We start from the raw sequence: 129,613 nt of genomic DNA, 5'->3' as shown, positions 1-129,613 counted from the left end.
TAAAGGAAAGAAATCCAGTTCTGTCTAGTTTTTCACCCCTTAAAACCGGGTTTGCTAGGCTATTGCCTAATTGGACTGTCCAACTAGGTCTGACAGAAACACCCATAGAGGAAGATTCCTTTTGGAGGGCTGAGAATTTCTGCTAATTGCTCTGGTTGGATAATGCAGCAGTTGCTTCTTAAGGCTAAATAGACATGGGGCAGTCTAATCATGAATCCTCAGCCTTCAATTTAGTTTGAGCCTAACATCTAAATCCTGATTAATCCAAGTTGATGCCAGTTGCCAGGCCTTCTGTGATATATGATCCACTGTTTGATGGGCTGGTATACGAAGGTTTCTATTAAGAACCTGGGGATCCTGCTAGATGTTGGTCTTCAATTGGAAAAACAGGTAAAGGAGGCAGGAAGGAGTTCTTCCTTTTCGTTTCATATAAGCCATAAGCTGCCCCCCCTCCCCGTCTTCTTTAACAGATAGATGCTCTGGCTTTACTGACTCATGCTACAGAAACTGTGAAGTCTTACTTCTCTAGCATGCTCTACTGGCCCTATCCTCAAAGGCAATCTGGAAACTTCAGTTGGGGTGACCCATTGGCCATCAGAGGATATCACACCTATCTGAAGTTCCATTACCAGCTGCTTGTTTGTTTCCTAGTCCAACACAAGGTGTTACTGCTGACCTTGAAAGCCTGTCATGACCTGGAGCCCACACACTTCTTTCCCTGCATATATAAGCTTCATTTTTGCAACAGTGTCTTTTGGCAGTTCCGTCTCCAGCCAAGGTTAGAACTGCTGCTGCCTTATGAAATAGCCTCCCTGTAAAGGTAAAGTCTATTCTGTAAAGTCTATTCTGACTGTAAAGTCTCCCTGTAAAGTCTATTCTGACTCTCCTCCAGCAAGGCTGCAGTGCAGAATTGTTTAGAAGGATCTTCGAAGCACTGTGAAGGTTTAATGAGAGGATCTGGGTGACTGAAGCTGGTTATCTTTACATTAGAATGCAGTTTTCTAACAAAGTTAAAATATGGATTCCTTGCTGAGTAATTGTGTTTTAGACTTACCTGTGGCAGGTGAATTCCTGCCCCCACCCTAAATGGCCCACATTTAATCAAGTGAGGAGTGGGAGAAAACTTGGGAGGGGGGAAACATCCTCACAACCCCCACCACCACCACCACCACCACCACCACCAATATTCTAGGCTAGAATTGGCCACATTTCTATGGTCTTTATGACAGTTTAGTGAAATCCCTAGAAATTCCAGGGATGAGGCACTGTGATGTCACTTCTAGATGACCGTGCATAAGAGGTGTCACAGAGCCTGTGATGCTTCCTCCTCCCAGGTTTCACCCTCCCTTCCCAAGTGCCCAAGATTTGAATTTATGGGCCTGGGACTCCTGTTATGTTTTGTCCTTACCTTCCATTGATCCTGATTTTTCCAGGATTAAAGCAGGGACATACATATAACTCAGTTAGTATGCTCTTGAGACACTCAGTTAATGTGTTCTCAGGGGACAGTGTGGTATATGAGAGCCAATGTGGTGTAGTGGTTAAAAGCAATGGCCTCTAATCTGGGGAACTGGGTTTGTGTTATGTATCTGGATAATCTATGCCATTGAACCTTATGCAAATATGGAGTGGGGAACTGTACAATCGCAACCAATCATAACGTTCACTTGACTTTCTTAACAGACCGATGAACTGCCTCTGATAAGGACAAATAAGGTTATTTGGCGGGCAATCCAAAGTGCTGTGTGGTTAGTCTCCTACGTCCTCCAACTTCCTGGGACAACACAATGCACCACCATGTGGATCAGATGCAGTGCCATACCCCCTCCGATGCAGACAGTATGTCCCAGCCTGTGGCTAATCTGCCAATTCCAGAGACCTGTGACAACTACGATTGACACCCCCCCACCCCGCAAGAGCCAGTGCCTTTGCCACTGACAGTCAACACCAACCCAACCCTGGCAGAACCCCTGCAGCCGTCACCAGTTCCATGAGCACCAACAACGGCACTGCCTGATCTTCCAGCAGTCCCTATACCCATCTCAGGCACTCCAGGCACACCCAGACATCTCCCAAGTATCTGGAGGACTTTGTGCACAATGTGATATGTGCTTATATTAGGGGAGGATGGGTATTATGTCTGTGGACAATCTATGCCATGAAACCTTATGCAGATAAGGGCTGGGAAACTGCACAATCACAACCTATCATAACTTGACTTTATTAATGGACCAATGAACTGCCTCTGCTTAGGACCAATCACGGTGACGGTGTGCACGTGTGTGCACCCACCAGCGCACAAATGCCTGTGCCTCCTCCCCCCCCCCCCCCGCTGACTGCGTTGGGAGCGAACGGCCACTTCAGGTGCCAAAACACCCAACCCTACTCTGGGGTGTTTATGGTTGGGATTTCCCTCTTGTTCCAGGTGTGGTCTAATGTTCCTATAATTGATAGGTTCAAGGAGGCCAATATGACATATTGGAGTCTATATTACTCTCATGCTGATCTTCTGTATTTTGATTTTGCTGTGGGAGTTTCTGCCCCGATGTTATCTTTAAATGCAAATTATTGCTCCACAGTCAGCATGCTGAAGTTTTGCATGCAAATCCAGGGGTCCGTTACTTGCTCCAAAGGTTCTAAGAACTATTGCAACACATGGATCATGCCTGGAAAAGATGTCCATTAAAAGTTGTGGTGCCTTTTTTAATCTCATGTTCATCAAAGTCCTCACTCCCTTTCCTGGCATTCTCCCAGCCTCATATTGTGTAAATCAGGACTTCACTTCCTCTGGGAATGCCCCGAATTATTTCATTGTACAAAGACCACTTTAGCCAGGAATGTGCCAATAAGCAGGTCATGGGATCTCACTGTACTTTAACGCTGATCATCCCATCGAAAAGCAAATGGCACCAAGCTGGCATTCTCTGATAGAATGGGAGTCAGAACAGATTTATCTTCCTTCAACTGGTTTAGTCATGATGATAGATTACTCAGATTAAATGCCTCACTCTCTCTCACACACACACCCTGGCATATACTCCTCCACTCCCCAACTCCTACAATGTCACCCATGGGAAATGCAAACAAACAAAAACACCCACAAAATCCAAAATCCCTAATGAACCTTCTTTGTTGCTCTTGATAGGCACAAGAAGTCCAAAGAACTGACAAGTCGGAACATCGAGTTCAGGTTAGACACGGCAAATCTACATAATAGCACACAAGGTGAACAAGGAAAAGAAATGGGAAACATTGCTAAGGAGTGAAGGGGCTTGGTTCTGGTGAATACAAAGGCTCATGTCAGGGATCCCTAAACTGGTGCTCACCAATACATTTCCTTGTGTCCAATTGCTTCATCCCCAACCATCTCTTCCCCAAAGCAGAGAACTCTTCCTGGCTTTCTGGTGAGGAAGGCGCAACAATTTTCCCCATTCCCCACCGGCATTGCACAGAGGCACGTAGGGGAAAGTGGAGCATGATGTCACTTCCCAATAAAAAAAGGGAAGTGACATAATTTCCCAGGGTATCTGTGTGCACTCTTTGCATCCATTTGCATCCATTTCCCTCTTTCACTGTTGCTTAAGTGTACTCCGAGAATGATGAGAGGTCTCAGAATGAGAGAGTAAGGGTTAATTCACCTGTGACTCCTTCTCCTTGCTGGGCCCCAACTCTGAGAGCTTTAGGTACTTTCCCTTCCCTGACCTCGATCCACCAGCTCTCTTTTATACCCTCCCTTCTCATCAGGCTCTGCTCCCTCCTTCCCTTTCTTCTCTTTCAATCAACTCCGCCATCCACTGGACTCACTTCTCCCTGGGGAGGCTTATTTGGGGTGGATGTCACTTCTCTGCTCCTGTTTCTGTTCCTGTTCCTGGCCAATGCGGGTGGAACTCCTGGCTGCCTATCCCAGCTTGGGCCCGGAAACTTCTGACTTGGACTGCTGTAGCACACATTCTCTCTCTCTGTGTGGACTGTCCTTGAAGATGTGGAAGCAGCAGCACATGGGTTGCCGGGGTTCACCACAGAGAATGTACTGACCTTGAGCATCACTGGACATCAATATTTGTTTTAATTTCCCATTGACATTGAGTTAAAGATCTAAGCTTCCATGTATACATGTAAAGAATTCTACAGAAATTGTTTTTTTTGTTTTTGTGTTTATATGGATGAATAAACAGATTTCAGTGAAATGCTTGCATAACAGAAAATAAACGAGATTCTTGTGGCACCTTAAAGTCTCACAAAATTTTATTCCATCATAAACGTTCGGATTGCACAAACTGGATGTATGAAAACTTGGGTCAGAATGGAATGTTATTAGTCTTCAAAGAGCCACAAGACTCCTGCTTATTTTTGCGGTAAGAAATTAACACATCTCCCCCTTTGGAGTCATTACCACATTACATCTGACCCACCACTGATAATATTTTTGTAGGCTTTCCATGATTAATTTTTTTTGTTTAATGCGTTGTGTGCTTTGATTATTGCTTAAAAACAAATGAGTCATCAAGGGCTGGCCCAAGCCACTGAGATCTTATGCATACTTTGGAGGTTCAATCTGGGTAAACATGTAAATGAGAAACCCCAAATTACTGGAAACATGAGGTCACACACTCTCTCTCGTTGTTGGTAGCCAGGGATTCTGACTCAACGTTCTCGCCTGTTTGTGGCCAAGGATGATTCTAGTGAGGGAGAGCAAGCAGAACTCACCTGTTCCCTGTGCAGTGCATCAGCAGGCCCTTTACCTGCTTGCTAAGGAGAATTTGGGAGGCTGAGCTCTTCCCAGCCACTTCGCACAGAGAGGAAAAGTGCTGACGTAGGGGAGGGGGACCATCTACTCCTCCAGGGGGACAGTCTTCAGTTCTCCCTTTTGTCTTTTATGTTCCTTTCCTGCGCTGACTCTCAAAGTATCTAAAGAGGTGTGGATTTCTGAAATTTTGAAGATGCAGAATGGGCTCTATGACCAAATAGTTGCTACGGACAATAATGAAATCTTGGGGGCTTGCAACCAAGAGATTTGGGGATAAAGCCTAAGGAGGGCAGAGACCTCAGTGGGACCTCATTATCATTGCTCTCTGTGAATAGAGAATTCCCTTTGAATCACCTTCAACTGCTGTAAATTGCTAGGGAATATCAGTAATGAAGACTTTTTTTGAAATATTTCTCTGCCATTATTTTTTTTTAAACTAAAGATCACTTTAGAAATCCAAGGTTTGTCCAGGCCACGGATTTAAGTTGCATTTGAAATGTGCATGTCCCCCAATTGGAATTCAAACAGAATACCATGGTTTAGATCCTGTACTACTGGTTTAGATCCTGTACTACGAACTATAAAATGAAGAGGATGCATTTTGGCTGAAAGTGCAAACACGCGTTTGAACTCATCCAGGGCCTTTGAATGAAGATCAGACTTGCCAAGGAGTACTTTTACTTTTCCCTTCAGGATGCCAAAAGCAGCACCTGTTAAAATTCCCACTTCTGCACAGCTCTGAAAGATACAGGAGCCCCAGCCTGCAAGGGGTCACCCTGGAAGCCCCCCAGTCTAGCCCTATATGCATGGGAGCCCCCAGCCTAGCCCTATATGCACGGGAGAAATGGTGTTGTCTGGATGGTCGTGCGAAAGGCACTCAGCAGTATGCACAGAAACCCCATTTCCTTCAGTCATGTGGTCAGGGCTGCCAGCTCTGGCTTGGGAAGTTCTGTGAGATTTTGGGGGGGAGCCTAGGGCCAGACTTCAGTGGGATATGATGACATCATCCTCCAGGGCAGTTTTCTCCGGGGGGACTGACAGCTGTAATCTGGAGGTCAGTTATGATTCTGGGAGATCCCCAGGCCCCACCTGAAGGTTGGCAACTCTCCACGTAGTATCTTTCAGGATTGAGCAGTGACCTCTGGGTGTTCAACACAGCAAGCAAAACAAAGCCAGGGCAACAGAAAATCTGGGGACACAAGGAATTTCTTTTCTCACTGGCTGCCGAAATTAGGGATGCCAGCCTCCAGGTGGGACCTGGAATTATAGCTCATCTCCAGGCGACAGAGATCAGTTCCCCTGGAGAAAATGGCTGCTCTGGAGGGTGGGCTCCATAGCATTATGCTCTACGGAGGTCCCTCTCTGCCCTGAATCCTGCCCACTTCTAGCTCCACCCCCAAAGCCTCCAGGTATTTCCCCAACCAGCATCCGGCAACCCAAGGTGAAGCAGATGGAGGCAGGGATAATAATAAAGGAGATTACCAAATAGGTTTTAGCATAAAGATTGCACAGCTGTTTGCTAACCTGGAGAAAAGAGCCCTGTCCCTTTAAAAGGCCCCTCGTGGATGATAACCATTTTGGCCGCAGACAACTGAGTAATCCAGGCTGCAGACAAATTTAGTGTATGTAGGAAGATGGGGATTTGGGAGGAGGAACAATGGTGCACAGGCTTCCACTATTAAGAAGGGAAGGGGGATGAGTAGTGGCTTTATTTGCCTAAAAGAGGTTGATCCTCTGGGTTTATAGGCTTCTTTGCAGGATTAATAGGCTAGGTGTAACAGCATGGGAATCTGTTTCCTGGCAAGGAAGGAGAAAAGGCTTGTTCCATGAACCAAGGCTCACTGTCCACAAACACACCTTTTAGGTATGGATATGGGGGACGTTCATTAGACTTCCTCTTTTCAGCATACTTTGGTAGTGCTTTTGACCCTAGCTTGCTGCTAGACACTGAAGTGACAGCCTTGACCCCACCCCTGCTTGGCTAAGGTGCAATTGGGCTTGAATCCCACTGTTTTACTGCATACCTGCACAGCTGCCTTTTGAAACTGGCTATATGCCGTGTGATCTGGCCAATGAGGACTAAGGTGCTGGGATAAAAGAGAGCCACTGTAGTGTTGTGGTTAGAGTTTTGGACCAGGATCCCGGAAAACATGGTATGAATCCCTGCCCTGTGGTGGAAGCTTACTGGGCCAGTTGCAAATTCTCTTCCCAGCCTACCTCGCAGGACAGTTGTGATGATAAAATGGAGGAAAAGAGAAAGATGTAAGCTACTTTGGGTTCCCACTGGAGAGAAGGATGAGGCAAAAATGAATTAAATAATTACATTTCTGCCTATAGAAATGTCCCCTCAATTGTAGTGATGAAAAGGACCATCCAGTCATAACTAACTTAAGGTGACTCTGTACAGTTTTCATGAGACATTCAGAGGTGGTTTTGCCATTGCTGGACTCTCTGTAGGAATGCTGAACTTTCTTGGTGGTCTCCCATCCGAATAACCAGGGCTGACCCTGCTTAGATCCCCAGGGCTGATGGCAACAGGCTAGCCTGGTCTATGTTGGTGATTGATTAATTAATTTATTTATCATATGGCAGGAATCGTATTATTATATCACATAATATCATATATCTTTATTTAAAATATGTGCTGAAATAGATTCAAAGGTTATGCAATCCTCCTAAATACTAATATCTAAATTCAATCTACTCAATTGCAGCTGGGGGGAGTATAAAGAGCCCCATCACATCTCTCTGGAAAGCACAGTGCTGACATTCCTGTGTCAGGTGGAAAATAGTTTGGTGGGCTACACCAAAATCACATCCAGGACCTGGTATTTTGCCCCATTAGCAGTCTACAATGTTTTATGTGGCAAGTCAAAACCTGCGGGCTTCATGTTGGTATTTATCAGAAATATAAATTCAAATGGGGAGGAATGTTGGTCTGAAGCAGCAAAAAAGCTTATATCTCCAATAAATCTTTGTAAGTCTTAAAGGTGCCAGTGGACAAAATTTATTCTGATGTTTATCAGGTTATGGATATCGGGTAGGTTTAATCCATGTTTACAACCATTCACTCCCTATTGGAATTTGGTGATTGCAGGATTTGTGCAGGGTGTCTTGTTGCCGAATGTCAAGTCTGGCTAGGCCCACACGAGCCATGTCTTTGTGGATGAACAGCTCTCTGTTTTCAGTGATCTTTCTGTGTTCATGAACAAGAGCATCTTGCCTTCTCTTCGGAGATGCAGGGGAACTATGTGGCACGATGTAGGGAGCAGGGGTTAAAAATACCCCAAGCTGTGGGAAGCCTGACAGCAGTTGTGGCTGCCTCTTGGCCTTTGTCTCCAGGTTGAAAAGACAGAAGGTCCCAGACAAGGTCTTTGTGTACCCTGAACACTTTAAGAAGTTGGGATCACAATGGTCACTAAGCAAATAAGGAAAGGAACTCAAAAGATGTGTGACTTTCAAAGCAAAAAGGCTACCCAAAGGTACAATGGGACAGAATGATAGAAGGATTTATGCCAATTAACTCTAAATGCTTTTGGGCAATGGATTCTTCGTAGTTGTTATGGAGCTATTTGACGTCATATAAATCACCTGGCTACGGGTGTGGGCTGGGGTTTAATGCTTACCTGTAAAAGGCTGCCTGGCTTTGTTCTATAGGGAAAGGGGTGGAGCAGGTAGGCAGGAGGGAGTAGTAAAGAATGTGCTCTGAATGGAAGAATTAAATTCAAATGAGTAGCCGTGTTGGTCTGAAGTAGCACAATAAAACCAGAGTCCAGTAGCACCTTTAAGACCAACAAAGATTTATTCAAGGCGTGAGCTTTCGAGTGCAAGCACCCTTCGTCAGACTAAGAACTGACCATCATAACAGTAAGGATATATAAGCAAAAGTTAATCTTGTTACATTAGTAAACTGTGGCATAGAAACCAAACACAGCCACATGAGAACTCTGCCAAACCACTGGCTTTGACAGTTTTATTTCTAATATATGTCCTTGTGAACTACAAATGGTTTCGAGGGGTTTGATTGGCAGAGAATTCTCATGTGGTTGTGTTTGGTTGCTGTGACACAGTTTACTAATGTAACAAGATTAACTTTTGCTTATATATTCCTACTGTTATGATGGTCAGTTCTTAGTCTGACGAGTGCTTGCACTCGAAAGCTCACGCCTTGAATAAATCTTTGTTGGTCTTAAAGGTGCTACTGGACTCTGGTTTTATTGTGAATGGAAGAAGTTTCTTCAGCTAAGAAGGAAAGACTTGGGGGCTTTTCGCACGCCTTCAAAATCGCACAATGGTTGCCAATTGAAAACGCTACTGATTTGCCATTATGCACAACGTCATTGACAATCTGCCACACACCTGAAACCGATCCGCAAAAAGCGCTTCCTTGTAGCGCTTTCAGGGAAATCCCCAAAAGTGGATTCACCCTCCGGAAAGCGCTACACTCCTGCAACCAATCTGCAACACTAGCGGGAAAGTTCTGTGCGTTACCATTGTTGTGGTTTCTGCAAAGTCCTTCCCCCTGGTTCTCTCCTCTGTTCTTCCGGCGAAGCGATCGCCATTTTTTTTTCTCCGAGCGAGCGAAGTTCAACCCACCAGCGAGCCTGTTTAGAGGCTTCCCCGGCTTCAGTCCCTCCCCAGAGCTGTTTAGTCACTAAGCACAAACAACAGAGAAGCCCGTTTGCTGATGTATTTTCCCTTTATTTTTACACTGTTTTCGGCCGAAAATCGGGCCCGTGAGGGGGGGGGGATTTTTTTTTTCACTCGGGGGGAGCGTGGCAACGATGAAACGACAGCTCAAACACACCTGCCAGCTGGATGGGTCTCTCCGTTGCAATGAATCAACACATATTCGTTGCAATGGGTGCAAAGGGAAAGGGGCTGTTTGGGAGCATGCTAACGGCTGCCCATTGGCTGCTTGACGGCCAGGGGCGGGATGAGCTCGGCAATAGCGCTTCCTTTCTAGCGATTTTTGCTGAGACCGGAAGCTTGTGGGAAATGATGGAAACGCAACTGGATTCCACTACAAAGTCAGGTATGCATAATGACGAATTCCACTATTTTAAATGGCAATTTTTCGTTCAGCAAACAATTTGCTACAAGGATCCCGGTGCGGAAAGCCCCTTCGTATTGCTGAGAGGACTTTGTGTAAAAGTTTATGAATGCCCTAACATATGCCGCCGAGACCCAAGCCAAGACCCAAGCACTGAAACTAATAAATGGCCAGGAGTCGTGTCTTAGTGGTAGAACATCTACCTTGTGTGCGAAGGGTCCAGGTGCAAGCTCTTGCATGTCCACCAGTTAAAAGTTTCAGGTATCAGGCACTGTGGAAGTCCTTCCTCTGTCTGAAATTCTAGAGAGCCATGGCCAGTCACGGTAGACAATGCCAACTTCATGGAGTAATGGTCTGACTCAGTAGAAAGCAGCTTTATATGTGACTGTTCTTACAAGAGTTCATAGATTACATTGTTCAAACAATCATGGCCAAGGTGACAATTAAATGCAGAACTCATAAATGCTTATAAATAATATAGTTATATAGTTATTATATAAATAATATACCGTATTTGCCAGCGTATAAGACGACTGGGCGTATAAGACAACCCCCCAACATTTCCACTCAAAATACAGTACTATGGGCCACTATGGGCAGCTATGTCTATCCCAACTGAAGTGCACCCGGCGTATAGGACGACCCCCCCACTTGGAGGCATGTTTTTCAGGGGGGAAAAGTAGTCTTATACGCCAGCAAATACTGTAGTTATATTATTTATTTTAGAAAAACTGTGTTCAGTTTTGGGCACCCCAGTTGAAGAGGGATGTTGACCAACTGGAGCGTGTCCAGAGGAGGGCAACAAAGATGGTGAGGGGTTTGGAGACCAAGACGTATGAAGAAAGGTTGGGGGAGCTTGGTCTGTTTAGCCTAGAGAGGAGACGACTGAGAGGGGATCAGATAACCATCTTCAAGTATTTAAAAGGCTGGAGATCCCCTGGGATTACACATCTCCAGGCAACAGAGATCAGTTTGCTTGGTGAAACTGGCTGCTTTGGAATTTCAACCCTTTGGCATTCTACCCAGTGGATGTACTTCCCCTCCCCACACCCCCACACTTCTCAGGCTTCACCCCTAGAATCTCCAGATATTTCCCAAATTGGGGCTGGCACCTCTATAAATAAGCAGGCTGAAAGTTTTTGAAAATACCATCCTTGATCAAAAAGCTATGAGACCCAAGAGATGTCATAAAGATGGAGAACAAATGAGCTGTCAGTTTGATATCTGTTTGTCTTCTTGGCAGTGTAGTCTGTTTCTAGTCATACCTGGGGACTTCCAAATTTAGTAACATGCTGGCCTAAGCCAGAATTTCCACGTGTCAAAGAGCTTCTACAGTGAGAGATTATGAAGCAAAAGAAATAAATCAGCCCTGCCAGGAGCTCAGATGCACCACACCCACAGTGATAGATAGAGCTCAGCTCAAGTGTATTCTCTGCCTCTTTCTTCCAGGTATTGCTCTGTGCTCACCTCAAATTGCCAACTCCAGGAAGGTCACCCGAGAGGCATACTCTTGTTGACCTGTTCTGCCCAGAGGAGGAGAGGGGAGGTGTAAAATAAGCATCACATCAGTTGCTAATTTCTTTCCTTGGCAAACAAGTTTCTTGCTCTGGACATGCTCCATCCTGAATGGTTTCAGAGAAACATCTTGCATCACAGCAGTCAGGCTGCCCAAACTTCCCATTTGCTGTTTGCGCTGGCAAACCCTTGTACACGTGTATAAATCACTTGATTGCAGACCCTCTGATTAGCCAATTGCTTGAGGGCTGACAGCAGAATGTGCTAGCTGATTTTTTTTTGCATCTGAGATGTGGCTGATGTGAAGCTTTAGTCTGTGAATGGTCCATTCTCAAGTGCAACAGCCAAAATTCAGGTGCAGTTTGTGGCCGGCATCATCATCATCATCATCATCATCATCATCATCATTTCTTACATTTATACCCCCCTCAGGGCTGCTTACGAAGGATTAAAATAAATTAGTGACAGTCTGGCTCTCACAGGGTCCTTGTCCTGGCCCCCTCCCTCTCTCACCAGGAACCTAAAAGGTTGAGCAGCAGCAAAATAGATATTAAATGTTAAAATGCAAATATTTATTTCAGTACATGTACACATATAAAACCTGGAAACATCGATAGATCAAGCACTATTACACAATTCCAAAATATTTTGACACGTGGATAAATGACAAGAAACAGATAACCAAACGCATTTCAACCCCCTTGGGGTCTTCTTCAGTGGTCTAATATTTAAATGCACTCATGTGATGTAATAATGGAGACTATAAAGTGGTAAACAATATGAATGGAGAGGCTAACATATTAATGAAAAGTATCCAAATATCTCTCTTAGAGGCCCCCAATTAGAATATTTATTTTTCAAAGTGGCACCTTTGTAGAAGTCCTCTCTGAGCTTGAGTGTATTCTCGTGTGTCTCATGTGTATCTCACACAGACACAGACACACACATGGACACACAGACTTCTTCCACCCACCCCCCACTTCCCTCTGCCCTCTCCCTCCTTCCCTCTTGCTTCCCCGACCTCTTCCTTGATCCCTCCCCCTCCCATTCTCTCAGACACTCATACGCATGCACGCAGAAACTCCCTCCTCCCTCCCACCTCCCCCTGCCCTCTCTACCTCTTGCTTTCCCAGCCTCCTCCTTGATCCCTCCCCCTCCCTTCTTTCTTAGACACACAAACACACACAGAGAAGGAGAACCTCCTTCCCACCTCCCACTCCCACTCCTTACCTCTTGCAGCAGAAGGGCCGCTGTGTTCTGTGGTCCTCTGCCGTCTCAGCTTGCTGCCCCATGACTGGCAGTTTCGGGACTCCTTTTACGGCTCTACCAGTGAGCTCGTGGCTGCCCTGGCCTCTACTGGCAGTGCTGTTGCTGCCCCAGTCTTCACTGCTGACCTAGCCTCTGCCAGCACTGCAGCTGCCCTGGCCTCCGCTGGCACCTCCACCTCAGAAACAGCCGCCACCACCTCGGACTCAGGCAACATGGCTGCTCCCACAGTGTCCCCTTCCAATGCAGGTTGCCTTCATACAAGCCACCTCCCTATCTCTTCTGGCACGGGGGGGGGGGGGGGGGAAGGACTCACAAACATCATGTCCATGAGGACTTCCATTTCACTGAGCGCACCAGAAGATGTGTTCCACATCAGTGCATAAATAAACATTAAATATTAGGTTTTAAAATATTTAAATTAGTAATTAAATGTAAAATGACTAGGTCAGTATCTTTCTGCCACCTTCTCCAAATGAAAGAGTGGGAGGAATAATAAATTTATTCACATGACATGTAATTGAATGGGTTGAAGACAGGGATGCCAGCATTTATAAGTTGTTTCTAAGCCTCAACCATAGGCCCCATCACCCTATCCAAAGCAATTATTTTTAGAATTAATTTATTTAGGAATTTATATCCTGTACCTTCACCCAAAAGTCCCAGAGCCCCCTTCCTTCCTGCAATAAGCCCTGCTTGTAATAAGCAATAAGCTTTCTCAACAGAGGGTGCACATCTCTTTAAACAACATGTATGTATGTGTGTGCATGCACGCATGCACACATGCACGCACACGTGCGCACATCTTTGAAGTTTTTCTGGGCAATTTTTTTCTCCAGTGATGCCAATCTTGCAAGGAATTGATACATCACTAGATTTATACCCTTTCTTTTAAAAATTGAAAAGGACAAGATGGGAAAAGTAAGGGCCATTCTGCAGCTCTAAAAAAATAGTGTTAAGCAACCACAATTGCTTAACATTATTACAAAATGTGCCCCCCACCATTTCTCACCTCCTTGCTCTCTTGCTTTCTTCTCCCACTTTCTGACACTTCCAGGTACTACACATGGCAGCGTTAAAATGGGTGCGCCCCAATTTTTAACATATTAAAATTAAAGTATATTAGCAGGTGTATATTTAAACAGCAAAGGAGGTGTATATTTAAACTTCAAGAGACTGTGTTTATTAAGAAATAAATTTCATCATATTCAATGTACTTAGGATTGCAACTTTACCATAGAATCATAGAATCATAGAGTTGGAAGGGGCCATACAGGCCATCTAGTCCAACCCCCTGCTCAACGCAGGATTAGCCCTAAGCATCCTAAAGCATCCAAGAAAAGTGTGTATCCAACCTTTGCTTGAAGACTGCCAGAGAGGGGGAGCTCACCACCTCCTTAGGCAGCCTATTCCACTGCTGAATTACTCTGACTGTGAAATTTTTTTTCCTGATATCTACCATCTGGTAGGCCAGATTCACAATCCATTTTAAAAAATTGTTCCTAGCCTGTGTATGTAGCCCAGGATGGAAGCCAGACTGGTATCGGTCCAGGGCCAAAGTTTCCTCCAGAAAAGTCAGGAGCTGTTCCATAGTGGCTCTTTCAACTACCTTACCCAGGAACGCAAGATGTGATACTGGGTGGCAGCTGGCAGGGTCCCACAGATCCACCTTGGACAGGGTTCAAGGGGGCAAGTAGTCACCCTCACTGACCCCAGCAATTTGTCCACTTCGGAAAGAGAGAGCTGCCTGAAGCCATCAAACCTGATCCCCCATTACAGCCATGGAGCTTCTAGTTCACCGTGGTGGTAAGTTTGCAGTGGAGCGGCAAGACTTTATCCACAAAAAGCCCACCAAAGCATCACAACCTACATCTAATTCACTACTATTTTGACACCCTTCCTTGAGGGCAGTAAGAGTCCGAACTACCCAAAATAATTGGGCGGGGTGAGAGCTAGTGGATATGATTTCTGTGGCGAAGTAATCATGCTTCGCCACTTTCACTGCCATCTTATACGCCCTCATAAGTGTGCGATGAGATGTTCTTACCACCTCATCACGATTCTTCTGCCACATTCACTCTAGCTGTCTAACTTCCCTCTTCCTCTCCTGAACCTCCGAAGAGAACCAAGGAGCCCGTTTGAGCTGAGGGTGAGGAGGGCACTCCGGGGCAATCTCATTAATGGTGGCCAACAGGCAGGACTGAGTCCTCTACCAAGGCCTCCAAGAAGATGCCAGAGGGCATCAGGTACCTTAGAGCATTCAGGAATCTCTCCGATTCCATAAGTCTCTGTGGGCAGACTAAAATACATCTGTCACCCAAACAGGAAGTTTATCTGCATCTACAATTACCAGGTGTGTTGAAGAACTAGAAGAGCTGCATATGTCACTGGTTTTCAATGCAATAAGTTTTGACTTTTTTTCTTTGGCATTAGATGAGACATTATAGACACTGCTCCAACTACTAATTGTTATTGTGGGGGTAGATTCCAACTTCAGAATTACAGGAGAGTTTTGTGCACTTCAGAGTTTGAAAGGCAGAAAACATATTCTTGAAGGTGTGCAAATCAGTAGAAAATCTTGGTCTGAGCTGGGATAAATAGAAAAACATCACAACTGATGGCGCAAGAAATATGCTGGTAAGTAAAACTGGTGCAGTAGCAAAAAATCAATGAAGAGATATTGAAATTAAATGATAAACTTCCCATGCAATTTCACTGCATCATCCATCAGCAAGCCTTGTGTAGTAAGATTCTTCAATGGGAAAACGTGATGCATATTGTTGTATCCAGCATTAATTACATCAGGTGTCATGGTCTTGCTCATCGTCAGTTTCAAAATTTTTTCTCAGAGATAGGTTCAGAATATGGGGATGTATTGTACTATGCAGAATTCAGGTGGCTTAGCAGAGGCAAAGTCCTCAAACATTTTTTCAGTATTCATCATAGAATTGATATCTTTCTTAAGGAGAAATGAAAATGTCAAGAAGAACTTGCTGACTCTGAATGGATTTTTGATTTGTCTTTCTTTACAGATATCATAGATCATCTGAAAACATTAAATCTAAGGTTGCAGGGGAAAGGAAAGCTTGTGTATGATATGTATACCGAATTGAAAGCTTTTGAAGCAAAACTACATTTTTGTGAAGCAAGTTAGTGAAGTTAATTTTTCAAACTTCTCATGCTGCAATAGACTAAAATTTGAGAAGAATGGGAATCTACAACTCAATGCTGAAAGACACATCAAAGCACTGAACCTGTTGCAGGTGGAATTTCAGAACAGATTCAATAATTGCCATAATCTTGGAAAGGAAATAAGAATGTCTCAGAATCCATTTGAAGTATTACCAGAAGAAGCAAGTAACTTTTTTTTCAGATGGAACTAATTGATTTGCAAGTCAGTGATCATCTCAGAGACATTTACAAAGAAAATATTCTGTTAGGTTTCTATTCTGGTCTACTTGATGTATTTATCAACCTAAAGAAATTTGCTGCAGTCTTTGGCACCACATAGATCTGTGAACAAACCTTTTCCAAGATGAACATTGTGAAATTGAAGAGTAGGTCAAGGATTACAGATGAAAATGTACATGGCATTGATGTCTTGACTTGGACATCAATGCTTTGGCCAACAGAAAACAACCACAGAAATCACACCAACTAGGTAAACATGTGTAGCTAAATAAAAGGATTCCGCAGTAAAATATTGTTCCAAAATGGATTGCATTACAGTTAACATTTTTTCATTTACCTCTGACTGTTTGCTTTTGATCTAAATAAGTAGGTTAATAATTTTGTTACATTTTGGTTTAAGATGTGGCCCTCTTTAGGCACTGGGCATGCTAATGCTGTCCCCATGTGCCAAATGGTTGGGGAGCCCTGCTGTAGCTTGTTTGGCTTGATGTAAATCTGGTCATCTGTTTACTCCTGGCAATCAAAACAGCAACTCCTGTCAACTATAGGTCAGCTCTACCTTTCCAAATCTAACAGTTTCAGAAATCCTAGATTAAGAAAAGGCTTTCATCCAGATCTGAATTCAGTTATTGCTATTATTCTACTCCAGTTCCATCCAGTCTCCAATTAGTATTGCCAACTCCAGCTTGGGAAATTCAACAAGATTTGGGAGCATGCCTAGGGAGAGTGCACCCCCCCCAGGGAGATGGAGAATCTAGACAGCATACTAAAAAGCAGAGACATCACCCTGCCAACAAAAGTGCATCTAGTCAAAGCTATGGTCTTTCCAGTTGCAATGTATGGCTGTGAAAGTTGGACCATAAGGAAATCCAAGCGTCAAAGAATTGAGGCTTTTGAACTCTGGTGTTGGAGAAGACTCTTGCAAGTCCCTTGGATGGCAAGGTGAACAAACCAGTCAGTTCTACAGGAGATCAGCCCTGACTGCTTCTTAGAAGGCCAGATCCTGAAGATGAAACTGGAATACTTTGGCCACCTCATGAGAAGGAAGGACTTCCTTGAGAAGAGCCTAATGCTGGGAGGGGCTGAGGGCAGAAGAAGAAGGAGACAACAGAGAATGAGGTGGCTGGATGGAGTCACTGAAGCAGTCTGTACAAACTTAAATAGACTCCAGGTAATGGTAGAGGACAGGAAGGCCTGGAGGATCGTTGTCCATGGGGTCACGATGGGTCGGACACAACTTTGCACCTAACAACAACAACAACACAACAACAACAACTAGGGAGAGTGCAGTTTGGGGACCGGAGGGAACTCAGCAGATATGTAATGCCATTCTAGGACTTGTGTCCCCTAGACTCTATGGTAGACCACACAGTCCACTTATCAGTGTTGCCATTTCCTCCATGGGAATAAATCTCTGTAGGTAGAGATTTAATTTGGGAGAACTTCAGGCCCTACCTTGAGGTTAGTAAAACTATCCTAAGAGTGTTTCACTTGTATCTGTATCTCTTTCTTCAGCAGCCTGTGTGGGTGGCTCATAGGTTATATAATTGCTCAGCCCCCATCTTTTTCAACAAACATTCGGGTGGAGATATATTGGAAACACCCACTTAAGGGCAGGCCCAGAAATCTCATTAAACAAAGCAAATACCACTGCACTGAATAAATTCCCATCTGCCTCTTTACAATGTTGGGTTCGTTTAAATTAGTAAAATCACATCCTGTTTGCTTTATATATTCTGTCAGAGCCCAGAAACGAGGTAACCCAAATTTGTTATTTAGTTATTGAAATGATAGTGTTACTTCAGTTCTTCTTGCAAATTTCATTGTTCTTGGAGAAAAGTCCATTTCTTTAGAGCAGGGGTAGTCAAACTGCGGCCCTCCAGATGTCCATGGACTACATTTCCCATGAGCCCCTGCCAGTGTTTGCTTTAGAGTTTCTAGAATTTTCCTGGGCTGATGATGTGGCATAGTTTAGTGGCTGAGATTTAGTGGCGGTAGATTGCCATTCCAACTCAAGGGGATAGTTCATGGTATTTACACGAGGATGGTCCCAAGTTTAGCCTTGCTTATAGTTAGCAGAAGTCAGGAAGGACCTTTCTCAGTCTAAGACCTGAACGGCTTCTAGTGGACTGGAAACGCAGCACACAATTGTTATATTGAGGAGCTAGGTTTTGAACAGCAATTTCTTCTTCTTTGCGTGGCTTTCCTTTGGAACCTGGGAGTTTTGGACATCAATTTATTTTTCTTTCCCCTTAAGTTGTTTACATGTGGTATGGAAGGAGTAGAGGGTGTTACAATACAAATATGCAGGATCCCTTAATTAATACTCCAGGAGGCTCTGAGGAAAGAACCATAAAGGTTTCAATTTGCTAGTTGAAAGGAGATGAGTTTCCACATGGAGACAGATGGGCAGAGATACCACTGGACTACCAAGATCGGCTTTTCCCAGCTTTTTGACCAAAGGGGAGCTCCTGGAATAATTTTCCAGACTTCAAGGAGCCCCAGAAGTGATGTCACCTGGCCACGCCTCCCTGCCTTGCTCCCTGGAAGTGACATCACTGCCTTCTTTAACAGGCAGCCTCAAGGAGGGCTGAAGGGACGAGTGATAGGAGGCGATTTAAGGCAGGAGTAGGCATGCAGGCTTCACCCCCTCCCAGGTACAGAAAGCATCAGAGAACTCGCTCATGCTTGGAAGGGGGGGGGAGGGAAGCAGTGGAAGTGGCCAGTTCCCGGGCTTGTGGCTGAGTCCATTAAGGTAGGAGGGGAAAGGCTACTGACCCCCCCCCTCTGGAGCTCTCACAGACCCCTGGGGCTCCGTGGACCTCTGGGTGGGAATACCTGACCTCAACATGTGACTATTTGATATTCTAAGGACAGGAAGGCCTGGACATCCTATCAGAAATGTGCCTGCATGCCAAGGACCAGGGACAAAGGAAACTAATGGAATGAACCCTGTCCTGACCAGCCTCCATTTCCAAAGTTCCTGTGGGCTCATATCCATTTGAGGGAAAGGAATGCCAAGGTAGCTCTCACGAGTGACCATACCACTTCAATCACGTTGTATCTTTTGGTTCTATTCTTTGTCCTCTAATCCAGTGGTCCCCAACCCCTGGTCCAGAGACCGGTCTCGGTCCGTAGATCAGTCGGTACCGGGCCACGGCTCCTCCTCATCCTCCTCCCCGGCTGCTGCCTCAGGGGCTGCTCTCCCGCCGGCTCACCTTTGGTGCTCTCTGGTGCCCACCATGGCTGGGGCTCCCCCTCAGCGTGGCACTGCGCAGCTGCTGCTGGCAGCACCCCCCAACGGGTGGTGGCAAGTCGGGGGTGCCGGTGGGAAAGCAAGTGGAGCAGGGGCTCAGACGGCAGCAATATCCCTTGGCAAAAGACTACCCTCCCCCTGGGCCTCAGTAAAATTGTCAAGCATTGACCGGTCCCCTGTGATAAAAAGGTTGGGGACTACTGCTCTAATCCATGGTAGGTGGAGTTCTCCAATGTATTGTGAACTGAGATGGTATTTTAGTAAATAAAGGGCTTTTCCTTTTAAAAACTGGGGTCAAAGTTCTCACCCAGTGCTGACGTCTTCTTTTGTGACTCGTAGGTCACCAGAAACAAGGTGGCACCGTAATTCAGCTTCAGGTACAAGGAAGAAGTGGAAGCCGTTGTCATCATGAGCATTGAAACCAAGGCCAACGAATGGAACAGTAAACTAACAGTCCTTTGGCTTCTTTTCAAAGTAGTTCACCAAACCCACAAGAGCAATATAGCAAATAAACACCCCCCCCCACCTCACACACAACATAGCCTTTGATTTGTAACTCTCCAAAGTGATAATGGCCCCCAAAGGGATAATTCTCTTTGGTGTTGCCCTGGTGAATTAACCATTAATCTGGATAATGTCTTAGTGTTGAGTCTACTGGAAACCTTAAGATTAGAAATCTCTGAGAAGCGTTTCAACTCACCTTTTCTCTCACCTCCCAGGCCCGCCTTCCCCCCACCAACTTCTCTGACACAGGCCGTTCCTGACCTGAATTCTAATTGCAGTGGAGCATTCCAAAGCATTTGTTCCCAGGGCAGATGATGGGTTCAGGACTAAGTCCATTGCTTGTAGAAGGTGTTTCTTTCTTCACCTTATGCATATTTAATCCCCTTTCACATTCTTCATCACCTTAAGGCTGGAGTGGGTCAGAAGGAGAAACTTGGGTCAGAAGAATGGCTTGTGATGATGCGGGACACGGCAGACTTTGGAAAAGAAAAAAAGAAAGAAAAAAGGCCATCGCTATACAAACGTGTCTTGCTTGCAGTACCCGTGTAATGTTCAGATGAGAATCATCATATACAAGTTCCTTGAAGATTTGCAGTGTTCAGATGAGAATTATCATATACAAGTTCCTTGAAGATTTGCAGTGTTCAGATGAGAATCATCATATACAAGTTCCTTGAAGATTTGCAGTGTTCAGATGAGAATTATCATATACAAGTTCCTTGAAGATTTGCAGTGTTCAGATGAGAATCATCATATACAAGTTCCTTGAAGATTTGCAGTGTTCAGATGAGAATTATCATATACAAGTTCCTTGAAGATTTGCGCAGAATTCCCAACGAGTAGCATTTTGAGCAGTTCTGTATCTGTGCTGGGGTGATGTTCAGTATGTGTGTAACTGTAGCTCGTGCAACTTCAGTATTTGTTAGCTTGGGCTCCATCTGACCCAGGCTCATGAAGGGTAGGTCACGCACAATTGAAATCCAACTATTTTAAGAACGTGCATGTTGATTTGGTGCTTGCACGATCTACGGCATTCACCACTTGGTGGCATTCATCGTGTTGGAGCAGGCACAGAAGTGAATAGATTAAACTACAGTTCCCAGATGGCCGTGCAAGAACACTTACATCCAATTAATACAAGCACAGACAAACAGTTCGTGAGTGAATTCCAACGGTGTTTAAAGGGTTTGCACTTTGCAGTGTCTTTAAATACTTTCTCCAAGTGATGAGTATACCTGAAAGACATTTAAACAGACTGCAATCCCTTTAAATGCCCTTTAACTTTGACTATATGGCAGTCCCAAAAAATCCTGAATACTGGACAGCTGAAATTCATTCCTAATCTATATCCAGCTGAAATAATAGCCAGAAGATATAGATTTTTAAAAAAATTAGCCTGGATTTAACTGAATGCCTGCTCCTGATGATGGCCAGTCAGTGTAACAATAGTCCAGATCCACATGGGGAACCTTACCCACAATTTTTATATTAAATGTAGTAGTCTAACTATTGGCAGTCTTCAAGCAAAGGTTGGATATGCACTTTTCTTGGATGCTTTAGGATGCTTTGGGCTGATCCTGCGTTGAGCAGGGGGTTGGACTAGATGGCCTGTATGGTCCCTTCCAACTCTATGATTCTATGATTCTAACAATAGTTATCACTACCATTGTGATTGGAAGCTTGGAGTTCAAATGATAAAGATTTCACTGCCCTCTAGTGGCAAACAAAATTAAAACTCTCATTTGTGTGCACAATTTCAGCCCAAATGAACCATTAGATGCCTACTTGTTCCAGCACACCATGGCAAATAAGAATTATTTAGTACAGCAATTTGGGGTTGTAACTGATTGGATTCATGTGTCAAAGGGGGATGCCAACTGTGCTAACATGTGGAAAATATAGAAATAAGGGCATACGAAATGAGTGCTTTACAGGGGTAGTCAAACTGCGGCCCTCCAGATGTCCATAGACTACATTTCCCATAAGCCCCTGCCAGTGTTCATGTACATATGAAGGGCCGCAGTTTGACTACTGCCATGTTTTCAACAGCTGCCCAAAAGGCATTTCTTGGATGCCTACAAAAAATGTAAAGAAGGCAACCACTCTGCCGTTTCTAAAGGTGCCTGAATATCCACAAATTTGGCTCATGTACTGTTTTATGATGAGCCTCTTGTGGTGCAGGGTGGGAGTTCCCATGAGCTCTGGCCAGCGTTAATGGGAATTGTAGTTCATGGACATCTGGAGGGCCGCAGTTTGACTACCCCTGGTTTAAGTTTGATGGTGAGCAAGAGCTCCAGCTATGAATGCAGGGGTGCTTGTATCTGTCCTGATAGGAATTTAGAAAGATTCCCCAAGTTCCCCAACAGGCCTGGCAGCCATGGGGGCAGCAGTCTAAGAAAGGTTGGGGACCACTGGTCCATGCTTTACTGCAATATTATTCTTAAAGGTAAAGGTATCCCCTGTGCAAGCACCGGGTCATGTCTGACCCTTGGGGTGACGCCCTCTAGCGTTTTCATGGCAGACTCAGTACGGGGTGGTTTGCCAGTGCCTTCCCCAGTCATGACCGTTTACCCCCCAGCAAGCTGGGTACTCATTTTACCGACCTCGGAAGGATGGAAGGCTGAGTCAACCTTGAGCCGGCTGCTGGGATCAAACTCCCAGCCTCATGGGCAGAGCTTTCAGACTGCATGTCTGCTGCCTTACCACTCTGCGCCACAAGAGGCTCCTATATTATTCTTAGTTCCTTCTTTAATGAGGCACTGACTTCCCTGATGCCAGGCCCACAAGGGGCAGTAGAGACCCCACAAGGCCTAAGTGTAAGCTGGACCATGTTCTCAGTACATCCTAGGAAATACAATGGGTGGAGACTGACACCACGACCAAGAGTGTTAGAGGAGATAGGCATTTATACATTTTAAATGATCTCTTCTGGTTTCTTGATTGGCTCAATAGGATACTTCCTGCTCTTTTGAGCAAACCTCCTCCTTGCTTGACTCCAGGGCTGATTCTGCACTTACTTTATTTATTCCGTTGTGGATCCTGCTGAATTCAGATAGATTTGAACTCGGGTCTTCTTCTAGCCCACCCCGCATTGAAACAGAAAGTTTTCTGCACTTGATTGGGGGAAGCTCAGAACAGGGAGGGGTGCCAAGCATAGCAGGAGTCCCTTTCTTTTCTTGTTCGAGGGGTAGTAGTGGAGAGGATTGGAGACAGCAAAGGAGGGGGAATAAATCCAAGAGGCAAATCTCTGCTGAAAGAAGTTAGGGCTTCTGGAGTACAGTCACTTTAAGACAAGCCTTGCAACCGGGAACCCGGAATTCTTTGAACTGATGCCCTGGCCAATCAGGGAAGACTGCTTTGCTATGTCAGCATTGGAGACATGAGGCAGGAAGTTAATTCACAAAAAGCAGAGAACTGCACATTTACTGATAGTGATTTTTGAAATATCAAGGATTATATCCATTTCTGGATATTGCGGGTGAAAGGTGGGGTCACTCTGGACCAACCATGCATGTTGCAGAGGGGAAATTTAAAGCACCCAAAATCAAAGTGGAAATCGAATTCAGTGTAGATGGGAGGGATTTATTCAGAGTAGAAGTGGGTAAAAAGCCCCATGCAGACTATACCCAGAAAGAGCAGTTGAAAAGAAGAATGACTGTAGACAATGGTTATAACAGTTAAGTCTCACTCTCCTCTTTCCTACACAAAGTTTTTTCTCTTCATAATAAAACTATTTTATTCTTTTAAGCAGTCTGATGCTTTGCTCTCTTTGCACATTAAAACTCTGCCAACACAAGAATGGTCAGCAACATCGAAAGAAAGACAAAAATTAAAGACCTTCCCAAGAGAGATGGTTTGTGACTGGAGCCAAATATGATTCATATGAAGCAGAGAAGGGTTCTTTTAGACATCTTCGAACATGTCCTAGTAACTCTGATTTGAACAGCTGGATGAATTGCCCCTTGACTAATTGTCCTGCCAAACAATGAGACTTAATCACAGCAAGGGGAGCCAAAATCCCAGTTGGAATATATATTTTTCTTTCTACTAACTGAGAATGTCTGTCCCAAGTAAAGAAGCAGACAACATATTCAGGATTCCAGCAAGCTTCACTCATGCAATCCCCCAGCGCTAGGCCTCTCAATGTTTATACGACAAATAAACTGTACAAAGTGTCTCTAACAGTCACTTTTCACACACTGAAAGTCACCACAAACTAACTTTTCCCTCTGTTTTTTGGTGGGGGGGGGGGTTTGGGGGAGGAGGTAGTACAGAAAACCAGTCAGTGAATGCCTATTAATTTAGTACAGCCAGGAAATAAAATGAGGATCTGGTCTTCTTGAAACACTTCTCTTTCCAAGTCTGAATAGCTATTATGAGAAATGTGGAATCCGTGACTCTCTCTGTCTCTTCTTCCTGCTCTTTGTTATGTGAAGCTGGACACAAGCCAGGATGAGACACCTCCATGCAGACACTCAGTATGCTGAGTTGGGGGAAGGGCAATGGACCACTGAAGGGCGATTGTGAAGATGTTGTGGGGGGGGGGGAAGGTTGGCGACAAGGCACAGGCCAGAGGCAGCTTGGAGCTTCTGTAGCTTAAATTCTTCAACACTGACAAGGACATCCCCCAGCCTTCATTAGATGCATTTTTAAGTGCGTTCTTGCCCAATTCTGCTTTGAATTACTGGCTAGGTCGGGTAGGCTTCCGACATTTAGCTTATAAAATATACACAATAAATACAAATCTGGAACAGATTAGCTGTATACTATAAAATCCTAGGGCCTAGGTGGGCAGAGAGTGGATGGGGTCAGTCTGATCTTTGGACCAATCGATCTTTGGATACAGCGGGGTTTGCCCCTAGTTTAAATATAAAATATTAAAACTTTAAAACCATACCATTTTAAAAACAATCATATTAGATGTTTGGCCAATTGGTTCCTCTGGATTGTTCGTTTCTGGGTTTTGTGCGGGAGGGGGATATCCATGTAAAGGGAGCCTGGTTGATGTTTAGTTAGAGTCATCATAAATCTCTGGCTGCGACCTGCATAATGCTCTTTTGTCCACCTGCATCCCATAGTGGTGGTGTTACATAGTCAGATCTCAAGATAATAATGGCTTCCTTTCGCTTCTTAAATGGTAGGATTATATAAGAAACTGACTTGCCAGATGGTGACAGTGCTACAAAACATTTTTATTAGTTTTATAGATATACTAGATCTAAAGCCTGCTGCATCTGTAAATACAATGGGCAGTATCATCCCCGTTCCTCTTTCTCCCTCCCCGGGCAGCCCACCCGCCAGCACTCCCCCCTGCCCCCAAAAGGCCTGCCATGCCCTCTCCAAGCCTCAGCAGGCCATTTCAGGACAGGGAACTCCCTTCTCCCCCCCCCCCCCCCCGGCCAGCCCCCACCGACCTCGTCTCCCAGCAGCGGTCAGGGACAGACTGGTGGCGATTGCATCAGAGTGTCTCTCTCTAGGTTCATTGGGGGCCAGTCTGGCCTATGTTTCCAGTCCACATGTGTGCCCTGATTGGTCCATGGATTGAAAACAGAGGTTGGACTGGCTCCACCCAGGAGGCTGCTGCTCAATTATTAAGTAACTGGTTCTAGATACAGTTTGGGTAGAGGCAGAAAAGCATTCCTGTGAGAAAGAATTCTGCATGTCTCCAGACTGAGACCTCCCTCTCATCCAGCATCTTCTGTCCTTAGGAAGCCAACCAGCAGGATATAGAGGGCACATTCTCCCCCTGCTATTAAATCTCCAGCAAACAGTATTCAGAGAGCCCTTGTCTTTGACTGTGATCAGGATCAGCCCCTTGCTGAAGGAGTTGCTGTCTAGGAAGTGAGTTCTAGACCTACTGGGGAAACTAAAAACCAATAAGTCTTCAGATGTGAGATACTTGAACTTCTAACTCATATATGTAGCCTATAACTAAATCCAGCCGCTGAAAAAATTGATTTCACATTTGCTACTCAGCAGCCACCAGGGGGCAGGATTGTTGCTTCACTGCCCAGCAGAGCTCCTTGTGCCTCCTCGTGATTGGCGAGGAAGGCTGATCTTTCTTGAATAGTTTATTCTGTTGCAGAATCTGGGTTTCCTTGGTGCAGAATTTGAATTGCATGGAGTGTGCGGGGGGGGGGGGGAATGCCTGTGGAATTCTGGGGCTATCAGGCAAGTTTACCACAAAGCCCACCAAAATAAACAGGCTTTAGGGTTGCCAGCTCTGGGTTGGGAAATACCTGGAGACTTTGGGGGTGGAGCCAGCAGTGGCGGGATTTGGGGCAGGGAGGGACCTCAGTGGAGTCTAATGCTATGGAGTCAGTTCTCCAAAACATCCTTTTTCTTCAGGGGAATTTATCTTTGTTGTCTGGAGATGTGCTGTAATTCCAGGGGATCCCCAGGTCCCACCTGGGGATTGGCATCCCTACTCGGGTTCCGCAGACCTAATCAATAACCGCTGGAACGCAGCCAGACCAGTGAAGCAGGCATAAATCCATTCATAATAGCAATAGCTTCACTTTCAGGCCATGAGGAAAAGGAGGAGCCTTCATGATAAACTGTCCAGCTGGCCCTCTGTTTGTGGTAAAACTTTGTTGTTTCGTGAAATAAATCAAGACAAGTGAGCAGGCTGCTTGAGTGAAGCCAAGATACGCTAGGCTGCTGAGAAGGGATTTACGAGTGGTTTTTTTTTGGGGGGGGGGGAACACACTGTCCCTAACTAGTGTTTACACACATATCAGACAAACAAGTAACAATGCTGACCATACAAAATTTCCCTCATTATGGTTTCCTTTTAGTGCTCTGCCCTGAAAATAAACAGATGCACTTGTGAGAGTTTATGGGGCTATCAGCAAACCTGCTCTGCTCTGAAAACAGATCCCCCTCAGTTGAAGCCCATGAGGCCCACATTAGAACGGCAATGTTTAGTTTTACTGTAAGTGCCGGCCTCCCTGTGCTTGGCTGCTGCCAGAGGGCCCTGGCTGGATAGCTGGCCTCTGAATGTGTGAACTGTAAACAGCTGAGAGGAGCCTCAGAAGCTTCTTTGGAGGAAAGGGATGGGAGCCACCTTTTGATGCTGCCACAAAGGTCCATAGAGCTGGCCTGAAGGCCCTTGGTGTAGCCAGCTTGGTGTCGTGGTTAGGAGTGACCGAGCAGTGCTATCAGGGTTCTCTCAGCCTCACCCACCCCACAGGGTGTCTGTTGAGGGGAGAGGAAAGGGAAGGCGACTGTAAGCCGCTTTGAGCCTCCTTCGGGTGGCATATAAGAACCAACTCTTCTTCTTCTTCTTCTTCTTCTTCTTCTTCTTCTTCTTCTTCTTTTCATGATATGCTGTGTGGAATAACTCTTAACAGACAGACCCACAAAGTTGGAAGGGGCCATCCATGCCATCTAGTCCAACCCCCTGCTCAACGCAGGATCAGCCTAAAGCATCCAGGTTAAGTACCTGTCCAGTGCTCTTTAGATACCTAATACCAGGGTTGGTGAGGAATGAAAAAGAGGTTTCATGTAGGTGGCTTTCACATGGCAAAGATTGTCCTTGCCACTTTGAAAACAGAGGCACATTTAACGGCAAAGGTGTGACACCATCACAACCACCCCCCGCATCACCAGAAGGTTTTTAAAAACTCCCCCTCTCCCCATGGTCATTCACCTATTGCTATAGTGCTATCCCCTGGCACTATGTAAATTAGGATCCCCAACCTGTGGGCAGCGGACCACATGTGGTCCATCGACTAACTGGAGGTGGGCCGCGAAGGACGCCTTCTCTCCCCCCCCACCTCGGCCCTTTACTTCATCCATGATCCGGCAGGCGTACATGGGACTATCTCGTTGCAGAGAAACAAGCTCAGGGTTCCCATTGATCTGTCATTGTCATGAGTTAAAATTTCCATGAAAATAAAATGTTCCTTATGTTCATTGTTGTGGCCTGTCTGTATCTTATTTTGAAGGGATGTTTAAACATTACCATAGCGACCAGAGTCAGAGAGCATTAGGGCAGTGGGCCTCGGTAAAATTGTCAAGCGTTGAGTGGTCCCCGGTGATAAAATGTTGGGGACCACTGATATAAATTATCAATTGCATAAAAACCCTGAAAATACCTTCACTGGTGTGTGGGGAGGGGGTGAATGGCAGCTGAAGAGGAACTGGATCAAGAAGAAGAGCTGGGTTTTTATATTCCGCTTTTTACTTCCCAAATGAGTCTTAAAACAGCTTACAATCATCTTCCCTTTCTCTCCCCACAACAGACGCTCTGTTAGGTAGATGGGATTGAGAGAGTTCTGAGAGAACTGTGACTGGGAAAGGTTACCCAGCTGGCTTCATGTGGAGGAGGAGTAGGGAATCAAGTCCAGTTCTCCAGATTAGAGTCCACCTATTTTAACAACTACAGCAAACTGGCTTTCACTAAACCAAAGCAGCTCTCAAACCTACAAACACATGCCCTTTCCTGTCCAAACAATGTGCAAGTATACTTTCACTGCGTTATTTTCCAAGGTTATCACATCAGTTTTGGGAAAGATCAGAGCAAAGCAGAGAAAGCCTGGCCAGTAGGGACATTGTTGCGTAGATGCTAAAAAAGAAAACTCTAAACACCACCCAAGTTTGAATGCCAAACCTCCTTGAGGAAGCAAATATGATCTCAAACATAATAATTTACAGTCCATACATTCAAGTGCAAGTCACCAACTTGAAATGAACAATCAAGAAATTAGAGGGCCAGTGATCCAAGGTGCATGTATGATCCTACCTCCAAGAAAACCTGGTTTGCCTTGATTTAGGAACAGTTTACATGCTGCGTAGTACTCATGTTTGTTGAGCAAAAATGCAAGGACTTTGACTCAAGCATTCAATGGGAGTCTTGTGCCTCCTAAATGCAAGCTGGCCTTTTCCTGCTTGTGATGATGTACAAAGAAAACTTGTTTCAGCCTCCCCTTCCCATATCATTTTTGCTTTCTCAAACTGCTCTGCCAGTAGGTATTGGGTTTAGGGTGCCCTAGGTCAGTGGTCCCCAACCCCCGGTCCAGGGACCAGGACCGGTCAGTGGATCAGTCAGTACCGGGCCATGGCTCCTCCTCGTCCTCCTCCCCGGCTGCTGCCTTGGGAGCTGCCCTGACACTCTGCCACCGGCCGCCATGGCTGGGGCTCCCCCTTGGCGTGGCACTGTGCAGCTGCTGCTGGCAGTGCCGCTCAATGAGCAGCGGGAAGTCAGGGGCGCCAGCAGGAAAGCAAGTGGAGCAGGGGCTCAGGCAGCAGTGGCGACATCCCTCAGCAAAAGACTACCCACCCCCCCGGGCCTCAGTAAAATTATCAAGTGTTGATTGGTCCCCGGTGATAAAAAGGTTAAGGAACAACCTCCCTAGGCCATCTATGACTTTGACATCTCCCAACAGAGAAAAAACGAGAACTCTAAAATGAACAATGTAAAAAATAAAAAGATATGCTCTTAAAAAAATGCCATGACAGCTATAGAAGTATCCAGAGATACGGAGACTGAAAAGCCAGTTAACCCTAGAGTTGCCAGCCTCCAGGAAGCGATTGGAGAATAGCAAGTGGTATCCAGCTGACAAAAAAACAATTCATCTGAAGAAAATGGCTACTTTGGAAGGGGGACTCTATGACATCTATACCCCACTGAGGTCCATCTCCCTGTCCCTCCCTGGGCTCCATCTCCAAATTCTTCAGGAATTTCCTAACCCAGAGTTGACAACCCTGGTTTAATGCCAAGCTTTCATTCGGGGCTCCTGTTGCCTTTCTTGGTGCCCCTCAAAGTCTGAAGTCCTAGGCGATTGTCTCAGTTAACCTAGAGGCTGGGCCTGTTCCTGCTACCGACTCCCTGTGTTTTTAAAAACTTATTTGAATTACTTGAGAATTATTTTTCAGCAAGATACTTCAACCATAGTCAAGGGAAGAGAGCAGGCTGCATGCTATCTGTGTGACAACTGCCATGTGAAGTCTTTAACTATAAACTCCTGTGCCCCACACTTCTCTCCCCACCCCTTAGCATTAAAAACAGCTCTCCTACCTTAAGTACATGATGCCATTGAGTTTGTAATATCATTCAGATGTTTATTAAAATAAATCACATGCCTGATTAAACAAGAATATATGGCAGCCCTTCCAAAGACCTGGAAATCCCCAAGGAAACAAAAACAAGACATCTACATTGGACAGTTTGTCCTAGAAAACTTACAAGAAATAATCCAAGGAAGAACACAGAGAGACAGAGTGAAAGGGGGGCAGGGGTGGAATCCTCTTGTAATAACTTCCAGATGCTGTTCAGTGAACCCACAGTGGGTGGGTTTGTGGCTTGCCAGAGTCTCCTTCTCTGTGTTTGGCATCCTTCAGGGTGTCCGTGTCTTTATTCGAGCTGCTTTTGCTTGTGAGAAAACCTTGCCTGTTGCTATTGAGCTGATAAAGTCTTAGCTTAAACAAATGTTGTAGTTTATCCTGGAACTGGTTGCCAATTAAATAGTACAAGAGAGGATTGATGCAGCTGTTAGCAAATCCCATGGAGATCCCAAATGGCAGGGCCGTGTCAATGGCAGACACAATCCAGCATTGATTGATCACACGCAACCAGGTCAGGGCATCCAGAAAGGTCAAAACGTGGAATGGGAGCCAGCAAATCAAGAAGGCCAAAACTACAGCAGCTACCACTTTCAACACACGGTCTCTTTTCTGCTTGTTCTTCCCCAAACCTCGGGCTTTCATCAAGTGCACCCTTATCCAAATGTAGCACCTGGCTATGATCGCCATAGGTATCAGGAAGCCAAGAGTGTTTTTCATTAAGGCTGTCCCAGCTGACCACTCAGAGTAGTTCTCAGTTGGAAAGGCCATGATACAGGCCGTCACATCTAAACCTTTGACGTATTGGGTATCTCGGAAACAGAACGTGGGCAGGGAGGTCAAGGCAGCCAGACCCCAAACAATCAGTGCAGTAACAGATGCCCGATGCAGCGTCCGTCGCTGAGACTGAAATGGGTGGACAATCGCCTGGTAGCGGTCCATGCTCATGCACGTAATGAAGAAGATGCTCGCGAACATGGTCAGGCCAAAGATGGAGCTGGAGAGTTTGCACATTATGGAGCCAAAGTGCCAATTATATCCATAAGCATAATAAGTGGCCCAAAATGGCACCGTGACCAGGGCCAACAAGTCTGCTATGGCTAAGTTGAGAATGTAAACATTGGCAACCGTCTTGAGGTTTTTCTGTCGGCACAGCACTGCAATCACCAGGCTGTTTCCCAGTAGTCCGAAGAGGAAGAGAATGCTGTAGAGCGCCGGGATTAGCACAAACTGGTAACTGGAGAGGTAGACAGAGCAGTGGGACCAAGAAGAGACATTGGTTGGGGATAAGTAGGGATCTTGCAGCGTCTGTTCTGTCGCAACGATCATCGAGTTGTTACTGGTGTGCATCTTGCCAGCTGGTAGGGAAGTGGCACTCTTGAGACCTTTTGGAGAAACTTCACATTGTCCGATTGCTAATTTTTTTGAATGGGGGGGAAAAAGGGGGAAATGCATTAGAACTGTGGACTGCATATTTGTGGATTGTGTCCTCCTTATTCTGATGGGAGAAACTGACTGTGAGATGTTGAAGGTTCTAAACTGAGCTTTGAAAGACGGGATGTATCAACGCATGTTCAGATAATTGCATGGTCATTAGGCTTTAGCTATGATCTGCGACTGCCATTTCTCATTGCTTGTGATCCAGCAATGTGTGGATCCAGCCAGAGTCTCACAGCTGTCAATCACAACTGAGAGAAACATTTTTGAGTAAAAAGTGAAAGTTTCTCAGTACTATACACACTGTTGTTCATAACTTCAAAATAATGATGCATCAGACTGCAATACTTTTTTTTCCTTTTTAACTGAAGGGTATTTTCTGTTGTTGTGACTGAGACTATAGGACTTTCTTCTCAACAAATTTTTTTCCAGCACCTAATCAGACTGAATGTTACATGCCAGGTGAAGGACAGTTTATTTTCCACAGATTTTAGTAAATTTGGCTGCATGCGGCTGGGAGTTCAATCCCAGCAGCCAGCTCAAGGTTGACTCAGCCTTCCATCCTTCCGAGGTCGGTAAAATGAGTACCCAGTTTCCTGGGAGGTAAACGGTAATGACCGGAGAAGAAACTGGCAAACCACCCCATATTGAGTCTGCCATGAAAACTCTGGAGGGCGTCACCCCAAGAGTCAGACATGACTCGGTGCTTGCACAGGGGATACCTTTACCTTTATGGGTCTCTTGGTTGGTTTTTGCTTCAGACTCTTTTCCTCTCCATTTACTTTTAAAATACTGCTAAATACTCGTCATGTGATCTTTAAAGGAATTATTTTTTTAAAGAAATGCCTTTAATTTGTTGACTTTATTACAGCCCTTTAGATTTATTTTTTTTCCAATGTAATTGTTTCAGACTTAATTTTTATGGTGATTTGTGGTTATTGTTAGCCGCTTTATTAACAATGCTCATGAATGCAGGAAATGTGTTTTTTTAATGTTAAGAGTTCCATTTATATAAAAATACAACTACAATTTACAGTATTTATAAATAATCACAAAATTTAGAAACCAATTATAAATTAAATTAATTTGAATATCTGTAATATTTATATATACAATTTAGAACTAGCCATTATATCAATAAACAAGGTTTCAACAAAGTCCTAAAATGTTTAGGTTTGCTGTCAAGAGGTTTATTTCTGAATAAATTTCCAATTTATTCCACAGGAAAACTGTTAGATTACTAAGGGGCTGCCATTTCTTTGACTTGAAACAAAACTTATGACAAGGCGCCCTCTTAAATTTGTCTAACCACCAGTTCATTTTATCAGGTTTTTTTTCTTTTTTGCAAGCTATATTTTGTTGCCATGATTAGAATCAATGTTATATTTTGTGAGAGATATAACATTTGTTAGAGCAGGTCAAGTCATCATTTTATACCACGGTGAAACCCCGCCTCCCCTGTATAATGCCTGCTGAGTTAAAAAATATTCACCATTACCATAAAGAGATACAAGAGAAGAAAAAGAATCAATCATTCCGTTTGACTGTCATGAAATGATTCGTTGTTATAGTTTTAATTGTATCCAGATGTTTCTTTCTTTACGCAATGCTAGCACCAAAAGACCCTTCAATGTACAGCTGTTTATATTAATGTCTGTGTACAAAAGGCACAGTAAGGTGTTCATTTAATATGAAAATACTCTTTTCTTTTTGTAATAAAATGGTCCCAGTGCCAGTACTCATATATAAGGTTGCTCTGATTTCCACCAATTCTCCCCTCAAGAATTTGGAGACAACCCCCCTCTCAGGTGCTGGAACTGAGTACCCCCTTCAAAAAAAAAAATTCAGACTACAGTCAGTTTGAAGCAAGAACCATAGAGAATGTCATTTACCTTGGCAATGTTCCGAGTGGGATGCAGACCAGTTTTTGTTCACTACAGTCTTCTCTAATAAGCCCCACGGTCTCTGCTTTCTTGTATTACTTCCTTCACGGAGAGAAGTTAATATACATAACTCAAAGACTGCAGCTGAAGGTCCCAACAGAGAGATTTTTGCTTGGTTGGAGAGAGCAAAGTTTTTCGTTAAAGCATCCCCCTCCCTCCTAGCACATGTGAGCATAGGCAGAGCGCTTCATGAAAGGATTTTGTGCATATCAGCAGCCAGTGTTGTTCCCCCAACCACAGGAGTGGACGAGAGGGTTGGATGAAGCATACATCTTCCTCCACAGCCAATAGGATCCATGCTATCTTAACAGGAGGGCGTGAAACCAGCCCATTCCAAGTACAGCTGTTTGGAGATAGCTTTCTTTCTTTGCTTTCTTAAATGGATTTGCATTGTCGGTCCAGATGTGTGTTTTTAGTGGGAGGGCGTTACGCAAGAATCTTTGCAAAGAGCTAGGAATAATAAATGTTGAGGAAGATGGAAGTCACAGGGAGGATTGTCTGAGCAATGTTTATTAAAAAGACAGTGGAGGATTGGCTGTGAAACACACGCCAACCTTGGTGCCTTTGCCTTCATCGCTGGTATGGTAGATGTGTGGAATTTGGACAGATCTCTCAGTGAATGTTTGAGGAAGAGGGAGCAGTTTTGAAGAGCTGTTTGAAGAGCTGATTCTTGCAGAACAGAGAGACCCAGGTTAGGAGCATGTAGTCATTTGGGGGTACAACCAAACAATTCACCCGTTCATCTAGGTGCAAGCCCAATAATTTCACTGATGCATGGCAGACAATCCACATGGCGCCCCCATGTCTTCCTGGTTAACAGGGGGCGACATTCAGCAGGAAGTGCTCACATGCCAATTCAGCTTAAGGAGCTGTCATGTTCTCCTTCAGCTCCTGCTCCATTCTAAGAGGCTGGTGTGGAAGAACTTCCCACCAGGGTGTGTCTCTGAAGTATGTTCAGCTCAGCTCCCCCTTGGCCATCACGACTTGCCACCCAGTTGTGCCTTGTAGGGTCTCCTGGTAATGCAGTCTGTCCTGCCGGTTTCCCTAGAGCTTGATCTGCCAAGAATTAGCCTTTCTGGGCATAGTCACCCACAGGCTGTCCTCTGCAAATTGTATTAGGTAGAACTGATGTTGGATTCGTAGGGCTGCTGGCTCTGGGTTGGGAAATACCTGGAGATCTGGGGGGGGGGGTGGAGCCTGAGGAGGGTGGGGTTTGGGGAGGGACCTCAGCAGGGTACAAAGCCACAGAGTCCGCTCTCTAAACCAGCCATTTTCTCCAGAGGAACTGAACTCTTTCATCTGATGGCCAGTTGTAAATGTGGGAGACCTTTGGTTGCCCTACCTGGAGTTGGCAGCTCTACAGCTTACTGTTGCCGACTGTGGCTTGGGAGATTCCTGGCAATCGGGGGCAGTGCCAACACTAAATACCAAAGTGAGCATCAGGAAACACTTGGCAAGCACCAAGGACCTCACACGCACAAAGCTGAGGGATCATTGCTTTAACCACTGTGCAACGCTGCTTCAGAAATTCAGACACACCATTTGCGAGGTTTTGCATGGAATATTTTTCAAGTTTGTCCTTTCCTCCTTTCTGCTTGCAGATATCTGCTGCACGTTTTGCAATGCCAGGGGAAAACACTGCTGGTCTAGCCATGAAACATGATCTGCCAGGGGAATGAAAGAGCAGCACAAAACATTTCTTCCCCCGGATGCCAAGCTGGGGCTATTTTAATCTTTCACCAGTGAGAAGAGTGTCCTCCGAGGGTTGGCTTCAAGGGCTGCCAACCTGACATGTCTTCAAGTCATTAATCATACACTACCCCCTTCATTCCTCCCCCCCCCCCCCCCACTGTATTTACCCAACACTCAAAATGATAGAATGGAATTGAAACTATGCTCCTTGAAAGGATGGGAACCTGTTGTCTGCGGTCATCCTGTTCTCAGGCCTTTAAGCTCCCTTGCATCATCCCAAGAACAAGAACATTTTTAAAAATAGTCATGGTATTCTCATGACTATTTGTTCTTTTATTTATTATTTTAGGTACAGTCAAGGTCACAGATTTTCTGCTACACTTTGGATTTCCTGGCCTTTGGGCCTGCTCCTCTCCCCCATCAACAAATGTGACACTTCATGCCTGTAATGCAGCAAACTTGCTTCTAGGCCCTGAAAGCATCTGACACACATTTACACTGGTTAGGAGAAGAAGAAGCATTGGCTCTTATATGCCACTTTTCTCTACCCAAAGGAGTGTCAAAGCAGCTTCCAATCACCTTCCCTTTCCTCTCCCCACAACAGGCGCCCTGTGAGGGAGGTGAGGCTGAGAGAGCCCTGATATTACTGCTCGGTCAGGACAGCTTTATCAGTGCTGTGACAAGCCCAAGGCCACCCAGCTGGCTGCATGTGGGGGAGCAGGGAATCAAACCAGACACATGGAGGAGGATTGTAAAAAGGTTTTCAAAGGTTTTTTCTCTGATTCCCCCCTCCCACCTTTACCTGGTGTGAGAGACTTCAAATTCTAAATAAGTAAACCTTTTGAAGAAAGTTTTTTTTTTAATTAGATAATTGCAAGTACCTAATGCATGTGAGACATACAACTGATTCACAAAGCATAGGGTAAGCAATACAGGAACTTCCCCCTCCCTTGGGAACTCAAACCAGACACAATTCAAAGGAGTCAAAACAAAGAGGTAATCACTTGGGCTTCAAGGGAAAGGTAGGTATGGGAAACTACAGGGCAATAAGGAAAGAGAGTTGAAAAATGGGGAGGATGATAAACAAATATAGTGGCAGGAAAGGGTGTCAAACGAAGGCCTCTGGGTTACATCATGGCACAAAGGCCAGGTACACTCTAACATACAGCAGAGTATAATCATGGCAGAAAAACGTAGGGTTTCTGACACCTGGGTTGTTTCTGAATCAGCAGATATGCTTGGAAAAGCTGCTTCCCCGGGCTTCAGCAGGGAGGCTGATTCTACAACGTGGCTTCTCTAGCATGGAAACTTCAAAACAGCGCAATGTTTCATAATGTTCTGGCGTGGCTGTCAAATTGTCCTCTTGAGTTTAAGAACTCCTTGGCATGTCAAGGCTTCAATGTGGGATCCAGATGCTGGACACAAGTTCATCCTTGCTGCTTTTAGGGAAATCAGGGGGAAAGACTGTGAAGAGACCCCCTGACTCATTTCACCAAACTTGATCCCCCAGAACCATCAGGCTCCCATCCTGAAGACACAAGTAACCTTGTCTGTAGGTCAGAAATCTCTGCACTGCAGCATAGGGGCATTCCTTCAGCCTCCACTGGACTGAGTCCAGTCTGCATATTTACACTGAAACACACCTGAAGAAATGCATTCTTAAGTTGACTGTAATATTCAGCCTCTCTCTCTATGTCTCTGCCTCTCATTCTTCCAATCTCAAGGGTCTGGTAAAGTTTCTTTTTGATCTCTGTCTGTCTGTCTGTCTGTCTATTATCTATCTATCTATCTATCTATCTATCTATCTATCTATCTATCTATCTATCTATCTATCTATCTATCTATCTATCTATCTATCTATCTATCTATCTATCTATCTATCTATCTATCTATCTATCTATCTATCTATCACATTATTCTATCTATTGCATATCTATCTATTATTCGATTTATAGCCCGCCTTACTCCAAAGCTCAAGGTGGGTTACAAGAAAGTCATGCCCCCAATATAAAGCCCCTCCCCTAAAATCAACACCCCAATAAAACATCAAGATAGTGAAAATTCCCTTCGTCCCTCTACAAACAGCCACCAGGGGGTCTGCTGGATGACCTAGCAGAGCCTGAGGGGGATCCAGTGATCTTCAGATCCCCAGCTCAACCAAAGACCTAGCAGAAGATCTCCCGGGAGCTCATTCCATCAGATGGGGCCAGGGCTCAAAAGCCTGGCATATTTCTCTGGGACCAAGGACCTGTAAAAGATTGGTACCCGCAGAGCAAAGAGCCCTGCAGGGGGAATAAGGACACAGGAGATCCCTCAGATAGGTAGGGCCCAAGCCACAGATGGCCTTAATGGTTAAAAACAAAATCTTGAACTTTATCCGGGCCAGAACTGGCAACCAATGCAACTGCCTCAGTACCAGCTGGATATGGACCCTCCAAGGTATACCGGTGAGAACCCTAACAGCTGCATTTTGCACCAGTTGCATGCTGTACCAGCTGGAGTTTCTGGGTCAAGGACAAGGGTTGGCCCACGTAGAGCGAATTACAGAAGTCCAGTCTGGAGGTGACCGTCACATGGATCACTGTGGCCAGACAGTCCGATAGACTTCTGTTTTTTTATTTGTTTTAATTGGGAGAGAACAATCTGTAATTTTGGCAGTGATGGTAGTTTGGACAATGGAGAATACTGATTTCTCCATCAAAAATCCACATTGAAATTAATTGAGACTATTCTTTTTCTCCAGTTGCTTTATAAGAAATATATTTTCTTGATTCCAGGCATGGGGAGGAGCGTGGGGGAGTGAGCTATAAAGGAGGGGAACCAAATGGAAGAGGAAATGGCCAAGAAGGACCTCTTGGCCTCGGAATGCCTAGAATTTGCCCCCAAGAGACAGAAGGAGGCACTGAGATTAAAAATGAGGGAATTCCGTTGCAGAGATAGCTCGAGCCTTTCAGAGCGGTAGAAGGATTTTGTTTGGGCTTTGTTGAATCTGTCATTGTGGGGGCAGGGAAGCTAGGCCAGTTAATATCTAGTCTCAAGCTAAACATGGTGATCTGTTCAGGCCAAAGCGGCACTCTGGGGCTGGCTGTGTTTTTGCCAAGGCTCTGAGAAAAGACTGAGCAGATCCCTGATTCTGGATGACAGGCCCCTTCTGCCGCACTCTTGCTCTGGCCTTGACCTTGTGTGAGCAAAGAAGGAGCTGGATTGATCATACCACAAGGGTGGCTGCAGCCCGCAGTGGCTGAGCAGGACATAGCACACATGAGAATGGAAAAGCTATCATCCTGCCACTGTGAGTGGAACTTGTGTCCCTGCGTATTTTGTTTTGGGGTGGGATGCAAACAAGTTTCACTCCCAAATATAAGAATTTCCAAGCTCAGCATAAACAGAATTCAACTGTTGCTTGCTTGGAACTAAACCCAGGAAAGCTTGTGTTCTTTTAACTCTTTGACACATGAGGAAAATGCATATAAACGGTGGGAAAGGGCCACTTAATCAGTCTGAGGGCCTGCAAGTACTGGTGCCACCTGCCAACAAATCAGAACCCTTCAGAAATTCTCTCAGTTTCCTTCAGGTTGGGTGAGTGCCTAGGAATATGATAGAGAACGGCCAGGGGTATTGGCAGTTTCATAAAAGATATGTCTACAACAAGCTACTACCCATGCTAGCTAAATGGAACCTCCAAGTCCAGAGGGAATATACCTCTGAATACCAGATGCTGAAGACAACGGGGGAGGATGTGGCTGGTGGGCTTCCTTCAGGGGATTTCTGTGAGGAAAAATGGTGCTGGGAAAGTGCCCTGCCCTTGCAGGGAGGCATGATGAAAAGAAACAGCTAGAAGTAAAGAGGTGGAATGGCATCCTTTGGCCTGCCCGGCCAGCCCCATTCGACTTCAGCTTGACTGGGCATTGCCCTTCTTGCCACTGAGTTGCCAAACTCCATATGGAGGTTGGAGACTTCTCAGAATTCCAGCTGAGCTCCAGACTACAGAGTCCAAATCCCTGTCAAGGGATTGTCAAGGTCGGCGGAGTGCTGCCTCCCCTCCAGGCCTTCTCCCCACCCTCTTTTCTTTCAACTGGGGTTGTACTGCCATAGTGTTTGCCCCCCAAAGCTGCCCATTTCTCCAGGGAAACTGATATTTGCAGACCAGTTGCAATTGGCCCCACCTGGAGGTTGGAGCCCCACTAACTAGCTGCCTTGGCTGAGCCAGAATGCAATGCAAGTACAGAAATAGATCAGAAACAGTTTATGTCTGTGAACTATACACTTAGATGGGATATGGCTTGGGGGGCAGTCTGGCTTGGGTGAAGGAGAGTGTTACTAACTCAATATACAAAGAATTGTACTTGAAAGTGTACAATTGTAATTGTAAATTGAATTGTACTTGTATATCTTTTTCAAAAAGCTTGAATAAATGAAAACTGTCAGTTCTCTTTTCTTATGTTTTTACATCCATATTTTGTTTAATGCATTAACCAGCCAGTTTCTTTTTAGTCGTAAAAGTAAACCAGATCTGCATTATTTGTATCTCATAATTCCAAGACATCAAAAATAAGGTTTCTAATAAACCCAATTATGAGTTTGCCTTCCTTCCATTCCCCATGCAGTAGCAGCTGGCGTAATCATAAATGCAACATCGTAGACCTTAAATAGCTTGTCCAAAGAAAGAAGGATGAAGTTTTCCCCATTTTTGTGCAATGACCTTTCATCCTGGTACTAGCAAATCTGATACCCCTTATCCGTGATTTCACTCAACTTTATATTTTATGAGTCCTAGGACAGCCTGTACCCTGGTTTTCTACATGTTTTTACAACCATGTAACCCTCTCCTTGATGACCTGCACTAGCATCCACCCTGGCTCTTCACAGCACATTGGCTCTCATTTGACTAAGAACTTTATCCCTGCCAGCATCCTTAAGCTTCCTTGTGCTCATTTCCTTTCTGTAGGAAACTTCATTGTTCTCACGGGGTCCATCTTCCATCCACTTTAAAAAGAGCTGCACAGCATTGTTGATGCTCTTCTGCTTATGCCAAGAACATGCTGTTCTTATTTTTCCTTTCTTTTTCTGCTGGTTCTCTAAGGTCTGAGCTGGGTACAATTCCCTCTGCATGTCCACCCATGTGTAAATGTTCTTCTGATGCAATTATTTACTGTGGAAGAGCTGGACTCAGAAGCCTCCCAAGAGACATCGTAGCTTCTACAATCTCCCTGAACCTATCCAATAATTTTTTGCGTATTTTGGCTGCTGATGCCTTTGGCAACCTCACCTTCCTGAGTAGCCTCTGGCTGGATCACAACAATCTAACTTTCTTATACCCAGGTGCATTTAAATCCCTCTGCAACCTGAGGGCCCTGTCTCTCAGCAGGAATTCCAGGCTGACCTACCTTCATGCCAACACCTTCCAAGGTCTAGACAACCTCATCAGCTTGGACTTATCCCACTGCAACTTCTTTGAGATCCACCCGTTTGTGTTCTCCCACTTGCTCTCTCTGGAAGTACTCGACCTGACCGCCAACAACTTGCGCTATATCCCACAAGCTTTCCAAAGGTTGACCAGTCTCACGAGGCTGTCTCTGGAGAAGAACCACATTGAAGCCGTTGGCAGAGACTCCTTGAAGGCCATGAGAGCTCTGGAGGACTTGAACCTCCGCAAGAATCGAATCTGGACCATCCATTATGATGCCTTTCTCCAACTAGACAAGCTCTGTGTGTTAAATTTAGGGCACAATCGTCTCTCCAATTTGCCTAACCAGCTTTTCAGTGGATTAGCTCAGCTCAAGACCATCCGCCTGGAGGCAAACAGATTCACCGAGATCAACTGCTCCTTTTACGGCTTGTGCAGCCTGAGGAAACTGTACCTGAACAACAATCGCATCATGTTCATTGCAGGTGCTGCCTTCTCACCTTTAAAGGAACTCAGCTTTCTTCATTTAAACAGAAATAACCTGACCCATGTCTCCAGCCGCCTGTTCATGGAACTACCTAAGCTGAGATACGTCTTCTTGTCCCACAACCCCTGGGAGTGCGATTGTGGGATGCTGTGGTTTGCAGCTTGGATACTGACCTACCAAGGGGTGATTGAGGGCTTGCACTGCGCCATCCCTGTGGTACACAACAGGTCCCTGCTCAGCCTCCTTGCCCAAGATGCCTTGGCCAGCTGCTCACCTCCAGAAGGGCTAATAGAGGAGGATGCCTGTGACAGGCCCCACACGGGTGGTGCTTCTCCTCCGTCTGCTGCTCTCAACAGACTGCTTTGCTTCCTGCTCACTTTGCACCTTTGTCTCTCTGCCGCTTGGTCCTTAGGTGGGCAACCAGATGCAGCCACCAGTTAATGCTTTGGCTCTTGTTGAACTGCGCTCTGCCACCTGAAAAAACGGGATGGATTGATCTTTTGAAGGAAGTTGCCCCCACCACCACCACCACCACAAATCTGCTGTTAACCAGGGGCATCCCAAGGCAATTGGTGCTGCAGGCATGCATACAAACCAGATGCTAATCTCATTGTTTTAACTGGCGAGGACGGGGGGGGGGGGGAGGCATGCTTGCTTAAGCAGGTCAGACGTTCAAGAGACTGATTTAGAGACTAAGCTAAGGGCCTTCCAAAAGGCAGCACTTGAATGTGGATGTTTGCAACCTGTCTGGCTCCTGTGAAGCGCCACTCTGATTTCCTGGAAGGCTAAAAGTATCCAGGTGAGTGGCAAGGGGCAACGACCACCTCTCCCTCAAGGCCTGCAAAATATGCCGCTGTATGCTTTCTTGAGGTGCCTTCTGAGGAATAAACTACAACCATCTGATGTGTAACTTAATTATTTTAAGTAGCTTTGGAGAGTGGGGCCTGGATTGGAACCACAGCAGCAAGAGATTAAATCTTCTGAGAAAAAATCCCACACCCCAACTATTTTTACACATAGAAAAGAAAGGTACATTTGCCTTTTTCCTATCAGGTTTAATAGCTGCTTGGAAGGATTTCTCTTGAGAAAGTCCAAATGCTAACTACTACCCTGCTGCCCCAGTAATGTGGCCCCAATCTGATTTGGCCTGACGTGCTTCTTCACCTAAAGAGTAATTAACTCATGGAGTTCAGTGCTGCAGGAATTGGTGGTGGCTATAAACACAGACAAATTCAAGAGGGGATAAGACATGTATACGGGGCAGAGGCTGATCAATGAGCCACAATGTAGAGATGGAACTCTATGTCTGGGGCAGTGGTGCTCTGTATTCTTGGGTTCTTGGGGGGAGGCAACACTGGGAGAGCTTCTGGCTTTCTGGCCCCACTGGTGGACTTCCTAATGGCATGGGTTTTGGACACAGTATGTCTCAGAGTGTTGGACTGGATGCCTGATCCAGCATGGCTTCTCTTGTGTTCTTATGGTCCCTCTCCCAGTTTAAATGATACACAGGGAGATGCTAAAATCACATGGATCTGATTTCATGTTCCCTAAATCAGGGGTAGTCAACCTGTGGTCCTCCAGATGTTCATGGATTACAATTCCCATGAGCCCCTGCCAGCAAACGCTGGCAGGGGCTCATGGGAATGGTAGCCCATGAACATCTGGAGGACCACAGGTTGACTACCCCTGCCCTAAAATATAGTGGCCCTCATCAGGAAGTGGTAGAACTGCACACTTTCTCTGCACAGGGTTCCAGGTTCAATCCCAAAAATCACCATTCAGAGAGGATAGCAGGGGGCAGGACTGCAAAAAACAAACTTAGTTTGTCCCCCAAACAAAAAATTTCCAGGAATCTGGATTCTGCTTTGCACAGAATATTATCTCTTGGGATACAAGCAGCCTAAGTGTGGAAGGTACTGGCTGCTGGGTATCTTTTAGTGGAAATCCGTGCGGTAGGGGAGTCTTGGCTTATACTAAACTAATGGGTTTAAGAACAGAACTTTTTTGTGTGACAAGACTTTGAGAGAAATGAAGATTCAGCATGCCATCAAGCAGGGCTACCACCTGGATGGAAACACAAGCCTCTTGTTCAAATTTGAACAGTAGAAGGGGCTAAACTACCCATTATGCCCATTGCAACAGCCATACTGACGGTAAGTGCTCCACTTTTCCCCATCTGTGCCATTTTCTGGATTATATATTCCCAAAATACCTTTTGCCTACCTATATTTCAGGATTTGTAAAGCCAAGAGATCAAAAGCAAATCTCCAGGTGTAATGTGCTATTTTGTTGTTTATATGATATTCTATGGGCAGTTCCAAGGCTCCTAGAAAGCTGCTGGCTGGCTTCCAGTTTTCTGAAGCAGAATTCCTGCTGTGACTCAGTGCTACCCCTCTACTAGTCAGAGCTCCTATTTCTGAACTGATCTCTGGGTTCTTTCCTTGTTTTGCAGCTGCCCTCCCTGTGAAAGGTCCACCAATAGCATCAAAGCTGACTGTCAGCTTTGCCAGGAACCTCCTAAGACCCCAGTGGGTTCCTGTTCCGCTATGCAATTATCTTGCTTACTTGATGATAATGTCATATAAAAATTATGATGAATGATGATCCTGGTTAAGTCCCCACCCCCTGCAGTGCAGCTTTCCCCCAAGTAGAGAGAAAGATTTCACTGGGGAATGTGACCTTCTGCTCTACAGGCTTAGTTGCCAAGCTGCCTTGGAGCCCATGCATTCCCTCTTGACAGCCCTCAAGACATGACCTGTTGCTTTGGAATTGCCAACAAGCTACAATAAAAACATATTCTCTGACTTGCTTGAATATCCCAAGGGCCATTTCGCACAGAGCTCAAAGTTGCTATTTGGTTGCCGTTTGTGAAAGCGCTACTTCAAGTAGCGAAATGTAACTAGCCGTGCCCGTAACGCACAGCTGCGGTTTTTGCGGAATTTGGCACTTTCACTTCTCGCCACTTTCGTAACCCACAGGCTTCCGGTTCTCCGTCTTATCGCTACAAAGGAGGTCCCTTTTTAGCGCTTCTGGCCTCCCGTGCCCGTCAATCAAACTGCAGGCACACCTTTGACCTCGACCCTGAAGCCGAACTTGTCGGGGTTCCCTTTTTTTTTAAAAAACCCAGGAAACCCCGTAGCAACGCGTTATCGTCCAATCATTGGCGCCCTTGGAACGTGTTTTCTATTGTTTTCTAGGAACCAGATGCATTGACATGTTTGATTGGTTAATCCCCGCCCACAGTACACGCCCACAGGTTACCTGCTTATATGCACCTGGGCAGACACGCGGTCGGCCTCACTCTTTTGTTTGCGTAGCCTACTGCCCGCAGCACAGGTCAACGTTGCAATGGAGAGGCTTATTTTTCAATTGCTGGCTTACATGCTCGCGGTGGTCCAGCGCATGAATATCGCCTTGTCGCGTCGGACGTCTGCTATCGCGGAGTACCGAGAACGGGTGGCCGGAACGCTGACCAGCAGCAGAAGACGTTCTGTAAGGGTAACCATGGCGGCCAAGAAACGCTGGCAAGCTCTGGCAGAGGTCCGGTTCCCCAGACAGTTCTGGGTGGACGAACGATCCTCTGACTGGTGGGAGAATTTTGTGTGGACTCGCTGGGATGATGACCACTGGATTGCCAACTTCAGGATGTCGAGGGGGACATTTTTTGAACTCGTGGAGGCTCTACGTGGACGCATGGAGAGGCAAGTCACTGGCATGCGGCGCCCCGTTCCAGTTGAAAAAAGGGTGGCTGCCGCATTGTGGTACTTGGCCACCCCTCAGTACTTCCGGACAGTAGCCCAGCAATTCGGACTCGGAGTCACTACGGTTGGCGATATCCTTAAGGAGTTCTGCCTCGCCATGGAGGCGGAATTGTTCAGCAAAGTCGTGTGCCTCGGAGACCGGCTTGGAGCGGTGAGTGTCATTCTATCCCCTTTGCCCTTTAAATTTTTTTTCTTGTTTGACAGGTCAGCAACGAAGACGCGATACACCCCACGCTGACATGCCATGGCTTATATTCTTTTCTTTCCCTTATTCCAGAGTATGGACGGGTTTGCCAGGCTTGGATTCCCGCATTGTTTTGCGGCCGTCGATGGAAGCCACATCCCTATCCGTGCCCCCGGGGGAAGCATAAAAGAGTACGGGAACAGGAAGGACTTTTGCTCTGTTCTCCTGCAAGGAACAGTGGACTTCTCCGGCCGGTTTATCGATGCCGAGGTGGGGTGGAGTGGCAGGAGGCATGATGCCCTTGTTTTCAGGGAATCCAACCTCAGGAAAGCCATGGACGAAGGGGTCTTTGTTCCAGGAAACCCCACCGCCACCATTGAGGGCGTGCGTGTGCCGCCGTTGGTGCTCGGGGACGGAGCCTACCCAATACGACGCTGGCTCATGACTCCCTACAAGCGGCCAAGGACAGACGTGCATAGCCACTACAACCTCACTCACTCCCGGGCAAGGAATGTAGTGGAGCGTGCCTTTGGACGTTTGAAGTCCCGGTTCCGTTGCCTGATGTCCCGACTACACGTGCATATAGACAATGTGACTCCGCTGATCATCGCGTGTGTCATTTTGCACAACATATGCGAGGACAAGGGACATAACATCCCCTTCCCTGTGGATGAACCTGATCCTGTTGTCCTTGAGGACACACAAGACATCCCTGAAGCAAGGAGAAGAAGAATCTATGCAGAGGGGTGCAAGGTTCGGGACGCCATAGCCACCCACATCTACAGAAACAGGAGGCGTGTTTAATTGTTTTTCCCACTCTCTTGTTGGTGAATAAAGTTTTGTGTTATTTGTTTAACCTTGTCTTGTGCGGTTTGTGTACTTTGCCAGCAAAAAAACGGGGATTCTCTGGTCCAAAAGCACTTTGACAGCCCTAAATGCTAACTCCCAACTGAAATTGACAAACACAATACGGAAGCGCTGAATGGGGAAAGTTCGGGGAGGCGGGTAGCCAGGAAGTATTGGCGACCCCTGTCAAACCGGAGGATCAATCCACTCATGTTCCAAGGAATAATTTTATTGGTGGGCAGCTTTGATACATTTAAAAAACGGGGTGGTCGATCGGAGCAACGCACGTTCGTTCCCTAACCGTCATTCCGAAGATGCCGAAGCCACGGAAGGGCTCCTTCTGGCAGCGCGCCGAGGCTGAGGCACTTCTGGAGCTTGTGCTACAATCAAAAAGTGTTGGCCGCCTAATGGCCAGCACCCATTGCCACACCAAGGGTGCCTACCTGGTGTTGGCTTCAAAGCTGAGGGAGAGGGGCTACGTCCGGACCTGGGAGCAGGTCCGGACAAAATTCAAGCGCCTTAAGCTGGACTTCCTAAACAGTCTGGAACAGTGGGGGGGGATCCCGCAGCCAAGTGGGAGGACGGTCTTCCACGACCAGATGGTTAAAATATGGGAGAAGGCTGGGAAGCCCCCCCTGGACATGAGGAGGCATATGGGTGAGTGCTGCCCTCGTTGTGTTTTGCCCTTAAACATGCATGGAATGACTAGCTGCCTCTTTCCCCTACTGTCCCCAATGAAATTCGAGAAAGTATTTAGATGCTGTCAACCCCCTCAGACTTAGCCAGCCAGTACTGTAGAACCACTTTGGTTATGCGCTTAGACTCTAACTGTGGTGTGTCTACCTGCTGTGTTTCATCTCTGTTTTGTGTGCCTTTAATTATGATTTGTCTTTTTCTTTGCCCAGCCACACAATCACCATCCAAGCTGGCAACAGCACCTGAGCGTGAGGAGGGGGAGGAAGAGGGACCTTCCACCTCGGGACAGGCTGCAGGTGAGAGTTTTATGCCTGTGCGGGAGACCCATGTGTGTGTACCCCCATGGAGCCATATGGGAGCCTGCTGTGATGCTCCCATTTGAAGTGTTATTAAATTCTTTGTTTGATTTCTATAGCTGAAACTGTGGAGGCAAGGCTGCGTGCCATGGAGGCCAGAGTTACTTCCCTGGAGGCTCAAGTGGCAGAGCTGAAAGGGGAGATTGAGCAGCACAGGCAACAGAGGGAGGCGGAAGAACGTAGGTTATGTTCCCCACTGCCCAACTCATCTCACACTGTGGCTAAGGCCACTTAAAAGTGTATGCATGTAAACTAAAGAAATTTGAAAATATGTGTGGTACTAATGTGTACTTTTTCTCCCTCCCCACAGTTAAGAAGAAGGAGGACGAAGAGCTCTTCCGGCGCAAAGTTAGGGGGACCGTGGGACGGCTGTGCAGGAGAGTTAGGGCGATGGAAGGGGCTGGGGAGGGGAGCGGTGGGAACTGAGTTTTGTTTCCTGTTTGTGTTTTGGGGTAGGGGTTGGGGGGGGGGCTCCAAGTTTCATTCCCTAATGTTTTTCCCCTGTTAAATGTATACCTTTGTTAAAAAAAATAGGTTTTCCAGGGGGGTGGGGGGTGGTGGTGCTGGTGGGGCTCCAAGTTTCATTCCCTAATGTTTTTCCCCTGTTAAAATGTTGTTTAAAATAAAATGTTATTGCAAATTTTATAACAAGACTCCAGTGTGACTTCTTAAACTCGCACATATTTAACCCCACACCACACTCCTAAAACTCCTTGAACTAACACCCCTCCAACCTCCAACCCACACAGCAGTACCACAATATACACAATCACTAGAGAGGCCGCTTTCAGCCTTGCAGATTCTACAGTAGGGTACACAGAGACAGAGTCAAAAATATAAACTTTATTCAACAAACAACAAAACACAGATAACATGAAATAGAAAAAGTGGGCAAAACTAGGAGGGGGAGTACTTGTCTGCTGGTTTAATTTTTCTCTTTCCGAGAATAGTCCTCCTTCTTGTTTGGGTGGAGGCATTCTGAGAGGGAGTTGGTGGGGTGGGTGCTGGAAGTGGTGGTGTTGGTGTGGGTGGTGGTGGGGGGGCGATTTGTGGAGGGTAGGCCCTTTCCATGACCGCTACTGCCCTCTCCATGAGTCTCCTTATCAGTCGCACCTCCTCCACGCCTTCGCGTAGGATTTGGTTTGTCTCTCTAAGGACTGCCCTCAATTTTCTCCCCTCCTGGGCAATGAGTGTGAGCATGGCTTGGTCAGCGGCCGCGGCACGCCGTGACTCCTCATAGCAGTGCTCAAGGAGCCTCTCTCCCACGCTTGTCAAGACTGAGACGCGCCTCAGCCTGCCGCGTTCCCTCGTAAGCCTCTCCTCTGCTGGGAGCGCACCTCTAGGTGGTGGGCTGCCTGGAGGCAGGGGTGGTTCCTCCTCCTCATCTGAAAGAACCTCTGTTGGCAAAAAATGAGAAACAAAACTGTTAGTAACATCAAAAAAGTCAAAAAACACCATGGTGGACATGGTGTCCTTTTTTGTCCCCGTGTTTTCCTGCCAAGAATTTAAACAATCCCCGGTGAGCACATGGCCATTGTTTGTTTGCCCATGTTGTGCTTTTACTTTTGCCTACTTTCACAGCAGGACTCTCAACAATTAAAAGGGAGCACATGGTTAGTGCCTAGCGACATTGTCCTGCAGCTATGGCTCGAAAGGAACAGGTCATGCACGCTCACCATCTTGAATCTGTATCCGCCTGCGCCGGGCAGGAGGTCCAAGCACCCCAGGCTGTTCCTCCTCCTGTGTTCCGGGTATGAAATCTGCAAAAAAAGGAAAAAAAAAAGATCTAGGACCAAAGGGTGGCAAAGCCAGCTTCAAAGCCTACACCAGCAACGCAGAGGGACTCTCTTCTTTCTCTTAGCAGTGCTGCTGCCCTGCACAAACAGAAAAGCACAAAGCAGTTAAAACAGCCCCCCCCCCTATTTTTACTAATACTTACCAATGTTAGTTGATGCCCCCGAATCACTATCCACGTCAGGTGCTGCTGGAGACTCTAGGGGCCCCGTCCCTGGCAACTGTGTCTCTGTGGACAAGAGCAGAAAATAGTGAAAAATGAGCAAGCATACACCATGAACCACAAAGCAAGCTCCCAAAGTAGTGAGCCAAAGTACTGCAGAAGGCCTATGGGCGAGGCATGCAGCAAATATTTTGGGGCTGTGGGTTAAACATGACCGTTTAAAATACTAACCACATCAAGCACTCCACAGCCAACCATCTTATTAAATCTTTTAAAAATTAAAATTAAATTATAACATTAAAACCGTTTCAAATAGTAACCACAGCAAGCACTCCACAGCCTACCTTCTTTTAAAATCTTTTAAAAATTAAATTATAAAATTATAAAATTAAAACCGTTTCAAATAGTAACCACAGCAAGCACTCCACAGCCTACCATCTTATGCGTTGCAACGAACACACGAGAAAACGATGCCCAAACGTCAGAACACACATTTGCTCAAAAGGAAATATAAAATAAAAAGAAAATCACTTACCGGAGGCAAGGGGCGTTTGCTCAGGAGCCTCCTCTGGCTCCCCAGGAGCGATGGCGATCAGGTCCAGCGTTACCGATTCCGCGGCTCGTTGCTGGACGGGGGGTGGAGGGCGAAAGCTGGACGAGGTTCCCTCGCCGGGATCCTCCTCAGCGGGTGGTTCCTCGACCGGGGCAGCCGGCTTCCGAACCACCTTAAGGCTCCGGCCGACGCGCTTCGGCCTGCCGGATCCTTCCCCGTCCCCGTACAGCTGGCGCTGCTCCTCGAAGTAGGGGCAGGTAACCTTTTCGTTGCCGGAACCCTTATTATGGTTCACGGCACGCATGTACTCTGCCCTCATTGTCTTGGTCTTCGACCGGCATTCAAGGCCGGTCCTGTTGTGGCCCAGGGCGCGCATCTTAATAGCCACTTGTTCAAAAACCTCCCTATTCCTGTGGGAGGACTGGAACGCGTCCTGGATTTTCTCCTCCGAGAAAATCCCGATCAGGTCCCTGATCTCCGCGTCCCTCCAAGTAGGGCCACGGCCGGTTGCAGGGACGGACGAGGCTTGAGAAGACGATTCCATGTTGCTTTCGCTAGTAGCTGAGCAAAATGGTGGTGGGAGGTGCAGGGTGCAACGGATCATATACCTTCCCGCACACAAAGACAAAGGGACTAGCCGGCTCCTGATTGGTGGAGGGCAGCAGGGGACACGCACATTGGCCACATCAGGTCACATGTCACGTTCAAAACTCCTCGCGCGGGAACAGGATCTGCTCCTAATGGCCAGATTGGCGCCCTTGTTGTTTGACTTAACGCATGCGCGTATTCGTTTACACGCGAGAAGAGCAGTTTGAACATGCAGCGGGAGCCATTTTAGGAAAATGTCCGCCATTACACAAACGCATGCCGGTGTTCAACCGAGAGCAAGTGCGGCAGTACTCGGCAGTTCCCCAATAATATTCACCAGCCACAGCATAAATCAACCAAACATGACATGTTACTGGCGTACGTTCGTTGGCACGCTCAGAGGAATGTTTTTTAAAATGAACGGGGGACGGCGACTCCGCTTGCCGGAGGTCTAGCCGCCAATGGAAGGGGTTGTCCGCACCCAAGCACAAGCACGCACCGGGAACCACACAAAGACCCACTACACATAAGCCGCCCCTCATGATATCACCACGAATCATGTCTATTGAACCCCTGTAAGCTAAGCAGGAGACTGCGAGCGGCGACCGTTCGTTGGCACGCTCAGAGGAAAATTTTTTAAAATGAACGGGGGACGGCAACTCCGCTTGCCGGAGGTCTAGCCGCCAATGGAAGGGGTTGTCCGCACCCAAGCACAAGCACGCACCGGGAACCACACAAAGACCCACTACACATAAGCCGCCCCTCATGATATCACCACGAATCATGTCTATTGAACCCCTCTAAGCTAAGCAGGAGACTGCGAGCGGCGAACGTTCGTTGGCACGCTCAGAGGAAAATTTTTTAAAATGCTCCCTGTACGTTGACTCCGCTAGGACTGGCCGATGGTAGACGGGGTTTTAAGCTTTGGGCAAATTTTGGGAACGTGACGGTGTGTGCCACTGTGCTTGTGAAAAACTCTTGTGGTGTCCGGGCAGAATTTCCGAAAGTGATCGTGCTTGAAAGCCAGTCGCTGTCCCGTTGCCTCGTAGATCCCCGCTCGCTCGGAGAAAAAAAAAATGGCGAACAGTTCGCCGGAAGTTTGGAGGACAGGCTCGGGAGGAGGGACTTTGAAGAACCCGCAACAATGGTAACGCACAGGTCTTTAGCGCTAGTGTTGCAGATTGGTTGCAGGAGTGTATCGCTATCCGGAGGGTGAATCCAGTTTTCTGGATTCCCCTAGAAGCGCTACAACGAAGCGCTTTTGGCGGTTCGGTTTCAGGATTGTTGCAGATTGTTTACGACGTCGTGCGTTATGGCAAATTAGTAGCGTTTTCAATCAGCTACCATTGTGCTATTTTTAAGCCGTGGGAAATGCCCCCAAGTGTTGAGGAACAGTGCCCCCTAGTGTACCAAAAAGCATATGGCAGTGGGGTCCGCCTCTTCCCACGTTTTGTCTCATGCCTTGTATTCAACTAGCCACCTTTAGCGTTCAGCCACACTTATTATTAAAACAAGAAATGCAAACATTTGTCTGCATAATGCATGTTAGGAAGGAGTGCCCAGGCAGAAAATGGAATTCTCACAACTGCAGCTTTCCTTGTTTCCCGCATGGCAAGCCAAGACCAGCATAATCTCTAGTGTTGCAAGCAAAGCAGCCTCACCCTCCTCTTCCCCCAGCGACTGTGGGTGAGTGTAGAAAGGCAGGGTTTAGATCATTCTTTTTCCTCTTCTCTTCTGTACCTTCTCTGCTCAGCAAGGTACCCGGAATCTGCCTGCCTCTCCCCATCATTTCTGGGTGTTTGACTGTTCCTTCTGGACATCCTTCAACTGGCCTCACCTGACCCCAGAGGGAAGTTTGGGAGATTTTTCTAACTTTTATGAGCTGGCTTAAATTCTGAGTGGCCTCCTTTTATAAACTCCGTGGATTGTATTTTGAATCTACAGAGGAGGAGCGTTTCCTAAGGACTCTCAGCAATTAAGGCTACATTTTTCTTGGGGAGGAAAGACAATAATTTTAGGAAAAGTTGAAGGCAGCAGGAAAAGAGGAACACCAACGTGCACTGGATTGGTTCAACAAAGTAAGCCATGGCTCTTGGTTTGAAAGACCTGAGCAAGGCTGCTGAAAAGTTGTTTCGGAGGTCATTAATTATAGTCATCCTAAACTGGAAGCAACATATATTTCGTATTAAGCAGTCCTCCTACATCTCTACTTTTCCTCCAGAACATAAGGTGCTCTGCTGGAGCAATACAAGGTCCATCAAGTCTAACATTTGCAAGAGTACAAGTTCTGGGTAATACACCAAAATGGGTTGTTTACAGTGGGTTCTAACCTTCTTCTTGGTCTGTTATAAACCTTATTATGGTGATGATCTCTTTTTGGGATATTGCATGGCTATTTAGCAATGGATTTCTTTCTCCTTGGACATTATTCTGAGTACCATTTTGCACCTCCTACAGCTGAATCCCAAAGAAAGTCTAACCTTTCAGAGGATTATATGAATCTTGTACAACCTGTCCCCTCGCCCCCAAAGCTAAAAAATGGTGGCTTGGTCTAGAGACCCCCCCCCCCCGCTGCCAATTAGACCAAACTACAGTTTAAACCAGACTTGAACTAGGGCAGCCTGATGCAAAGATGGTGGTTGACAGAAATCAAACTGGCCTTATTAAAACAATTTTATTTCATCTATTCCTTTGCCATCATATTACATTGCTTGGAAGATCCAGGGAGAGCAATAGGATCTGAAGGATAGTTAACAGCTTGCCGAAGTGCACTTGCTCCTATGGATAAAATGCTTTTTTTTTTCTCTTTGGTGACAACATTTCCTTTTTTTATATAAAAAAATACTTTCTTAGTCTCTGCAGATTCTGCTCTTCAAGATACTGGCTTGTGGAGCTGGCCTGGTCCCATCCATCAAATGCTGCTCACATGGTTTCACATCCTTCTAACAGAAATTTAAATAATTAAACCCCCACCCACCACCCCCCAAAAGTTAACAAGGGGTATTCCGTGCAGATCCTGGAAAAGGAGGGGGGGGGAATTGTCTCGACAAACAACAGACCCAAGCTACGGTACAAAAACAGAATTGCAATTCTCTGGATTTAATCAAGCCATTGGCAATGCAGTAGCCTTGGAAGGTGATACTTCTCACGCAAAGAACATTTTTATAAAAAGGACATAGCAAAAATAAACTGGCTATGCTTATGTCTGTAAAGTAATCAAAAATATTGTTAAGCTGTACAGAAGGAAAGAGCAGCACCATGAATGAAGAATACTGCAGGAAGACTGATCTTTGAAAGTATTCCCTTCCCTCCCTCCCCCCCCCCCCGACACACACACACACACAATGCACCTGTGAAGATCTGTAGCCATTGCCAGATCTGTGCATATGCTGAGTCACTGCAGGAGTGCAGGCTTCCTGAGATCAAAGCTTTACTTTTTTACTTTTCTATTCCTTGTGGCTCTGCAGGTAGTTTGGAAGTGAGTGGGTGAGGTCCACTGGAAATTTCAGAAGCCCAAGAGGAGCTATGATCAGATTTCCCGTTTCTGTAATTGTACTGCATGTAGGTGTGCGTGTGTGCGAGGGAGAGGGAGGGAGGGGGAGCTTCAAGGCTTGCATAGCTCCCCAGGACTAATTTTAAGCAAACTAGTTAAAACTGCGGAATAAGTTATGCAAAATGGAAGTTGTGCAATGGCCCAATTTGAATCCAGCATGCAGGCCACAGAGTTCTAATTTTTGCAGCGCAGAGCATGGCTTACACACAGCCCCAACGATGGCCTTTGCACCAACCGAGTGGCAGCAAATGTAATGAAAATGCAATCCCCGTTGCGTACTTCGACCATGAGATTTTGTTTTAATTGGTAAGAGCAAAAGCGGGAGATATGTCATCCTGAAGAGCAGAGCCAGACACCTCCAGCAGCCCCCCCCCCCCTCCGAGAACTGAGCATCAAAGGGGAGAAAGCTTTGGTCACCATTCTGGCAGGTTGCTCCAGGAAGCTGTTCTGTCTGGAATGCATTTTGCTGGGCACCTGAGGAGACAAACCCAGCAGGGCAGCCTCAAGGCCCCTCGGAACTCTGTGGAAAGAGAGACTCTGTGGGTTAACCCTCCCCTTCCCCAGGAGTTCCCACAGCATCCCTCCCTTGCAAAGCAGAACTCTCAGAGTCTTCTTCTTAAAATCAAACAAACAAAATAAACAACCACTTGGACAGCTCTTTGGGGCCGACAGCACTTCAGGCTGAGAAATGGCTGATCTTGCAAGACACGAGCCAAGGGGGAGGTGGGAGGCTTGGGCGCTTTGGTGCAGAGCCTGGCTTTAAACTTTCTTCATTCCTCGGCCCATCAAGCAGGCAAACACCGTCATCACCATCTTGGGCTTCACTTCCACAAGGTCTTCGGGCAGAGCATAGACTCTGGCGCCAATTCTCCTAGCCATTGACACGGCATACCTAAGGAGGAGAGCCATCACGACAATTATTAATATATTTATAACCTGCTTTTGTGCCCAACACAGTCCCAAACCGCATGGACGTTCATCTCCTCCTATATTTCACCCCCACAACAACCAGCATACAAAGTAGATTGGGATGAAAGAGCATGACTGGCCCAAGGTCACCCAACGGACTTCGGTGGCAGAGTGGGAGGTTTGAACCTAAGTCTGACATTGACCACTACGCCATGCCAGCTCTTTTGGCACTTTTAAATGCAGCCAGCGGGTGACCTTGGGCTTGCCACAGCACTGATAAAGCTGTCCTGACCGAGCAGTAATATCAGGGCTCTCTCAGCCTCACCTCCCTCACAGGGTGTCTGTGGTGGGGAGAGGAAAGGGAAGGTGACTGTAAGCCACTTTTAGACTCCTTTGGGTAGAGAAAAGTGGAATATAAGAACCAACTCTTCTTCAAATGAGGTCTAGGGTGTGTGGTCTTGGGAGGGAGGGGTAAAATAAATTTACTTACTGCATTTGTAGGCTGCCCCTCTCTTACAACAGTCTCAGGGTAGCTATATATATATATATAGCTACCCTGAGACTGTTGTAAGAGAGGGGAATTATATATATGTGTGTATATATAGGTAAAGGTAAAGGTAAAGGTATCCCCTGTGCAAGCACCGAGTCATGGCAGACTCAATACGGGGTGGTTATATATATATATATATATATAAAATAGTAAACCCATTAATAACTAAAATGTAAATTCTATTAAAAAGAAGAAGATGCTCTCATTATCCCACTAAACATAGTGAACCAAACTGAATTTAGGGGCTGGAAAATCCGGGCTCCAGTTACGGCCTGAATATTCAGACTTGGGCAAATACATACATACGTAATAATTCTTGCCAAGGATCCATCATGCACTCTAAACAATGATGGGCTACAGCTACTCTAAATGGATGATCTTGCGCCACAAAATCTCCCTCTGCTACCCAGTATGGTCTCCATTTTCAAAGCAGCAACAAGGAAAGAGAATGTAGAGCAGCAGTCGGACGAGGATCAAAGAGATACGGGTTATAATCCCTGCTCTGTGTGAAGCTCCCTGCACAGCCTCAGGCCAGTCAGTGCCTCTTAGCCTAGCTCAGATCACAGGATGGCGGCTGTGAGGATTCTGCAATGAAAGGTACTCCGATGCATCCCTCCCTGAATTCCTTGAATGGAGGGAAGGATAAAAATGTACTAAATAACTAAATAGGATACCAGAATTCCAAGCATGGCCCCAAATGGGCAGAACTCTTAGAAACAGGAGGCCCAACCATCAATACAAGCTGGAGTGGCTTACTTGGCATTACTGTGTTTGTCATCCTCCGATAGATCTCCCGTCTTTACAAGGTCATAATTGATACAACCAGGTTGGATAGCATCAATTAAATCCACAACTGCCAAGCTACTGCTGATTGACTTGTCCTGCAAGAAAACAAAAGGAGGCATTTCAACATATTACGGGAAGAATAGCAGGGGAATTGAATCTGTACCAAAAACAGAGATGTTATGCAGCAACTGCATTTGAAAGTATAGCTCTAGAAAGAAGGGCAGGTGTTGCATCTGGAAAGAACTAATGGCTGCTGGGACCTTGTCCCCCCCGAGGGGCCAAACTGTGTGTAGACTTTACCACTTTGGACAGCAGGTGGAGATGCACATGATTAAAGCCTCTGTCATACCAAATAAATAAATAAATCCCTTTCCATAGAAGACTAGCATTTGATAGAAAGGTATTATTCTCCCCTTCTCTTTGACAAGCTAGTGCCCTATGTGCAGGGAGTGGGGGAGGGGAGGAGGATTTAGGTGCATAAAAAGCTGCCATCTCCCACCTGCAGAGATGCAGGCCAGAACTGCTAATAGGGCATGGGGGTTGTGGAAGAAACCAGAAAGCTGTTTATTACAGAAGCATCCGTGCAAAGATCCACAGCATGAAATAGCTGGTGTCTTTCCTATATGCATACGGTTGTGTAACAGGAGGCTTCTGGTGGTCACCTCTAGCCAAGTGTTCATCAGTATGTTTTCAGACCTATTTGTACAGGCATGGAGACCCATTCTCCCTTCCTCCTTGGCTGGTAGGAAAAGGAGGGAAATTATGCATGCAGAGACATGATCCCCTACCTTAAAGCTCTGAATAGAACTTGACTTCTCTGCATCTCTCAAGGTCCTGTTCACCCAGCTGACTATGATGTCATCGTTAGCTTTCTGACCATCACCAAGATCTTCAAGGACATTCAGGGTATACCTGGGCAAGGAAGTGAGACTTTGTTTACTTGTGGTTCAAAGACAGGCAAGAGCTGTTGAAGAAAGCTACCTTGGAGTTCGGAACTTAGCACTAGGGAGGTGGGTTGAGGAGCAAAGAAACAAAAGCAAAGATTTTGAAATCCTAACACCTGCTACCTGAGATCCTTTAATAGGAGATGCTGGGGACCGAATCTTGGGCCTTTTGCATGCAAAATGTAGCTGTGCCCTCGGGCAACCCCCTCTCCCCATGCTTGTGGGTCAGTGGAGGTGGGGAATGAGAATACGGATTTTTTTTTTCTCCTGGTAAGTTCAGGTTCTCTTCTTGTTGGTGAGGTTATCTGGGTTGGTATTGCTGCTGCTACTACGCCAAAGTAGGCCAAAACAGGTATGACCTATGTCTGGTGGGGTTTTTGGATAGCATTCATAACTATTGGGGCTTTAGACATATCAGTTCTGGATACATACATACATACATACTTCGGGATCAGGCTAATCAAACAGCCAGCTTAACAAATGTAAACCACTCGTCTACCCACAATTGTCTTTGGAAGCAGGGACAAACTCCGCTGCCCCCCAGTGCTCAGGAGGACCTGTTTGCGATTACCCGTCTTACAATAATACCTTCTCATCAGCTGCCACACTAGAGCCAGCGTGAGTGTCGGGTTTCCGTCATTGAGATCCTGCCCGCCAATGCCAACCAGGGAGAACTTCGCCGGGTGCTTCCCCAGGTCTACAGCATAATTACAGTTTTCCAGCTGTGAGCACAGAAAGAGGAGGTTGTGAAAAACAGAAACAAATTAGACTGCGCCATGATATTACAAAAGGTGACAACATTTAAAGACATCAAAAAGAGCAGCGGTTCTCAAGCTTCCTAATGCCGCGACCCTTTAATACAGTTCCTCATGCTGTGGTGACCCCCAACCATACAATTATGCGAGTGCTCTTTCCCAGAAATTAAACCAAAACTGAACAATGGCGTGAAGATCCATTGTTCGTGATTGTCTATAAACCTATTTTTTCCGGGGTTTGTCAGTTCAGTTCAGCCTCATATCCCACCATGCCGATCTCACTCTTTCCCGCTGCTCCAGAAAGACGAATGCTCGATCTACCCCGCAAGGCTGTTGTGTGGATGGTGCACCCCCAGCCAAGCTGCTTGCCCTGCTGCGACCCCTGTGAAAGGGTCGTTCGACCGCCAAAGGGGTCCCAACCCCCAGGCTGAGAACCACTGAAATAGAGCCAAGGCTCATAACATTACTGGAGGTCCTGCCTAGAGATTATAGAAATGCTTTGAAATAAAGTGGTCCATTCATTTTAGGAAAGGATCATGCTCTGAAGTGAATCATCCTGCTTTGGAACCACATCAGCTGGACTTCATATGGGGGGGGGACCCTCCAAATCACTTCAAACCATTACATAAAACTCCCAGGAAATGTAGAGGTGCTCCCCAGTAAAGATCTCAGCAAATCTGGCTCCAATCCATTCCCCCATGCCCAAATGGGGCACACAACAGATATGTGGGCCATAAAGGATCTTGACTGGAATTAAGAATAATGCCACTGTTCTCCATGATCTCTGTGAAACCAAACTGGAAAGGTCAGAACAGCAGTTCTTGGCTGTTTTCTGGACTGAGAGACGGTGTTCTGATCTTCTCGTGGGAAGTTTATTCATTGCTACTCAGTGGCTTGTGCAAAAGAGAAATATCTTCTGTCTGACAAAACAAAATCAGAGTCCAGTGGCACCTTTAAGACCAACAAAGATTTATTCAAGGTGTGAGCTTTCGAGTGCTTCGTCTTTCTCGACTTAGTCCGCGGAAGAGTGCTTGCACTCGAAAGCTCACGCCTTGAATAAATCTTTGTTGGTCTTAAAGGTGTCACTGGACTCTGATTTTGTTTTGTTGTGCTGCTTCAGACCACCATGGCTACCCACTTGAATCTAATGTTTGTAAATACCTAGGAAAAACTTTCCCCACTGAATCACAGGGACTTGCAAATGCCTCATGACGTTGTGGCCCTTCCCTCCCTGGAAACTCCCTCATTGGGTCTCAGTGGACCAAATGAAGCAACAACAAAAAAAAAGGATATTCTTTTTTTGCACATCCCTACCTTTAACCCTGGAATTTCTCAGAAGTTTCTCTAGAGTTTCTCAATGTCAATGAACCCAGAGTTTTTCAACTGGAACTGAAATGCCTCTTGACCAACATGCCTAATCTCCCTTTGCAGTTGGGACTGGTGGTGCATTCTTGGATGCACATGACTGACACCCAGACTCCAATGAGGTCCAAGATGCCTCTTCAGTGGCTGTCCTAAAACTTCTTCCTGGACCCTCTACATTGTATGGGGGCTCCTCAGCAGAAAATCCAGTACATAAATGCCTCCATGGAAGGCTGAAATTTGAAATGAAATCCCTACTGCATTAAAGCAACCACACAGTTTTACCTTTTTCATGTTTGCACCCAGTTTTGGATAAGGGGGCTTGTTGACTTTATTCCAATCTACGGGAACTTTGATCTTTTCGTAGAGTTGTAAGATCACCAGTGCATCCTGTAGGTCTCTAAAACGGAGAGGAGACATTAGCTCGACCCGCTTATGTGCACTGTGCCAAATCTGTTGTTTTTAAGCTCTGTGGTCAGGCTTCATTAGAACCTGGCACTTCTACAAGAACCACCCAACCCAACAAGACCTACCCATAGATGTGGTTGACGTGTGGGCTGACGCCCAGGGAGTTCATCCAGTTGCGGAATGTTCTCTCTTCTCGGGTCTCGCCTAAGGAAAGAGCATGAGAGGGAAACCGTTCTTCGCATGCATGCAGCATCCTTTGGGAGAGGGAGAGAAGTCCTGGGAGGGAAGCAGGTGTGCTCACCTTCCAGCAGGGTCCAGTCGATGTCCTGGTTCTCCGGCTTGGTGAGCGCTGGGTACTTGTTAAACAAGTTAGCTACGAAGGCCAGGTTCAGTTTAGGGTTGCCACTGACGACGTCTGCTGGGGTCACAAACTGCCGGCAGCCCAGGCGGTCTGCCTGCTGCAACATGCACTCAGCCCTCTTCAAGTCATCTTTCTCCTGGAGAGAAGCAGAGGGGCACAATCAGTCGTACTGCAGGGATACTTATTTGCCTTCAAGCTGCTCAGATCTGATCTTTTCTACATCTCAAGGGTTGTCAGCCTGCCCGAGCCATTTTTGCAAAGAATACTGGCAACGAAGTGATGTTCCTCAGCAACCTTTTGTGGTTACTTCCCTATTATAAATGTACTGTCATCCAGGGAGGTTATTTTTTTTTTAATCCAAGTGTTTTTATTATTTTGACTTTCCATCGTTAACAGACTTTCAAGGCTGTTTGTACGAAGGGTTTAAAAGCCATTCGCAATAAAATCCCATAAAGGAAGGATGCAATCATGTGTGGATTTCCCATCACTGTATCCCTCGCTCACTCCATCAGGGTGAATTTAATAAGAAGGAGCAAACATAAAAGAATCACACTGTGACATTTTCTTAGAAGATGGCATAAAACTATCCCCAAAGGGCATTCGTCTCTGTTTTCCAAGATCCGCCATTTCAGACAAGCACTGTGGTGTGCTTATTTTTAAAAGTATGAAATGTTGCATGGAGTGGAGAAAGCAGAGAGAATTTTCTTTCACCCCCTCCATCATAATATTAGTTCTTGGCTACATCCAGTAAAAGAGCCTCTTGTGGCGCAGAGTGGTAAGGCAGCAGACATGCACTCTGAAAGCTCTGCCCATGAGGCTGGGAGTTCAATCCCAGCAGCCGGCTCAAGGTTGACTCAGCCTTCCATCCTTCCGAGGTCGGTAAAATGAGAACCCAGCTTGCTGGGGGGTAAACGGTAATGACTGGGGAAGGGAATCTGTTAACAATACATAAAATGAGTTTTTGGCAAAAAAAAAAAAAAAGTATGAATCTCTAACTGGCAACATACTTTCAATATATCCGTAGGCTGCATTAAATATTACATATTCACTCAAAGCCGAAAATCCCCAAATCTTGATAGAGTCACAGCAGATCGGCGATGAGGCAATACTTACATTGAAGCCAGACATGTTAATCTCAATCTTAGGTTCTCCTTCTTTCTGCCCTTTGGGTGCAATTTGGTTGAGGAGGTGGAAATACGCCCTGGAGTCCTGGAGCCGATATAAAAGGAAGGAAAGGACGTTAGCAAGCAGCTTGCCTTCTGCAGCACTGAACATGTATAATGCTTTCCTCCATTACATCAACTAAATTGATGATCTTAACCCAGTCTTAGAACTGTACAAGTAGGAATTGCTTATGTACCTTAACAGAGTTATTGAAGTCAGTAAGCTTGTAAAAGTGAAGCACAAAAGCAGAGGGGAAAGCAGGGCAAGAGAAGGAAAGGAAGCACATCAGAAATCCAGGAAGCACAAGAGAGAAGAGAATGAAAGAGGTTAGGTTAGTGGATCCAACATGGTGATGGAGAAGAAGAAACAGCTGAATATCACTGGGCTGGATACAATTTTCAACCAGCCTGTTCACTTCTCTCCACTGTGCTTGCTATGGAAACTGGACCAAACTGGACATCTGGCTAGCAATGATTAAACTAGGCTGAGAATTTTATTCAAAGAAATACTGTATCCCTAAACGTTTAAATACCTTCTGTGGCCATGTCTTTGCAGAGAATACAGACTGTGGAACTGGATGATGCCTTCCATAGGAAAAAGCTTTTGTTTTTCAAAAAGCAAGTTTTTAACCTTGTCATTGCAGTTCTTTAAGTATGGATCTGCTGAAATCTTGGTAGCCAAGTCTTTGACCATTTCCGCATGAGAAATCTGCCTCTGGATAGCGTCTGGCTGCTGGCAGGTTTTAGAGTCCACTCCGCATGGCATCGTCTTCATCCCGAGGCTGTCCAGAGGCTGGCTTGAGTTTTGCCCAGATTTGCCTCTTGATGACCCATTATGCACAGGCCAGAACACCCTGCTGGCGGCGGCAAGGCATGAGGGAAAATCCCTGATTATACATGTCCCCACCACCAGCACGGGCATGGCCTGGCCTCCCTGCTTCTCCCAGCCCCTCACCACTCCAGCCGCTGCCACTTACACTGTCCGGCAGCATCCTGGTCTTCCTGGCCCACACTACGCACTACGCACTATGCTGGGGCATCCCCATACACCAGGGGAGCCCCGCCCCCATGCGTAAATGGAGAAGGCCGGGGCATCCTGCCCCACCGCAATGGCACAGTGGCAGCACGGAGTAGCTGCCGCCGCGCATAATGGGTCAATGAGGGAAATCACAAAAAGTAGATTTGCCACATTTTATCTGTCATCCCATCAGTGAGCAACCAGAGGATATCCTGTATGGAGGGGGAAACGCGCAACAGTCTTGCTAGCATTTCTTGCCCTTGCACCCGCCCTCCCCTCTCCATTTCCTGCTCCGAGTATGTTCTTTAAATGGCACGGTCTTCATTGCTTTGGGACAGCAAAGCTACATTGTCAAAGGTAAAATAAAATCTTCTTTAAAATGTCCACAGTCTGTTCCTTTTTTGTTGCATTTCAGGCACTGCATCATGTGTCTATAAATGGGGGCTTCCACTCAATAAAATGAGCTAGATAGACTCTTTTTAGAGCAGCCAGAGATATACAGACAATTAGGTTGCAGGCAAAACAGAGAGGCACATAGCTGGGGGTTGTAGAGAGACAGACAGACAGAAAAAAGAGAGAGTGCACCATGTGGAAACACAGTCTGGGGCAGGCTACCCATCTATTTAGTACTTTTTATCCAGCCCTTCTGCCAAGGAGCTCAGAGCGGCATACATAGCTCTCCATCTTAATTCTCACAACATTCCTGCAGGGTAGTTGACAGGAGCTAGCATAAGGTCACCCAGCATGCTTCATGGAAGAGTGGAGATTTGAACCCAGATCCCAGACTCTCTAACCACTACTTCTTCCATGCACGCTGTTCTGCCCATTCTAGCTAACAAGATGCGTGTCAAAACCTTGCTAGAGCAGCTTTCTCCTCTCTGCCACACAGCCCAGTCCCATCCCCTTGAGCCCGCTTCACAGCCTCCTCTCCAATCTTTTCATTCTACTGACAATCCACAAGTTGTTCAGATGAAGCCACATCACCCTTCATTGCAGGCCTGCTGATACCTTAATCTCCGAGCTGAAGTTATTGATTTTGTGCCATCCAGCATTTTCCAAGTGGAAGTTTGCCCATCTCAGGAGCAGCTCTTCAGGGGACAATTTCATCAGGTCTTCTAAGGTCTCCCCGTCGCGAAGCAAAGCAGCCAAAGCTGAAAAGAAACGCATAAGCACAGAGGAGAAAGATCACTGGAGAGGCCAGAGATGCATTCCAGCCTTCCACAATGACAACTGAGGGGATGATTCTTTTATATTTAAGAGGGGAGCAATCAAAATCAAGCGGCACCACGTTTTGCCTGGAGGTAACCCCTCTAAACCGGTCAGTCCTTGAGGAGATCAGCCCGGACTGCTCCTTAGAAGGCCAGATCCTGAAGATGGAACTCAAATACTTTGGCCACCTCATGAGAAGGAAGGACTTCCTGGAGAAGAGCCTAATGCTGGGAGCGATCGAGGGCAAAAGAAGAAGGGGATGACAGAGAATGAGGTGGCTGGATGGAAACACTGAAGCAGTCAGTGCAAACTTAAATGGACTCCGGGGAATGGTAGAGGACAGGAAGGCCCGGAGGATCTTTGTCCACGGGGTCGCGATGGGACGGACATGACTTTGCATCTAACAACAGCAACAACAACAACCCCTCTCCTCCTAGCCCTAGTATCCTTCCTTGGTATGAGGTATCTTAAAGCTGCAAACTAAAATATTCTGACACTTAAGACACCCATCTGGTTGTAGCAGGTGAATCACATCCAGCACATGGCATGTGGGTAATTCAAGTTCACCTGCAGAGGTTAGAAACACACATTTATTCAGATTCTTTGCCTCGTCCCTCCCCCCTCGCACTTTGCCCTATGCTGCATTCCCAACACTTCTCCGCAATGCAAGAAGAAAAAAAACCCTACTGGCACGCGCACAACACAACACACTGCGCAGCTGACACAACTGAGTGGTCAGGCTGTGGTTCGTCTCCTACCCAGGTGTGAAAAGTTCAGGTTTCGTTTACCTTCATTTCGGCTGAGCTCTATGTCAGCAAACAAGCCGATCTTGATAATCTGCCAGAGAAGTCCCAGGACCAGGTGCGGCTTCCCTTCCCGCAAATCCTCTGCTCCAATGTTGACCACGTGGCACCCGATGGCGGAGGCTGAGTTTAGAGCCAGGTTCAAATTCTCCTGCAGACAGAAAGGCCGGGTTAAAGGGGCCTTGTGGGGGAGGCCCACAGCTCTCTTCTGAGCCAAAACATATTCAGTTGTTCAGACCCCTACATCATTACAGATGCCCCAAGTTTCCCAAGAACAAATTTAGACTCCAGGGGCACCTTTAAGACCAACTAATTTTTATTCAGGGTATGAGCTTTCTTGTGCATGCACACTTTCTCAGATACAATACTGTCCCAGTTAGTTGTTTCTTCCAAAAGTGCTACCTCTGAACTAGAAGAAGAAGAAGAAGAAGAAGAAGAACAGTTGGTTCTTATATGCCGCTTTCCCCTACCCGAAGGAGGCTCAAAGCGGCTTACAGTCGCCTTCCCTTTCTTCTCCCTTTCTTCTTCTAGTCGCCTTCCCTTTCTTCTTCTAGATGGAATAAGAGCTTTACTAGGCAATGGCATTTAATATTTCCTGGCAACTTTGCTGCAAAACTTGAATGCGCACAAATGGCAAAGTGTAAACAACATCATTTTAGGTATCTGATGAAGAGAGCATTGACTCAAAAGGCCTGAAAAATCTTTTTGGTCTCTCGAGTACTGCTGGACTTGACTCTAGTTCTGTAAAAATTAGTTAGCCATGCAGATTAAAGTCTGTGTTTGTTTTAGGAATGTGATCCACCTTGGGGCTTTGAAGATCCGAATTAAAAGAGGAAACTTTAACAGCTCTGGGGAAGTCATTAAGATGCTTTCCCATTTCTAATAAGCTCCATGCAGCCTCTTGGTCACATGCAGCCCTCGTCTTCTTACTGCAATTAATATTTACTGAACAGTGTCCCTTTGCAATGAGGCTCCCTTTCAGGAGGAAACAAAGGCACTGTACAAAGGACCCTTTAATAATTAAAGGAAAACAAAACTCCTCTCTCAAGGCAATTCCCGTGGATCACTGTACAAATCCAGCGTTATTTCAGCCAGTTGGAAGAGTCAGGCGGAACAAGATCCCCCACCTGAATTATGAATGGTGTTAGCTTCTTCTTGTTGATTGCTCTTTCATCAATTGTGTCAGGAACAGAAAGGTTGATCATTTTACTAAGAGGAAGCGAGAAAGAAAAAAAAACATTCAAGTTAACACAAATGTGTCCAGTGTTTATGAAAAGGGCAAAGTGTATTTTCAGCTAAAATACGCAGAATCCAATTTCAAGTGAAACTTGTGATAGCCGAATAATCCCTTGTAGCTAACTGCTAAACACAGCAAAAAGCTATAAAATAATCACATACTTTGCTAAGGGATAGAGTAGGGGGGAAGTTTATATTCCTCAGTCAAGAGAAATTCTAAAACATCCATTTTAAATTATTTCAGCAACAAGCCTGACTTGGGGGGGGAGGGGATGTTCCACACAAAGTACATTATACAATTCTATGACTGTGTTGGTTCCAACCCTCCTAGTGCTGAGAGAAGCCAGTGAGGTGAAATAGATAGAGACCCCCAAGCTCAAACCTCAAAAAGGCTCAAACAAACAAACTGCTGGGATAGATCAAGAGGGGTAGCTGTGTTAGTCGGCTGGTAGCAATAGAAAAGAGCAAGAGGCTACCAGTAGATCTTTTCCTCTAAAAACTAGGCATGTGGAACCCTGCTTGGATCAGAACCACAGCATGATGGACAGGAAAGGAGGTTAAACCTTCCTCCTTCACCATTTGCCCAATCTGATATGGCCCTGAGGAGCTGCTATTTGTACTGCTGAGGAAACAGGTACGTATTGAAATCACTACCTGGACGTTTGTCCCCCCAATACCAAAGGAACCCAGCTCACTGGAGCCATTTAAAGTAGGAAAGGCTTAAGCCCTCATCCCTTTGTACCATATCCCCAATCTGAATTAGGGCCCTGCAGCTCTTGAATTTTTTGGAGGGGAAAACACAAGCCCTGAATTTCCTCTGGATGAATTCCCAGCACTTTGTCTTCCTGAGCTCTTAGACACAGAGTTCACATGACTGAAAAACGCTAACTAAGGATTTCATCTCCCATTTGGAAGTTTAATTTAGTATATATACATCTGCCTGGGCTGCGTTACAACTAGAAAGTGAAGTCGTTTTGGAATTGTTTCAAATTTCAGATGCCCCCGTCTTTCTTTTACTCTTGTGTTTCCCAGCTGCCGGTTAACCTTTCAGCTTTTCGTTTTGGCCTGACAATCATTTACTCTGTTCAGATATCTCTTCTGAGGAACCTTTGGAAACGAAGTGAAAATCTTCTTGGTCAAGTTCAGATATTTATGAAAATACAAGAGCCTGTTTCTGTGATTTTTCGTCTTGCTGGAAGCCAAGGAGGTCTGGATCTGGGCGATGGCAAGAAAGGAGACTGGCTAGGAACTAACTCCTGTCCTGCATAGACGCTGCCTTCAAGAAAAGCAGGATATAAGTGTAAAGAGAATGTGTGTGCCAGCTTATGCTCTCTGAAGCATGGAATTAAAACGTACTGGCTAAACAAACATAATTGGAACAAAGAGTAAAATCAAAATTTAATCACACAAAATGTCATCACAGAAAATGCATCTCATCTTCAGTGTGGCTGAATCATGAATCTACCACATATGGGTGGAGTGACCTCAGGAAATTAATATGGAAATATTACTTGTGGCTTTTGCATAAACTCACATTTCACCAAGCCATCCTAAATTAGAAGGGTGTAACTCTGCTTAGGACTGCACTGTGACTACGGCAGCTACCATTTCTTCCTCCCTGCACATCTCCAGTTGCACCCATAATGGGAAATAACCAGAGCTCTCAACTTACCACAGAACAATCCCGTCCCCAACAGCTTTGAAGAGATCGTCTGTATTTGGGTTCATTGGAATGACATGCCTACAGTCTGGGTCATTTTCTAAAGCTTTGTTGATCCAGTTCACAAAGGCGTATTTTTCTTCCTCTACAAAAAGGGAGACATTGTAAGTTCGCTTCCTGTACATTTCCTGCTTAGTCACCCCGGGAAAACAACACAGAGTTCAGTCCTACCAGGGAATCTTCCACCAAATCCCCCACTGCCCCACTATTTGAGAATAAAAGCTAGGGGAGGAGGCAGTCGGATGAGATTCTTCAGTGATGTGCTACCAGAAATTCCAGCTGCTTTGAAAACAAGTCCAGCTTTAACAGTTGTGGATTTGGCAACCAAAGGGACTGGTATCTGTATGATGAAAGCTGACCAATACAAACTGCAGAACATGGCTTCTAGAGATGGATGGGTCTGGTTTAAAGGTGGGCTGCCAAAACGGACTGGTGTAATAGGGCTCTATGATGCCAGTATAACTTTTTGAAAGGCAAGAATTAGGCAAAGCTTCTCAAGTCCAGCGGGCTCCCCTGGCACCAGCCCTTTGGTGGCTTCTGATTCAGAGGTTTATTTTGGTTTAGTCCAAGAACGATCTGACTATCAGAGAAATACCTGAGTAAGAGTGCTGGGTGCCTTCACTGGACAGCTCAGAGGTCCCACCAATAGCACAAATGCCTTCTTTCCGGTTGATGGCTTTTCTGAACGTTTTAGCGATATCACTGCTCTTCACCTCTTGGAAAATCTAATTTGTTAAATAAATAATGTTATTAAAATACAATATATATAATCTGTGTATGTATCTCTATCTATCGGATCTATCTATAAAGGCCAAAACATACAACATTTTTAGATTAGAACACAGTGAGATGATATTTGGAATATTTGTTGGAAAGCCTTGCTGAACGCTTTCGTGGCTGGAATCAACTTTTTTGTAGTTCTCCTGGATAGTGGGGCCATATTCTGGTAGTTTTTGCTCCTAATATTTCATCTGCATCTGTGGCTGACATCTTCAGAAGCCTGTCACAGCAAGATATGTATCTCTCTGTAGCACAACTTGCTGTGACAGACCTCTGAAGATGCCAGCTACAGATGCAGGCAAAACGTTAAGAGCAAAAATTACCAGAGCATGACCCCATGACCTGAGAAAACATGTCAGATTGCGGAATATTCCTCCATACAAAGAAGGAGGGGGACAGATGGGGACAATGAAGCAGAAAATGAGCACTTAAGGGAGAGATCCAGTGTAGAACCTTCTCCCTGGCATGCTTCTTTTCTACTAGGTTTTTAAAATAGAATCACGTGATTCCTGTACCTCAGTGGTCTTCCTAAGTATAGGGCAAATTCACCAGACACAACTCAGTGAGGATGCTGGGTAACTATTTCCATGTGGGGGTGGAACAGCTAGGTATATATGTATGGGAGGGACACATTTTCAGAAGGAAATCTGCTTGTGAGAGAATGTTTTTAAAGCTCTTAAGAATACAAGCGGAGCCCTCCTGGATCACACCAGTAGTCCTTCTAGTTTAACATCCTCTTTCACGCATTGACCACCCTGTTGATTCGAAGGGCCATCCAATAAAGCAGGGGTAGTCAACCTGTGGTCCTCCAGATGTTCATGGACTACAATTCCCAGGAGCCCCTGCCAGCGTTTGCTGGCGGGGGCTCCTGGGAATTGTAGTCCATGAACATCTGGAGGACCACAGGCTGACTACCCCTGCAATAAAGTACAGAGACTGAAGTCCTGGTGCTGCCTCTGAACACTAGTCTAAGGGTTTTTGCCTCTGAATATGGAAGTTCCTTTTACTCAACATGGCAAGTAGCCACTGGGGGACCCATAGTCTATGAAAGTGTGTATTTCTATTTTAAAGCCTTCCATGTTGGCAATGAATACCATAATATAATTACTCATTGTGTAAAGAACTTCCTTATGTCTAGGCTAATTGCCCATGGTAATGGAGTTCTCGAAAGCCAGACACCGCCCCACAGGATTCTTCCACCTTCCCATAAATTTCCCACTAAACTTGGGTTCTCAGTAGGACTTTTTAATGTATTGAGAGGGATGATGTGATACGCTGACAGGAAAGGGCTGGTTTTCTTTTATAGTGAACACGAACAACGTTTTATTCAGAGGATGCAGACAACTGAGTTAAATATTAATACCTAACCAGGAGTTGTGGGAAGTTACAAGTGCCTAAAGACAAGGATCTGTTGCAGGCAAGTTTATAACATATAAATATAGCACCCTACTGCAACCAAGTTACACACTGGACCCAGTAAACCCTGCTGGCATGCTGCAATATGTATAACCTAAAGGTAAAGGTAAAGGTATCCCCTGTGCAAGCACCGGGTCATGTCTGACCCTTGGGGCGACGCCCTCCAGCGTTTTCATGGCAGACTCAATACGGGGTGGCTTGCCAGTGCCTTCCCCAGTCATTACCGTTTACCCCCCAGCAGCAAGCTGGGTACTCATTTTACCGACCTCAGAAGGATGGAAGGCTGAGTCAACCTTGAGCCGGCTGCTGGGATTGAACTCCCAGCCTCATGGGCAGAGCTTCAGACTGCATGTCTGCTGCCTTACCACTCTGCGCCACAAGAGGCTCTATATGTATCACCTAGACAGGCTAAATTGAACAAAGGTCTGATCACTCTGCAGATCTTTAATTCACTCTCTTGTTCAACTAGCCCTTGTCTCTCATTCACAATTCCTGCCCTCTAACACCAACCCCTAATTCCCTAAACCTCTCCCTCTCATATCGGTTCATGGCTCCTATTGGCTAATTCAGAGAGCTGCTCTGATTGGCTCCTCTGATGCTGAGTTATGCTTTTATTTTATTTTATTTCTTTATTTAGAAAATGTGACATATTGGCCACCACTCTCAGCCAGGCCAGCTCATGGCAGCTTACAATCAAAGTAAAACGTTTTGTGCTCTACCTGTCTGCCACACCCATCAACTTTATTGGGTCCCTGCAAGTTCTAGTATGAGAACTTTTCTGCCTGCATAGCTCTTTGAAAGAAGCCTGCAACTTTCACAGCTGAATTTTTGGAAAAGGCGGGTGGATGGGGAAACCAAGGGAGAATGTCACAATTCAGTGTCCTATATAGTTTGACCCTGAGGGAATGAGTTTTGAAAGGCAATGTGTCAACAGACTTTTGTATTAAATCTTTCCAGAATCCCAATCATAACAAAGAAAGAGCCAGAACATGAGGGTCAAGAAGCCAAACAGGCAAGTCAGGATCTTCTGTTTCCTACATATTAAACCAGGCTTTGTGACCAAGAAATATATTTGACCTGCTTTGACTCTAGACAGCTTGACAATTCTCAGAGCGATCTGTGATTCTGAAGCCCAGATTTCACTCCACCCCTCTATGCTACATATTCAGCGTGGTAAGGTTGCCACGCTGATCTTGGCAACATAGACGCTTCAGTGCACAGGGACGTGCAGGCGTGTGGAACATCAGGGACATTGCTGACACCAACACATCACTCCAGGGTACAGCCCAGAAGTGACAGTAGTTAGCACAAGGAATTACTAGAGTTTCCAGTAATTCCTAGAGCTACTCATTCTTGCTACTCAATTGTACCTGAAAATGAAGCATTGACACAGGTCAGCAATGATTTTACTCCCCCTGCCCCTCCCACTCAGAATAGCAGCAGCCAACAGCAACAGAAGGCAATACTAACTGGGTGGGGGCATGGTAATGACACCTCTTAAGAAACTGATGGGCAAATCTTAATGGGTGAATTCAAGTTATGGCTTATATGAAACTAGTAATTAAGCCCGCTGTATGCCGAATACAGCGGGCGCTAGAAACTGACCTTGTCGGGCGGCGGCTCTCTGCCTAAGTAGTGGTCCCCAACCTTTCTGAGGCTGGGGACCGGCACGGGCCGCGCCCGGGCCGCGCCCGCGAGCCGCGCCCGGGCCGCGCCCGCGAGCCGCGCCCGGGCCGCGCCCGCGAGCCGCGCCCGGGCCGCGCCCGCGAGCCGCGGCCGGGCCGCGCCCGCGAGCCGCGCCCGGGCCGCGCCCGCGAGCCGCACCCGGGCCGCGCCCGCGAGCCGCGCCCGGGCCGCGGCCGGGCCGCGCCCGCGAGCCGCGCCCGGGCCGCGCCCGCGAGCCGCACCCGCGAGGCGCGCCCGCGAGCCGCACCCGGGCCGCGCCCGCGAGCCGCGCCCGAGCCGCGCCCGCGAGCCGCACCCGAGCCGCGCCCGCGAGCCGCGCCCGCACATCGGGCCGCTTGCTGGCAGGGCCGCTGGTGGACTTTTTCTTCCTGGAACCGGGAGCGGCTGCGAGGACGGCGGAGACCATTGTAAGTTGGGGGCGAGGGGGTGGTGCGCCGGGGGCTGCGGCCTGCGTGGGTTCCCTCGGGCGTCAGGCCAGGAGCAACTGCGAGCCGCGCTGCGCGCGGCTCGCAGTTGCTGGGGCTGGGAATCAGAGGGAGCAATCGGCAGGCGCTTCGCGCCTGCCGATTGTTCCCTCCGATTGTCTGTCATGAGGAAGGGTCCAATCCGGACCCTTCCTCATCCCGGACACATCCCGCCCCAGAACGCCTTACTCTTTTATTTAGTCCGTGGCGCCCGTGGCGCCACGGGCGGTGTTCAGATGATTTCCGCTCTGCTATGGAATGTTATTTTTCTGCTGCTCAAGGCAGGAGAGCTGGCCTCCTTGCAATAAAGAGAGCTTCAGACAATGAGGACTAGCAGCAGGGGAATTTAGGTATGATATGCTTAAAGGTAAAGGTATCCCCTGTGCAAGCACTGGGTCATGTCTGACCCTTGGGGTGATGCCCTCTAGCGTTTTCATGGCAGACTCAATACGGGGTGGTTTGCCAGTGCCTTCCCCAGTCATTACCGTTTACCCCCCAGCAAGCTGGGTACTCAGATGAAAAGCTGAGTCAACCTCGAGCCGGCTGCTGGGATTGAACTCCCAGCCTCATGGGCAGAGCTTCAGACTGCATGTCTGCAGCCTTGCCATTCTGCGGTACAAGAGGCTCTATGATATGCTTACGTAAACGAATTCTTCAAAGCTGATCCTTCCATCTTTATTCTTGTCACCATCAATCATGAGCTTCTGAATGATTTCCCTCACTTTATAACCAGGTAGAGGCAGGTTGGCTTCTTTGAAGAGCTCATGTAGTTCATAGTCACAGATAAATCCATTGCTGTTGAGGTCTGGGACATAAAACAAAGAGATGGTCAGAAAAGTTGAGATCTGGGTGAAACAGCACTTGGTAACAAACCGGTCTTGGACTTTGTCCTAGTAAATCTCCCCCACCACACACACACATGCACGTGTGTTAGGGAGGATGCTCAGCTAATTCATAACCAATTCCTTTTGCACAGCACTCTTTGGGTCATATGCCCAGGGCAAACTTGGCTGCTGGCCTAACATATTTAGGGTAAGAGTGGCTCTCCAGGGACTCAAATGTCTTTCCCAGGACCTGTTACCTAAGATGGTTTGGCTGTGGATGCCGAGAACTAAGCTGGGAACTTTCTTCATGCAAAGCAGGTGTGTGACCACAGATCACTAACACCACCCATAAGCGTTTCTGCACTGTCTCCACATGTACAGTTAAATTTTGTGGCTTGGTTGCTATTTCCTTTTGTTTTGCTATTGCTAACTTTCAGTGGTTTTCAGGACTGAATTTGTACACTAGAGGGCCATTCTAGGCACATGAGCAAGGCTGTGCTGAGGGATTTCTGGATCTGCAGGATTCCCACCGAGGCAACCCCCAGAGCAAAAAAGTCTTCCTTTCTTTATGGATGAAATCCAACTTGATCACAGGACATCTCCAGCCTTCTCTCCTAGTTTCTTGGATCAATGGCCTCCTCTGGCAGTATCCAATGCACATAAATCCAATATGATTGCTATTATCATCATTTTTATTATTACTAGCAAGAAAGCCCATTGTAACCAGGAATGAAATGGGTGCTAGGACCCAGGGGACACAGGCAGGTGCAGATCTCTCTCTCTCTCTCTCTCTCTCTCTCTCTCTTGCAGCAGGAGCCATAGGAGGTAATTAGGGCTCCTTCTTTGCAGTTTAGGGCTTGTTTCTAGTTTGTCTCTGTCTCTGTCTCTGTCTCTCTCCATCCCAACAGGAGCCATAGCAGGTAATTAGGGGGTCACTTACGCTTTGGCAGGGCTCTCTGTGTCTCTGTGTGTCTCCCTCAGGCATCTGAGAGCAGAGTGGCTAGCATCCTGGGAAGGAGGGTGGGAGCTCTAGGGGCAGGGCCAATCCTGATTGGCCCTATTCCAACTCAGACACCCTGGACACATCCCACCCCCCAGGCTGTTTCACAAATATTAAGAGGAACAATAGATAATAATATTATTATTATATTATAATATTATTATTATTATATATTATTATATAATAATAATAATTATTATTATTATTTCAATTTAGCTCCCTCAATTCTCGGAAAGCCGGCTCATGACAGGTTACAATATCAGTCCATAGACAATACAATTCACAATAACTCCCCCATTAAAAACATTAAATACAGATACATAAAATACAACATGGTGGTAGAACTCATCTACCTTCCCCACCAATGCAACTCCCAGCAGGGGAGGTGAGAGGGAGCCATAATTGAAAACCATCAGATGTTCAAGTGGTCATATCTTCTTCTTAAAGATAACATGGAAAAGGCACTTCCTGCACAGTTTGAGCTGGATGCAGAAGCTCACAGAGAAGGTGAATATGATCCTGTATTCACTATTCTGAATCAGGCAGGTAGCCTAATGGCTTTCAGATGTTTTTCCGAACAACAACATTCAGATTCTTGTCTGCTGCTTTACCTGCTTTTCTGCATTGCACACAAGGCCTGGGAGTTCTTCTCTCAGGGCAGAATGGGGAGAACCTTTCACCCCAAGCAACAGCAACTGCATGATCTGGATGGGTGGTCTTATTTTTACACTAGTTTTCACATGAGCTGGGGCAGGGCAGGGCAAGCTGTGAGTCCTGTTCAAATCCTGTTCAAATCTCAGCTCAGCTGCAGCATTAGGCAAGTCACTCAAGTGGCGTTAATAATGCCACCATAGCTTATGACAGGCTTGCAAGAATCACTGTCACCAAAGGTGGCCAGCTCTGGGTTGGGAAACACCTGGAGATTTTGGGGGTAAAGCCCTAGGAGGATGGGATTTGGGGAACAGAGGGCCTTTAGTGGAGAGTTCTCCTTCCAAAGCAGCTGTTTTCACAGGAACGGATCTGCACTGCCAGGAGATCAGTTGTAATCCCAGGGGATCACCAGCCACTGCCTGGAGGCTAAAAACCCCACCATCAACCCATCCTTCCACTTAAGGTTTGCTAAGGTAGCCTTGCTAAAGTTTCTATCTTGTGTGGGAGCTAAGCTGGCCTCTGCAAATAGCAGGGCCTCAAGGCCCCAATGCATTCAAAAGTTCCAAAGACATGTATCTGGCTCCCACTCTACCTGGAAGCTTGTTCTGTGTTTGTTTGCTTTTTTTAATTTTAAAAAATTCTCAAACGGTATCCTGGCAATTTTTATAACACTAAAAGAAAGAGGGCCTTGACCTGGATAGCTCAGGCTAGCCCAGTCTTGTTAGACTTGGGAGCTCAGCAAGGTCATTCCTGGTTAGTATTTGGATGGGAACCTGCTGAGGAAGCCCAGGGTTGCCATGCAGAGGCAGGCAACAGCAAACCATTTCTGAATGCCTCTTGCCTTTAAAGAGAAGCTACTCACCTGGATGCCTGTGATGAGCTAAGAACTAATTGTCTCTGGACAAGGCAAGAGGATGTAAACTATTACTTTTTACACCCTAAAGCAGGGGTAGTCAACCTGTGGTCCTCCAGATGTTCATGGACTACAGTTCCCAGGAGCCCCTGCCAGCGTTTGCTCACAGGGGCTCCTGGGAATTGTAGTCCATGATCATCTGGAGGACCACAGGTTGACTACCCCTGCCCTAAAGGATTAACAAAGGGATATTTAGGCGTTTGTTTATGTTTGTTTGTTTGTTTATACTTGGATTTACTTCCTGCCACTCCCAGCCATGGCTGGCTCACAGCCAGCTACGGTCAATATAAAAAACAGTGAATTCCAGTTAAAACTATAAACCCCCCACATTACAATAACACCCAATAGATAGCAGCAGAGATACAATTACAGTACTTCCGTCTTATGGCCGACTCTGGCTTCGCAATCTTCTCCATCTAAGGGTCTGTACAATAAAGGGAATGAAGATGTCCAGCATCTGATTATACAGATATCAGGAGAAGGAGTGAGGGGAGCGACACAAGATCTCCCAGCCATAGCCTCGACCAAAAGCCTGGTCTTACAGGCCCTGCAGAACTGTGATAGTTCCGACAGGGTCCTCGGTTTGTGGGGCCCACCAGTTTTATGGACTTTTTTTTGGGGGGTGTCCTATGAACTTATGGAAAACGTCACTAAGAGAATATATGTGAAATGCTCAGAAACAGCATTCATATTACTATTTTATTAGCCTTATTATTAGTGAAGGAGTCCTGACTCAACTAACCTCAAACGTACACATATACTTGCCTTATACTATTATGCCTTTGGTCCACATGAATCGGTGCTGTTCATTCTGACTGGCACCTCTCTAGTATCTTTCAAATTCTCTAGCATTCAAAGTATCTCAAATAGTAAATATTGGGAAACTCTTATTATTTGTCTGAGATTAACAGGAGATGCTGCCAGAGCTTGAACCTGGAATCTTCTGATGGCCAAGAAGGCACCCCACCCAGGTTTGCCAGATCCCTCCTGGCAACTGGTGGGATATCCAGGGGGATTTATCTGAAGAAAAAGAATGGCCCAGGCCTCATCACCAGTGTTGCATAGGAAGTGCATCATACTACAACGTCCAGATGACTCTCTGGTATTTGGGCAAAAACACTATGGTGAAATTGGCTTCAACTGGCAAAATACTTCTATGGTGAAACTGGCCATTTACCAGAGAGTCATTTTGATGTCACTAGTGTTATGATGTCATTTCCTGTGCAACAGTGGCAATAAGGCCTGGGCCTTATTGAGTCTGTTCCCATCCCCCCCCCCCCCCCCCGCTGATTGGTGGCTGGAGGCAGTGCCTGACTACAGGGGAGCCCTGCCCTCTTCAGAGGGGGGGCAGTCAACCCCAGCTCCACCATTCAACCACTGACCCCAGTTAGCTCTTCAGAGGAAAGGCTGGACTGCAAATTTCATTTGCATGATCAATTTTTAGTCATCAGATCTTCCAGGTCATTGACAGGCAAAGTAATATGGATTTGGTACAGCATCGAACTCAGCTCTACCGAATTCTGGCTGGCGGTCTACATAGTATCACAAAATCCGCTAAGAATAATGGGGAAATACTGCCACATGAACAGAGGGAAGAGCCCTATTGGTATTCTTCTCCTCCACTCTAAACCAGTAATTAAATCTTCTGCAAATGCCAGCAAACATTAAGGGGAGAAGGCACGTATAAATGGACAATGGTTGCACAAATGCTCTTACAAGGTAGCTATTCCATGTCTGCCTCTCAATATCAAATGCATTATTCATGACAATGGAGGCCATCGGTCCACTTACCCACTTTGGCAAAGGCCTCTCTGAGTTCTTCTAGTTCATCTTTGGATATCTGGGTAATGTTGGCCATTTCATGCACCAGAAGAAGGGCCTGCAGGAAAAAGAGAGGAAACCATTACTGATTCAGGAAAACAAGTGCTCATGACCAACAGCCCCATGAACTAACATCATCTGCCATGCAATAATCAGAAAATGGACTTCTACTGCAGCATCTCTTGAAAGTGAAATTTCTCCAACCAGAAGAGGGGTATACACCATCCCCCCTTCCTTCATGCTAGATAAGCTATCCGTGTTGTTAATATTTAGCCCTGTCTGTAACGATTTCCTTCTGAGAACGGCACAAACTGTGACTGCCCGTCGGGATCATTGCTATGCATGCTACTAACAGAAAACAACCACACAAAAAATCCATAAAGTATCCTTTGGCAGTGGAAGCCCTGTCCACTGCCATGAAAACTGACCAGAGGCAATACTGTGGGGTGCAGATCTCAAAGCATCCTAGAGGCATCCTACAAATTCGGCCTGGTGACCTGAAGATCAGGAAGCAAGTTTTTCCTCTGCTAGGAAATCTCATTTGTTCCTGAGTTTTTCAAACCGCCTTGGGAATACTCAGGAGTAGTTTAAGGGTTTGCAGAGCCCCTAGCACCAGAGCCATTTTAAGGGTTCACGAGGTCCTAGTAGAGTACAATTTTTGTGGGAGCAGCAAGGCTGAGGCAGAGGGCCCCCCAAGTGCCCTTAAAGAGAGAAAAGAGGAGAGAGGCTACAGCACTGATCCATGGGGTGAAGGCCTGCAGCACGTGCTACATGGATAAACCAGTCTTGGAAATACTGAAAAGAGGGAAGGGACTTTTTGAAGGCAGAACCCATAAGCCACAAACATTCTCATTCCTGCAGTAAAATGCAGGGTGTGCTACATTCTGGATGTGATAATAACTTGTCCTGTACAGTCGATGTCAAACCCAAGAGCCAGCACCCTGCATTGCAAGGGATTCACACTTCCAGCAGAAAACGGAAAGGAAAGCAGAAGGCCTTTCTGGCAAGGGTCATACCAGAGCACTTTGTCAAGTGGCAAGAGACTTTAGTGGCTCTGTGCCAGCCTATGTTGTTTGAACAAGTCCCGAGAGTGTTCTCTCTACCGCCCCCCCAACCCTGGACTGTGTTTGCAGAATGACTCAAGAGAATCTGCTTGTTGTTCCAAGCTGGTCCTTTTGAGTGCACTCATGATAATTGTTATGTTTAAAATGCAGGTTTGCCTGAAGCTGCAAACATTTAGTTTGAGAGTGTTATTCTGTGTGTTCAAGGAATAGTTTCTAATGAGAGGTGTGCATAAAAACAAGAACCACAAAATAAAGGTATGGTAAGTGCAGGGAAAAGGGGCACCCTCAATACCTATTACTTCTGTAGCACTATCTGTAATGGTTTTATCATATGGCTGGTGTTTGGCTGATGTAATTTAATGTCAGGGAGGAATTTTTATTCCCCATCCCAGATCAGGCTGGTGGTGGCAAAAAGGTAAAGCAGGTAAAAAGAGAATGTGGTTGGTCATGTGTTTGAGTGATCCAGTACTACTAGCAACTTGGCCAACTGCACATCTCAGACTTCCCCGACCTCAAATTGTGGCTGAAGCCGTGGTGGAATCTGCTTTGGCACGGAGGTTGGGGAAGAATTATTGTTAATTATTATTATTTGGATTTATTATCCACCGCTATCTCACAGTGGGTTACAAAAGAACAATAAAACCCCCAATCCTTATCTATTGTTGATCCTCTATATATTTATGAAACAACCTAGGGGGTGGGACGTGTCCGGCTGTCCAAGTTGGAATAGGGCCAATCAAGGTGCAGCCAGCTTTGCCCTGATTGGCCCTGCCCCTACAGCTTCCGCCCTCTGTCACTGGACTCTAGCCTCTTTGCTCTCAGACACCACAGTGCCTGGAGCCAGCAGCAGGTACGGGGAGAGGCCCTGGCCAAAGGGTCGTGGTGAAAGGCTTGCTAACGAGGGCCTCTTGGCCTGTTAGGCTGGGCCTGCTGACGAGGGCATCCTGGCCTGCTGACTGCTCGTTAAGGACTGCTAAGGAGCTCTGTGGGCCCTGCTAATGAGCTGCTCAGCCCCTACCCGCCCCACTTGATCTGGGGAGGGGACCCTTTCAAGGCCCGTTCTTAGGAATGGGCTTTGAAGCTAGTTACATATAAAACCAAACCCACTCCAGACACAAAACAATCCATAAAAACCCAAGTCCTACCCTGCCCATTCCCCTCCTTCCCCCACGTCTCAGGGAGCCATAACATTCAGAGGTCTACAACCCCAATGCAGTTGAAGTTCAGCATGGAAGGGACCCTTGATCTTCCACACCCTGGCCTCAACCAAAGACCTGGGTTTGCAGGGCCATGAATGGGCATGCCATGCTTCTAGTTCCTATTATCCCATTAATTTTATGTAAGTACACCTCTGCTTAAGACCCACGAGGAAGGAACTGATTGAAACACTCCAGCATTTTGCTTCACTGACATTTTGTTGTTGTGTTTTTGCTTGTTAGCTGTTTCATCCTGTTTGTGATTGAGCACACTAGAGTTTGAACAGGGCCCTAGAGAATATGCATGAATCCTAGTGTTCATGTTGTTATTATTGTGGTACGTAATAGTAAAGTAGATGGTGTCTACTGATCTAAAGAAGCAGTCAAACCAGGCCATCCAAAATCAGGAGAGGGGGCTCCTGCAAATACAGGAAACTCAGTAGGCAGAAAAAATAGTTTTTAAAATTAAATTAAACAAACAAAACAAAACAATCAAAACGTGAGTAGGTGTATACTGAGCAGGTTACAGGAGATACAGAATAGTACATGTTGTTGGGAGTCAGTCAAAGGACGGAAAGGAAAAAAAGCAAAAGATTGAAAATTGTCTGTTGCAAGAAATTCTCTGAATAGTCAACATTCATTGTGGAATTGCCTCCTGGCCAGGGGACTGGCTTCAGCCAGAGGAAATGAAGTGCTTGTGCGTCTTTTAGCCATATACAACAGTACCCGCTGAGGCCAAAGTCTAAAGCCATCCTATTGGTAGGAGACGCTGGCAGTTGGGCTGAGGGGAGATTTGGCTCTTTTATAGAATTTCAAGCTGGGGGTCAATGAAAAACTGGGCGGGGGGGGAACTGGAAGATTCATCTACATAAACATACCCAAATCTGTCCATCCAGGATTCTGTACATAGTAAGGGAAAGCCAATTGCTCTCAAACACATGAACAGGAAGCAAAGACAAGTGACACAACAGATACAACGAGTGGTGGGAAGGGGGGACCAAAAGAGAAAATGGAGATTTTCCTGTTTGGTCAGTCCCAAAGCTCAAAGCCCAAATTTAACCAACCTGTTCACAATAGATAAGGAAGTATTGAAATAGCAACAGGTCAAGGCTGTCTCCCACTGGGCTACAAACCATTCTGACCAAGCTCCTGGTCATGTGGGCAACTTATTTTAAATCAGCAACACACCATTTTGTGAACAGAGTTTGTGAAGTAACATCAATGACTGAGCAAAGTCAGGGAAGCAACAACCCCAGCTGCCACCAACACCCACAGTATAAACACAGTGGCACCCAGGGGAGGGGGAGAGAGAGAGAGAAATGGCAGGTAAACGGATTGAAGGGAGCGAGCCAGCTTTTATAGGAGTTCTTAGATAAACAGCTTTTCCTTTAGCAAGCCTTACCTGGCTTGGCTGTTTTGCTGCCCCAGCAAGCTGACCTTGCAAAACGTTTAAAGCCAAAAACCGACTCTTGCCAAATAGAATCAATTTAGATAAAAGTGATATTCAATTGGATGAAGTGAGGCTTTGGCCCATAAAATGGTCTGCCTCAAGTGAACTGTGACTTCAAGGTGCTACAAAACTCTTTTGATGTTTGTCTGAGGAAGTATATGTGCACATGAAAGCTCACAGCTTGAATAAAATGTTGTTGGTCCTAAAGGTGCCACTGGGCTCAAATTTTGTTGTGTGTGTGTGTGTGTGTCTGTGAGTGAACGTGTGAGTGAATGAGTAGCATTTTAGGAGACTCTAGTTCAGGGGTAGTCAACCTGCGGCCCTCCAGATGTCCATGGACTACAATTCCCAGGAGCCCCTGCCAGCAAATGCTGGCAGGGGCTCCTGGGAATTGTAGTCCATGGTCATTGGGAGGGCCACAGGTTGACTACTCCTGCTCTAGTTCGTTCATTCTCTCTCTCTCTCTCTCTCTCTCTCTCTCTCTCTCTCTCTCTCTCTCACACACACACACACACACACACACACAAACACACACACACACACTCACACACGCACACAGAAAGAGAGAGAGAGAGAGAGAGAGAGAGAGAGAGAGACAGAGAAAAAGAACTGGAGTCTCCTAAAATGCTTTTGGGGGCAAGTCCTCTTCATCAGGAAAGTGAGATTAAAAAACAAAACAAGACCCAGGCTGGCTTAGTGAACACACATCTCTGAAGCAGTTCTTACGGACGGTGTTCTAGTTTGTTACAGGGTCACTCTCTGGGCCAGGAATGCATAAAAGTAGAGCTGTGGCCCAAATGGACACGGCAGCTGTGGGATTTCAGGGCCTGTCGGAGGTGGGGCAGAGGGGGAGTGGGAGAAGCAGGATGTCGGTTCATGATGCCTGGTCGGCTCTATTAAACATAGAGAAACAGTGAGGTCAGCTACTGCTTTTAGAAACAAAGCGTGCTAATAAAACCACTTGCAATGCTTTTGTAAAGGAGAAAGGCTTCGGGAGGGTGGAGCTGGGGGAGTCACACAGTACTAATGCAGAGCATGTCTGGAACAGCACAGTTAGACAAAATCTCAAGGGTTGCTTGATTCAACTCCAGACAGGGAGGAAGCAGTTTATGAGCTGCAGAGCTCTTTCCTGTAGCCCCTCTGAGGTTCTCAGAGATGCATAATCGCTGCAGGCCCAGTCCCCAAATGAAAGAGAGCGATGCATGCTACCCACATGCGTCTCTGCTATTTGCTTCCTGTTTAGCTTGCAGGTGTTGCCGCAGCCCTGTAGAAATTTTTCCATCCCACAGCCGTGTAAACTCCCCAGAGAGTTCTGCAAACCAAGTGTGAATACACTCCCTCCCCACGGACACACATATACACACAGAGGAGAGGGGAAACCTCCATATACCATCAGGTCTGAACCTGGCGCCTGTTTGGAACGTTGTAAATAGCAACAGGTACTGAAAGCGTATTGCCCTGCAAAACTGACACAGGGCCTCATTTTCTTTGCGGCTGTCAGGAATGAATTAACAGGGGGGAAACGGTGGTTGGGCTGATAGACAGCCATAGGCAGACCTGTATTTCTCCCCCAAAGAGTACAAAGTACAAATCTACGTTTCTTTTGGGTCATCACATAGATCCTGAGGCCCTGGGCAAAAGTCGAGTTTGGGGGCCCAGAATCACTGCCGTGTCCCCCCAGGGACAAGCAAATGGCAGCCCTTGCAGTGCATGAGACAGGTGAGAGCCTTTGTTGAAAGATGGATGGCTGAGCCCTGGATGGACTGGGCACAAGCAGCCACTGCTGAGCTGGTAGCCCCAGATGGAATGAGTGTCAGTTGCCAGGTCCTCCTTGGCCGCTGGCAGGGGATGGAAGGTTAAGGTGGCCAGATCCAGGTTGGAGATACGAGAATGGAGCCTGAGGAGGACCAAGACCTCTGGGGGATTAAGGCCATGAAGCTCCCCCCTCCAAAGCATCCATTTTCTCCAGGGAACTGATCTCTGTTATCTGGATATGAGCTGTAATTCCTAGTGTGAGTCGCTGTCATTGTTAGCAGGCATCTCAAGCCTCCAACAGGCCAGATATTGTTGGCAGCAGTAGGAGGCTGCTCTTTTCCTTCTTTCCCCCTTCATTAGAGAGGTGGAACCGTGAGCAGCCAGGACCCTCCTACCCCAGGGCCCCAGGGCAGCTGCCACTTTTGCCCATTGGCTAAGACTGTCCCGGGTTTCCATTTCCATGGTGTAGTGAAAACATAGCACGTGAATGAGGAAAGAGTCTGATTTCACGTGATTTTTTTTTTCTTCCCAAGGGGACCTGAAGAGGCACAGCACAAGGTTTTTTCAGATGAGCCATCCCCACTTTTCTGCAGCAACTCCAGACAACGAGAAGGATTAACCTGTGGTCTTGTTTATCAAATTCCTCCCATGTCAAGGGCACTGAGAATTGCTGCAGGCACTGTAGCTCTTCTTGAAAGAGAAACCGGAGCTTGGAGGACAAGGTGATGAAGCCCAAAGAGCAGCTGAGACGCTACATCAGAGGTCTCATCCAAGATAAAGATCTCAGGCACCAAGGTAGCTGTTTGATTTCATTTGATCTCCTTCACCTGCCCTGTACAATGGATGCCTGCCCACCCGCCACTCCGAATGAGCCTTGGATGTCTCTTGCAGAAAATACTTCACCGGCTCTGCTCTCTCTTTCGGCACAATTCAATTACCTTGTTCCTTTCTTTACTATTCGTTATCACTTCCTTTTTGTTGTTGTTCTTGCCAAATCTTCACTTGTGCTTCCCACATTTGCAACCTTCCCTCAGAGACCACAACATGGTAATACTTCTCTGAGTTCCCTTTAGGGCTCTAAGTGTTTTAATTGTTTCCCTCTTCTATCCTACCTTGTTTCCCCAAAGGGGTCCCAGAGGCGATTTATGCATTTATTCCTATTACACAGATAGAGATTAACAGACTCAGCAAATTTACAAACTAGCATCACCACCTGCTAAGCAGCAGGAAAAGTCACAAAGCACGACAACTGCCTAGCAGACAGCGTGCATCTCTAACACTGCTAGCCGAAAACACCATGAAATAAAAGTAGTGACACCCGGGCTCTACTGTGGGACACATACCTGCTCCAGAGCTCTTTAAACCATCCCCCTCTCCCTCCCCCCCCCCGTCTCACACACACACACAAACCACTTCCCTCCCCACTTCCCCCTCCCCTCTCTCCCCTTCCTCTTTCCTTCCCCAACCTACTCCCCGGTCCCTCCCCCCCAGACATACACACACACAGAGTCCTCCCCCTTTTCCTCACCATCATGGTGACACTCGGCTGCCTGGCCTCCACGCCACCTTGCAATGTCCCCTGGCCTTGGGCTTGAGACCCTGGGGAGCTTTTGTGCCTGTCAGAGAAGACAACATGGATCCAGCATGGACCAGCCTTTCTCTACTTTTTTACTGTTGAGAAACCCCTGAAACATCCTTCAGGCCACAAGAAACCCCACGATTGTGCAGAATATCGTTGTGCAGAATATAGCTGTGTACATGCCCCCCAGGGCCTCCCCTTTCTCACCCCCTCCAGACCATCACTGGCCATTTTGGGAGGGGTGGGTGGATCAACATGGCCAAATATGTCATATCACTCACTAAATGTTTAACAAAAATTTAAAATATATAAAGAATGAATTAACTCCCACCCCTTTGGGAAACCCTTCCAGGGCTGTCATGAAACCCTGGCCGAGAAAGCCTAATCTGGACAGACCTAATTTAGTGTAAGGCAGCCTCCTGTGTTCATGGCTCAATGGGGATTGGAACCCAACTTTCCCCAGTCCAGTACACTCTACTGACTAATCAGGTTTGACTCTCATGCACAGTATATATATTCTCAAGAAATGCAACACTCTACTCTTTTTGCTTCATATGAGAATCTTTCTTTTTCTTAATTTAAAGTTGCTTGGAAATATTATTTGGTGCCCCATATTTACCCAGGTTTAGGCAACAGCAGAAAGACAAAGTCCAAATGGCCACAGCGCAATACAACTAAAAGAAAAAAACTCGACAAGATTGTCCAAGCTCAGCCTTAGTTTCATTTAGGTTTGCAGGAGACCATCCGTAAGAATGCCGGTGATTGTTGACTGACTGATATATTCACAATGTCTCGGTGACAAAGTTGCTATTTATTTAATCAAAGGATGTATTTATTCACAAATTAGTTAAGTATTTGCTTTAGCTCACTGGATGCAATCAGAGGCCCTGACAGAGAGCAAAACCACAAGGTCAGGAAACGCCCTGCTCAGAGGAGGGGAGAGCCAGGCTCAGTTTGTTCTTGCTGACTAAAGACAGACACACCAGCCACACCAAAAGGAGTGGAAACCAGGACAAAGGCACATTCGTGTGCAGCTGGGAGAAATGCACTAATTCACCTGCTAATTGGCTATGGTTTCCAGTTGTTGGGTCTCTGGAGTCTAAATAGCACCGTTTGAAGTTGATGTGGGGTTCTGATAGAGGAACCTTTGTGGCACAAATTCTTTTTATTCATCATAATTTACTGGGGTCTTCAGGATGTGCTGTGATCCTACACACAGGTCACGTGCAGCTATGTTCTCTATTCAACCAATGCTCTACCTTTTCTATTTTGTCCAATATCACAAGTCAATGATAAGTCAATTGTATTCTCAACTGTAGGAGGGAGGGAGGGAGAGAGGTGCTTGTTTGAGGTTACCCAATAAACTGACAATAAACCCCAAACCCATCGGACACAGGTCCAGATCTTCCATGTGTCTGGCAAGTTCACCCAATCAGCCTGGGCATTTAAAAAGTTACCAATGCAAAGAGGCCAAGGCAAGCGAGCAGAGGGGATCAGCATGCCTCATGGACCAGAAGAAGCATCTCCAACATCTATATGTCAGACTCAGGCTTAATGGTAGCCACCATCAATTTTGTTAGATACCAGCTGACTCAAAACCAATTTCTAATGCTATGAGATTTTTCAGCCTTGTCTGTGCTAGCACAAAGCAACAAACCAGGGCAAAGTTTGTCCGGTCAGAAGTCTCTTTTTTCAGGCTGGTAAAACACCCAAACACTTTACAATCTGCCACTGGTCACTTTGGAAAGTGATTTTTTCCCTCGCCCTTTTCCATGCAGACCTACCTACTTTCTAAATAGCTGCAGATATGGGCCAGCACCTAGGAAATGCAATTAATTTCTCCAGCCGCTCCTTTCCCTGCTAGCTTCATAGATAGAAAAATGCACAATATAATGCAGTGAAGAGACATGTCTTTAAATAGCGATGCTGTGGGGGCTCCTTCAGCAACCAGAAGGAGTTTCCAGGGACTTTCCAGGAAGAGATCTACTTTGATCACATGAGAAAAAGAAGGGATTTCTTTCATGCTCTAATGGTGCAATAGCTCTTAAAAGTTGCTGTATAAATGGGATGTGCACTCACATGTACACATACCCACATCTGACACCATTAAACAAAGTGTGGTTCAGTGCCTTGATGATCAGGTTAAAGACAAAAGGGAGATTAATAGAACATTGATGCACAGAGATGCTCTACGTTTCGCCTTTCCTTGGCAGGCGGGCCCTCAGTGGAAACAGAATGCTGACTCAGATGTACCTTTGGGTCTAATCTAGCAAGGCAGTTTTTATATCCCTATGTCCCTTGCATGCAGTTACGTGCCCCCTTGATAAGTTCTAAGCAGAGCACAATGGAAATGGAGGGATGATAATGGCTGTAAAGTGATATGGGGGAGGTGAACTATGGGACTCTCTGCTTAGCCAAGAGCTCACTGTGTAGCCAAAGGAAAGCCAACCTCAATCCCCACCCACATTGGGATGATGATGATGATGATAAGCTACGGGCCTTGTGATTCGCCTCAAGCCTCCAGGGAGAGGCGAGTAACAAGTCTAATAAATAATAATAATAATAATAATAATAATAATAATAATAATAATAATAATAATAATAATAATAATAATAATAACAGTAATAATATGCCCTGTATTACAGAACTATCAAATCTGCAACATTTAGCCATGTAAGCAAATAAATATAGTATGTATAATTATTATTACTGTTCCTTCTGTTTCCTTATTACTGGGTAAAATGATTATTTACAAATACTGTTATAACAAACAGAGATTGCATCTACTAAGAATTCTACTAAGAAATTGAAATACTATTAATTATGCAAAATAAGGGTGACCACGGGGAATAATTTTACGCATATATAGCTATTACTGCATTTTGTAACTTGTCATATCTAAATTGATTACTTAGCATTTTATACAGGATTGTCAAATAGTCCAGGTTCTCATTTTACTAATGTGCTTATATAACTGCCTTTAAACAGAATGGGATATAGATTAGTACTTCCAGATCTGGCACATTTTATTTCCTGTTCTTTAACTGAGTTCTGAGACTTTGGGGTCAGGAAGGTCTTTTCCTCCAGGCCAAAATGGCCAGGGGTCTTGTTGGGTTTTTTGTCTTTCTTTGGGCATAGAGCAGGGGTCACGGGGTAGAATGGAAGGGAGGAAGTGAACTTCCTGCATTGTGCAGGGGTTGGACTAGATGAACTTTGAGGTCCCTTCCAGTTAAAAGTTTCTAATCAACAACATGCTAATTTAGTGTATGCAGGTTCCATTGTTTGCTATCATGAAGCTTCCAGAAAGTCTGCGTAAAGTGTTCTTTAAATCCATCTAAGGGGCAACATCATCACATTTTGCAGGCAGGAGGTTATATGTATGCTGGCAGGGGCTCATGGGAATCGCAGTCCATGGACATCTAGAGCAGTGGTCCCCAACCTTTTTATCACCGGGGACCACTCAACGCCTTTTACTGAGGCCCGGTGGGGGGGGGGGTAGTTTACTCCTCTACTCTCAACCACTGCCCTAATGTTTAAACATCCCTTCAAAATAAGATACAGACACGCCACAACAATGAAGTGTGTTCTAAAGGGCTGTGGGGGATGAAGTAAAGGGCTGGGGGGGGGCATCCTTCGGGGGCCACCTCCAATTAGTCAAAGGACCACATGTGGTCTGTAGCCCACAGGTTGGGGATCGCTAATCTAGAGGACCACAGGTTGACTACCCCTGGTCTACAATGTATCACCCCCTCTTCTGCCAATGTTTTTGGTTGGGGCTAGTGGTCCCTTAAAAAAAAACAACAAGCACTGCACCCCTATGGCTGCATCATTATCTGGCAATAAACCTATATGAAGGGATGGCACTAGAAATACTAGCTGTAATTGATATTGCTGTTAGTTATAGATGGTTTTAAAAGGCTTTAATACGTATTGTCTTAATTATACTCTTGTGGCACAGAGTGGTAAGGCAGCCGTCTGAAAGCTTTGCCCATGAGGCTGGGAGTTCAATCCCAGCAGCCGGCTCAAGGTTGACTCAGCCTTCCATCCTTCCGAGGTCGGTAAAATGAGTACCCAGCTTGCTGCTGTGGGGGTAAAACGGTAATGACTGGGGAAGGGAATGGCAAACCACCCCGTATTGAGTCTGCCATGAAAACGCTAGAGGGCATCACCCCAAGAGTCAGACATGACCCGGTGCTTGCACAGGGGATACCTTTACCTTTATATTTGACGTTGTACACCGCCCTAAGCTGCTCTACCGGGAGGGCAGTATATAAATGGGATAAATAAATAAAAAGTGACTTTTTAGAATTCCAGGACCCGATGCCAGGGCCTGATGGGCTGAGTCTTCAGTACCTGCTTTCTTGGAACTGCCATTGATTTCATTGCACTTCACAAAACCAGGAAAAAAACTCTTCAAAGGCATTTTTCAAGAAGGTCATCATAGCAGTACAAGAGTCAGACAGATGCAGTCTTTAGACCGCAAAGGTTAGGAACAAGATGGCACAAACACCACAGATTATAAACAATACATTCTAACAGAAATAAAAAATTCCAAGCTGCCAGCAAATACATTCCTAACAAGAAAAGATACCCACACCACCAAGAAGCCATTCCAGTTATCATGCATTAGAGAATACAGAGGAAGAAAAACTCTCTTAAAAACCAAAACTAGGGACTGAGTTAATTTTTTTCAATGCATTTATATTGGAAGCTGGCTCATCCCAAAAGATCAGGGTAGGTAACTAATGTCCCTGGTTCCCCTCTCTTTTTAAATCCACCTTTCCAGTCAAAAGCCAACTGGAAAGGTTTTACATTTTTCCCAAATGACAGTCCTGGCAAGTCCCCAGGAGAACTTGCATTTCAGAGTTCACCCTGCAAATAGGATATGAGCTGGACTAGATGACCCATTGAGTCTGCCATGAGAATTCTGGAGGGCATCACCCCAAGGGTCAGACATGACTCGGTGCTTGCACAGGGGATACCTTTAGATGACCCATTAGGTCCCTGCCAACTCTATTATTCTATGATTCTATGTCAGCTAAATGGGAGTGATAGGGCAGCCCAGTAAGAATCAAGTTGGGAATCTGCACAAAAATCCTTGTTTTGTGCTAGCTCACAAGCCAACTTGGGGCACATGTAGCATTGTGGGAGAAACAATTTGGAGATTTCTTGTTTTCCAAAACTCTGGTGGTGGAAAGTGATGTCAAGGCACTGCCAATTTATGGCAATTATTCATGAGGCTTTCAAGTCAAGAGACGTGGTTTGCTATTGCCTGGGTTTCCCTAGTAGTCTCCTATTTAAATCCTCACCAGGGCCAATCCTGATTAGACTAGCGTGGGCCATTCATGTCAGGGTTTCTAAAGCTCTCAGATGCTTAAGCTGGCTGTCCCCTTTCCTTCCCAAATGACTATCAGCTGATCTTGATATTCTGTGCCTTCTGGAGATAGACAATCTTCATCGGGATGTTTTGGGGAGCTATATTTTATTTTTGTTAATTTACAAGGTCCTGTTTTTCTGCATACATGGAAACTTTCCCAAGTATGGAGAAACCTTCACCTTATCTGCAGATGTCCCCACCGTGATGATTTTGTGGTTGACACAAAGGCCTCTAGAGTTTACTATTAGATACAGGGATGGCTAACAAAGGCATGTGTGCTAACAAGAGATTTCATAACAAGGCTGAAAACTGGGCAGAACTATGAAGTGTTAAATAAATGCCCTGGGGCAATGCTTGGTAATCTCCTTTGGTGGTTTTCTTTATTTACTTCATTTACAGCTTGCCTTTCTCACTGACAATCAAAGTGCTTTACAAAATATTTTCAATAACTGAGCAGACAGCATAAGAAATCATATTAAAACACAGACCTGAAAAACAATGTAAACATTGGGCGATTAGAAAAAAATAGAATCAGAAAATTATCCAGCTTCCTAGACAGCATGCTTACTCTGACTTATATTTAGTTAAAATATTAAAAGCATTCCAGGTTTATATTGTGTGTTGTAGAACCAACAGATACTTACAGTGAGATATTTATTTAGGGGGGAAAGTGTGGCAGACTATATGAGATCTCGAAAACTATGCAGGGGCATCCCTAGTTAGAACTTGGATGGGAGACCATCAGGAAACCCAAGTGCCATTCAGATGGAGGCAATAGCAAGCCACCTCTGGGTATATCTCTTGCCTTGAATGCCATAGGGCAGGGGTAGTCAATTCGCTGGCAGGGGCTCATAGGAATTGTAGTCCATGGACATCTGGAGGTCTGCAGTTTGACTACCCCTGCCCTATGGGATCACCATAAGTCAACTACAACTTAATGGGGGGAAAAGTTGTATGCAAACAAATTTCAAACTTTATGTGCCAATTGTTTTCATTGGAACCATACTTGTAACAATTATTTTTCTTACATGGTTTGAATGTAAGGGGAGGGGGGGGGGAGACTCTTCCAGCCCAATGAAGAGTTCTGGAGCATTTAAAAGCTTATACAATATCTTGTTATTTTGGCTGGTCTGCATAAGAGCTGTTACATGGATTTCATTCTTCGGTGTAGACTCACAAAAGCTACAGTCCTAAACACACTTACTAGGCAGTAAGCCCCACTGAACATATTGTGATTTACTTCTGATTATACATGCCTAGGAATGCACTGTATTTTTAGTACAGACAAAGAATGATAGACTGTGGAAATGGTTATCCAGTCTCTGATTAGACAACAGCAGGGGTAGTCAAACTGCAGCCCTCCAGATGTCCATGGACTACAATGCTGGCAGGGGCTCATGGGAATTGCAGTCCATGGACATCTGGAGGGCCGCTGTTGGACTACCATTCCAAAAGCACTTTCTTCACGTGAGAAGAGACCTATAAGTAAGAACTTTGGCTGTGCTGGTCAAATCAAACTGAAAGCTAGTCAGGTGAAAGTATAACATTTTTAAAAACTTTGTTGTATTACCCTCCTTCCCTCATTTATTATTATTATTAAATTTATATCCTGCCACTCTCAGCATGCTGTCTCGCAGTGAGTTACAGGTAAAACCTCAGTAAAAAGCCCAATAAAACATACAATCAGTACCCCATTAAAACTATAGTTAACCTCTAAGACAAATTAATAAAACAGGCATGTAATATTGATTACACGTCCTAGGGATAATCATTTGAAAACCATTTATTAAAACTCTGAAACTGTTAGGTTTGCCTAATATGTACTGGCAACAGCATCTGTTCAATTTTATTGATAGAGGAATCTTTAGAAAATAAGAAGACTTGGTTGTATTCCACTTTTTGCTACCCAAGGGAGTCTCAAAGCAGTTTACAATTGCCTGCCCTTCCTGTCCCCACAACAGACACTCTGGGAGGTAGGTGAGGCTGAGAGAATTATCAGCAACCCAAGGTCACCCAGCTGGCTATATGTGGAGGAGGAAGGAATCAAACCAGGTTCTCCAGATTATAGTCCATTGCTCTTAACCACTACACAAACTGGCTCTCAAGGAAAAAGGGAAAGTTCCCTTCCCACACACTCATCTATGCTTGCTGTGCACCATATGCTTAGTCTGGAGAACAAATATCAACAATAGTAGGGTGTGCTCCCCACTGGTGGAGCCTACTGACTGGGTGCCGATCCAAGTAGTGTGAACTCTTTTGGGGAAAGTAGTGAAAGGCAAAAGAGGGGCCAATTTAACATTTTGGTGGTTTGGGATCCATAGCTTTGTCCAAGTCAATGGATCACAGTGGTCAGGACATAACACCCAAATTCAACCTCCTATTCAGCTAACAAACCCACTGAGTGGTCTTATTAACTTTTTACCTGTAAATGGCTGGGATAAAGTAAAAGATAAATTGAAAAGGATACCCTGCAATCTAACCAATACCCTCTGGATTTGTAAATAATTGATATGATATGTTGTTGACTTGGTAAAATTATTTTTTTAACAGCCAGCATTAACTGCCTTGTTAATTAACTGACTTGTTCTTTCTAACTACACAGACAGGGACATATATTGAAAACAGAAATTAAAATGGGATCTCCTGAGTTCTCCCCTAGTTTGATATTGTTTGTACCTGCCTGCACAGAGGTTCACTGCAGCCTGCACTGAATGGACTACAGATCCCTTCAGCAGAAATGAGAACATCTACAGCATCTTTTTAAACTAATGGATGTATTGCAAGAGAAGGTTTCTTAGGCTAGAGTTCAGTTTGCCAGACACTTCTGTGACAATATCACTGCTTGACCTTTATAATGCTCTTTTTTGAGTTTGCTAGAACAGACCAGCATGCTTCTCTCTCTGTTTTTTTTTCAAATAACAGGGGTTGCCCTGGAAGAAGCAATCGTACTTTTCAAACATTTGAAGGAACAAACTGGCAAGGAAAACCACTTATGTCTCTTCTCTTATCTGGAGTTACTCAGAGCATTTTAAAACTGTAGGATCAGTCATTTTAAGCAATTATACTACTCAATTTTATGAATTCTCCAAGTTCTAATCTACAGTCCTTGGACATCTAGCAAACTATTGCTATTACATTTTTTTTAATTCCATTTCTAATGGGGTTGTTTACACATATTCTTAACCTACTGTTACTTATCTGGAGATTAACAGCACAAACCAGAAATCAAAACACACAGAGAAATTTATAGCAATACCTCTGATTCTCTGATCAAAGATGGACAGCCCCTTTTATGCCAGGCACAAGACAAGAAACACCAAGATATGGGCTGCAAACAATTTGGCTTCAAGCAAACTAACAGGACTGCAGCCCTGGGCTTCAAAAAAGAGTCAGCAGGAAGAGATAGCACAAAACTCCCAAAACAATGTCAGTGACACCAGGAGGCCCCTCTTCTGAATCCTGCTCAGCTTCCCTCTCCCTTCCCCTATTTTCATGCTAAAGCAAAGAGAAGTTTTATGGGAAGATCCAACACAGAATTTCTATTAAATTTGCAAGCGTCAAAACTAAGCCATGCATGCCTGTTCTCGCCTGGAATTTTACAGCCTCTCGTTATCTGATTGCTTCAATGCTGTCTCTAGTTTAAGGCAAATAGCAACTACTTTCCACAGCCCTAACTGCTATTTCATGTTAGGTCAGCAAAAATATTTACTTAATGTGCAAAGCACCCCACCCCCCCAACTCTATAATCTCCTGATGCTCCTTACATCAGCTCCTTAAATTCTTTCAGGCCTTCACAAGATATAAACTGAATGGACGTTCTCAGAATCCTGGGCTTAAACAGCCAGTCCAAAAAGGCTATCCCTAGTCTGGACACGAACTCCGTTGACTTTTTGCAGTTGAAAGCAAATCAAAGGTACCAAGCTACAGATTCATCCCACTACCAGACAGACAGAAGCATTCCCACAGGCAGAGGACACACCTGCTTGGCTCTCTGAGAAGAAACGTCCTCTTAAAAACTGCTTCCACTGAATCCGCATCCCTCGTGTGCTGCTAGGAAAGGGCTGCCACAGACGCTGGCAGAAAAGAAGGGGAGCGGAACCGGTCTGGCTGCCACTGAACCTTGGAGATGCTCTTCACTGCACTGCAGCAAACTGTACCTAAGTAGCAGCTTTGGATCCCTGAATTTCATCCCCTTACCTTGCCCTGTTGGATTTTCTGAGAGCGGACCTGATCCCTTGCCTAGTCCCAGCACAATGTGGAACTTTCTCCCACGCCCAGAAAATTAATCTGGAAGGCCAGCATTCCTCCAACAATTGTAATTCTAAGCAGCAAGTCATGACACTTCCTGCCAGCAAATGAGAGCATGGTGACAGAAGGCTGAGCAATTGAAAGCCCCCCCCCCGCCCTGCCACCACCCACCCACTCCAGAAACTTGCATTACACAGCACAAACTTGGACAAAACCCTCTGTTAGCCTGCTCTGAGCCTGACACCAGGCAGATCCGCCATCTAGGGCACGGACTTCACTGAAGTGTGACTTGTGAATTAAACAGCAGTCCCAAGAGAAAGATCTGGTGGCAAAGAGAGGAAGGAAATAGAGCATCTTTATGCGCCACTCCAGAACATGAGTCCAAGAGTGGAGTTGTGGCCTGGCTTATACAGTATTTTCTAGGCAATTCCATTTAATGCACACAAGTTTTCACCCCAGAAAGGGGATAGCAATTTTTTCCTATCCATGCTAACTGAGTAAGAACTTGAGTAAGCAAAGACATCACTTTGTTAAAAGTTGTAGTGCCTGACTGGGCCAGAATATTTTTTTGCTGTGTTTTCTAGAGAAGTACCACCCTTTATCAACAGAGAAAATGAGTCACCCCCTCATCCATATTCCTCACCCATGACCTAGAAATGCAGATTCCAACAGCTGGATTCCAAAGTGACACATGTTTGCCAAGGTTGCTTGGGAGGAAGAAAGCATTAAATGCAAGGGCTTGAATCCAAATTTTACGTAGATTCTCAAATGTGCAATGGAGCTCTCCTGCTCCTCTTCCTGCTACATGCAACTCCATAAGGTGCTTCCCTTGTCCCAAGCCAATGAGAATGTCAGAAGGCGGCTTTGGGAGCAAACCGTCAATAGTACTGAAAAAAACACAGAGCACTGTTCTTCTTCAAAGCCTCGGAAGCTGCAGGGCATGAACCAGGAGGGAGCTGGCACCCAAATCAGATCCCCTGAACAGCATTTACATCTGGGTGTGCTCCCATCCAGCCCCAGAGACCCAGGTGGCAGCGCACTGCCCATTTCTTTTTAAAGTGTGAAGTGATCTTCACAACAAACTACTCCCTTACATAATGTGTTTTTCCCTCTGAAAGACCTGCCAATGTACTCCTCTCAACAGGAAAGTTAGTTGTGCATTAGGTTTTGCAGCCCTGTTAAAGGAGCAGAACACGTGTGAGGCCACTTAAACAGCCCCAAGCGATTAATTTCATACTTGCAACCCTAAGGGCTGAGACACACCCTACCTGCACGTCAGAGAACAGGGAAGAGAGGATCAAACAGCTATGCTGGTCCCTTCCAGTTCCAACGCTTTATTCTCAAGGCCTTCAATAAAAGGCAAAAGAGTTCTATTCCCTTCACACCCCTGCTGATCTTTTCAGAGCAAATGCTACCCGAAGGATAATGCTGATAGACACCAGTTTGGTCCTTCGATACCAGAGCAGAATACAAAGCCCTTTCGCCTGCATGCTCTGGAGATGAAAAACCCTATTTTCCCTAATACAAACCCTTTCATCCCCAACAACAATTGCAACAGTGACCATAATAATGGGTAATGATTGGAAAGAAAAAACTTTGCTTCTAAACCCTACAGCAGGGGTAGTCAAACTGCGGCCCTCCAGATGTCCATGGACTACAATTCCCATGAGCCCCTGCCAGCGAATGCAGGCAGGGGCTCATGGGAATTGTAGTCCATGTACATCTGGAGGGCTGCAGTCTGACTACCCCCACCCTATAGCAATAATAGAACAAAGTAACACCCCAGTTCAATGCCTGGCCTACTGAGAAAAAAAAAAAAAAATAATAATAATAATAATAATAATAATAATAATAATAATAATAATAAGAAGAAGAAGAAGAAGAAGAAGAAGAAGAAGAAGAAGAAGGCATGTCTTGTTTTGAATGAACCTGAAAAGATAAGAATTTGAAAGTCAGTGTGGTGAAGTGGCTCGAATCTGTGAAACTCTCAGATTTGAAACCTCCTGACTCTGGCATGGAAGCCGGCTCGGTCACCTCGGCCCCATTACATATTCTCAGCCTAGCCTACTTCACAGGGTTGTTGTGCGGATAAAATGAGGGGGAAAGGGAGGAGAGCGTGATGTAAGCCACTTTTCAGGGGAGTTATCAATGAAATCAATAAAAAGAACCAGCGGAACCTAGAATCCATTTAGTGGGGGGGGGGGAAATCCTCTGCACACTATGCATGTTACTTTCCAGAGCAGATATGGTTTTTCCTGAATAAAACAAACTGTTCCAAACTCTTGGGAGTTCAGTTTGCAGATGCATTTATTTGAGAGAATCTTGCCCATCTCCTTTCTACTCCAAGCAACTTCCCGTAATCAAAAACAATACAGCAAAATATATTAAATGCGGGGGAAATCCCATCAAAGTGCAGCCTTACGACAACAGAGAATTGAGCCAGCAAAGACTGGATTTTGAATTCCCTACTTTGCCATGGAAGCTGTCAGGGTGACCTAGGACCATCACTGTGTCTCAGGGCAACCTACCATGCAGGGTTGTTGTTATGAGGGGGAAATGGAGAAGTGGAGAATGATGTTGTCTCCATTTGGGAGATTAGCAGGGTATAATTATCTAAAAATAATATAAACAGGCCATCTAAAGAAGCCACAGACAGTCTGAACAGTCTCTCCTTCCACACGAATATTCCAAATGCCCTTGCTGTCTCAGTCCATCCAGATCAGGGGGAAGGAGCCCTACAGGCAGAGAAGGGCAAAATCAAAATGTTCTCAGAAAAAGAAACACTTTGAATACGCATCAGCACCTGTAGACTGGTAGAGAGAAATCTTAGCCTGGGAACCAAGGGGCTGCCCATGGAGCCTCCCCATGCCTCCTGCCCTAGTGATGCAAGATGCAATTATACACAGGAAATGAAGTTAGTGTACACGGGGAATGCCAGCTCCTGCTTCACATGCCTGGGCAGGGAAAACCAGATATTGACTCACTCATACACCCACTACTTTTTCTAGACAGCATGGCTCAGCAAGGACCATCTCCCTTACAGAGCACGGACCCATGAGCTCAGATTTGTTCCACTTCCACCAGCCCTTAATAGGAAAAAAATAACCCCATGTCCCATGCCCTCTCTCACACACTTTCAAGAGTCCAAGATCATACATTTCCAGAGACTTTGACACTAGGGTTTTCTCTGCTTCGTGGTCCATCATGCAGACAATGTTGCCAAGAAAAGGTGGCATGATGTTCCAGATTCCAGGGCCATATCCACAGGATATCTAACCCACAGCCTTTCCCAGGCCTGACACCACCTCCGTTATAATGTGATAACAGGTGCCCCCTGGCTATTTCTCTAGAGCAGGGGTAGTCAACCTGTGGTCCTCCAGATGTTCATGGACTACAATTCCCATGAAGCCCCTGCCAGCATTTGCTGGCAGGGGCTCCTGGGAATTGTAGTCCATGAACATCTGGAGGACCACAGGTTGACTACCCCTGCTCTAGAAAGTTGATTGATGTTACTGGAGGCAGCCACTCTGTAGTGGGGCTCTTCCACAAGTTTCTGGCTCCTTTGCAATGCAGAAGCATCCTGGCTGGCACAAGCGGTGCAGAGCCGGCTTGCCGCTGCCCAGAGAGGTATGGAGGGGGGCAAAGGAGCCTTAAGGCTCCTTTCAAAAGAGCCTTAATGGCTCACAGTCATGCAAACACAATGCTTAGGTTGCAGCCACAATGGGATACAATAAATAATCTCAGAAACTAAGCAGGGCCATCCCTGGTTAGCACTTGGATGGGAAACCACCAAGGAAATCCAAGGCTGCTGTGCAGAGGGAGAGGCAAGCAAGGGCAAGCCAAACATCTCTTGACTTGAAAACACCCCCAGGGCCGCTGTGACTTGGTGGCACTTTTGAACACCACTATTCTGCACAATGACATGCCTCACAACCTCTCTGACGGAGAGGCTGATTCTGTGAAGGCTCAAAGGGGTTGCAGGTTACAGTAGATGAGCGATTGGGATGTGAGTGTCCTGCATAGTGCAGGGGGGTTGGACTAGATGACCCATGAGGGCCCTTCCAACTCTATTATTCTATGATTCTAACTCCTCCTGAAACCCTTGAACACCTGAGCTGTGCACAAACCATTTTGGACTGCAGCTTTGGTTATATATCCCATCCCATGAGATACTTTCCTTTCTTCTCCATAAGAAAGAAGCCTGAAAAGCAACTGTCTGGCAAACATGACATGGGCGCATATTTGGTTTTCATTATGGGGAATTTTCTAATCTTTTGCTCTTCCTCTGTACATTTACCCTGAGTTTTGAGATGTAATAAAGCCCGTGAGTCAGAGCTAAATTTAAAACATGCCTCCTGCTTTGTTCGGCTTGTCAGCATCAGGAAATGAATGGGTAGAAGGAGCTTATTAGAGGCTCCAAAAGAGACATTTGTCTGTATTGTGCTCAGATTACGCTTTTAGTCTCCAATTCTGTCAGCTGGAGAGAGCCAAAATTCAAAGAAAAAGCCACCCTTCACCAGGATATCCAGGTGCCAGTAACTTCTAGGTTTCGCTGATTGCTGTTTGTATTATTGCAAAATGTCCACAACAGAATGATAATGGAGAAAAGAACAAAAGAAAAGCTACACAACTGGAATGTTTGAATACAGAGCACCCAGACTGCCCTGTCATTATCTTCCAGGTCCTTCATCTGCCTGGAACCTCTCCTTAAAGACTGCCTCTTAGAGAAAAGGCAGCAGGGGACAAGCTTTTTTTTTGGGGGGGGGGGGGCTCTGAAGTATATCCTGTTTTCAAGATTTATATCACAAGTGAGAAACATTCAGGGAATTCAGGTCACTTTCATGTCAAATCTAGAAATCTTTAGAAGCGCACTAACAGAAGGAGTTGCACAGGTGTTGTCTGGGGGATGGGTCATAGCCATGTGCAGATTTGAACCCAGATCTGTCAGACCCAAGTCTACTATTTTATCCCACTATGCTTGTTCTCCTGTGAATTTCTAAACTGTTGTTGCTGATAGAGCAAACCAAGTGTAATTCCTGTGCAATTTCCCTCCATCCTTCCTACCACAAACACACACAGACAGGTATTTTAGTACACACCTCAAATTATGTGGTAAAAATATGCGTCCTCTATGGCTGGGGTGACAATAATCGTGTGCTAAGCACAAAAAAAAGCTTCTTTCCCATCATATGCTATAGAGCAGGGGTAGTCAACCTGTGGTCCTCCAGATGTCCATGGACTACAATTCCCATGAGCCCCTGCCAGCAAACGCTGGCAGGGGCTCATGGGAATTGTAGTCCATGGACATCTGGAGGACCACAGGTTGACTACCCCTGCTATAGGGGACACGTTTCTGTAGGAAATCCTTGCTTCATCCACTTTTGACGTTTTCCACTTTCAAGATTTCCACTCTTTTCCACATGTGCCTTCTTGATCTTCCGGATCTTTCCTGGAGTCAAATTACATTTGTAACCCCGTGAAAGGGAAGGCGTGTATTTTCAAGTTCAGTGGTGCCATTTCACCACTACCATCCCCTCATACCTGTCATTCCTCCCACCAAAGGGCTTAAAAAAAACAACACTTGCTGTAGTGTTATAAAGCTATAGCAATATCAAAAGTTCATTCTTTTTAATGATAGCAAATAGCCTGCTGGTGACAGGTAATTGTAGGCATCAGATGATGACTGAGGGAAGCATGGAGAAAGTCTTTACATCAACCTTCTCAACTTTTTTACGATTGAGAACCCCCTGAAAAATTCTTAAGAAATCCCAGAAAGGCATGATCGTGTAGAATTTGGCTGGGAAGCATAGCTGGGCACATGCCCACCCCAGGGCCCCTCCCCTTCCAGGTTCACCACTGGCCTTTTTGGGAGAGGGAGGTGAGTCGACATGACCATATACGATCATATCACCTGATAAATGTTTAACAATTTTTTAAAAATATATAAAAATAATTAACTCCCATCCATATAGGAAATCTTTCCAGGGCTGTAAAGAAGCTCTGGTTGAGAAAGCCTGCTCCACCTGGATGCTCTGATGTAAGGGCATTTGTACTGACAATAGTGCGAAAGAAGCAAGGGTCACTGTATGGAATCAACCTTGAGATGAGTCAGGACTGTTGCCACAGGTGAGTCATTACACAATGCAAGAGAGGCAGCTGAGAAACAACTCAAAGACTCTTCCATAATAGGCCATGTGGAAAGTGGCTTTTATGCTGGCTTGGGAGTGTTTTCCTGTCTAAAAGCAGACAAGAGACGACCTGTCTGAGCATGTTATCTGCCACTTACCAAAGTTTTCAGACTACTTCGGGAAAATCTGCAGTTCTCCAAAACAGGTTCTCAAGCGAAACAGAAGTTTAAGTGAGCTGGTCTAACAAACCACCTTCGGGATTTAGCTGGCACGAACAACCTTGATGGATTTATGCCGCTCATCTTATTGACCCATTTCCTTCCACTCCCATCCAGTCACAATCTCTTAAAGTTTTACTAGCCACCGGAGACCTGTTTTTCAATTGCCTTTAGTACAGCAGTGTGTGTATATGTCTCACTGATCTGAACCACCACGTCAAAAGAGATTATACATACTCACACTGTGATGCACTTCCAAAAAAACATTCTCTCCCCCCCCCCCCATTGCCTTTAGGACTGACACTGAGTGAACATTTTGGTATGGCCAGTGTTACAACTCCAGGTGGGTCAGTTTCCTCCAAGATTTAAATATAAATTTTAACTGTCTTATTAAGAAATGTACATAGAGCAGCAAGAATATTGTTAGCACAGTGCTGAAACTGAGTAAGCTAACACAGAGATTGGAATAAGCCAGGTATGATTTATTATTCATATGGGAAAGGAAACAATTGGCGTACAAAAGAGTTATTATGAACTGGAAACCTTTCACTGCCCGCTGGAACGGCATCAAACCCAATCAGAACGTCAAAGACAAAACCTTGCATTGTATATGAACAGTTAGAAGCTGAATATTTATTGGGTATACACTGTTATAACTTAATCATGATTTTTTAAAATAAAAAAATAACTTAAAATCATGAAAATATTTCTTTTAAAATATAGATTTACAATAATTTCTTTTCAAGTTACTGTTCCATTGAGCTGATCCAAATTCTCCTGACATCAGGAGAACAAGAATCTAAGGACCCCATTCAATGAAACTAGAGCTCTGTTTCAGCAGCCAGCCAGATATTTCCATGACAACAGCATCTCCTGCTCTTTGACCCAGGTACACTGCCTCTGAACAAGGAGATTCCGTTTGGCCATCAAGGCTAAGAGCTGTTGATAACCCCACACTCCATGAAAAGCAGAACTTTTCTGAAACAGAGTCAAACCAGCAGCCTACCTATACTTTCACAGTCTGGCTACAGACCTCCTACACCAGCTGAGCTATGAAAGGACACACCATCATCCTTGTCATCCATCTACTAGTTCAGGAATCATTTTGTTAAGAGTCATTTACTTCACACAGATTCATATAGTCTCCCTAAAGGTCAAAGCAAGGCAAAACAGAGAAAACACAAGCCAATATGCCACGGGGAGAGAATTACCTGGACACTCCACAGTTTATCTGGAACCTTTTGAGATTCTTCAGAGGCTTTTCAACACCATGCAGTTCAGAGTCCTCTGCTGATATGGGAGCACAGTGCAAACTGCTACTCGTTTTACGGGTGAGGATGTTATTTGTGCAATACCCAAAACTGGGTGTGCCTCAGACTCTACTGAAGCCAAAATAACCATTATGTTCTAAAAGACTGATGTCTGGCGACCTTTATTTATAGACTCACTTCTTCAGCTATTTAGGGAAAGTGACTTCACTACTTTGGGTTTTTTAAAATACAATAAACATCTGCAGAAAAAGGAGGGAAAATCCATTCATCGTCTATATTTGTTGGCTACTGTGGGAAGGTGGACAACTCTGCCAGCTCCAAACTAGCAAGTTCCTTTTTATTTTGGATACTGTCTTTTTCATTTTTGTAAGGAGTGCAAAAGTAGTCAGCTTGAAATCTGCCCCCTTAAATGAGAAGAGGAAGAAAACCAGGAATGTGTTCTTAGAACTGGCACTACATTTCACTGCTTGCAAAATTTTACAACAGGGCACTTGCAGAGAGTAAGAATCCCGCCGCCCTGTAACCAGGAAGAATAGCTCTTGGTAGCCTGAATGGTGGTTGGCCTGAAGCCTGAATGGTCAGCCTGCCCATCTGCTCTTACCCATTTTTGGTCAAACAGAACCAGCCTCAGAAAATTGATCTCATGCACAACTGGCTCCTCTTGTTTATCGCAGAAGTTGGCTGTGCAAAGGGCAAAACGGCTGGCCCTTTTGTCACTCACCTTGTGAAATGGCTAGAGTGCTACACCAGGACCAGGAAGAGCCAGGATCAAATTGACACTTGGCCATGAAGCTCAGAAGGTAACCTTGAGCCAGCCACTCAAAGCCCAATCTATTTTACAATTATTGTTAAACAGAGCAAGGGTAAACCATGTATTATACTCTAAACTCATTCAAGGAAGGGCAGAATAAAAATGAAACAGGAAAAAATGAAGAAACCCACCTCGCTTCCCTAGCTGGCTAGGCAGCATTCTGATTGGCTGATCCTGGTGAAAATTAGAACACTGCTATTTCTCCTACCTAAACCACACGTGTCAAGTTCTTTTAAAAAGCTATCACATCAGATGTTCTGTTGCAGGGGTAGTCAACCTGTGGTCCTCCAAATGTTCATGGACTACAATTCCCATGTAGTCCATGAACATCTGGAGGACCACAGGTTGTCTACCCCTGTTCTATTGGATAAACATGCTAGGTGTCTGATATTTTTAAAAAGCCACAATCCTGCATGTTTTACACTCACACTGTGGTACACACCTAAGAACATCCCCCCCACCACCACCACCACCACCACCTTTAGGATTGAAATTGAGTAAACATTTTGGAATGGTCAATGTTACACTTCCAGTTGGGTCATTTTTCCTCAAAGAGTTAAACATGAAATTTAACTGTCTTATTAAGAATGTACTAACAAATATTTGTTAGCACAATACTAGAATTGAGTTACCTAGCACAGGGATCAGAATAAGCTGGATATGTTTTATTATGCTTATGAATGACTGGATAAATAAATAAGCAGGAGCCAAGGAAGCAAGTCACTGTAGGAATTAATGTGTAAGTGGAAGCAGGGGGATATGGAATCCTTTCCGATGTACCAATCAACTCTTACAAACTGAGTGTATCTTTATTGACTCAAACACTGATATGGTTACACAATATTCTTTGTAGTTTAGTAACTTATGAACTTTGCCGTGATACGCCATTTGACTGAGTAAAATTCAACACAATTCACAGTTCCCCTTTGAAAGCCGCACTGAAGTGAATGAGAATTGCACAGGAGTACTGAGATGGTCTTACACGTTTCCTACTCATCTCGATGTGGCTTGTGCAGGAAAAAAATGCATGATGGGTCATGTCCAAAGTTATCAAAGGAAAAAAATTAAACCATGTGGCAGCCTTTTCAAAAATCATTGTGAGTATTTCTTCCCACACTTAGAATCCCCACTTGGTCTTATGAATCACAATCCTGAGCTTGTATAAGCTACATACAGTACAATCCTAAACAGTTACTCTATCTGAGGCTAACGTGCTTAGAAGGCTATAACTCTGTTTAGGATAGTACCACCAGACAATGTCCAGTCCATTGAAATAAATAGGACTTATTTTCAAGTTTAGGATTGGGTTCTTGAAGAACCTAGGTGGATTCATCCTGCAAGGATCATTCATGCAAACAGCAGAGAAGTGAACAGGCTTATTGAAGTCATATCTGAGTCTAGCAGTGCCCTGGAGACCAACCAGAGCTCTCTTTGTCGATCAGAATAGATCTGAGTCCTTTTATCCTAGTCAGAAGGTGGGAGGGGTGTTGGATAGAATGTTTGTAAAGGACACTCAAGTACAATGTATATTGTCATCAGCTTGTTTAGAGCAGGTTACATATACATATCTTTATTACGGCCGTAGACCAGCAAAGACAAAATTAGCAGTTTTGGAGGTTACATATATATTACATTCTTTACAAGACTTTTTACAAGCCTATTCTATTCTAGCTGGAATAAAAAGGATTCAAATCAACATTTCTGCTCTCGTGTCTGACAAATGGAACTTTGACTTTTGAAGCTTAGACCAGCTTTTTCAACTTTTTGACTGTGGAGGAACCCCTGTAATATTTTTCAGGTTTTGAGGAACCCCAGAAGTGGGGACTTGCCCCTTCAGGGAAGTGGGCGTGGAAGGAAGATGTGAGAGCCAGCCAATCAATCCATCGATGGATGGGTAAGGATAAGTTTTCATGCACCTACACACTGTGTCAAGCGAATACCTTGAATAATACTCTTTTGGTTTTAATAGTGCCACTGGACTGCTGCTTCTGACCAACACCTGAATCTACCAGGCAACATAGACACTCCCGTCACCCAGCTGAGTGCAAATTCACTCAGAGGAAACATAATATATGAAACAGTCTTAAAAAACTGGGTGTCTGTTATGGGAAGAGGAAGGGAAAGTTGTTTGTAAGCTACTTTGGGACTCCTTTGGGTAGTGAAAAGTGGGATATAAAAACCCAGCTCTTCTTCTTTTCCTCTGCAGCAGACCAACATAGCTACCCTCTGAAACTAGGTTTACTTTAGACTTTGGACTCACAGAGCGGTTCTATGCAGATTTACCAGAAGTCAATCCCACTGTATTCACTGAGGCCTACCCCCAGGTAAGTGTGCACAGTGGCAGGATTGCACAGTAAATGTTGGGCTGAATTAGAGATGCAGGTGAAACCTCTCTCAAAGAAAAGTACCCAGACAGTTCGCCACAAGCTAACCAAATCTGACAGGTGTGCTTGTGAGTCACATTTTCCAAGCATAGGCAAGAGACATCTGCACACAAAATATCTCTGAGACAGCAGTCACAGATGCAAATAGTCTTGTCCCTGTTTATTCAAGAATCCAGAGTTTCATGGTTCTGAAAGCGCTGGGATACTGGCAGCTGATGCTAAAGGGGAGAAATGAATCACTAAACAAGAGGAACCTTAGCACAGGGAGATGTTTAAACATCACTCCTGCGTGACCGTTAGAAATCACCATTCATTATGATCTTTCATGTGTTCTTGGCTTATGCATTTTAACACACAGCTCATAATAAAGTTAATGCACACATACCTATGGACACTAAACCAGGGGTAGTCAACCTGTGGTCCTCCAGATGTTCATGGACTACAATTCCCATGAGCCCCTGCCAGCAAATGCAAACGCTGGCAGGGGCTCATGGGAATTGTAGTTCATGAACATCTGGAGGACCACAGGTTGACTACCCCTGCACTAAACAACACCCCCGGACTCCCCACTTGATTCTTAGACCAATACCTGCCTAGAAAAGAACGAAATCTCAGGCTGAGCACTTTCAGCTCAAGAGAGGGCATTTGGGATATGCAATGTTTGATCATGCTTTGCAACTTTGTCTGAATTCAGTTCTTTGGACTTTTGGAAATACATTGCAAGCTTAGTGAAATAAGGACCACTGACAGCACCACAGGAAGGCAGTCCATTCCTAAGAAAGGGAAGTTCTAAATCTGGAAAGCAGCCACTAAGCAGGCCTCTCTCTAGGGCAGGGGTAGCCCAACTGTGGCTTTCCAGATATCCATGGACTACAATTAGCATGAGCCCCTGCCAGTCCATGAGTATCTGGAGCACCACACTTTGGCCACCCCTGCTGTAGGTGAACTCACCAATCATAATTGGCAAACCAAAGGATGTCATCCAGAAGCAAGACCATCAGATGCGAGCGCCATGCTGAGTGGGGGGGGGGCGTGGGTGCCAGGGGCTGCAGGCGCGGACCTGCTGCATCTGCGCATTTGTGCCTGCACCTCCCCCCCACAGCGTGGTGTTCGCTGCACCATGAGGCAGCTGATCACTCCCAGCGTAGCGAGCGAGCGCCGTGGAGGGGGGGAGGTGCGCCTGCTGGTTTGCGGGCGCCGGCGTGTCAACACCTGTGCCTCCCTCTCCCCACCCCCAGTCCCCAGCCCAAAAAAGGTTGAGGATAACCCAGACCCACCAGTGGATGATCTGTATGTTCCACAGGAACAACCAGCTGAAGCAGAGCTACAGAATTTGAGCATATCACAATGGCCAAGAACTGGGATTTATAAAAAGGCACTAATGCTTGTCAAGTTATACCAAAGCTCCTGAAACTGTTTTCCTCCCAAGCATGTGAATGGAAAACTTCTTGCCTGGTGATTTAATTATCCCTAACCAGCGCATTTAACCTTGGCCGTGGTCTCAAAAAAAACAAAAAAAAAAAACAAGATAAAACACACCCTTGCACACACATAAAGCTCACATTAAGAGGTTTGCTAGATAAGGACTGCAGCTCCCTCACAGCCTATTCTTGCCCGATGAAAAAGTGTCTCCCATATCTTCACCTGCGTTTCTGCAGCATGTGGAGCTGCTGACTTATTTAGAAACGCACCACATCCATATTAATCATTCATGAATGCCATCTCTAAGACGATGCAGCAAGAATGCAAGTTAGCATATGCTACTGTGTAGCATGTGGCAGGACGTGTGTGCTTCACATATGCACATATCTGGGGGCAGCTGTCTCCAGCATTTGTTCAGGGTGCAGAGAGGAGAATAACAGGATCCTTTCAAACATTTGCCAAAATGAGGCAGGTGGGAAGAGTCAACAAGTTAACCTCTCCTATAAAGATGAGGATATCTTACACATGGGGCTGGACAACTGGTGGCATGCACAATGGCCATTGTCTCAGAATGCTAGGACCAGCTGAGGACCCTTCATTTGGACATGCATGACACAAAACCCATTTCTATAAAATTCCTTTGTCACTAGTCTAGTCCTTATGTCTATCTCCCCCCCCCTGAAATCAACAAGGAATGTGTGGTTTCAGAGAGCTTGACATTAACTGAATGGCCTCATTTGTAGAAAAAAAATTTTAATTAAAAAGGCAAGTGATGAAATGGTAAGATTCTTGGACTAGTCTGGGAGACCCCGAGCCATGGACTTCGCTGGGTGAACCTGAGCCGACCCCACCTAATTTATCTCACAAAATCCTCCTGAGAATAAAATGGACCAGATCTCCCCATAGACTGGATCCAGTCTGCTTTTGTGCTCAATCTCACCAATTCCCCTCTCTTCTGCAGCCCCCGTCCTACATGGCTTTTCTCTATCCCGGTCCAAGGATCCCTGCCATGGTTATTTAAATATGGTAATCTTCCCTCCACGGCACTAAAAGGAAACCTGATGGGGTTGATGCTGCTTGTAGTGGGATGAAAAAGCAGGATAGAATAGAAAACTGTACTCCACCCTGCCCCACCTCCCCCCAGCAATACAGGTTAGGCTGCAAGAGTGGTTTCCTCAAGTCAGAACTCAGGGGTAGTCAAACTGCGGCCCTCCAGATGTCCATGGACTACAATGCCCTTGAGTCCCTGCCAGCGAACGCTCATGAGCGTTCGCTGGCAGGGGCTCAAGGGCATTGTAGTCCATGGACATCTGGAGGGCCGCAGTTTGACTACCCCTGCTCTAACCACTATTTCACCATCGCTCCAGTGCTCCTCACAGCTGTTCTTCCCTTATATACAGTTGTCAGCTTGGGTTCCCTCCCCCCTTCACTTCTTGTGGCTGCTGGTGGCTCTGGCTGACTGAGGCTGAAGGAAAGGCAGGGAAAGGAGGCTGAAGGAAAGGCAGTTCAGCCTCCTTTCTTACGAGCAACTCAGCTCCTGCAGCGGAAACTGCCTGCTCAGTCGAAGCAACGGTTAAACCTTATCGGAAAGAAAACTATTCACACAGATGCATTCTGCAGACACTCTGCCCGCCACACCCACCACAAGCCTAGTTTGACACACAGAAAAGAAACTAAGGACACAAAATGTTCTCGGCAGAGCAACACAGAGAGAGAAATTATGTTGCTGTGTTATGCACAATGAAGATGAAGAAATGTCTCCGGCTTAGGCTGATTGCTGACAGGGGACAATTGGCACCAATGGACATTTTGGCTGCTCTTTCCCTAAAGCCCCTCTGGAATGTACTTTTAAAAAACCATACTGAGCTGCAAGGTGAAAGTGGGCTGTAATTGGTTTTGCTTGACTAAAAGAAATCATTTGGGAGTTGGAAAACTTGAAGGCACTTGAACATACAGTTAGGCCTTCAGTTTATCCAAGCTCAATGATGTACTCTCACCAGCAGTGGCTGTCCAGGATCTCAAGTAGAGGTTTTTCACATTACCTGTTGTTTTAATTTGAGATTGCCACCATTGCTTTGAGTCTAAGATGGCTTGCCTGCATATTTGCTGCTCTGACCCATAGACCTGTCAACCGAAACCTTGTTGGAGATCAGGGTAAGGATGTAGGAAACATAACAATTATATGTTATGTATCCCCCAAAATGTCTGCCTCGGTCCTATCAACTGGGCCACTGAGGAGGAACTACGGCCCAGTGGTAGAGTATTTGCTTGGTATGCTGAATCTCACAGGTCCAATCCCAGCATCTCCAGTTAAAGGGTACAAACAGAAGATGATGTGAAATACCTCTACCCAAGACTGAAGAAATGCAGCCAGTCTGATAAGACCATATTGACCCTGATAGACCAAAAGCTTTGATTCATTATAGGGCAGTTTCACTTAATCTTCAAGTGCACAGAGGTGTGATTTGGTTAGGATTGTGGCATGTGCAGAAGAGGACTTGAGCCTCTACCTGTATCATTTTACGAGCCTGAAGTGACTGGGTGGAAGCTTCTGTTTGCCCCATTGCACACATTTATGCGCTGCCACTTACCCCAGTCCCAATCCAAATCAGGAATAAGTATGCCTGGAAATGAAGCTGCAAGCACAGAACGCCTGGAGCACATCTGTCAACAGGACTAGGTCTGGCAGACAGGGAACATGAGAACTTTGTAACATGTGATTCAGGTCCTGAGATAAAAGTAATGCATGCAGAGATGTCATGGAACTGAAACTGCATGTTCCAGTATGACAATATTAAAAGTGAGATTTTGAATTAAGGCTATGATTTCAGATTCTATCTGGAATTTTCTTCTGTATAAAGAAAGGATGGACGACTGCTAAAAGTTTAGCTATACATAAGTGTAAGAACAAAAATTACTCCAAAACAAACATTCATTGAAAGTATTCTACAGGAAAACACCAACAAAATAGAAAATGATGGGGGGGGGGGCTTTTCTTCACCACATTTTTCTTCACCAACTTCCAACATTTCTGACATTCCACATCTGACCAACAAGAAGCTGTATGTGTAAGCACTACAGCAACATTTGGCCTAATGTTCAGCAACACTCTGTTGTTCCTGATCAACTAAATCCCCTTTCTTTTCATAGCAAATCATAAATAACGTTGGTAATACAGAACTTCCTTCCTGTTCCAAGAGGGTAGAGAGAAGAAATTCATTCAACAAGCAGTAGAACACACCACATGGAATAAGAACCTAGGGTTGAGTTAGATATAAAAGATTTCAATTTGAGGTTCCCATTTTAATCCTTTCCCGTGCAAAATAAAATCTGTTGGGTTTAAAACCAAATGCAATTTGTTTGTTCTGTTTATGGGCTGATTTTTCATTTTGTTTTTATGCAGAGGTTAAAACTCAGTTTTTTTCCCCAGTGATGACCCACAGCCACTTTCAACATTATTCTCCTCTCCATTTTATTTTCACAACAACCTTATGAGGTAGGTTATGCCGAGACAGTGATTGGCCCAAAATCGGGTGGCAAGCTTCCATGGGGAAGTAGCGATTCAAAGCAGAGCCTCCCAGATCCTGGTATGACACTCTAACCGCAGCATAATTTTGGGCTAAATGGCCCCTAAAGCAGCAAAGGGTAGTTAAAAACTTAAAAACACCAATTAACACCAAAAAATGAACAAAAACAAGAGTAAACCACAACAAGCCAGTAGGAGGCAGCACAAAACTATATTTCAAGATGTCTGGCAGTTAAAAAAAAATTCAAACTGCTCTTATTAAAACAGCCAATGAAAGGATCTGCTGAGTTAATTTGGGGATGGAACTCCCTGAAAAGGAGCCACCACCAACAAGGCACCATTTCAAGAAAATGATAATCGAATGGTAGTGGTGCAGGATCATTAAACAGGACCACGGATCAAGAGGGAGGAGCAACATGGGGAGAAGGGTGTTCCCCCCAAATGGCCTTGAAACTACAGTCCTGCCCCTCCTTTGGTTTTAGGAAATGAATATCACAGCAGCAGTTCAACACACAACAGCTGAATGACAATGTTTATTTAGTAATCTGGACTGCGCTTATAAAACAGCCACAGTAACTCAATCCTCAAGGGATGAAGAACCAGAAGCACTTGTGTATTTTATATAGCTCCAGTTACAAATCAACCCTTAATCATTTAAGAGAGGGGGAAGACTGGTGCTTTGAGGCACCAACACTTCTCCTGTACGACCAACAGTCAGGGTAACGTACGATAATTCTCTCCTCCTTTCTTGTATCCACACAAGGACCCTGTGAGTGAGGTTACACTGACTGTGTAGAACAGGGGTAGTCAAACTGCGGCCCTCCAGATGTCCATGGACTAAAGTTCCCATGAGCCCCTGCCAGCGAATGCTGGCAGGGGCTCATGGGAACTGTAGTCCATGGACATCTGGAGGGCCGCAGTTTGACTGGAGGGCCGCAGTTTGACTACCCCTGGTGTAGAACCAGTCTCCCAGAAACTTCCAGAACCAGTCTCCCAGAAACTTCTGGGCAGAGTGACCTTTGAACCTGGATCTCCCAGATATTCTAATCAGTACACAATGCCAAGTAATACTGGATGTTATCCAGCTAAATTATTTGCAGGTAAGACATTTTATCCACAATAATGGAGCACGGGCCTCTGGCCTCTAGGCATTATCCAAAACAGCATGAAAAGCAGCAATGTGTATAGGTAGGGATGCTGGTGTCCCATCTATTTCCCTAAAGAGAGAGAAAAAATCTGTTTGCACCTGTGGATTCTCAGGTAGATTGTTTTTGAGGTCAGCAAAAGATCATTAGATTCCAGTAAAGAGCTGCTAGTCTCCCAATTCCCTTGGAACAAAATTTCTGTACTGAAACTTATGTAATGCTAAGATATGAAGTATGCACAGCGTTTTTCTGTACAAATATGATCACATTCCAACCATCCATTGCAAAGAGAGAGAGAGATCAGCCCTGCTTTCAAGAAGCTGAAAATCTGAGATGTGCCCATTGTATCTATGTGCCGAAAAGAACGAAAACAGGAAGCATGGTTTGGGTTGCACACCCACATTCCACCGGGATTATGCAAGACTGTAACAGCAATGTTGAGTAGTAACACAGTAGCGCTTGCTGGAGGCCGTGTTCCTGGAGTAGAGAGGAAAGGTTGGATATAGCAAAATTACAACTCCCCCTAAGGACTCAGCACTCTTAACTCAAGGGATTGCTTAATTCTATAATTTAGGTTTTTATTCTGCTCCACCAGAAGCCAGACTATTAGGGCTCTACCTGTCTCTGGAACACCTGGATGCAACGGACTCTTCCAGACTAGACTTCTGTAGTTCGCTCTACACAGGCCTTCCCTTATCTTTGACCCGGAAATTACAGTTGGTGCAAAATGCGGCTGCTAGGGTCCTCTCTAGATCATCTTGGAGGGCCCACATCCAGCCAGTGCTGAGGCAGCTGCACGGGTTGCCAGTTTTGTTCCAGATAAAGTTTCTTTAAGGCCATTCATGGTCTGGGCCTCGCATATCTGAGGCACCCCCCTCAAAGAACCTTGTGCCCTGTGGGTACTAATTTGTTGATGGTGCCCAGCCCCTAGGAGATTCGCCTGGCCTCAACCAAGGCCAGGGACTTTTGGTCCTGGTCCCAATCTGGTGGAATGAACTCCTAGAAGAGCTGAGGGCCCTGGCGGAGCTGGTGCAGTTCCACAGGGCTACAAGACAGAGTTCTTCCGCCAGGCATATGGTTGAGGTCAGGCCGTGGAAGATCTAGGGTCCCTCCTCTAGATGCCAGGACACCTAGAGCAGGTGCCCCTCCCCCCCAAAGCTGGCTGGGCGGGGAGTGCAGGGGGGGCAGTCCCTTGGTCTGGGAATGGTGGTCGATAAATGAAAGAAATAATTTTTTTTAATGAATTGCTTTTAGGAATAAACCTGTCTCTCCTAGCCATCTCTAAAATTTGATGCTCACTCTTTAACTGCAAGCATATAACGTTTTTGAATCTGTTCCAGTTTTGACATTGGACAGGAAAGCCAGAGGCTTTGAAATGCTTCCTAAGAGAGAGGGAGGGAAGGAGGGAGGGAGGGAGGAGGGAGACGCCAGTCTGATGTACAGATCAGCCTTCATGCTACTGGAAGGCCACCGGCACATCCATCGTGGAGGAAGGGTGTGGCCACATCTGCTCTCCAGCTACAACAAACAGCCATCCTTATAGGCACAGCAATGCCCAGAGAAACGAGAAGGACCTCCGTATCAAAGCCTGCCCTGCCCTCCCTGCCAAGAGCACTTCCCTTTCTCCAGATTGGAACAAGGCCCACATCTTGCAGCAGGGCTGCCCCACAAAGCAAGTATCTATTAGAGCTGCTACCCCTGGGGAATCTTATGCAGAAAACCAGAGTTCTTAATGAATCAGCCCATTCAGTGAAGATTTCTCCAGCAGCATCTCCAAATGGGAGCCCCCAGGGTGGCAGGCAGTTTAGACCATCTCAATCCTTGCAGTTCAGTAAGAGAGTGGAAGGGGAATGCACACTGGGGCAGACAAAAAGTCACAGTCCTTTGCCTTAAATAAGAGCCATATGGACAGGAGTCCTAGAGAGGAAGGGGAGACAGGAAGGATTCTTGGGGCCCACATCTTCAGAAGGCCTAGCCTCGTGCCCGGGGGCTTCCTTCCCCCCTCTCCTGCTGAGGCATTTATTTGTGGAGAATGCAAAACAGGCACAACCACTGGGATGACGCTGCATGATCTGAGCCACTTGTTTCTCCCAACCCTTTAAGTCTGGGGCAAAATAATAATAATTTTTTTTAAGAATGTGTTTTTAATTAGCAGGAGGTGGGATCAGTTGGCCAGAGAGGGTCTGCCATCAGAACCACAGGACGAACGTAGACCTTGCCTGCTCAAACAGGCAATCTACACCGAAACTCACTGAGAGCGTTCAGAAAAGTCACTCTATCCCAGCCTGGCCAGCCTCACAAGATTGTTGTGGGGCTACAATGAATGAAAGAGCCATGGAGGCTGCTCTGAGATCCTTGTAAGAAAGGTAGGTCTTAAAAAACACACACACACACACCCCCACACACACACACACCAGCTAAAGGAAAAGCAAAGGGGCCATTTTTCTGAAGGGAGGCTCACACTGTGTGGACAAGAACCACCCCGAAATTTTTTTCCGCTCTGGGGAAGCAACTACCTACCTACCAAAGAAGGACTTTGTCCCAGAGGGATTCCATGGCAAGGATGGGATTTGTGAGCATTCTGCATATCAGAAATTCAAACCCTCCCCCCCCCCCCAACGTTCATCCTAAAGTTGTCTCTCAACGTGAAATGGGGAGCTTCAATAGCAAGGCCCTGCTAGGGGTTTCCATTTCCCCTGCAGAACTGGAAGCAGCTAAGATGGGGGCTCTCTGGGAAGCACAGGCCAGTTGCCCAATGCGGGGGGGAGTCAGGCTTTCTCCCTCACAGAGAACCGGTCTTCTGCGATGCTGCTGAGGGTCCCCCCCCCATTGCTAGAGTGTGGGGGGGGGCTACAGGGCGCGTTCCGAAGCATGCGGGGCCATGCAGACTAAGCCAATGAGTCAGAGTTCCGGCCTCGTGGCACGTTCCCACGAGCGCTCCAGACAAACGCCGGCGGAATCCCTTCTCGCGGCAGGTCTGCCTGGGCGACCGCTTCGCCTCCATGGCGGGAGACCCTTGGTCGCCTTCGCCTACCCACCGCCGAACCAAGCAAGCCGGTGCCCTCGGAGCAGCACCCTGGGCAGCTCAGCCGGCCGCGGCGCCGGGGGATGCTTGCGAGAGGGAGATGCGCCAGGCGGGGCTCGCCACTTACGGCTGAGCGGGGAGGACGGGCTCGGCTCCTGGCCGAGGAGACTGGAGCCGATCAGCCCTTGGAGGAGGCGTCGGAACGAGGCCCGCGCGCCCCGCTGGGCTGGTCCCCACGTTCAGGCCAGCAGCCCCAAGGAGTCCTCGACCGGCGCGGCACCGCCCAACCTGCTTGGCGCACGTGTGGACCTCCTCGGCACGGAAGTGGCGGGAACTTTGCGGGGCGGGGGGGGGGGGGTGGATGGGGGAGAAGCGGCTCTCTCCCGCCCCGCCGGGGTCTAGCCCTGCCAGGGGTCCCCGAAAGGAGGCGGCCTCCCTTGGCCACCGCTTTGCTCACCGCGCCCGCTGTTCCCTGGGCTGGAGTCCCCTTGCTAGTCCAGGCGGCAGCCGGGCCACTCACCCCTCGCGTCCCGCTGCTGCTGTCCCGCGAGCTCCTGGCGCCTCGACACCTCCGGCTGCGGCTCCGCTTGGCCTCTCCACGCCCCGCATCGCAGCATCCCCTCGCGCGTCAGGACCCGCCCCTGCCCGGCCAACGATTGGTTTGAAAGGCCGCGCGTCGAAGACGCAGAGGGAGGCCATTAGGCGGTGACGCGGTCAGTCACGAATCCGCGGACGGGATTGGAGACGCATGCCCGCCCAGGGACTGAGAGTCTGGGCTCCAGACGGGCGGATCCGCCAGCGGGTTTCCCGGTACTCGAGGGACCGCTCGCTCGCCCCGCCTTGACGCTCGCTGGAGTTTAGTTTGATTATGTCCCGCTGAAACTTCGGGGTCCAGGGGGCAAGTGTCCCCTCCCCAGGCGCCGCCGCGTTTTTTCAGCCTGTTTCACACGTTATGTTTCCCCGGCGTGAATGTGCACTCAGCTGGGCGACGGGAGTGTGTGTGTGTTGCCTGGTGGATCCAGGTGGGTAAACCGACTTGTTCTGAAGTAGCAGAACACAGTTCAGGGGCACCCAGGAAGTTTTCTTCGAGATATATGCTTTGGTGTGCGTACACCCTTCTTCAGATACACACAGGAAAGCTGCTACCTTGAATAAAACTGCTGTGTTGTCTGGTGCCGTCTGCCTCAGCAAACTGCCTCTTCCCCCTGCCAGACAAAGGCGCTAGTAATCTTTAGGCAGAACTTTGTAAATCTTTAAAAATCGTTTAAAAATTTACAGTACCATAGATGGATGTAGGGATGGTCACAAGGAAAATCACCATTCTAAATAATTATCTAGCGCTTTCAGTGTTCAAGTGGCTTCCCACGCGATAATCCTCCCCAAAGCCCTGATAAGACTGACCTGTAGTATTGTTCTTTTGATTACAAAGGGTGGAGGCCAGACAGACTTGTTTGGAATTCGTGGCAGAGGAGAGGGTAAAACTGGTGACCTCCTCCTAGCTTGGTGGTCCTCATGCCCTAACATTTCTGTCTGTGTGAGGACAGAAGGACCTTGTTTATAAGTGCAGCAAAAGGTTTCAGGGCTGCAAGGCCAGCTGAGCCCTCCTCCCCGATCACCCCACAAAAATAAGCCATGTTGTTGGTCTAGTGTACCTTATATTTTGTGTCCATTTTAATGAGGTTTTAATGGAGCTTTTAACTGGACATCTGTACCCTGTCATGAGCTGGCTCATGAGTGGCAAGTAACACTAATAATAATAATAATAATAATAATAATAATAATAATAATAATAATAATAATAATAATAATAATAATTGGAATGTGAACTGATTAACTGTCAAGCCCTCCCCCATTCAGTGGCAAAGGAGCCCAAAGCCCATTACAAGATCTTGCTCTGAATTCTTGCCAAGGCGTTTCAACATCTCTTCCTACAACTTCCTCCACTTGTTCAGTATTTCACTATTGTTTTGCTCTATTTCCTGTTTTTATACCGAAGTTCTTTTTTTATTGCAAAGAGGCTTTTGTTTTCTTTTCCATTATCTTTTAAATACTCATCCTACCTATATTCGCACCCAGCGTTATGGCTGATATTCTGGCCCTTCTTAGGATGAGGTCCACAGTGTTGGACCTAGGATCTCCCAGATGGAGGTTCATTTTCTCCTACCAGCTTTCTGCAGAGAGTAGTAAACTGGAGATGTTTATTTATTGAGTTTCTCCCATTATGGAGCCCAGGGTAAGGATTTCCAAGCTTTCTCCCTCTAGGTTCTGGCAGACACAGAGCTGCTTTGGTTCAACCATACCCTGGGCTAGCCCCCTTATTCCTCCATGAGAGTCATTAGGTGCTCCCCCTTCTTGGCGACCCCTACAGTACTCATTTTCTCCCACTCTATCTTCACTTCAGTCTCCATTGCTCTCTCACAGATCATTTTACTTCTGATGAAACGAAGGAGGAAATTGCAGCATTTTTTTAAAAAAATGCCAGAAACCCTGTGAACCTTCTTTCAGTAGATTTTGAGTAGATGAGGGACAAACTCTGCTAAGGACAGGATATGAATACCAGCTGTTTATATTCAGGTGGATAACTGTCTAGGTCTGAAGTAGCAGAACAAAATTTGAGTCCAGTGGCACCTTGAAGACCAACAAAGTTTTCTGCAAGGTATAAGCTTTTGTGTGCGTGCACATTTGGTATCTGACAAAGTGAGCAGCTCACAAAAGCTTATACGAATAAAACTTTGTTGGTCTTAAAGGTGCCACTGGACTCAAATTTTGTTCAGCTGTTTATATTCTTACTGACCAGGTGTGTTTGGCTCCTCTGTATGGATATGGGTATTTGATTTGACCATGGTCATTCAGACCACTGACCGGTTAACAATAATTGTTTAATGATGATTTCTGATTTTAGATTACTAGTCCACTGATAGTCAAAGCCAAGCCTGGCAGAGTTAACAGATTCAAATAATCTATTTGATAGATACAGATCTAGATGCAAATGTTATTTTCGGTTCCAGTATGAATTTGCTTCCTTCCTTCCTGGCAGCAAATGGATGAAAACTGTTCTTTTAAAGATGTTGAACACACACAACCACACATTTTAATCACCCTGATGTAATATGATTATTAACAGACATTTCAAAATAACTACTTAGAATCATAGAATCACAGAATCATATTGGAAGGGGCCATACAGGCCATCTAGTACAACCCCCTGCTCAACTCAGGATCAGCCCTAAGCATCCTAAAGCATCCAAGAAAAGTGTGTATCCAACCTTTGCTTGAAGACTGCCAGTGAGGGGGAGCTCACCACCTCCTTAGGCAGCCTATTCCACTGCTGAACTACTCTGACTGTGAAAACATTTTTTCCTGATATCTAGCCTATATTGTTGTACTTGTAGTTTAAACCCATTACTGCGTGTCCTTTCCTCTGCAGCCAATGGGAACAGCATCCTGGCCTCCTCCAAATGACCTTTCAAATACTTAAAGACGGCTATCATGTCCCCTCTCAACCTCCTTTTCTCCAGGCTGAACATTCCCAAGTCCCTCAACCTATCTTCATAGGGCTTGGTCCCTTGGCCCCAGATCATCCTCGTCACTCTACTCGGTACCCTTTCAATTTTATCTAAGTCCTTCTTGAAGTGAGGCCTCCAGAACTGCAGACAGTACTCCAGGTGTGGTCTGACCAGTGCTGTATACAATGGGACTATGACATTTTGTGATTTTGATGTGATGCCCCTGTTGATACAGCCCAAAATGGCATTTGCCTTTTTTGCTGCTGCATCACACTGCCTGCTCATATTTAGTTTACAATCCACAAGTACCCCAAGGTCTCATTCACACACAGTGTTACCTAGAAGCGTATCCCCCATCCAGTAGGCATGCTTTTCATTTTTCTGACCCAGATGCAGAACTTTACACTTACCAGATGCAGAACTTTACACTTTACTTCATCTCTCTCAATAGAACAAGATTATTTTAAAGTGTTTTTAACTTTCTTGATATTTAGTCTGCAAAAAGAAAAAAAATCTGAATTCAGTACCATTAATTAATTACATTTGTACACCACCCTTCCCCTAAGACTCAGGGTGGTTCACATAGAATGTTACAGAATGATACATCAAACTCATTGATAGTAATGAATAAATTATAACAGTAACAGCAATAATAACAATAAGAGAAAGTAACATTCTAACGTAGTGAACAATCTAACAGGCCCATGGTTGGTCATATCTGTTGCATGGGTTCAAGGAAGGGAGGTTTGGGGCCCATCAGATGTTGTTTAGTTTCAGTTGACCTCAACCAAATGCCTGGTGGAGATCTTTCTTTCTTTCTTTCTTTCTTTCTTTCTTTCTTTCTTTCTTTCTTTCTTTCTTTCTTTCTTTCTTCCTTTCTTCCTTTCTTCCTTCCTTCCTTCCTTCCTTCCTTCCTTCCTTCCTTTCTTCCTTTCTTCCTTTCTTTCTTTCTTTCTTTCTTTCTTGTCTCCATTAGGTTAGAACAAGGAAATATAAGTAATATATAACACATATCACAAAGAATGGCCTAGCAGATGAAGGGACATTTGGGCATCAGTGTTGCAGTGGCTGTCAAATTTGGGGTCCTTGTTGCTGGTCTTATCCCAAAGCGTGGTGGAAGAGTTCCGTTTTGCAGGCCTTAAGGAACTGCTTGGAATGTATAGAGCGAGTCACTCTTTGGGGACTATAGACAAGTGGCCGCTCACGAGCACAGCTGAGATTTTACACTGGTTGGGACTACCTAAACAGTGAACCCTCCTTCACCCTCCCCACATCCTTTCTCTCACACATTTGACTATTCTTGCTGTCCTGGCATAATCTTAGAAGCATGCCCAACTTCATTCACATTCCTCATTTCTCTGACATGGCTGTTCGTGTTTCATTGCCTGACATCAGATACCACCTCCTTCTATAGCTGTTGTATCCACAGTTGGCCTGCAGCTGCTTTCAGAACATAAATCTTAGCAAGGCCACAATACAAAAGGAACCAGTAGTTGTTAGGTCTCTTTGAGTCTCCCGGTCTAGTCACTGAATGGCAGCTGTCCATAAATTCCAGAATTATCTAGGTGTCCAAAAACTCTCTGGCCTCCTAGCTATCATCCTCAGACTTATCTTCAAACAGAAGCACTAGAAACATGAGGCAAAATCTTAAGAGATAGCACAAGCCACATAAATAATATTAAAATTAAATAATCTTTTGGAGGGAATAGAGACTGTAAGCTAAATACGGCCACCATCTTATCGTTTTACATCACTTCTAATGCTGTAGCTTTAGCTAGATATTTTTGATGTGTTTCAAATGATTGTGTTACAGTGGTCCCCAACCTGCGGGCCGCGGCCCGGCGCCGGGCCGCAAAGGCCATGGCGCCGGGCCGCGGCTCCCTCTCCCTGCCCCCCCCCCCGCAATAAAAAACTTCCCAGGCCGCAAGCTTGCGGCCCGGGAAGCTACTTACTGCGGGAGGGCGGGGAGAGGGAATCAGGGCCGGGCCGCGCCCGCGCGGCCCGCAGGTGCGGCCCGATCCACGGGTGCGGCCCGCGGGTGCGGCCGGGCGCGGCCTGATTCACGGGCGCGGCCGGGCGCGGCTCGCGGGCGCGGCCCGATTCGCGGGTGCGGCCCGCGGGCGCGGCCGGGCGCGGCCCGATCCGCGGGCGCGGCCGGGCGCGGCTCGTGGGCGTGGCCCGCGCGGTCCCTGCGGGCGCGGCCCAATGCCCTGCCGGTCCCCAGCCTAATAAAGGTTGGGGACCACTGTGTTACAGCACTGGTGTAACACTCTTTCAAGGGACCTTGCTAAAAATCAGAATATCAATAATAAAGAAAGAGCTTTGCCCTGTAACACAGCACCAGCTCCTCTCCTTGCTTGCATTTCCCCCCCCCCCCAGTGTGAGTGCCTTCTCCTTTTCAAATATAGAAACTTCTAAATGTGCCGAATCACTTTCCCCTCTCCTTCCTAATTTCAGAGTGTTGCCCTCCTTAGCCACAGTCACAGCCTCCTTAAGTGCTTTGCTGATTGCCAGCCTGTGCCAGGTGTCCATCATTTATTTATATGCTTGGCACTGCATCTTAAAACAGACAAACAATAGATCATGCTAGACGATGTTGTAGTCATGCCAGCAAATACTGGGCTCTGGGCAAGAGGTTTGCAGCCTCTTTGGAAGGCCCGCCTCCAGGGAGACTGTCAGTACCACTGAGAGAGAGAGAGAGAGAGAGAGAGAGAGAGCGCATCTCCATCTTGGGTGCTAGAATTTGAACAGTTACAAAGATGTAATTTTATGCAATATGGACTGTGCCGGTCACTGTTGTTCCCATTCCATGGTGATCACTATAGGGCAGAGAGCACACTGAGTGTTGACAGGTTTTGCTTGTGCATCAGAGATGCAGGAATATTTGCTGGGGTGCACTGGGACCATTTCAGTGTTACTGCAGAGATGTGAAAGAAAAAAAGCTTTTTTTTTTAGCTGTTTTGCTGCGTCTGATGTGTCAAAGGGCATGTCTCTCTCCCCTAGACCATTATTTGTTGGTGGTTCCCGGTCCACAGATGGGTTGCCTGGCCTCAACAAGAACCAGGGCCTTTTTACTCCTGGCCCGAGCCTCATGGGAAAAACTGAGGCCCTGAAGAAACTTCCTTAGTTCTGCAGAGCCTGCAAGACAGAGCTCTTCTGCCAGGTCTTTGGTTGAGGCCAGAGCAAGGAAAATCCAGGGGCCCCTGGATTTAGCTACATCTATTTAATTTTTAATTAGTCCTAAACTTCTGAGGCTTTGGGTGGGAGGCTTGGTATGGGGTGGAAGGTAGAGTTTTTAGCTTGCTGCCAGATTATTGTGGGCTTTAATATTGGTTTATTTTTATATGGGCTTTTATTGTTGTTTTATTGTTGTAACCAACCATGAGACATGCTTTGTTCATTTTTAAAAGTTTTTTTTAGCAAAACGATACCTGCCTGCACCTTTGTTTTTGTTACTCCTCTTAATCCCACCATTTCATAACCTTGATCACCTCCCTCCTTCCCCTAAAAAAGTGATAACATTATAATATCATAACATTGCTGTGTAGCATTGCAAGACTTCTTCTTTTTACTCAGAAACTGTTTTAACTTGATCACCCCCCTTTAAAAAAAGCAGTCTTGCAGTCCTACACAGCAGTGTGATGATGTTATAATGTTATAACTAGGTTTTTAAAACTTACATTCAGGACACTTTGGGAGGAAAAGGGGAGGTGATCAACAGTGCAGAATGATGGGATTAAGGGGCACAAAGAAAACAAATGTGCAAGCAGGAACCTTTTTTTAAAAGGTAGATTTTTCAAAAAGGAGGGGGGAGGGGGAGGGGTAGAGAGGACAGTGATGAGGAAAGGGACATTCCAAAACAACTCAAAATGGCAGGCACAGGGGGGGGGAACTGATTTCACAGATGTTTGCATTCAGCAACCCTGAACTAGACCCCATTAGACCCTGCTTTAAAAAATGACAAGTTTTTCTGGGGATTTGTTTGTTGTGGGGCAAGTGAGGAGGCAATTTGGTTCTACCCCCAAAATGGAAAATTTCAGTGCGGAGCTGAACAAAAAGCTCCACCCTTTAAAAATGCAAATCCGAAAGATATCCCTAGTGCGGAAACGCTCAGTTAGAGTCTTTCAGGGGCTCCAGGCTTGGGATCTTCAGGGCCAAGACCTAGCCGCCTAAACTAGCTTGTTTGTCTCTATTCTGAGGCTGAATGTACCCACAACACTGACTGAAAAGAAAGCGCAGGAAGGAAATATTGCCAAGAGGGACTTGAGTATCAAGTGGAGGAGGGGAGAAAGAGTTTTTTTTCTTGTCTTCACTAAACAAAATAACAGAAAAATAAGATAACACTTAGTATTCATATAGTGGTTTATATTATTTATGACTGCTGCCCAGACTGATGTATCACGCAACACACAAAAACAAACAGATTAAAGTCAAGTACAGAATACAAATAAAAAAGTGAACAACACAATCTTTAAAGAGCAGCAACATAATTTCAAAAACTGCACAAAATCTTATAACAAAAATAGGAACAAAACTCCCCCCCATACACACACACGGAAGAACATCTGAACAGAAGAAATAATGAAATTAAAATAAAAGCCAGGCTGAAAACATAGCAGTATATAATATAATTTTTACACATATCACCTAAGTATTGCAATGATTTTGTAAAGTGGGCTATTATTGTTATCGTTATCCTTATCGTTATCCTTACTATTATGCCCATGTTACAGATTGAAAGGCTGGTGGGGGGCAGGGGAGCCTAAGGCCATGTGTTGAATGCTTGGCTGATCTGAAATATGTCGCAGGAGCTTCACAGATTAAATAGAGCAAAACAGAGGCCGATATTTTTCAGGACACTGAAAAACTCCTAGTAGTGTTTTTTCATTTATTTTTATTTGATTTGATTTATATAACATCCTCTCTCGTGGATCATGGTTGTTTACTTTGAAGTTTGTGATACAATACAAGGAAAACATCATGAATTAAAATGTATAATATTACTAACGGTATAATTTGTGAAAACAGAACATTTAACATTTAATAGTAGAAAATTGTGACTTTATAACTCTACAGCTGTGTTGTTATTGACTGCACTGTGGCTCAGCTCTTCATCTGCACGATCACTGTGGCTAGGTTTCCTGAGTCAGGTAGGGTGCTAGAAGCTTAACTTGGTGTAGGTTTGTCATGGTTCCTCTCTTCCACTTCCCTCCCTGGATCTTCTCCCACCTCCCTGGACCTCTTCCTCCCTCCATATAGCGGTATCTGCTTTTGCTTGAGGGTGTGGTATGCCAGGGTTTATTGTGCTTGCACATTTTATTCACTTAATTTTTTTCACACTTGTTTCCTGTCTGGATAGTGTTGGTTCAGCAAGGTTGGAGGAGGAGCCAACTCAGCCTGTAATAGAGGCCTGACCTGTGTTTAGTCCCTCTTCAGTCTTTTTCACAGCCTCCCCAACCCCCAAGTCCCTCTTGGGAATTTCCACAGTCCCCATCCTCCCGAGTTCCTCCTCCTGAACTTACTACTATGATATGCTCTTTTTTAGGCTTCCTTGCATCTCCCCCCCCCCCCCATAGCCCAATCTTCCCCTGTATCCCCATCATAGTTCTCTTCTCACTCCTCTACAGTTCAGTTCCACTCTGAACTTTTTGGTGGCCTTACTAGGTAAAGTTCTGCCAACCACATCCTTGGTGGGTCGCTGGTCCTTGGTGGGCTGTTGGTCATCCACACCAGCTGCTACTCCAATGGCTGCCAAGTGTGCTCAGGCTAACTCACAGCTCTGCACCTTGGATGACCAGTGGCCAGATGCAGGAGATCTGGCCGATCAGCTCATAGCCACGCTGAGTTTGGTGATAGCGGGTCCAGCACACTGTGCAGTTGGCCCCAGGCTGAGACCCCAGCCTTGAAGTGACTGCTCCTCTAAACTGGGTGAATCCTGCATGGTCTGATGGGTCAGGACTCCAAGGCTTCCTCCGTGTGATGGATGCCATACCCAGGAGGGTTACGGGGAGGCCGTATTGGTAGTCAGCCAGGTGGTGGATCTTTGACCTACTTCCTTTGTCTGCAATTCTTTTTGATAGGTTTTTAGGGAAGGCTGCGCTGAACAGAGCCCAGGGAGAGCAGAGCCGGGCCAGACCCCACTGGAGACCACATACATCACTGCCCACACACACCCCTGGCCTCCCCGCCTCCCCTCAGTGGATCGAAGGGGAAGAAAGAAGGGAAGGAAGGGAAAGATGTGAAAAGAGAGAGGAGGGAACAAAACCTAAAAACAGCCCAATGAACAGACAAAAGATGTTAATATGTGAGTTGTTTTTTCTAAAATAAAATCTCAGTATTCAGGTTAAATTGCCATGTTGGCACTTTGAGACAAATAAGTGGGTTTGGGGTTGCATTTTGGGCACTCGGTCTCTAAAAGGTTTGCCATCACTGATCTAACCTATGAGTTCAGAATCAAAAGAATCATACAACAATAAGACCCAGAACTCTTGTGGAAACTCAGAAATCCTTCAGTAATTATTATCTTCAACAAAGCACGTGTTCTGTCATTTTCATTGCTAGAATCCTCCTTCAGCAAAGTTTCTTTCCTACAGAATGGAGAATGTCTCTTTCTTTTAGATATGATCCTCAAATTCCGTAGACTTATGAGGGGGTGTGCAGCTAGATAGCAGATTCAACCACACTTGAATTTGATAAGCTGTTAACTTGTCACCTCCCACAACTTGTAACTCAAGAAATGTCTCAAAGGTGATGAGATGCAGATAAGGGGAAACGAACTGGAGGATGTGGGTTTGCTAATGGCTTGCCTTACTGTCAGCTCAACCAGAGCTCTAAAAAGAAGGGAGGATAAGACAGAATGTATGGGACCAAGTTGTTTAGGTGCTTATTTGTTTGTAGATTTATATACCCCCCTTAGTAGTATCATCTCATGGTGATTTTAAATATACGATATAAAATTCAATAAAACTAATACATTTAACAAATCTAAAAATTAAGGTAATTTAAAATAGTTCAGTTTAAAACCACAATTATCACTGTCACATAAGCAGAAGCAGTAGTATCTCGCAGCCAACTAGATTTTAAATTGGATCGGAGGGGGGAGGCAGTCCTGAGATTTAGATGTAACCTTGTTAATTAGCCTCTTAATGTTGATTAAACTCTTCTGGGAGCTTGTTCCACCAGGCTGGACCCAGGGCTGAGAAGGCCCTGCTGTGGTTGAGACCACATGGGTTTCCTTAGGGCCAGGGATCCATAACTGATCTGAAGAGCTCTCTGGGGAATGTATTCAGAGAAGCCGTCCCTCCAGTATGCAGGGCCCAGACTGCAATATGCAGGGCCCAGGCCTTAAAGGCTAAAACTCAAACCTTGAATTGGATCCAGAATTCAACCAGCAGCCAATGTGGCTGTTGCAGCACTGGTCTGATGTGGGCTTTCCATGCCATCCCGTGTGAGAACCTGGGCAGCCACATTTTGCACCAGCTTCAGTTTCCAGAGCAGTTTCAAGGAAGCCCACATAGAGCGAGGTACAGTAATCAAACCTTGAGATGATTGTTGCATGGATCACAGTGGCTAGCTGCTCTGGGGCCAGGTAGGACACTAGTAGCCTAGCCTGGTAAAGGTATGTGTACGACTTTAGCATCCTTTGTTAAGGAGGAATCAAAGATCCTAGCTGAGTGTGCAGTAACCCTGGGTAGATGCACTTCCTGATCTGGACTTTTCCTACCCATCCAAAGGACATCCATCTTTGAAGGGTTCAGTTTGAGATGGCTTGCTTTAAGCCATTCCATCACCACCACTGGACCAATGTGATTAGAGGGGCATCTGGCTGATCATCCATCAAGAGATAGAGCTGGGTGTCATCCACGTATTGTTGATACCCAAGCCCAAAGCTCTGAACTTGCTGGACGAGAGGGTGCATAAAGATGTTAAATAATGTCAGGGAGAGGACCTCCCCTTATGGAACTCCACAAGGGAGTTGGCAGTAGTGTGATTGTGCCTCCTCATAGAAACACAGAATCATAGAGTTGGAAGGGGCCTCCAGGGTCATCTGGTCCAACCCTCTGCACTATGCAGGACCCTCACAACCCTATCGCTCATCCACTGTAACCTACCACCTCCTTGAACCTTCACAGAATCAGCCTCTCTGTCAGATGGAGAACCCACCACCTCCTGAGGAAGCTTGTTCCACTGAGAAACTGCTTTGTCAGGAACTTCTTCTGGATGTTTAGATGGAATTTCTTTTGGATTTACTACCCGGAGCAGGTTCAAGGTTTTGGTTTTAACCTTAAAGGCCCTTCACAGTCTGGGCCCCAAATATCTGAGGGACCGCCTGTCACCCTATGCCCCCCCCCCAGGGCCTTGTGCTCTGCAGGTACTGACTTGTTGGTGATTCCCAGCCCTAGAGAAGCATACCTGGCCTCAACCAGGGCCAGGGCCTTTTCGGTCCTGGTTCTGATCTGATGGAATGAGCTCCCAGGTGAGTTGCGGGCCCCGCGGGAGCTCTCTTCATTCCACAGGGCCTGCAAGATAGAGCTCTTCATCTGGGTCTATAGTTGAGGCCAAGGCAGTGCGGAAGATCATTGCCCCACTTTGGGTCCCCTCTGGGTGCCCCTTCGAGTGCTAGTACTATTGTTTTCTAGCACTGGGCCATGTAACATCAATGGCCCCCTCCTAGCCCACATGATTGAATATTGGTAGGAGGGTTGGGTTAGGATTTGCCATCTGTGGTTTTTTAGTTTATTGTTGGATGTCCTGTTTTTAATGGGGTTTTATCTGGGTTTTTTGAGATGCACCATTGTAACCCACCACAAGCCTTCTTCGGGAGTGGCAGGGAATAAATCACATAATAATAATAACAACAATAACAACAACAAATATTATTGATGGTAGTGGGCAGGCGGGAGATGCCTACGAAGAGGGGGCAGTTGAATTAGGGGAAGAGAGAAGGGAGCTATAGCGCAAGCCTACCCACAACGTACTGGGATGCTTTCTGCAAAGTCTTGTCTTTCAGCAGCTCCAACCCAACTGCCTTTTATGGCTGTCTCTCTTCCTCGCCCTCATGTGCCTCCTGGGAAAAGGAAGGAAGTCTGCTGAATCATGTCAGCCAACAGAGAAGTCCATAATGACCAAAGAGAATGAAACGAGGGACATTTACCACTTCTCCATTTTATTGATTCTCAACAAGCATTTTATATATCCAATGGATGTTTATGCAAGATTATGAGCAAACATTACATGTTTGCTTTGAAACAGAACATTGCTGGGCAACTGTGTGGAGTGGTTTCAGCACAGTAATAGGAAAACAGCAGCTCTAGACAGCTGGCCTCCCAGTGAAGTATCCTAAGAACACATGAAGATGCCAGACATTGAGTAGGACCACTGATCAATTCATTTCAGGGCTGTCTGCCCTTTGCCACCACATCTTTCTGAAGCCTCAGGTAGAAAAAAAACCTTTCCCAGCACCTGCTCTTAAATATCTTTTTACAGGAGATGCCAGAGATTAAATGTGAGGCCTTGTGCATGCAAAACAGGTGATTTATTGTGCCCCCAGGCCTTTTCTTATAATCTAGTTCAGGGGTAGTCAACCTGTGGTCCTCCAGATGTTCATGAACTGTAATTCCCATGAGCACCTGCCAGCAACACCCTGTGAGGGAGGTGAGGCTGAGGGAGCCCTGATATTACTGCTGGGTCAGGACAGCCCTATGAGCTGGCCTTTTGCTAGATCTTATAGTAGTAAGAGATTAGGTTCCACAGTGCTTAAACATGACTATTCATTATATTTTTATGCTGCCTTTCAAGGTGGTATACATAGAACAGAGGGATGAGTACAGTGTATGTCATAACATCAAGTAAAAACAATAGTAAAAGTGATTTCATTCACTGAAAACAGTTTCTATAACATTTCCATATAACAATACCATATAACAGTACTATTGGTGACAACATTGCTAACTCTGATTCCAGAGGTAGATTGGTTAGGGGTTCAGTATATGAGTAGTGATTTTCTGGGGGCCCAGTAGATGCTGTTGGTTCGGTCGGCCTCAACCAAAAGCCTGGCGAAAGAGCTCCCTACAGAAGACCCTACAGAAATGTTCTACCTCTGGCAGGGCCCTGATCTCCTTTGGGAGCTCATTCCACCAGGTACGGGCCAAGACAGAGAAAACTCTGGTCCTGATTGAGGTCAGACAAACTTCTGTGGAGCCAGGGATCACCAGCCAGTTGGTGGTGGTGGAGTGTAGAGTTCTTTGGGGGGTGAAGGCAGTGAGGCAGCCCCTCAGGTACACTGGGCCCAGACCACATATGGCCTTAAACTTGGCTTTGTCTTAGAGCACAACCAACACAACACTCATCTTTGCTTTCTCCAGTCACTCCCCAAAAGTATAGGAGCTAAAGAAGTCCAAACTCCACAAAAAGTACAAAACCCCTCAGACATACATGACACCTTTATTAATTAATAAATGCCCATTAAATCTTTGATTACTCATATTTCTAAGCCTCCAGTGACAGAAACAAGAACAGAGGTCAGACAAACTCATGGTCTGGCTGACATAGCAATCCTATGCAAAATTACTACAGTCCAAACTTACCCACAGAAACCAGTGAACTTGGAGTGAAGTAAATCTGCATATGATGGCATTGTACATCTGCCTTATTTTGAGCTTTGTGCAACTATATAAGGAAGAAAGCCTAAGCTGGAAGCCCAATGTTAATCTTCAGTTTTTAGTTCCATGTTTTAGTTCCATATTTTCTAACCTACTTCCTTGTTTCTGATTATTTTCCTATAATAATAATAGATACATTCATAGGATTGAAAGCTGACTTTAAAAAGAGAATTGCGAACATAACGGTACATAGCAGTTTTCCAGGACGGTACAGAGTTTGTGGTTTCCAAAGTGTAGATGCAGTTATCAATAAAATTTGATGGGCTGAAAGATACCATCACTCAACTGTCCATGACCCAAGGTTTTTCAAGACTATGAAAACCATGAAGAAGAATTCCATCTTGCAATTTGTTTTCCCCAAACTGAAACAGCACATTTTTGTGGAGACCATGAATTTCCTTTCACATTTCATTTGATTTTCCATATATCAATCTTATTTCATTTGCAAGCTCTTAATATTAATGTATCTCTGTGGCTGGTTCCACATGACGGCAGCTGCATTGGGCCACCGCCGGTGGATTGCAGTAGAGCAGCATGCTCCACGGGAGTCTGTGTCCAAACACGTGGTGTGCCGCTGAAATGTGTCCCCTTGGGAAACAAAACAGCAGTAGCTTAGTTCCGCTCTGTGGGGATCTTTATTTTGCAGGCAATCCCACCTTCCTGCAATGGGAAAATAAATGCCCCGGTCTACTCTGCAGCGTAGTGCCACAAAGCTAACTGGGGCATTGTTTGCTCCCTCTGAACTATTGTAGGACAGAGAGGACCCAGGCCAAGAAGGCCAGGCTCTTCCCTGTCCACACCGGACTGCCGTGGGGCAGGCCCTGGTGGCCCTCGCAGGAAATTTCTGTGTTCCCTTAGCCCAGAGCATGTGGAGCCTAATCTGCACCAAGTCTGGGCGAATAGCAGTCTGGCGGCAACATCATGTGGAAACAGGGACTTGCCCTGCCTGCATATGGGTGCGCTCTGGGCCTATGCAGAATCAGCCTGTGTTTGGCTCACAGTCACACTGCATCAGAGAGCCAGCTTGGTATTGTGGTTAAATGAGGGGACTTCTAACCTGGTGAACCATGTGTGATTCCTTGATCCTCCACATGCAGCCAGCTGGGTGACCTTGGGCTGGCAACCGTACATGCATTATGTCCCAAAACTACAATGTGCTTTTTGTCCCAGCACTAAAGACCAACCACTTTCTCCTGGATGGATAACACAAAAGAGCCAGCAAAATTGGTGTGTGAATTTTGGTCAGTCTAACTACTGTTTTCCGAACACAATTCTGAACGGTTTTATAGTTTAAAAACTCTACTCCCCTTTTCTTTTGAATAGTCTGTGTTGGCTTGAAAATAGCTAGCTGAAACAATGTACTCTAAATATTTGTTTGATTTCCATTGGAATAAGCCATTCTAATTCTATAAAGAGCAGGAATTATTAAATTCAATGTAAACTAGACAGCCAAGCATTATATTTGAAATATTTATCTGGACCATTTCCATTAAAAAAATCCAAACTAATGCTGGCTTTAGGGGAGGAAATACTTTTGGCAGGGGCTTTTTAAATTAAAGACTCTGTCTGAGGCTGACCCTGTACATTCATTCTTGTTGCCTATTTGAAGCATCTTTCCCTGTAGCAGCTGCAGCTGCATTAAATAAACAGCTGAGTTTAAATTGTCATCCACTGTGCTACACTGATGAAAATGGGAGAAGGTGGTACCAGGCAGGCCTGTTGGGAAGTACGGCCTCCATAAGAGGGGCTTGATCAGAGCAAACTCAGCTTTCTTCTTCTGACCAGTGGCCAGTTGAGTGCCATTGAAAGCACCCAAGTAGTGCTTGAAAAAGGATGTGGCCCCCTCTAATTTACACTCTCAAGAGTATCCTTGATAGGGAGCCAACCCTCTCCTGAAAGCAATTAGTAGTCAGGCCAAGTCAGTAGAAAGAAGGCAACACAAACCCTCTCATAAGCCCTCAGTGTTGTCAACTTTGACAGCTGAGTAGCCAAGACAAGTATGATAAACGCTCTTGGGTGTGGTGGATTTCTTCTTCCTAGGGGTAGAGCTTTTTGCAAAGAAAAGTTGGAACTGCAGAGTGACGAAATTGCAGTTCAGATGCATACAGGTGGCACTACAGCCCACCTGTGCAGTTCTGACCGAGCAGTGATATCAGGGCTCTCTCAGCCTCACCCACCCCACAGGGTGTCTGTTGTGGGGAGAGGAATAGGAAGGCGACTGTAAGCCGCTTTGAGACTCCTTCGGGTAGGGAAAAGTGGCATATAAGAACCAACTCTTCTTCTTCTTCTTCTGCCAGCAACTTCTTGGCCAGATTAATAGGTACATTTTATGAAGTTTTGGAGTTTTAGAGTACCCCAGTGAACCTTTCGCCATCATTTTTATATCAATTACAACAACAGAGCTTTTGCATGACTTTACTTTTGGAACTACACAAATGTTCTTTTGGAACTGCATGTTTCCCCAGCTAAAGTGCATATTTTGTGTCTGGCTGCACATTTTTGATAGCCTAGGATTCTCACAAACTTTAAAACATGACCACTTGTATTGTTTTTACCTCTTCAGTTTTAAGAGATGTGTGCCTCCATTTTTTGGGGGGGGGGATATACAGTGAAATCTGTCTCTAGAGTTCAGATGGCATCACTTTCCTCTAGTCCGTTGCCTCTGTCTTCAAAAAGACATCCATGAAGTACAAAGTTGAAGAGTTGTTTTTATACCCTGCTTTTCACTCCCTGAAGGAGTCACAAAGTGGCTTACAGTTGCCTTCCCTTCCTCTCCCCACAACAGACATC

General features: G+C 45.9%; 4 protein-coding genes across 8 annotated transcripts; 1 reads left to right on the top strand and 3 right to left on the bottom strand.

The window, feature by feature from the left end:
* Window positions 1-29,791: 29,791 nt before the first annotated feature.
* On the bottom strand, window positions 29,792-33,862 carry AGTR2 (angiotensin II receptor type 2). Its single transcript, XM_077308647.1, has 2 exons — window positions 33,147-33,862; window positions 29,792-31,232 (listed from the first exon to the last, which is right to left on the bottom strand). Exons 1-2 carry the CDS (start codon window positions 33,370-33,372, stop codon window positions 30,028-30,030), a joined length of 1,431 nt encoding a protein of 476 aa, XP_077164762.1. The 5' UTR covers window positions 33,373-33,862; the 3' UTR covers window positions 29,792-30,027.
* An 11,814-nt stretch (window positions 33,863-45,676) lies between these two features.
* Window positions 45,677-47,077, top strand: LOC143822879 (uncharacterized). Its single transcript, XM_077308587.1, has 4 exons — window positions 45,677-46,231; window positions 46,480-46,566; window positions 46,686-46,805; window positions 46,937-47,077. Exons 1-4 carry the CDS (start codon window positions 45,889-45,891, stop codon window positions 47,050-47,052), a joined length of 666 nt encoding a protein of 221 aa, XP_077164702.1. The 5' UTR covers window positions 45,677-45,888; the 3' UTR covers window positions 47,053-47,077.
* Window positions 47,078-47,454: 377 nt separating this feature from the next.
* LOC143822878 (uncharacterized) lies at window positions 47,455-52,225 on the bottom strand. Its single transcript, XM_077308586.1, has 4 exons — window positions 49,119-52,225; window positions 48,566-48,649; window positions 48,303-48,386; window positions 47,455-48,023 (listed from the first exon to the last, which is right to left on the bottom strand). Exons 1-4 carry the CDS (start codon window positions 49,738-49,740, stop codon window positions 47,524-47,526), a joined length of 1,290 nt encoding a protein of 429 aa, XP_077164701.1. The 5' UTR covers window positions 49,741-52,225; the 3' UTR covers window positions 47,455-47,523.
* A 159-nt stretch (window positions 52,226-52,384) lies between these two features.
* Window positions 52,385-113,317, bottom strand: PLS3 (plastin 3). 5 transcript variants are annotated; one of them, XM_077307570.1, is made up of 16 exons: window positions 113,177-113,317; window positions 76,027-76,114; window positions 71,489-71,652; window positions 67,097-67,226; window positions 66,454-66,586; window positions 64,673-64,754; window positions 63,531-63,696; window positions 62,542-62,684; window positions 60,466-60,561; window positions 59,293-59,488; window positions 59,117-59,195; window positions 58,869-58,983; window positions 57,055-57,188; window positions 56,311-56,434; window positions 55,493-55,617; window positions 52,385-54,169 (listed from the first exon to the last, which is right to left on the bottom strand). In XM_077307570.1, the coding sequence occupies exons 2-16, from the start codon at window positions 76,091-76,093 to the stop codon at window positions 54,037-54,039; spliced, it is 1,887 nt and encodes a 628-aa protein (XP_077163685.1). In that variant the 5' UTR covers window positions 76,094-76,114; window positions 113,177-113,317; the 3' UTR covers window positions 52,385-54,036. The 5 variants fall into 5 exon arrangements, with proteins under 5 accessions (XP_077163685.1, XP_077163686.1, XP_077163688.1 ...); XM_077307571.1 differs by having other exon boundaries at window positions 113,114-113,286; XM_077307573.1 differs by lacking the exon at window positions 113,177-113,317 and adding an exon at window positions 100,284-100,374.
* Window positions 113,318-129,613: the final 16,296 nt, after the last annotated feature.

This window comes from Paroedura picta, chromosome 13 (genome assembly GCF_049243985.1).
Source record: "Paroedura picta isolate Pp20150507F chromosome 13, Ppicta_v3.0, whole genome shotgun sequence".
Taxonomy (NCBI): Eukaryota; Metazoa; Chordata; class Lepidosauria; order Squamata; family Gekkonidae; genus Paroedura; species Paroedura picta.
The sequence above is the reverse complement of the archived record's forward strand: the minus strand, read 5'-3'. Positions and strand labels throughout refer to the sequence as shown.

Excerpts from the sequence above, each read along its gene's own strand:
- AGTR2 (XM_077308647.1), bottom strand. The coding sequence starts at position 33,372 with ATGCTCACATGTGCTAGGAGGGAGGGGGATGCTTTAACGAAAAACTTT. Across the intron at positions 31,233-33,146 it reads CCACTCGGAACATTGCCAAG|CAATCGGACAATGTGAAGTT; the intron begins GTAAATGACATT and ends CAAAAAAATTAG.
- LOC143822879 (XM_077308587.1), top strand. The coding sequence starts at position 45,889 with ATGCCGAAGCCACGGAAGGGCTCCTTCTGGCAGCGCGCCGAGGCTGAG. Across the intron at positions 46,232-46,479 it reads GGACATGAGGAGGCATATGG|CCACACAATCACCATCCAAG; the intron begins GTGAGTGCTGCC and ends TTCTTTGCCCAG. Across the intron at positions 46,567-46,685 it reads CACCTCGGGACAGGCTGCAG|CTGAAACTGTGGAGGCAAGG; the intron begins GTGAGAGTTTTA and ends TGATTTCTATAG.
- LOC143822878 (XM_077308586.1), bottom strand. The coding sequence starts at position 49,740 with ATGATCCGTTGCACCCTGCACCTCCCACCACCATTTTGCTCAGCTACT. Across the intron at positions 48,387-48,565 it reads GGGGGCATCAACTAACATTG|ATTTCATACCCGGAACACAG; the intron begins GTAAGTATTAGT and ends CTTTTTTTGCAG. Across the intron at positions 48,024-48,302 it reads GCGGATACAGATTCAAGATG|AGGTTCTTTCAGATGAGGAG; the intron begins GTGAGCGTGCAT and ends TTTTGCCAACAG.
- PLS3 (XM_077307570.1), bottom strand. The coding sequence starts at position 76,093 with ATGGCCAACATTACCCAGATATCCAAAGATGAACTAGAAGAACTCAGA. Across the intron at positions 67,227-71,488 it reads GCTTTGAAGAATTCGTTTAC|ATTTTCCAAGAGGTGAAGAG; the intron begins GTAAGCATATCA and ends TTAACAAATTAG. Across the intron at positions 59,196-59,292 it reads CGACTGGACCCTGCTGGAAG|GCGAGACCCGAGAAGAGAGA; the intron begins GTGAGCACACCT and ends CTCTTTCCTTAG.